This window comes from Bactrocera oleae, chromosome 5, assembly GCF_042242935.1.
Source record: "Bactrocera oleae isolate idBacOlea1 chromosome 5, idBacOlea1, whole genome shotgun sequence".
Lineage (NCBI taxonomy): Eukaryota > Metazoa > Arthropoda > Insecta > Diptera > Tephritidae > Bactrocera > Bactrocera oleae.
The window spans coordinates 40,984,428-41,106,032 of record NC_091539.1 but is presented as its reverse complement, the minus strand read 5'-3'; the positions used below and the strand labels follow the sequence as shown (position 1 = coordinate 41,106,032).

The 121,605-nt window shown below is 34.6% G+C and overlaps 11 protein-coding genes and 1 long non-coding RNA gene across 21 annotated transcripts; 6 read left to right on the top strand and 6 right to left on the bottom strand.

The window, feature by feature from the left end:
* Positions 1–3,539: 3,539 nt before the first annotated feature.
* On the bottom strand, positions 3,540–4,433 carry LOC106618870 (uncharacterized). The gene has a single exon (XM_070110212.1). The coding sequence runs from the start codon at positions 4,284–4,286 to the stop codon at positions 3,723–3,725; it is 564 nt and encodes a 187-aa protein (XP_069966313.1). The 5' UTR covers positions 4,287–4,433; the 3' UTR covers positions 3,540–3,722.
* Positions 4,434–4,612: 179 nt separating this feature from the next.
* sloth1 (sloth 1) lies at positions 4,613–5,214 on the top strand. The gene is made up of 3 exons (XM_014236774.3): positions 4,613–4,774; positions 4,884–5,039; positions 5,095–5,214. The coding sequence occupies exons 2-3, from the start codon at positions 4,886–4,888 to the stop codon at positions 5,190–5,192; spliced, it is 252 nt and encodes an 83-aa protein (XP_014092249.1). The 5' UTR covers positions 4,613–4,774; positions 4,884–4,885; the 3' UTR covers positions 5,193–5,214.
* Positions 5,095–9,935, bottom strand: LOC106618857 (zinc finger protein 493). Its single transcript, XM_070110291.1, has 4 exons — positions 9,390–9,935; positions 8,500–9,333; positions 7,264–7,743; positions 5,095–7,201 (listed from the first exon to the last, which is right to left on the bottom strand). Exons 1-4 carry the CDS (start codon positions 9,825–9,827, stop codon positions 5,819–5,821), a joined length of 3,135 nt encoding a protein of 1,044 aa, XP_069966392.1. The 5' UTR covers positions 9,828–9,935; the 3' UTR covers positions 5,095–5,818.
* sloth2 (sloth 2) lies at positions 5,225–5,504 on the top strand. Its single transcript, XM_070110213.1, has one exon. The coding sequence runs from the start codon at positions 5,225–5,227 to the stop codon at positions 5,444–5,446; it is 222 nt and encodes a 73-aa protein (XP_069966314.1). The 3' UTR covers positions 5,447–5,504.
* An 858-nt stretch (positions 9,936–10,793) lies between the features above and the next one.
* LOC106618858 (uncharacterized) lies at positions 10,794–13,429 on the bottom strand. The gene is made up of 3 exons (XM_014236752.3): positions 12,535–13,429; positions 11,997–12,456; positions 10,794–11,927 (listed from the first exon to the last, which is right to left on the bottom strand). The coding sequence occupies exons 1-3, from the start codon at positions 13,228–13,230 to the stop codon at positions 11,836–11,838; spliced, it is 1,248 nt and encodes a 415-aa protein (XP_014092227.1). The 5' UTR covers positions 13,231–13,429; the 3' UTR covers positions 10,794–11,835.
* A 383-nt stretch (positions 13,430–13,812) lies between these two features.
* rictor (rapamycin-insensitive companion of Tor) lies at positions 13,813–53,341 on the top strand. Of its 4 annotated transcripts, none has more exons than XM_070110211.1 (21): positions 13,813–14,024; positions 16,408–16,677; positions 37,056–37,272; positions 39,178–39,364; positions 39,428–39,786; positions 39,858–40,011; positions 40,382–40,486; positions 40,554–40,758; positions 40,826–41,029; positions 41,102–41,463; positions 41,530–41,709; positions 42,934–43,142; positions 43,222–43,516; positions 43,589–43,752; positions 43,824–44,156; positions 45,453–45,577; positions 45,645–46,218; positions 46,302–46,652; positions 46,723–46,820; positions 48,605–50,435; positions 50,507–50,630. In XM_070110211.1, exons 2-21 carry the CDS (start codon positions 16,629–16,631, stop codon positions 50,511–50,513), a joined length of 6,009 nt encoding a protein of 2,002 aa, XP_069966312.1. In that variant the 5' UTR covers positions 13,813–14,024; positions 16,408–16,628; the 3' UTR covers positions 50,514–50,630. The 4 variants fall into 4 exon arrangements, with proteins under 4 accessions (XP_069966312.1, XP_069966311.1, XP_014092246.3 ...); XM_070110210.1 differs by adding an exon at positions 16,051–16,240 and having other exon boundaries at positions 13,823–14,024; positions 48,605–53,341; XM_014236771.3 differs by having other exon boundaries at positions 13,823–14,024; positions 48,605–53,341.
* On the bottom strand, positions 16,698–17,472 carry LOC118681470 (uncharacterized). Of its 2 annotated transcripts, none has more exons than XR_004977218.2 (3): positions 17,263–17,472; positions 17,140–17,210; positions 16,698–17,049 (listed from the first exon to the last, which is right to left on the bottom strand). It is a non-coding gene; the product is annotated as an uncharacterized lncRNA (long non-coding RNA). The 2 variants fall into 2 exon arrangements; XR_004977217.2 differs by having other exon boundaries at positions 17,278–17,463.
* Positions 53,342–65,105: 11,764 nt separating the features above from the next.
* Hs3st-B (Heparan sulfate 3-O sulfotransferase-B) lies at positions 65,106–68,972 on the bottom strand. Of its 2 annotated transcripts, none has more exons than XM_014236762.3 (3): positions 68,625–68,972; positions 66,871–67,421; positions 65,106–65,658 (listed from the first exon to the last, which is right to left on the bottom strand). In XM_014236762.3, exons 1-3 carry the CDS (start codon positions 68,760–68,762, stop codon positions 65,151–65,153), a joined length of 1,197 nt encoding a protein of 398 aa, XP_014092237.3. In that variant the 5' UTR covers positions 68,763–68,972; the 3' UTR covers positions 65,106–65,150. The 2 variants fall into 2 exon arrangements, with proteins under 2 accessions (XP_014092237.3, XP_036222095.2); XM_036366202.2 differs by lacking the exon at positions 68,625–68,972 and adding an exon at positions 67,482–67,631.
* A 2,280-nt stretch (positions 68,973–71,252) lies between these two features.
* Positions 71,253–73,092, top strand: LOC106618865 (uncharacterized). The gene is made up of 3 exons (XM_014236760.3): positions 71,253–71,408; positions 71,471–71,716; positions 71,791–73,092. The coding sequence occupies exons 1-3, from the start codon at positions 71,384–71,386 to the stop codon at positions 72,975–72,977; spliced, it is 1,458 nt and encodes a 485-aa protein (XP_014092235.3). The 5' UTR covers positions 71,253–71,383; the 3' UTR covers positions 72,978–73,092.
* A 3,876-nt stretch (positions 73,093–76,968) lies between these two features.
* On the top strand, positions 76,969–83,222 carry LOC106625470 (uncharacterized). Of its 2 annotated transcripts, none has more exons than XM_014245292.3 (3): positions 76,969–77,304; positions 77,411–77,668; positions 81,941–83,222. In XM_014245292.3, the coding sequence occupies exons 1-3, from the start codon at positions 77,232–77,234 to the stop codon at positions 83,065–83,067; spliced, it is 1,458 nt and encodes a 485-aa protein (XP_014100767.2). In that variant the 5' UTR covers positions 76,969–77,231; the 3' UTR covers positions 83,068–83,222. The 2 variants fall into 2 exon arrangements, with proteins under 2 accessions (XP_014100767.2, XP_069965763.1); XM_070109662.1 differs by having other exon boundaries at positions 77,392–77,668.
* Positions 80,248–84,487, bottom strand: LOC106625471 (protein-lysine N-methyltransferase EEF2KMT). The gene is made up of 3 exons (XM_014245294.3): positions 84,312–84,487; positions 83,450–84,251; positions 80,248–83,371 (listed from the first exon to the last, which is right to left on the bottom strand). Exons 1-3 carry the CDS (start codon positions 84,393–84,395, stop codon positions 83,259–83,261), a joined length of 999 nt encoding a protein of 332 aa, XP_014100769.3. The 5' UTR covers positions 84,396–84,487; the 3' UTR covers positions 80,248–83,258.
* A 22,771-nt stretch (positions 84,488–107,258) lies between these two features.
* On the top strand, positions 107,259–112,566 carry LOC106622444 (arabinose-proton symporter). 4 transcript variants are annotated; one of them, XM_014241621.3, is made up of 3 exons: positions 107,259–107,482; positions 110,245–110,417; positions 110,493–112,566. In XM_014241621.3, exons 1-3 carry the CDS (start codon positions 107,344–107,346, stop codon positions 111,618–111,620), a joined length of 1,440 nt encoding a protein of 479 aa, XP_014097096.3. In that variant the 5' UTR covers positions 107,259–107,343; the 3' UTR covers positions 111,621–112,566. The 4 variants fall into 4 exon arrangements, with proteins under 4 accessions (XP_014097096.3, XP_036222097.1, XP_069965988.1 ...); XM_036366204.2 differs by lacking the exon at positions 107,259–107,482 and adding an exon at positions 109,343–109,513; XM_070109887.1 differs by lacking the exon at positions 107,259–107,482 and adding an exon at positions 109,564–110,094 and having other exon boundaries at positions 110,479–112,566.
* The last annotated feature ends 9,039 nt before the right edge of the window (positions 112,567–121,605 follow it).

Genomic DNA, 121,605 nt, shown 5'->3' with positions numbered 1-121,605 from the left:
GATTTTTAAGAATTCAAACAACAACAAGTAAGGAAGAGAAAAAATCGGGTGTAACCGAACATTTCATACTCTAGCAAGTTGAAAGGGTCAAAGCCGGCCAAATAACTTCAGCCATTGGTAATATTAAAAAATGTAGCGAAAGGGCTCAACTTCATTGTTCGACGAAATCGTGAATTGATTACAATAGCCTTCCATAGTTTTATTATACCCGTCAGCTAAAATTATACTAAAATCGTGGGTGGCATAGAAATGGAAGGGCTGATTGCATTATTTTTTGACATTGCTCAGGTATACTTGAGAACTTATTTTCAAGCAATTTTACAAAAAGTCAGCCATACGCACTGGGGTCCACATATTTGGCGTCTGAGTTCCTCAAAAGTTATGGTCCGATTTTGAAAATTTTTAGGCGTAATTTGAAATATACATTCTTTGGTTATTTATTTTTATACTGGAAGAATCAGATGGACTTAAAATTGTGTTATATGGGAAGTAGGCATGGTTTTTATTTAATTTCGCCTATTTGTATATACATCTATCACATTGTAATGTAGGAGTATCAGAGTTTTATTACATACCAAATATGTTTGAAATCGGTTGAGTATAGCCCGAGATATGGATTTTCACTTAAGTGTAGACGGGCTCATAATAAACCCTCTCCTACCAGCTCGGGTGTAAAATTTACTGTCTCTAAAGCATTTCCTTAGTGAATTGGCTGAAATAGCTTGAATTGTTTGGGAAATATGTACAATACATTAAACTTATTAGAGAGCGGGTCCACGCCCAATTTTAAAGGTTTTTAACCCTTAGGTTCACCTTGTTACTGCAATCCCCTGTATTAAATCACACTTTTATTTCTTAATTAAGTGATAGTATTTTATATGCTTTCGAGCGATGGCGCCCACAAAGGGCTTGGCGAGGGTCCGATTACGGCCATCTAGAAACTCGAGCATAATTTTTTGCTAAGGAGCACGTGCACAAAGTTTCATTATGATATCAGAATTTTTACTCAAGTTACAGCTTCGAATTGTCTTGTTATCCTGATCATTTGTATACGGTGATACAAACAACCGTTAGGTTAGGTGAACAAAACTATAATACTCTGTAGCAACATGTTTCAAGATATACAAGATGCGTTCCAAAGTAAACAGGACTTTCATCGGCAAATGCATTTTTCCGAAAAGATAGAAGTCGCACGGTGCCATATCAGGTGAATACGGGGAGTGGTTGATTGTTAAAATGTGATTTTTGGTCAAATAATCGGCCACAAGCGTCGATCGATGAGACGGCGCATTATCGTGCAACAAACGCCAACTTCCATCTTCGCGATATTCGGGCCGAACACGTCGAATACGGCGCACCAAACGCTTCAAAACTCCAAGGTAGAATACCGCATTAACGTATTGGCTGGGTAGAACAACTTCTTTGTGGGCAATACCATTGGAATCATAAAAACAAATCAGCATTGTCTTCACTTTTGACTTCTCCAGGCGCGATTTTTTGGGTTTCGGCTCATTTCTGATTTATGTCCTCACGACCACTTTGAAAACGTTGAAACCACTCGTGCACTCTGCTACGGGATAGGCAATCATCGCCATAAACTTGTTTCATCAATTGAAACGTTTCGGTAAAAGTTTTACCAATTTTTAAACAAAATTTAATGTTGGCTCTTTGTTCGAAGCTCATTTTCGCACCGATGACAAAAACATACTGACACTTAAAACGCAATAACTTCACTTCCAATAGATGAAATGTCATGAAATTTTTACTGGAAATCGATAAAGGATAGCAGATTCTAACGCACTAGTCGACATATAGATGGCGCCACAAGAGTTTACTTTGTTACTTTTGTACTGTTTACTTTGGAACGCACCTTGTATTTTATAGACTAGTGCAGATGCTTTTGAATGGTTGTTTAATTCTTTCACCTTGGCACTCACCACTTACCGCGCACTGAACCTTTGTAACGCAAAAAGGATACTTAAAATATTGTATTCAGACTTTATTTTGTTGTATGGTAATTATACAATATTTGAATGTTTAAACTTTAATAAGTATCCGGATGATAACGAAAGACGAGATGATACTGCGACGGATGCGTTGTTGCTGGTTTTGGTTGTGTGGTGTAGAGTTGCGGTGCGTAGCATCCTAAGTGTAAAGTTGTGTGGTGTCTGCGCGGGTGGTGTATGTTTGTGTGTATTAGTATGTGGTCTTCGTGAGTGGATTGCGTTCGTGTAGTGTACTGGCGTTCATTGTTGGCAGGACTAAGTGCATATAACATATTTATATACTTATATAATATATTGTATACTTATATCATTTGAGTTGAAAAGCTTGATTTAAATATAAATATCTCGGACACGAAAAAAATGTAGTAATGAAACTTAGTGAGTCTCTGACCTATAATATAAGTCAGTAGGATACCAAATATTAACAATAAATATTGAATTTTTATTCAACATTTTTATATCCAGAACAGAATATATTAAGTTTGCCAGAAAGTTTTTTCCCAGAAGGAAACGTCGGAGACCTTATAAAATGTACATACTTATAAATTATCATCATAACAAGTTGAACCTATTTATCCGTGTCCGTCTGTTTGTATATACGCAAACTAATCTCTCAGTTTTTGAGATATCGATATGTACTCGTCCTTTTCTCCTCAAGAAGCAGCTCCTTTGTTGGAACCGCCGATATCGAACCACTATAGCATGTAGCAGCCATACAAGCTGCCCGATCAAGTTCTTGTATGGAATGTGAAGGGAATTAAAGCTTCGGTCCAACCAAAGTTAACGTTTTTTCTTGTTTTATATACATTTTTACCAACACCTGAAAGTATTTCTCTGGCTTTGATCCCTGCGAGAGTATAAAACTATTGGTTATACCCGAACTTAGCCATTCCTCACTGCCGTCCCTAAATAAAAGCGGCAGCGTTAAATTACCGTCAAAAATTCCTCATGCCCATAGATTTTGTATGACGTATGCCTAAATAAATTCGTTTTTGACAGCGTGTTAAGAAGTAAAGTCGGCTGCAAAAAACCAAGAAATTGTAATGTTTCTGAAAAATTCCTTGACGCTTAACGCTTAATGCTTTTAAAAATGGATGTAAGTATTATTATTAAATTAACTCGTTTTACTTTTTATTTATTTTGTAATAATTTTAGAATTTAAATAAGAACTTGACGTAAAGTTGTTGCTTTATATAAGGATGCCGCGTCGGCGTTAACGCCGAGCGGTAAAAAACGCGCCGCACAACGCTTTTATTTAGGTACGCCAGTTACTAGTATTTAAAACGATTTTGTAGCAGACAAATTTAGACCCTTCAATAAAGAAAATATCACTTCAATTTCATTCCGGTGAACTGTAAACAAGTCTTCAATTTGATGGTGCTCTCATTAATACTATCCGATGTGGAGGATGTTGTGCTTGCGTAAATATTTTTGCCAAACTTTTCAAGATCGGTCAGGGATCGACCTTAACAGTAATCACACCTCATTAAAATAATTGTTAGGAATAATCAAACAGGAATAATACAAAGCATCTCAGTTATACATTTATATGCCATATTTATTAATTCAAATTAAACAAAATGAATAATATAAAGTGTCTGTAAAGTATTATAAGTATTTATGAGTATATTGTTACAAAAATATAGTATAACCAATAACATAAAACAAATAAATGACAAGTATATTTCAAATACATGCTATATTTTATATTTCCATCTAATTAAGTTCATCAAAGTATGCACCAGTCATCAAATCTTCATCGCGAATATTAAACACCGTCATCAATTCATCAGCTATTTGTTGTCCCTCTTCGACTGTCTGATCCGGTCGAAGGCATACTTCAAATTCCATGAAATTTCCCAAATGCTTCACTTTATCCATATGTATACGAGTTTGGTCATGTAGAAATAAGTATCTCTCTTTTTCCAAAGTTCCTTTCACTCCATTACTTTGGGCCAAAATCTTTTCCAGCAATGCGGGATCATCTACATCTAATCTGTTAAATGTTGAAAGTTTTGGGCCGGTCTTGTTGGGTCGTACATAATATATAAGTTGTGAAGGCGTAGGTGGCTGTAGGTAGCGTAGTTTAAATCTACCACCTTTACTATCATCCAAAATATTGAAGAACACATCCTTCTGCACCAGCAATTCGCCGGTTGATTTCGTCAGTTCGCGCGCTACTTGAACTCGACGTTCAAATTCTTCATCACTGCCAACTCTAGCCTTAATCTCAACATTCCTTTCATCGCAAGGAATAAACGTTTCATCTTTTATAGACATTTTTGCTAATCAGTTAAATACACACGATTTACCTACTGTAGAGGAATTTTGCAATAACAATAATTGCGCTTGTTTGTTTTAAAGTAATATACATAAGTACAACAAGGTTAGGCATTACGAGTGTTAACATATGCAAAGAATTCTAAACATTTTTATTAAAATTTCTATAACTAATATTAAAAACAAAGGTAGCGAGCTAAATTAATTTTTACAAGTTAAGAACAATTACGTTTTATTAATTTTTATTTTATATTAAAAAATACCCAAGCTTTAGTAACTTTGTCAGACCGAAATATATATCATTCGTTCGCACAACGGCATCATTAGTAATTTTCGTTCGTTCGCACCAATTGGAACATGCGAGCATACTGTCAAATGTAATAACAACAATCAGCTGTTTGTACTTGGTCGTGAGAATTGGTATATTCCATCTAAATTTTTCAGCTCCAACTAACAGATATATATATATTGATAACATGTTGAATTAAGTAAGTAGATTTTAAATAAATTTGGATACGATAAATCGGACAAAAATATCCAATTGTATTTTTATATATAAATAAAGCATTACATAATTGCATCAATCATGTTTTTCAGACATGCCTTTTTACAGCAACAGCTTTAGACGTATTTTGGACAAGTGGCCTGGCAAGCAGCGATTTGGCGTCTATAGATTTTTGCCATTGTTTTTTGTTCTCGGTGCTACTTTAGAATTTTCGATGATCAACTGGACAGTTGGAGAAACTAACTTTTGTAAGCTAACTAGAGCGATAAACTGAAAATAATTTACGGTTTTTAATATTTGCAGATCATACATTTAAAAAACGTCAAGCCAAAAATTTTGTTGAAGAAAAATTGCAAATAACGCAAGGACAAGTTCAAACACCAACTAAAGAAGTTGCGTAATTGTACACGTTCGTAATTAAAATATTGGAAAAATGCCTGCTGGGGTTTCTTGGGGACAATATATCAAATTTCTCTCAGCGTCGATGTTGTCCATGATGGCTGGCTCGCAATTAGTACATATGTACTACAAACCATTAGATGATTTAAATACATACATAGAACGCGAAGTTGGAGCTACAAACACACAAAAGTTAGAAGTTAAATTATCTCCCTCAGAAAAATCAAACCAAACAGCAGATGGAAAAATCGCTTAGTGAATGTTATAGTTAAGAAATGACAATAAAGCAAATATTGAGCATTTCTTTTACAAAACTGATCTTATTTAAAAATAATGCTAAGCAATTTTTAAGATAGTATGAATTTCCTCATACAAATACGGAAAGCAAATGAGAATATTGCATATATACATAACAAAACGTGGCCTGCATTTACAGAAGCTATTTGATCAGTATTGCACATGTATAACTATAAAAAATACACTTCCAACTGTAACATAATTAGATTATTAGTTTGCACATTAATTACTCTTCCCCACCTCAATTCACAACACTGGTCATATTTAAACTTGTTATATTCGTATTCACCTCAGAGCTGTGTGCAGTTGCAAGAGCCTTTGGTACCAGAAATTAATTCAGTAATTCCTGATTAGCATTAATTGTTTTTATTTCCGCAACCAATTTTTCGTGTGATTTTCGATGGTTTTTTAAACATGTCTGTTGTCGATATGCTTGCCCACAGACATCACAAACATAAGGTTTCTCTCCTGTATGTATATATTCATGATGGCGTAGCGTTTTCCTCGAAGCAAAACATTCTGAACAATACTGACATTCGAAAGGCTTCAATTTCATATGCACTGCTTTAACATGGGCCTCCAGTTCAAATTTACGTATAAATTGCCTGCCACAGTGTTCGCAAGGCATTTTGTCATTAGAATGAACTAGCATATGTTGGACAAGCATAAATTTCTTAGCCATTCGTCGACCGCAAATTTTACATTCATATTTTGTTTCGTTTGTGTGCAGTTGCAGGGTATGATATTTCAGTGTGTAACGTGAATAAAACAGCTTGTTGCAAACATTACATTCAAAACGCTCTTTCAGCTGCTCCTTTTCAGCTTTTTCTGCTTCCGTAGGATGTTTTGCACGCCGATGATATTTAAGATTACCCGATTGGTTAAAGGTCGCACCACATTGTTCACACACGTACTTGGTTATACACGACGTATCGGAGTGTTTTAAACGTTTATGCTTTTGCATTGCAATGAAACTGGTATACATACGCTCACATCCGGAAATGTCACAAGCATACGATCTAACTTCAGCATCATGTATTTCCTTGATATGAGTATAAAGACCTCCAATAAAAGTATACGATTTTTCGCAACGATCGCATTGAAATGGACGCTTGCTTCCTTCGTGTACTTTGCGTATATGAGCATCCAGTGTTATTTTGTGTGCAAAGCTGTGACTGCATTGCTCGCATTTGAAACTGTTTTTAGTGCCTTTGTTACGACGCTTCGTCGTTCTATCCAATTTGCTTAGACCCAATTGAATGCGCCCATCAACATTTCCCACTTTTGTACTCTTTATTTTATTGTCAGTTGTATTAGCAGTATTGATATTTTCAATGGGTAGAGAACGTTTTCTACGAGAACGGGTAGGATACTTTTTTATTTCATAATTACAATCCCGGTGTTTCTTGTACTGAGCCTTATCTTCCACTGCAGTCGATGATTTGAAATTATTTTTAAAAATATTTTTTAAGTTTCCTTTGTCTTGATCTAAATTTCGTTTATATTCTCCTTCGTTGGAATTTTCCTCGTTAAAACCATGCCATTCTTCATTATTGCTTTCGTAATTATCATCGCTCAAATTTTCCTTTTTTGCAATATCTATCGCAGTACCATTACCGAATGGATCTGGGTCAGGTAATGCTTTGCTAATTGTTGCTACATCACTCATTGTATTAATCATAACAGATTCGGTTTCCATAAGAGTATCTTTAAGCTACAAAGTTATTTCATTAAAAAATAAATATATATATAAGTTAAAACTACTACTTTCCTTACCAACAAATTGAAGATATCTGTTGTGGTTTGTTGTACACCGGAATTATCCTCAAATTCGTGGTGTTTTTCATCTTCAACAATTTCAACTTTAGCTGCACCTAAGCAAATTAACTCTTGCAATCTCTGCGTACTATTTCTCACTTGTTTTTTGAATGACCAAACGCCTTGTAATTTCTTATAGCAACACATACACATATATTGAGGATATTTTTGAGACATCGGTTTCGCTTCTTCATTAATCCACTGTCCTTCCATACATGAAGTTATAAATTGTTGTATTAATTCAATGCCTACAATGCTAATACAAAAATCTTTGTACTCGGAAAGTTCTTCTTCCTCCTCTAAATTTATTAAACAACTAATATTCTCTCTTTTTAATTTTTTCAAGCAAGTTCGACAATGCTCTTTTACATTTTCTATTGATAGTACCGACATTTTAAATTTATTAACATTTGAATCCATAATAAACGAAATATTTTTGTTTGTTTACTAGAGGAGCACAAATTCGTAATAGTGCTGTAAAAGTTCTGATGGATCAGCAGTGCAACAAAAAGTAACCATGCCTAAATTGTCGTATTTACCGCAAAACTTCTTCACAAGCATTAATATTTATATAATACTAAAGATAATAGAAAAACATATTGCGAATACCTTGCATATTGAATTATTTATCTGATATATAATATATCATATTTTCTGAACCGATTTCTTGCTAAGTTCTTGTAAGTTTGGAGGAATTAAAATTATCTGGCATCCTTTTAAAATTGAACTAATTAAGGTGACCATAAAAAATAATATCTAATTTATTATATTATTTCAAATCCATATCAGAGCAACTTGAGCCTTTGGAACGTCACAAACCCTATAAAATATAAATATAAATGATCAGCGTGGTCACCGATAATCCTCGAACTTCCATTCTGTTAGTGACATTAATCACTTGTAACACAAATGATATGGAAGCTGTGCCAACGGTTGTTTTGTTATCACTATTACCAGGCACTCTTACCGTCGAACGCTTATAGAAAATTAAACACACAATAATAACATAATTTTAGCAAGGAAATATTTATTAAATCCAACGCATAATAATATAGCTAAGAATTATAAAAACTTAAAATTCCCTATATATACTTACTATATACCATAATTATTAAAATATTGATGTGCGTCATTACATCATTTTCTAGGATTAAAATACTTTTAGAGATTACAAGAAATGCACTTACAAAATCAAGCATCTAGCTTTTTTTCAATCGTATCGTCTTTAAAATGTTTCAACCGGTGCTGTTTCATAGCTGTTGGTTGGCGGAAGTCCTTTCCACAAACGTCACAAAGATATGGTTTTTCCCCAGAATGTCGGTAACTGTGGAAGCGTAGAGACTTTTGTGTTTGAAATGATTTATCGCAAAGTTTACAGGGAAACGGTTTCTCTTTTAGATGGGCTGAACGTTCATGATTCAATAGATCTTGATACCACATAAAACTTTTATCACACTGACCACATGGTATTCTGCCATCTGTAGAATGTGTGCGTAAATGATCCACAAGCAAATTTTTTACAGGAAATCGTTTACCACAAATTCCACAAACACGAGACATATCTTCTTTAATATGAAAACACATATGCTTTTTTAGTGATAAATCTGTTGTAAATGCCTTAGGACACACACTGCACTTAAACTGGGCGTCTGCGTTTAGTACTGTTTGATGTTTTTGTTTCATATGTTCTTGTAGACTGCGAATATATCTGTAGGCTTTGTCGCAATGACCACACGAAAACGGCAACTTATTATCATGCACCTCCCGCATATGTGCTTGTAATTCTGAATTGAAAGCATACGTTTGTGTGCACTGTGAACATTTATATTTTTCGCTGTTATCTAATGCAGGCTCTTCTTTCTTGATGTCGTCCTCCTTTCCAGCAATTGTTTTACTGCGACATTCGGCTGCAGTTTGTAAAACAGGTGCAAAAGGATCTGCCATCTCATCATTTAGTTCTGTATCTGCTAGGTTTGCTACTGATGTATCGAAAAAAACTTGCTCGTCTTCCATAAGCGCATCCCTAAACTATATATAATTGGTGAAGTTATCGGTTAATTAAATATCTATATTCACAATCTTACTTGCAATTTGCAATCCTGAAGCAAGTTTTCCACACGTTCTTTCTTTCCCATAAATTGGTTATCATCTTCGTCATAATTGATTTCAACTTTTATCATTCCACTACTACAATTAAGTACAGTGCGTAACTTTTCAGCGCTCTGTTGAGCCCTTTTACGGAATAAGGCAAAGTTGTTGAGCATACTATAGCAAGCGAGGCATATGTGTGCTGGCAATTCATTATCAACAACATTTACCGTGTTACTTCTGGTAGGACCATCTATATAAATATAGATTAGTTGTTGCAGCTCAGGATCGCTGTAAATGTTAAATTGCAGGTCCTTGCTATCAGGTATATCGTCTTGATCAACATTGTCAGAAAAACCGTCCGCATTAGCACCAAGCCTTTTCAAACAAGTACGGCAGTGCTGACTTGCATTATTCTTTGTTAATAACGACATAACTTTTTAATTTGGATTTATTAAAACCTTAAAAATGGCTTACTATTTGTAATAAAACAACTGACAGCACGAAAAACAATACAAACTTGTCGCTGCTAAAACCTTGCCATATGGAGGAAAACATTTATCACAGTGTCAGTAGTGTTGAGTGTTAATTTTAACCCATAAAATAATAAACGAGTGTTAAATGATCGATAGTTGAACTTCTATATTTTCAATAGTATTTAAATATTTTTACAGAGAAAGAACTTCTCAACCATAGTAGTTTCAACTGTCTTTTGTAGGAAAATATAGCGGGTGTTGAATAAAATAACGTTCAGCACGTTTTTAATTATTTTTTGTTTCTATTCGTATATACATTTATAATTTATTTGCATACGTGCTTCTAGTATAAATGTGAATGCCAAAGTAATATTGTTAGAAAGTTTAACTTACATTATACTTCTCTATCTCTTATGGAAATATTCTTCAAATTCAGTAACGTGATGGGTAAAAGCAAATAAAACATTTTATTCCCTGAACATGGTATATTAAGTATTCCAAGAGGTTTCTAACATACGCGAACACCCTATAAAATATATTTATACTATATTTATATATATATTTATACTTTTATATATATATATATATATTATATTTATATATATATATATAATGGTCAGCATGATGAGCTGAGTCTGTCATTCCGTCAGTATATACGCAAACTAATCCCTTAGTCATACAAACTGATCGATCAAAAGCCAGTGCTTGTATGGAAACTTTTATTTAACGAGATATCTTCATGATATTTAGCATTTTGGATTATTGTCCGAAGCAACGGTACGTTCTCCAAAGAAATTGTTCACATTGGACTACTATAGCATATAGCTGCCATACAAACTGACTGATCAAAATCCAGTTCTTGTAGTATTTGTGATGGGTAGAGAAGTATCTTTTTGTTTCAATTATTACTGAAAATCAAAGAAATGTTTCAAAAGCAATTTTGTTGAAGTTTATTCTAGCTTCTTTTGATTATTGTACTTATGTATGTATGTCTAACTGTTACTAAAAGCATATACATTATATTTTAACTCCATTATATGGAAACCTTTAATTATGAAGTAATAATATATTTTTTCAAACACAGTAGTTAATTATTGTTTAATAGAAGATTTCATTATAAAACAAAACTTATTTTTTATTACAAATTAAATCTAAAAATTAATACAAGATTTTGTAAAAAGAAACTTATCAGGTATAAATGCAATATAAAGTTAACATCAACTGAAAGTAAGATGAACCTAAACGTTAAAACCAGTAAAATAAATTTCGTCCAATTAAATGCAAGTAGAGTATTGACTAGCATTCCTTTTTGTTTTTGTTTTAATTTCACATATTCTCGGTACAAAGGCAAACTTTTATACATATGTTTACTTTAATATATAATTAAGTGATGGTACACATAGCAATATTTGACGAGACGTCAGAGAAATTTTTGGCACACAATTCTTTAAAGATTAATTGAGCATACTTTTTAAATCTTATTGAACACATTCATGCGACCAAAGAAATACGAACTTTTATTGAAAGAGTATCAAAGGAAATATGAAAACATTTACACACATTTTAATTTACAAAAGTAGTATATCGCCTTTTGTGTGGTTGTATGAAAGAGTACACTAATATATTTTAAATATTTCAAAAGAAATATTTGGTTAATTGCTAGATTGCAAATGATGTTTTGATATTCTTCTTTTCGGTTATACACCAAATACGCCGTAATTATTAAATAATACAGTAGAAAGTGAAATGTATCGTAAGTAATCGGTTGTTCACAATTACTATGCAATGAATATAGTTGGCGAGAAATGCAATGGTCGGCTGTAAACGTCGTAAACGACGTTACGATATGCGTACGTTTATACATATATGTATATATGTTTGTGTGTATATAAAGAACTTATGATGATTTTGTCCTGCGATATTTAGTCGCTAACAAAATATGAATAATAAAATATATTGTCAGACCTTAACAATAAGACCCAATTAATGTAATTGAAAATGAATCGGCGACAGGATCGGGCGCAGAAATTGGTTTCCAATAAAGCCAATTGTAGCTGACTAAAAATTAAGTAAATATCAGATAAACATTGAAGTTGGGCAGTAGTTTCTTTGTTTACGCATACTTACGTACGAAAGATTGCGGTAAGCGTATTGATAATGTGCGGCAACGATGTCGACATTCACTTGTTGGGCGCAGGAAGATGTATCTAGTGCCGAGCGCTTGTTGTACAAACACATTTGCACATTGCGTATCAGGCAAAGTATAGGTCGGCGCTTGTGTTGTGTCGATTGTGATGTATCGCTCTAGCGCGATACCGTTACGAGGCAGATGTATTGTTGGACTGGCGAAAAGTTTGCGCAGCAGACGTGCGGGTAGCATTCGGTTACAACGCCACAAATTATGCGCCTCAATTATTTGCGTAGACTTTTCTTTACTTTGCGTATGATTGTATTTATTAAAAAGCTCTTCTAGATTTGTAACTTCACGATTTGTCGATTGCACGCGGTACGCATCGCGGCGAAATGTTGCATGATTGCTTAAGTAGAGATCGTAGAAATCCTGCAGTTGAATGGGATTTTGATTTATCTATAGAGAAGAAATCGACGTATAATTTATTGAATATAGAACGGCATCATATTACATCTGCTTAGCATTTAGACTTACCTTAAATACAAAAGGCACAAATTCATTTGGCATTTCTTGATTTGAATTATCACGACTACTGTTTTCTTCATTATCGTTGTAAACATCAACACTTCGCTCCGTTACCGAAGTTAAATCAAGTACACTCTGTACTGTTGAACAAGGATCGCAGCTAAGTGCATCGACACCTTGGAAGAATGGATTCTGCATTAGACACGCCTCATCATACAGTTCTGTGAGTCGTGGAAAACGTTGAATTAATGGCAGTGTTATGCGACGCCACATGCGCATACTGGGATAGATAAAAGAATGCACATTATGTCCTGCAGACGTTAAACCATCCGACGATGTGTCATTGCGATGTCGATAAGCAAAAACGCACAGCGAAACAAGCATAAGATAAAAAATCCAATATAATATTTGGCGCCGCCGATCCAAGACTTGGCTGAGCACTTCCAATTTGAGAAATGCTAGAGAAGATAGGTTCGAGTAGTTTCGTATATTCAAATCATCATCAACTTCCATTGTGCTGCGTTGTTGAAAGTACTGCCATAGCAGATAGTTATCAAAATATAGCGGGCGTACACGAAATGACTTTTCAGCTATATTACGAAAATGGCGTAATGCAATCACATATTTTTGTAGGACTATATTACGTGTTAATATAGCAGGCTCCGCAACTGCAGGAGCAGGCTGTGCAAAATTGAACTCATCCATATCTCAACAACTTATTAATTCGACACCATCGTTTTTACTTTTTATGCACTCTCCGACGCTACACCAATTTCCAAAAATTTACTTGGCATAAAATAAATTACGAATAGACCTCGCCTTGAAATCGTTCGATTTTATTTTTTCAATTTTGTTTTGACATCCGAAAACGTAACTTTTATATTCATTTGCTTTCTATTGTATTACAATAAGTATGCTATTCACAATGAATTCTGATTGACTGAATAAGTTTTGAACTAAAGTGTTAAAACCGTGCATATCAGTAAAAGCCATCATCTGATGAAATAATTAGCTTTAACTTTATCTATCAGTTATGTTAATTTCTAGAGTCAAGTGTATTGCATAAATTATTTGAACATTGAGGACTGGATTAGCAGAATTCAGAAGTTGTGGTTAAAGAATTGAGTTAGAGGTATTATGCTATGTAAATAATGATTTTTATATTCCATACCATTGTATCAAGAAATGTTATTAAAACAAGTTATTTATAACGAATTAAATTTAAGCTATTTTGTAATTTTATAAAAATTTAATTTATCGATAAGTCTAACACTACTAAAATGAGGTACTTTTTCATATTATTAGTCTGGCTATATTGGCGTTAGAAACGTCAGGCAATGACCAATAAATGTCAAAAGGAACACTATTAGCAAAGACCTTCTGAGCGTACCGAGAAAAAGAAAACGTTGTGTATTATTTTACTTTTGTTTCTAATTAAATTAATGCGAAATAAGAATTTGCTGTATTTTTTTGTTAAAGTGGTGAGCAAAAGTTTATCGGTGAGTTCGGTAAATATAAGGAATATATAAAGTTCATGTTGAAACATGAAAAAGCGTATGGAAACTAGCGAGTGAGTGGAACGAGTGTGTCTGTCGATCTATACCGAGGGATTTCGTGAGGCTTTAAAAAATTACACTATATTCCGAAAAAAGTAGAATGAAATTGTGTAAAAAATAATTGATGCGCAAAACTATTGCGTTTAGAAAGCGCGAGTAGTGTAATATAAGAATGGCAACATGTTAAATCAATGTGATGTATTAAAATTTGATAGTTAAAAGTGGTGGCCATGAGTATTTCAATATTTTAATAGTATTTTGAATGATATACTGCAATATGAGTAAAGAAGGAAGAGAGGTAATAAATATGATGATTGAAGCGTATAAAACAGTGAAAATTGAAGCGCACCAAAGAAGACGATATAGTGTAGAAATGTTATCGAAAAAGTTAATGTGGATGGCGTTAGGTATTGTAGCGCCCGCGCCGTCGCAGACGTCGTCTATGCTGCCTCATGTCATCATAAAGAGTAGTGAATTGCTACGACACGGACACGGAGTTTATTGTTCTTAACGACGAATAAGAGGAAATAACAGAAGTGAAACAACTAATTGGAGATATTCTGCAACAGGCAATAAAAAATGAAAACTGTTAATTTGATTATTAAGAAAATAACAAATTCAAGTGTGTTGTTTAGTAGTGAAAATATAGTGAATATTGTAGCGTGGAATATGCTGGTACTGCCGGTGTAGTGTTAAAGTGTATATAGTAAATGCGGTCGGCGTCGCGCCATACACAACGTTTACGTCGGCGTTGTCATGCGAATAGAAACAAAAGAAATCAGTGGCTAAAGTTTACTCGCAGTGTGAGTAAGCGAGTGCGCTCTATTTTATTCCTTGCCGGACACCGTGTGAGAGTTTGGCTATAAAAATACTGATGTTGCCATCTTTTCTATTTTTATATAAATATTTTCAGTGATGGATAAGTTGAATAGAAATTGTGAAAAAAATACACCAATATGTACATGAGCTTGTTTTCATTCAGAAAAATAATACTTCGTCGTTAAAACTGCAAAAATACTATTTCAATTATATTAATGTTAAACTGATATGCCTACGACACATGTGTTCCGTTTATAAATAAGTGGTAAATGACCTCGCAACTCGAGTAGTTGTCAAGGTTCAACCAACCATCCAAGTATTCATAATATGTACATACATTTAGATTTAATAGTATTTTATACTTTCTACATATCCTTGCCAAGTTCTTCAGGGAGTATTCCTTATTAATGTTAAATTAATTATAAACAATTTATAAAAACTCGCTATGTCCTAGAAATTTAACCATTTGTAGTTATTTAGATATTGAAAAGTATTAACTTTTGGCAAGCATACTTTATTATTGTACGAATATATACAAGTATATTTATGTATGTATAGGACATTTCCGTTTCCGAACCTATATAGGTTTATATTCATTATACTTCCTCTTTTCCAAAATTGTGCATATAATATTTCTATACGTACATATGTCCATACTACATAAGTATATGTTCATTGGTTTGTACATTGTTTCCTCACTTTACTATTTGCCATCTTTTATGCTCTAAACCAAGTTCCAATACTATCACTGCTGCCGCCTTTGAAGATAGCGAGCTGCAAAAAGAATTGCATATGCAGGCATCTGGGCGGCATGTTGCAAGTGAAACGGTGCATTAGGTGCTTGCTATGTTACCACACGACTTTCTTTCGGTTCCTTCATAGTTGCGCTCTCGTTTTTGTAGTACTATATAGTTTTCACATTACTGAATGAATATAGAAGTGTAGTGGATGCTACAGTAAATTGTTCATTGTGGACTCTTCTAGTACATCACCAGACATTGTTGCATTGTAGAAATGTGTAGATACTAGGCGATGGGAAATATGCAAGCAATACGCAAAATGAGCATGAGAATGTGCAAGTGAAAATACCAGATATGGTTAAATTGCACTACATTTGTATTTTTCCAATGTTGAATTTTTTTCTCTGTAGTTGCTACACTATCAGTATATTACACTGCATCCGGAAGTTTTCTACGCTGCTAATAATAACAGTGAATTGGTAAAAATCGAAATGTCATAAGACAGTTTTAATAAGTGAAGTTTTTGTGGATAAGTAGCCTCAAATACACCATAGAACTACCTTGAAAGGATAAAAAAAAATATGTGATAGAAAAGTGAAAGTACGTAAATGTATAAAAGAAAATATTTGACTTAAATGTAACAGGCATATATATATTATGGTCTGCTTCGAATACTGCACAATTGACACGCCTCGATTGGCTATGCAGTTTTCGGCTCTGTTTTTTTTTTTTTTGAGTATATTGGTTAAAGTGAATGTTTATTACAGTGAAATATGGAAATTCACCGTTGAATCAAAGCAAATTTATAATTAAGTTAAAGAGTGTAAAATAAAAATCAACAATTACAAATTAGATGATTTTAAATCGAATGTTTTTGCATACATATTTCACACTGGCAAAGCATATGTAGTGATATAGCAACAATAACAACTTAAAATTAAACTTCCTTAACATTTGCGGACACTGAGCTAAAGTAGTAGATGCAGTTATGGCCTCGATTTGGCGGTATCCGAATAGAACGAAGTACCGTGCTAAAGGTAGGTTCAAATAGATTAAATAAAGATAAAAAGTAGTCCAATTGGATTTATTTTTTAGCTGTTTATAGGTCATACTGATATTTCTAAACGTACATATGGTAGATATATACATATTAATTATTAACTGTTGAATTACAAAGTTTGTATGGTTCAAAGCACTTTCAATAGGCCAATACGTGCCAGCTGTTGTATATTTCTTTTTTCTGTATCGCCTTACACCATACTTCCCAAAACCTTTGTTTCACTGTAGATAATTTTCCGGTCGAATATAAAGTCGATATCTTTCCTCGATATCTTTCCTCCTGCTTATGGTATGTGTCTTGATGTTATTCATACTATGAGATTATATGCTTTATGTGAGGTACTGCCACTCTATAATTGTTTTTTATGAGAAGTATTTTTTTCAGACATAAACTAGACTAGTATATAATTGGACAAACAGTTTGTATTTTTTTATTTTACCAAGAACTTTTATTACGAACCACCTTGCCGATCCAAAAAAGTAAATTTGCCAAAATAACTAATTGTAGAGCCTAAAAAGCTTAATTATAGCATGAATTGTTGTTAATTGTAAATAAGAGCTACCTTAACAAAACATACCTCCACACCCATACATATGTTATCACATGAGTATATTACGGATCTCGATATTGTTTTGTTGGTGAATCGGTACTACATTGCAGTGATGCACATTCACGTGCTCCATATGTAGTACCACCGACTAGTCAGTCTGCTAACAAATAATTGACTGCGCAATTGATGCGAATTTCTAAAACGCAAAAGAGAGCAAAGATATGAAGTCACTAACAATACTGTGTAATGTAGATAATATCGTTAGACAGGTGGAAAATATGTATCACAAATGTACATACATGTATATATATGCACGTCAAAAATGACGTTGTACATTCGCATTAATATTGCAACAAATATTTTGAATGAAAACGGAAATTCCTATCGTAATGGAAAAATTGCCAACAGTGTTGTTTTTAAGTAGTTTCAACGTGTGATCTCTCAGAAATGTGCGACAATATTTGAAACTACAGTCATTTATAGGAATTTTGTCTCTATACTTACCGTCGGTACTTGTCTCCTGGAAATATTTTTAAAATTTTCAATCCCATAATTTTAACTGGAATTTAATTTGTATGTAAAAATTAATTTCTAAAAAGTGTTCTAAAATCGAAGATGCCTCATAATGGAAAGAATTTTCAGCTTTTATAAAGATGCGTTAGGGATATATTATTTTTATACCCTGAAATCTGCTGCTTATTTGTCTGAAACGCCGTTATCGGTCCACTATAGCATATAGCTGCCAATAAAATGAACGATCAAAATCAAGCTTTGTATGGAAACCTTTTTTTTTGACAAAATATCTTCTTAAAATTTGACATAAATATATTATTATTCACGACAACACTACAATTTCCGAAAAAAATACCACGATATCATATACATACATTTAATTTTTCAGTTTCGCATCACCTACTATGCTCAATTTCGTTTTTCTTTGGGAAAACGTTCAGAAAGTTCGTGCGGGAACGATTGTTATTCAGTTCTTTTCCTACAACAAAAAGTTACTTATTTCAAAGAAAGAGACTTTATAGAAATTTACATATATTAGTAAATCACAGTTACCCAGTCTTAGTTAAATCTGAAATCGAATATTCAGCCAATTTTTATATTTAAACTGAAAAGGGTAGAGCTCTCGTGAGGATCTCTGTTGAGGAACACTAAAATGTTGAAAATTCTTACAATAATTTACTTTAAAAAATGCAGATTTCATGTCGAACAATTTTCTGTCGTCCTCACGAGCAGATCCGGAATTCCCTATATAATTTGGAAAAAGAATTTCATATTCGGTTAAAATTAGAAAAAATATCTGAAAAGTAAATTTTGCTATTGTTTTGCTTATTTTAGGAAGAGAATTACTTCAGAATCTAAAAATCTTTGCGGACTGTTGAGCAGCCGATTCTCAACTAAGATTATTTCCACTAATATCTCAACAGGCTTTGCAGAAGTGAAATGAAAAAGTGGCAAAATCGATTTGAGCAAATGTTGCCCAAGCTAGCTTACATCGGTACATTGAAAACTCATTATTCTAAAAATAAATAATGTGGCGAGTGTTTCTACCATGAAAAACTAAACAAAAATGGTTTTGGTCTTTTCGCAAATAGTATAACCTAATTATGCAGATAATTATGATCATCGTCTACAATTGACCTTAGCTGGTAAGGTAAACAACGTGCGAATTCTGTGTTTCATACTCATTTTGTTAGATTTCATTAGAATATTATGCGATTCATTCTATATAATGAGCTATAAAGACTTAGCGGTCAATATTTATGTTGCGATAATTTGTATGTTATGGGCTGAATGTACATATGTATTCTTTATATGTAATGCTTTTAGCGATTTTTGTACATCCTTAACTATATTTTTTGTGCTGTGTCAAGTTTAGTGAAGTTATTGTTTTATAGAAAAAAATTATTGCCAAATAAATGATCGTCGTGTTTATGATCGGAAAAAAATATAAAAAAAGTACGCAATATCGCCTGTGAAGGTTTTCCAATAATCCGCCACTTGTATGCCAGAGAATGCAGGTGGAATCTATTAGTTATAATATAACATACATTAATTTTTTAAATAAGACATTTGTAGTTTTGTCATCGTTTTAAGTAGGCCGTTATGTGACCGATTATGTTGAGTGAAATTGTTGTACAGTTACTAGAAATCTAGGTTTTTCCATGAAGATTTTATATCAGCGAACGCTGTTGAAGAAGGAAACATTTTGAATAATTAATAGCCACTGGCATCCCACTATTGAAGCTAGACATTATACTTTATTGACATTGGTTTTGGTGTCTACGCTGGTTGCTAGACAAATTGTGGCTCTTATAAGTTTTTACAAAACAATTGATCTGATTTTACAATGCCCGGAATATTACTTAATATTTTGTTTATTGAAGTCTACAATTACAATAACCTTTACAAACCTTAATCAGTTTTTATACTCTTTTATACTATAAGAAATACACTTGTGAAGCTTATTCTAGCTTCGGTGCAGCCGAAGTTAAAGTTTTTTTGTTAAAACATCACATTAATTTTTAAAAACACACAAGGAATGTTTTTTTTAGACGTGTGGTTTTTAATAGGGTAATACTTTTTTTAGAGTTGGTCCTTTAGACAGTTGCTACTTGATTTATACTCATTTTGGTTTGCCATAATGACTAGACTTACCCCGAAACAACGTTTGCAAGTCGTGTTAATTTATTACCAACATAAAAGTTCGGTTCGCGCAACGCATCGTGCGCCAATATTCGGTCGACATAATCGCCCAACAGAGTCGATAATTCGAGCAACCATAGATCGGTTTCGCACCACGTTACTCTAGTAGAGTCCATCCGCCATCGCACGCAACAATTCAGACTCTCTCACATCCTCACAAAGTCACTGTTTAATGCTCTCTATAGGCACAGGGAATCATTGGTCCATATTTCTTTAAAAATGAAGCCTGTAATAATTTTGCAGTCAATGGGAAACGCTACAGAGCCATGATTTATGACTATTTCATGTCTGAATTGGTTGATATGGACGATATTTGGTTCCAACAAGACGGCGCTACATGCCATACAGCCAACGAAACAATCAGTTGCATTATCTTGCATGTGGCTTGTGCGTGGCCTCCAAGATCGTGCGATTTTACACCGCTGGACTGTTGTTTGTGGGGTTATGTGAAGTCGGTTGTCTATGCAGATAAGCCCGAGATGATTGACGCCTTCGAAGAGAATATTCTGCGTCCCATTACTGCAAAAAGTTGTCGAAAATTGGGTCTCTCGGCTGGATTTTTTCCGAGCCAGCCGCGGCCGTCACTTGCCCGAAATTACATTTTAAAACATCATGCTAAACCCTTATCTTTATAAAAAAGCTTAGTTCTTGGCCATAACATTAAATTATATGCATTTTTGTTCTTCTTCAAAACCACATGTCTAAAATATATTTTGATTGTTTATTTTGGCTTGAGGGTTTTTAATGTTCTTATTTTAGGACCAAAACCAATAGTACAAATAGCATCTCGACACCAAAGTATTCACATTTATGTTATGGGAAAGTTCTTATTCGATTATTATCGATAAAAAATAATGTCGACAGTGATTGCTGTGATTATTTTTTATAAACTGAACAATACTTTGTGATTCGTGTTAATATTAAGAATAAATTAAGTCTACGTGGAAATAGATAAGCTGATCCAAAGTCCATTGTCGTTTTCCAGCGCAGGTATTAGAAGCGTACCTAGTACATAAGTACTTGTTTTGATATCAAATAATCAGAGTCTAAATACTCCGTCTCAATAAAAAGTTGGATACTATAAAATTTCAATAAGAAATTAGTTTTTTCTTCACTAACATTTGTTTATAAACTGTGCAACGCTGCGTCGTCATCGCTGTCATCATCTGCTGCTTTTGGTTTTTGGAATTCCCATGACAGCACCAGCGCTAGCGCCAGCGCCAGCGGACCTCACGCACGCACTTGACTGCGCTGTCGACGAATAATATGACTTAACTGACCAGCTGTTTGTGCTGGCTGCTCTCATTGTGGACACAGTTTTTGATGGTTTCGTTTGGCATGGAAATTTCATAAATTCGCCAAGCCGCATAAAATGCGTGTACTCGTACAAATGAAATAGCGAATGGAACGCAAAACGAGTGAATATAAAAATCATCAGGCAAAGCGAGAAATATTATTAAACGTAGATAGGAAGGCATAAATAGGCAAGGTGGACTAAAAACTAAATATGTAAATAATATATTTCTAAATATTAGACAGATACATGCAAATGTACTACACAATTGTTGTTGTATGTATGCATGTACATATGTATGTACTTGTGCGTAACGCCATTTTTTCTCGATATAAACATACTTGCGCGAAAACTCATAATCGTATGTATGTACATACATACAATATGTATGTAGTACTTATATAACAACAAGAAATCCATTTTTTTTCCAATAGATGTCATTATTAATCTATATATTACGTTGTATAAGCGCGTTAGTTTCAATTTCGTACTAAAATAACCACTAAAGACCGTTTTATGATTGCCTGACTCAGTATTGTTGGAAAACACGACAAAGATGAACAACAGCAAAGACTTTAGTGTGGCCGTTTAAATTGATGTTAAAAGAATGCCACTGTTTGCGAATTTTTATCCCAATATAACTGAAACAGAAACAGTTGTGGAATAAGTGTAATATTAATCTGATCCCCACATCTTCAGTGAAGTTTCGCTTTCGTCACCTCGGTAGGTGATTTTAGTAATTACATTGTCAAATTATACAATTAAGTCTTTTATCCTTGTGAACGAATTTATTCATATTGAGCTATGTTATTTAAGGCAGAGAAACTCTTCGCTAAAAAAACTGAAGCCTACGTATTAGCCATGACTCCGACTAACATCTGACCATGTTCTCATTTTAGTAGAATGAAAGAACTTTGGGCCTTCAAAAGATCAATGCCACCATGAACGTTGGAGTTAAAAATATAGAAAAATATAGCCTTCTTGCAAAAGCAGGTTTGGTAACAACCGTATATATTATAGGTTGCTTCAGCCAAAAGTTAAAATTATTTAAAATGCAATCTTTATAACTACTGGCAGCAGAGAAATGGTGTTTGTGGTGGAGTTTGTGGTAACATTCCTTTATATCATTTAGTAAAAAACATATTGATTCCTCATTTAAACGAAAATAAAGCATGAATCTGCATTAAACATTGTTTAAAAGCCAGTTAAACGTCAATAAAACTTTGGGTTACTTGGTGTTAGAAAGTTCGAATGGATTGTGAGTGTTCACGAAGGCTTTTTCTTATAAATTTACAGCTGTTTATTTATATGTCAAATCTTTCTTTTTTAGGTTAGCGACACCAACCAAACTTCGATTGAAAATAGTTGCAAATCGTAATACCAGAAAAGAGTTGGGTTGATCTGAAGTTGGAGCAATTCAATTAAACCCAGTGAAGTTGAAAATCGTAATTGGGTTATAAGTTCCAAATAATTGAAGATTGGAGGATTTTAAACCGCATGCTCAAAAGCTTAATTATGATAGTCAACGGATTTTAAAAGAAGCGTTTTTTCATTATTTATATCGATAAGTAAATGTTTGAAGGAGAAGTTTCTGACTTCCTATTAACGGTCAAGTCTTGCTATCCCTATATTCATACATATATTGGAGGTATAATCTGAAAAAATATTTTTGACTGAAAGTGTATTGCAAAGCTGATTTAGCTGATTAGCATTAACAAAAAAGCAAATTTAATACAAACATGATGAGCATAAAATAGTACGGCGTATTTGACTTATTTTTCAAAAACGTTGAAGAAATAAGTAGGCAGATAGTTAATAACATTTATAAAGTACAATACTAGAAACATTCCCTCACATTTAATCCTGGGCCTGGGCTTAATCCAACTAGTAGTCCTAAGCAAGGTCCGTGCCAAGCAATGGGTATCTGTATCGGTTGAATAACTATCGATAACTGCTCAACTCGTTCGTATACATTATTTAAGATTTTGTTCAACTGAAAAGCTGATTAATCTTGTGTGTTGGCATTAAATATTTTATATGATTTTAAACCACATTATATTTTGCTGATCAATCTGTAAGTGGAAGCTTACTAACTTTTCGTCTTAAAAATCTTCAGTCTTCACTGCGAATATTTATGTATGTATCACATGTACAAAATACACTTATCACTATCACCTATTCTCTTAATATAATTGATATTTTTTAAAAAATTTTCCCCAACTTTGCGTGAACGCTCAATTTAAATACAATAAATTATAAAAATAGGCGCGTTCATAAACATGTAAAAATGTATTTTTAAGACGTTTGTCATTGCGACTAAATTTAAATGATGGCACTTATCCGCCCCCATCGGCAATATCAACAAAAATCACCAACACTACACTATACAAAATAAACAAATAACATCTTCACATATTTGTCGCTAAACCCACTAAATGTAACAACAAATATGCGTATTTCTACATTCGCATGTACCTATGTATGTGCGTATGTGCACACGCGTATACTTGCAGGCCAAAAATAAATTGACATCGCATGCTATTTTGACGCACCGTTTAGTTCTGTTTTAGGCCCCCTTTGTTTTTGTTATTCACACATTCTTAAGAGTATGTTAATTTATGCCAACACTTTTGGATTTATAACGTCATCATTTTGATAACCGTACCATAATTTAATATCGCACACACAAATAAATATTATATTTTCATTCGTACATCGCAAGTTTATGTTTTATGAATTTATTTTTAATTCATATGAATATATGAGTATGTTAATAGTTATTAATATCACATCTTTGTTGATGAATAGGGGAAAGCTAATGAAATTCGAATAACAATATTACAAACAGTTGTGGCCAAAATAATAGACACGGTGCCACTGTTAGATTCGATTTGAAAACAGTTATCATTATGGCTCTGTGGAAATGTATGAAAGTGATAAATAATATTAAATTCTAATAAATAGTTAGATTCATTTGACATCACCTGCTTATTAAGTTAGGTTAGGTTACTCGGGTAGGCTAATGAGCCACGCATAGACCAGTTGCGTCCTTTGCGATACCAGATGGAGTTCCGTTACGAAGTCCATGAGGAGTAGTCATCCTTTAAGATGCCTGCGCTTGACGCGGATTACAACAGAATACAACAGTCTCTTCTATCGAGTGCCAGTAGGAACTTTGTATATTTCGGATCTACAGTTTTGCACCCAGGTAGATCGTTTCATTGCGTTTTATTTTAAATTTTCCAATGTTGATCACGTTTCCGGTTGACAGCCATATACCACTTTTGACAATCTCGTTCACTATTTTATGGCCCTCGGTGGTTTTGTGACCTGGCACCCAGTTGAGGTGAAGTCGCTTGGTTCTGGCGCCCCTCTCCACTGCTGCCCTGCTTTCCAAGACACTTCTGGCCGATATACGAAACGAGGTTAAAGCCTTCATTGCTGCTTGTCTGTCCACATAGATATTGACTCTAATGTTGTATGCTGAAGCATTAAAGGCTAGCACCGCGGCTATCCCAATAGCAATGGCCTCTGCTTTGCTGATCAAAGACGCCTGCTGTTAATATGGATTAGATTTTGCTTATATAGACACACGGAATCTGTTTATACAGTAATTCGTTCCGTATTATGAAATATTAGCTTCGTAAATCTAACGAAGAAGAAACTTAAGTGTTTTTAATGTAAGTGTTTACATGATTCTGTCATTGCAATCGATAAGTTTCTCGTGTTTTCGTTCATCACCAGTCCTAATCGTCTTGCTGCTCCAATTTCGAGCAAGTGAAGTAAGTACACCAGCATTTTTAGGCCTTTAAAAAGCAATGGAAACACATATTTCATGTGTCACAACGTGATCTGTTTGATTTTCGGTTCGGTGCAGTTTTCGATCACGCAGTCATTTATTTCCTTGCGCTGTAGAGAAAACTTTTTGAGCTCTTCAAAATCAATCAATCACAGTCTAGTCTAATTAAACTAAAGATGTGTCTATCATGAAGGTGGTAGCGCTCGTAGATGTGTTCCAAGCAATAATATATTTATTCATCATTGTCGACTATGGATTCTCTCTTCCACCAGAAGCTTTTCTTAGCTTCAGCATCTTTAAATCGTAGTATATTATAACAAAGTACAATAATCTACTTGTAGCTCTCTACGACAAACCCAAAAATAATAATCTTAGGTCGTTTTCAGTCGTTGTGACTTGTTGATGTGGTTTTATTCTAGGCATGATGCAATCCTGAGAAATCTTTTTTAATAATAAAAGTTTCTGTTAAATTTGGCTCAACTTGGATTACGAAAGTAGATAATTGTTGCTTAGGTTTGACTTGACTCTATTAGTCAAACGATTTGAAACATATTCCAGAAGTTGATTTCTCCACTAGAGACGACTATATATATATTTATAGAAATTATGTTGGACTGATATTACATAAGTAATTCCAAGGCATAATACTTATAATGTAGAATGAGACGTTATATTCTAGGTCTTCCAATAAAACTTCCAAACTTATTGAGACATTGATTTTTCAAATAATTGGAGTCTATACAGTTATAAGAAGAATCTTCGTCCATAACATAAAATACCAACAAAATAAATGAGTGGAAAAATACCTTATAAAAATATTTTACCATGTCAAAGTATACCAGGCATTCCTACGGGAACATGAGATGGCGCCTAAGACCACTAGAACTGACCAAGGCTAGAAATATAAATATGTAAATGGAAACCTACAAACTATATATATATATACTTAGTACTCGCATTACCATACGTACGTATGTCTGTCCTATTGAAGTTGGCAGCAGAGCACTTGCTTTCATTCGACGGTGCTGCTTTTTATGCATTTTCTTTCCATTGTTTTATTCATTACTCCGTATAAACAAAAGTTCATGTTTATTTGGTTTACTTACTTGTAATTGTCAGATGCTACCAGTTTTTACTAGAAAGCGTTCCAGAACTATTCGGTCTTTATTTTTTATGTTCGAATATTTAGTTTTTTTTTATACGGTTGTATGTAAGCTTCACTATGTAAGTGAAAACATTTTGGTAATGAAAGCTATGGTAAAATTTCGCATGGTCATGTATGTATGTTTGTGTATATAAGTTTGTTTTTAATATTTTAAGTTTTTACTACCAACATTTTCTCGGTAAATTTGCAAAAGAATAGTTATTTATTACAATAGCTGACAATTGATATTTTTAAGGAAACTTGTACAATTGAAATATACAGGTTGGTTGAAAAGTTTCTGCGCTCGAAATGAAAAAACACCGTTTTTGATACGAAATATAGTTTTTATTCGATATTTTTTTGGAAATATGAACCAATGATTTCCTATATAATATAAAAATTTAATTTGCACGATTTAAAAACGTGGTTCCGTAGTAACCACCTCTGAAAAAAGTATTGCCTCATTGAAAATTCAATAATTGATGCATTATGGCGAATGATAGAGAATGAAAACTTGCAGTTTGGGAACTTTGGAACGTCATATACCATGCAAATTTAGAGATTTTCTTTTCCAAATTTGGTTTATCTTTTTGCGGTATTTCAAGCCCGTTTTGTTTGTAGTTCGTTATTTAGTCTTTTTAATGCAAAAGACAAATTTAATTCAAAATTAGCCTCATTGTCGGCGATTATCTCTTCATTCTCGCAGAATTTCTCTCTAGCGAGTATTCCCTGGAAGTCTGAGACCAGGAAATAGTCACTAGAGGCCAGAGAGCAATTTGAAGTTGAAGATTGTTATCGACACTGATTGTACTTGGTTTGGTTTCTGATTCATTATAATTTGGGCGTCTCATTATTAACAGTAACAAATATTTAAATTAATTACTCAGTCTGTTTTTAACTTATGCATAAACTATAAAACAGTACAAAAGTATCTTAATTTATATTTATTCCTTTTAAAAACTTTGCCACACATCATTCAAATTTGACTTATTTTTAAGCAATTATATCCACTTGCAAGGGAGAAAAAACGCATGTTATATTTTTTAAGAGCTATTTTGTTTAATAAATAAGTAAAAAATAGTGTACCTTACAGAATTTAATGTACTTTAATAATCAGCGATTTGTTTTGAAAAATTTCCTTTGATCCCGTAGCTGATCTCCAGGAGGATCTCTGAAAAAAGTATCTGGCGATGTGGAAAGTTTTTCCGCTAAAAATTATCTCAAATCCAAAAACAAACAAAAACAAAAAATGACAAAAAAAGTTGTTTATGTGAAAAAATGTACACTTAAGATTGGCTTAAAAAATTATATCTTAGAAATTATTATTAAACATTTTATGCCTTCGATCATTACTTGTGAAATATATCTAAGAATATCGTGTGATAGTTTCCATGTCGATAGGTACAGTATTCTGAAATACCATATACGTACATTCTATATATTATATGCAAAACATCGATTTTTTAAATTCACAAGGGGATATAACACCTTAAACCGTGCTTTTATTAGTACTCGGTAGAATCATATAGGCGAATGACCGAAAGGTTTTTTCTACTGGTGTAGTGATGCTATCTTTTTGTTTCCAAATAAACAAATATTTCACAGGAAATGACACTTAGACTTATATAATATATACTAAATATATATGTAGAATAAAAACATATACATATAATAAAAAAGCAATTAAAATTAAATTCATGATAATGCATAAATATTTGCTATACATACATAAGTATGCATGTATATACATACATATATGTACATAAAAAAAATTAAAACATTACAGATTTCTATGTTTTGTAGCTGCATAAATCAGAGGAAGTTAATAAATATTTAATTACATTTTTTTGCAAAATCATTTATTGTTAAATCCGCCTTCGTCTGCTTTCTTAAAATGTATTGCTATAAGTTTTATTGTTGTTATTGTCAAAGCTGATCTTTTATGCGATTTAATGACGCTCGCGCACGTTTTTTGTCGCATGAGTATTCATACTAGCATACAGTTGGGTGTGAGTGTACAATGTACATGAATGCAGTAGTTCCAACAGCAACTAGTGTAATTTCACCGATATAGAAAATACTTTAATGTTAGCATCATAAATCAATCAAACCGATTTTATACGTACATAAATTTATATGCTAATATATGTGCATACAAACATACATTTCTCTATACATACTTATTTATGTATGTATGAGCATTTAACATTACGACTTAAGCTCATCAATATTTGTTTGTGTTAAAAATTATTATCAGCAATCGCAGACTTTATATTGACTTAATTTTTCATTCATTCATATATTTGTTCCGTTGGACATGAATGAATATAAATGGATTTTATTATCGGAGTAACGAAGAATTACGGTAGCGTGATATTTCACATATACATTTGCATACAACTTGTATATATTGCCATCTACCGATCATATATACGCATATGGTAATTAATTTAAGGTTTGACGTCAAATTTGCTGTTTGCAGTTTGACGCTGAGTTAGCCCGTTTTGAAACAGTAACAGCCCTGGTTTTAGTCTTATGCCAAAAAAATATCATACGGAAAACACAAAAAAAGTTTATATTTGAGCTTAAATAAGCGAGAATGTTGATACTTCATTCAAGCAGTATAATCTCCTTTTATTCTATTTTTACTTGCTTATGCCAGTTTATTTGATTTGTGCTAGTTGCTTATTCGATTCAACACTATTTAAATATTAGTGAATCGGAGGCAGTTATTGTTGTGTACTGCTGCTTTCCTTTCTAGAACTATTTATGTATGTATATACATAAAATAGGGTGTTTCCGGGGTCAATACTGGCACAAAAATAAATCGCAGAAAATCGATTAACCATTTGGAGACAATATAACAAAAGGAAAATCAAATTTTTTAACCGCAATTGAGAGTGTCAAGGGCGGGCGAAACATCTAAATTCAATTTTTTTTTAAACTTTTTTTTTAACATAGTGGCAGCTCTGTTGAATTGTTAATCAATTCTTTTACGCATTCGCTGATTTCTTTTCTGTCTCTTATTTTCTTATTATTTCTGACGCAGAAGCAATAAATTTTACTATTTGTATTGCATTGTTAAATTTAATAAAACAATTCACACGTTCGAATGGTGAACATTTTAACGAAAAATCACCAGTCGAATTAAAGGGGTTATGAAGCTTTCGAATTGCCAATGAATTAGCAATGTTTACGTCGGGCTTGTTGGTTTGGTTGTCCATCACTGGGTATTTCTTTCAAAGATGTCAGCCATTCAAAAGGTGTTTTTTGAGTGATAACTAAATACGAATTGATTTTAAAATTCCTAAAATCAACTAAATATAAACAGGAAAGGCTTGAGAAAAACATATAGATAAATTGAAAGTAACCAATTGTACAAATATTTAAGAAAATAAGTAGTTTCGGCGATATGAGCTTGTATGATTTTTGTTTTTTTAATTTTAAGTGTAATCGACTTGAAATTCTCACACGACCTTTTTAGATATATTTGTCAGATAATGATCTAGGGAACAGGTTATTTTGAATAATAATTTAAATGTTTTCGGCTACTCTGAAGTTTAAATTTTTTTCACAGAAAAAGATTTTTTTTTAAGCCAAAAAGCGCGTATTTTTTGACTTGCAAGTAGATATAACGCCTTAAGAGGTTACATGGGTTTACCGGCTTAAACAAAAACAATTTTTCTTGTCTTTATTAATTCTATAACATCTCTAGAATATTGTCCGAAATTCTCAAGTTGATACCAGTAATAGTTATGGAGATACAGCTTTGAAAAGTTGGGCGCTCGAGGTCAGCTACATATATAGTCACTTAAAACTTTAAACGTGTTTTTCTCGAAACTGTATTTTCAAAGTCGGTTGTCAAAATTTCTCACGAATAACTCAATCGATCGTAATGATATTTTACACAGGTCTTTGAGATATAATTTACAAGGTCTTGCCGCGGAGGACTTTTTTGTTCAATTACAACTATTTAAAAAACCAAAAAACGGCGAGTAATTTTCACTAAAATATGCATGTTGTTGTAAAAACGTCTGCAAAATTACAATTTTCACTTTATTTGTTTTTTCTCATTCCAATACCTAGTTAATGGTTTTAGTTCAAACACGTATTTTTTCATTTTACTTTTGATGATCCTGTCAGAAATTCTGCTGTCAACGCAGAAGCACCTTTTTTCCGAGGGACTGATGATCGAGTTTTGAATATTTTCCTTTGAAAATTTCACAAAATCTTTATCAAAAATGTATCTTCTTTATAATATATATATTAAAAAAGTTTGAATAAAATATTTAATTTTTTATATGAAAAAAAAAACACTTATTGAAAATAGAGCGTTTTTTGCTCGACGAAACCCATGTAACCTCTTAATATGGCAGTTAGGTATTTTTATAAGTATATAAATAAACAGAAAAACAACCGAGTAACGAATTAAGGGGTTAGCCAGTCTAGAGCCCTAAGAAAATAGTGCTTAATACCTGCTAGTAAAGTAAGTTTGATTTTAGATTTACATCCATTTTTCACAAGGGGACTTGAAAAAGAGGTTCAATTGTTGTCCGGAAAATATAGGCAATAAGTATTTATAAAGAAAATTTGCTATAATAAAACATAGAAAGCTTACTAGATAATGTTACTGTGAAGCTATAGCTAAAATTTCAAATGGAAACGTGTATAAGCTCCGAGTTCCATCGTCGCCCATTTGTGAAAAGTTTCGAGACAAACGCGTTTAATGTTTTACAATCTACCAATTGAATAACGTTTTTAGAATCTAAAGTGAAAATGTATATCAGTCACACTATGGAAGTCGAGTCTCATAACTAGAAAGGACTCCAGTTAATACTCAGCTCAGGGGTTTTTACCATAACAGTATTTCCCGAAACTATTTAGGCAATGTCTTATATTGTACTTTTACAATAAAAACAATAGCAAATAGAGATCGTCGGGCATCTAATCTACAGGAAGCTAACTTTGGTGAACATAACCTCACTTTCATAATCCTTATTTTCTGGGAACTAGTTACATTGATTTATTCTGTATAATCATGTTTGCTATCTAAACCATCACAACCTTATCATAATTATAATCTATCCGTACTGGTCAAAATCGCAGATAAAAACCTCTCCTCATCGGGGTTCTTTGTAACTATGGTACATATATTTTATATTTTTCTAACAATGTTCAAAAATATTTGAAATATGTACATTGATCTGTCCAATAAATCATTTATTAGGTCGCAAAGTACTGTTCGCTTATTTGCACGTAAAGCTCGTTCTTGCGGTTCTCAGTTTCGTATGATGCAATATTGTGCGCAAATGTCTGCATCGATTGGTGGTCCTACCTCAATGGCTCTTATCTTGCGCACACGCCTTTCTGTGTACGTCGCGTTGCTCGTTGTTGTGATGAATGCAAAAACATAAATAAAAGTCGAACGCTTCTGTTTTGGTTACTTGTCCTCTGTACATTTTAGCGCTTTATAAACACTCGTTTACCGTTGTTGTTGTTGCAGTGGTTTTGGATGCTTGCACTTTTGGGTTGCATTTCTTCTTGCATATTCATACTTGCATTTGTGTGTATGTGTGCGTGTTGTCGTAGGCATGCGCGTATTTGTAGAACTCGTCGCAACGAAGCCCTTACACACACACATACATGTGGTAGACCCTTCGGTGTTTTGCCACTGAATGTGTTTATCCTTTCATCCTTTTTATGCTTTTCATGCGGTAATGTGATGCTTGATTGGTGCCGTTTCAGACAGGGACGCAAAAGAGTCTGACGTTTTTCAAATTTTCTTTTGGTGTCGCTCTGGGCATTCACACGGTCAAAAAGAGTCCAGCAACTCGAGTCTAGTTTTTCTGCATTCCTTTTCACAAAATGTTCGTAAATATTTGTGCGGTTCGACTGCGCAACACCGCGCAACACTGCATGCTGCGTATTTCATTTGTATGTTGAGATGATGGTCACACATTTTGCTTGCAATGAATTACCATGAATATGGTAGAACAATATGCATAATACAAGTACCTACCCGCTAAATAGTTTCAAAAAAATACTAAAAACGGGAATTCCCTAATCCACAAGAATGTATTGAATATCCGCTACTAATATTTTCAAGGCCAAATTTATAATAGGAATTTCCTAATCTTTAAGTATTAAAAACTCATAATCTCTTTACTCCGTATTAAAAATTCATAATTTCTTTACTCCATAATCTATATCTTAATTTTCTCCTTATTTACAATTTGTCATAATATTTCTATTATTCTATGCATACGTATTTGCATATTACATACAAAAATAGATAACAGAACTCAAATTTGCGATCGAATTCATTTGAAACCGAGCGCTCTTGCAACCATTCAAAGGATTTGAAAGTGAAAAGGAATGCTGAAAAGGGTAGCAGCGAGCTGTTACGAACAAGAACACAAAGCGTGCCACCCGAACACGAGTGGCACGGTCCCTTCGTCTTTCCTCGTCATCCCCTCACCCACAATAAACTGGTTTGAGACTCTTTTGCGTCCCTGTCTGAAACGGCACTTGGTACTCCAGTTTCGACACTTCGTTTGCTTGTTAATTTTGCATTAGGTCAGTTTCTTTGCTTTCCGGTCTAAAACTTGTGGAACGCGAGTAGGCAAGGGTAAATTGTGTATCGGTCACATCATATTGTTTTGCTAGGGTTTCCATTAAGTTTGCCACGAAGTTTGTAACACCCAAAAGGAAAGGTCGGACACCCTATAAAATATATCTTGTATATAAACGATCAGCCTACATATATGTGAACTAGTCCCTCAGCTTTTGCGATATCGATCTAAAATTTTGCACACTTTCTTTGCTCTCTTTAAAAAGCTGCTCATTTGTCGGAACCGCCGATATCGGCCCACTATGGCATATAGCTGTCATACAAACTGAACAATTAAAATCAAGCCGTTGTATGGAAATTTTTTAATGACGAGATATCGTCACGAAATTTTACATGGACTAGGCTGTCTTAGGCAACGGTACAGTCTTCGAAAAAATTGTTCATATAGGACCACTATAGCTCACATACATTCTGACCGACCAAAATCAAAATCAAGTTCTTATTTTTATGTGTGATGGGTATTATATCTTCGGTGCAACCGCATTTAACGTTTTTTCTTGTTTACAATTAATCTCCGTCGAGAATTGCTTAGGGTTTGGTTTTCCAAAATGACACAGATCTGTTTGAGTATAAAGTTATCCTGCTGCTTAGATCCGTCTAAATCCGGCGGAGGGTACTTAGTGACTTATTGCTGCAGTTTATTAACTTTGGAAAATTTCACCGAATTAAAATTACGCGATCTTGTTATTCAGTCCACGATTTTTCTTGCAAAATTTAAATTTACCTTTACCAGGTTTCATTCTACGCGTTTGTTATGAGGCATGTTCAGCTGGTCTACTAATACCACATATATTCTACGTAATTATATAAACTAACCACTCAACAGTAACTCTTTTTGGATGCATAGCCCTAGTTTAATAACAGTTAAATTGTCCCTTAGGCCTTGGAACGTTTGCGTATTGTATTGAATTTCCCTTTGCTATACTCTAGAAGCCGTCTTTATTTAACTTGGTGACACTAGATTTATTTTATTGATTTTATCATATTTTCCTTCGTCCGAAATTGCGGATAGTTTGTAAATTTTTGAACAACGCGCCGTTATTCAAAAACCTTATCATGGTGTTCTCAACACTGAACAAATATGGAAATGTTTAGTCTCTAGCTATCTCTAATTCAAACACATGCGATAATAAGCAAAATTAAAAGATAATATTGATACAAATAGTTCAAGTCTACCCTGTCTTCGTCTTCAAAACGGCAGCATTGAGAATTATATGTGATTATAAATTTTATCGAAAATTCGTAGAGCTTCGTCAACAGTGAAGTTGAATATATAAATTTTTTCCCGCATTTCTTTGATGCGAAGCATGATGCATTGTCCCGATTGTAAGGTCACGTAACACCTTTATTTCTTTCTCATGCCCAAAAATTCAGGAATAATATCTTTAAATTCTTTAGAATCTCTCTAAACTTAATTTTAAGGCTATCCAGCAGTGTTTTGTGAATTGTTAAGGGGGTTTCGTGCGTAACAGCCTTTTTTGAAGTCTACTGCGTACTACTAGTTGAAATCTCATACCTCGATAAAACTCTCGACTAATCTGAACCAAATTAGGCGCAACATCATCTTGGTATTCTCTTGTAGTTTAAGAATGGTCGAAATTGGACTATAACTACGTCCAATATAAATAATATAAATTTCCATCAGATCATTTCATTTTACAATATATAAATCAAGCTCCAATAAAAATAACGGAAAAAAAAACTTTGTAGAAATAGGGTTTGAAAATGTATCGGTCAATATGTGTGACCACTTTAAGAAATCGTCTTATATCGAGTATTTAATTCATATGCAACATTTTTTAATATAACAGGTGTTTTTAGACGTGTTGTTTTCAATGAGGCAATGCTTTTTTCGGAGTTGGTCTTTTTGACAGCTGTTACTTGATTTATACTCAGTTTACGCCATCCATTCATCAAACGGGCCCTAAACGTGATGGCCACTGATACCGATTTCCACAAGAAAATTTTATTCAGCAATGAAGTTCACTTTCGGTTGTTGAGACGCTGTTACATCCTCAAAAAGTCACTATTTGGCCTGCTCAATGCAGAGGGAATCATTGGTCTATATTTCTTCAAAAATTAACCAAGGCCATAATGTTACAGTCAATGGCGAATGCTATAGGGTCATGATTTATGACTTTTTCATGACTGAATTGGTGGATGTTGATGTGGACGATATTTCTGGCCTCTAGCATGGCTTCCAAAATCGTGCGGCCGCTTGTCTAAACGGCCCCAATTGCTGCAAAAAATGGTCGATATTTTTCGTTTTATTTCTTCATGAAAACTAAATGTCTAAAAAACAACTCTTTACCTAAATATTTGCCAACACCTAAAATATTTCTCCGCCATTGATCCTTGCAAATTTCAAGAGCTTTAAGTGTTTTTATGGAAATTGTGTATTAAAATTTTCATCATAAAATATAGCTCCTTTTATTTTGCTTATACTTAGCTGTACATACATATGTATGTGTTCTTGCATTTCACTAGCGTCTCGATATCTATTCAGAAAATGAAATATTATCCTCAGCCGCTGCGGCAGACATGTGCACTTTCAGCTCCAGCTGTCCTCAATGTGTACTCGCACTTCCTTTTTTCTGAACATGCGAAACCTACTCTCATTTTGTTGTAGTGGTTTTTTTTTGTTTAATGCAGCTTACAAGTGCGTAGACAAAGCTGATTGCAGTGCGTGGTGAATTTATTGTTGTCTCGTCATAAACGCTTAACCCAGATATGCACAAGTGTATGAATGCATTTCGCACACACATTCGCACGAAACTACACACATGCATACAAACGAACGTCGATGGAGGTGTTTGTCGGCAATTGCGTAAACAGCGAAGGGACGTTCTATCTTTCAACCCTTTTCTTGATTATTTTTTTTCGATAATCATAGCTTGTAAATACTTAAATATAATGCGGTGCAGAAAGAGTGTCATGCGTGTCGTAGGTTAGTGCCGTATTAAATTTCCTTTCACGTTCAACGCCACGAAGAAATTCAAGTTAAGTTGTTCATTGGTGTTTATTAACTTTCACACCTCCGAGTCCTTTTGTATTTCAACTTGTTTCTGGTAATTTGATAGTTTAATGACATTTCAATCGCTTTCGGTTGTCTTACTCGCACATTAGGGTGAGTCCAAATAATGAAGTATTATTCAACTTGCGTTAGGGTGGCATGTTTAGTTATAGATCCACTTAAAAGACATCCTCATTCAATATGTAGTTTTGAATTTTTCGGCGACAGGAATGAATTATTAAGATGTTGGTTCCGGCTTAATGTAATTTGCTAAAGTCAATTGCTATGCCAAAAATCCGTTTTTGTTTCCATTTTGAGGTTACATTTATCTCTTTCATTTGTGAGCTGAATGAACCAATAAAGACTAAGGTAGACATGGTTATATTGAGTGGCTACTAATTCTAGGTCGAAGCTGCCCAGCGTTGAAAATTATTGTACCAGTTTCGATCCATGTCATATTGAGGTCGCTTTAATACTTTCTATCGGCTTGTTTTAAGTATTTCGAATTCAATAAACGGATTTTTTATCGATAAATATAAATCGATATGAAATAAGTCGCATAAAGTCGGGGTGGATTAGTTTGAATTACAATTTTAAATTCAAAATAACTGTAATTGCCTTGCCAGACTACCCCAATATAATAAATTACACGGATGTTAAATTAATTGCTATCATACAGTGAATAATTTTTGCGAATAACCAATTCTAAACTTATATAAAACTCTTAATTTTTACTCGTTGTCATTTTCATGCATGTGGCAATGCTATACTGCAATACCGAAAAATGTATCAGTACACGTTTTGATTGCCTTTTCTATCTTAGCTATAATCAATCTGAAGCTGTACTTATTTCATTTTTCCCCTTCAATGTCCAGTCTTGGCAACAAAAAAAAATTGCGGTCACGTTTGTGGTATTAATGGTTTGGAACAGAATCGTAAGGAAAGATGAATAATAAACAAAATTGAAATAACAAAAAACTAAAGTAATAAAACATAAAAACTTAAAACATAAAAAATTATAAATTAAAAAAGAAAAAATTAAAAAAAAACAGAAGAGTAAATAAATGTAAATGTACATATGTATGTAAGAAATCAAAATCTACTATAGCATTTATTGCCTAAACTTAGCGCTTTCTTATTATTATTAAATATTTGTAGAAAAAAACATACCAAAATTTAATTTTTTAATCGTTTTTGTTTTTTTTCCAGTTCCACAAGATCACGAAGACTACTATCGACTGGATCCCAGCAAATATAACATAGAAAATGCCTATGATATCTATAGAGCGCTGTGTTGCCGCAACACAAGCGATACAAAACTTCTATTTTTGCTTAATGGTCTGGCAACACTTTGCAAACAGCAACAGACGGAGGCACATAATCCAAAAAATTATTTAGGCTTTAACACAGAAGAGTTGCTCTATTGGTAAGTAAATTCCTATTATTTAGTTTTATTCTAAAAATCTGCGGCCTTCACCTAGCTCCTAACTAGTTAATTTCGCACATATTAGAACATTTGTAATATCAGGGTTGCTTTATTATATTTCTGTCTTCAGGTACTCCAAGAAAAAATTAAAGTAATTCACAAGGTTAATCATCATTATTATTCGGTTATCACACACAATTTGCAAAATGACTTAGGAGAACCTCGCGTCGCTCGCTCTTAAAATGCTGATAAAAAAGAACAATGAATCGATGGTTATGGTTTTCTAAGATTTAAGGTGTTTGCGCGCAAAGCACAGTTTTCTAAAAAAGTATGGAAAGTTGTTTGGTTTGGAAAAATTATAACCAACCGCCTTTAACATATCCTATAAATTGTAAACTAAAGAGATTAATTGCAACCCTTGACTGCGACATTTTTCTTTCCAGTCCTTATTGAATTATATTCTGAATTCAAAAATATAATATTAATCGATTAGAAACGACTATTTAAATTTTATCCTTTCCACATGATATCCAAGAGATCATGATCAGTTGAGATTCACACGTATAATATTAGATATATGATCTATACTATGGGAACTATCAGCAGAAGCTTTTATCATAATAACAATAGATAAAACCAAATAAGGATATAGGAGATATTCCTGCCATTCTTTTGTCCTGTCTTCTTTGATTCTTTGCTTTTTCTTATACATCGGATCTCTTCAGTATGGTTAACAATTTGACGGTTTTAAAATAATATAGAGCCGTCAAGATTTGGACAATAGTCATCTAAATGTTACACTAACTCATTATTCGAAGTAGATTTTACTTGGAGAATCTGAAGTCATAGACTAAGGCATGATAAACCAATATTTATAAAAGAAGTTCGATTGATCCGAGACTTTGTTTAAAGTCGCTTGTGGCTAGGATGACTCAGAACTGCATACAAAGCAAAAACTAAGCATTTATAACACTAATGTCATAAGAGGACACAGGTAGAAGTATATTTTAGAATCATCAACTATTTAACCAACTTGCCAAAAAAAAACTTTCTATTGTAAATTATTTTTTCATGTTTATAAAAAAAGCTGTACAAATTTCATTGAAATCTATTGAGTAGTTCGAGCTACAGTGTTTTGAGAAAAACGCATTTAATTATTAAATACTCAAAATTTATCTGTAGGATTTTCTTCAAATTTTATATTATACTATATATCCCCTTAATCCTTTAAATTGGTATTATTTCAATCCGTTCTTAACTTAGAATGTTATTGATGAATAATTTATATAAGAATGTCTTGCTCAAAAGCTGTATGAGTGTACGTACCATAAAATTGCTTTGTCGTAGGGTGTATGGTGAACGACTTTTAGGGGAAAGGGCATCTAAGCGCACTTATCCCTTACATTCAGGATCTTGGTAAAACGGCATCGATAGAATGTCACACGGAAGATGATCAAGTAGTATAACATTACCTTTACGAATGAGTGATATTCAGCCGATTAAGCCGACATATAGCTGGTTGTTGAAAGGTGCTTAGTTGGGTTTCACTTCAGAACGCAATCAGTCTAATGATGTTGCGGCCTCTTGCGGTAAGGTGCTTTTGGAACTTTCTTTCAAAACACCAACCAACCAATCGAGGTAGAAAAATTAATATTCTCCATAAATATATGTTCGAATATTTCGCGCGTTATAGTTGTATTGGGATTTCTTTAAGCTCAGTAAGGTCACATATCTCAAGACTGAATTCTTTATATGTATAAAAAGAAATATAATTTGGAGTGTCCTAGTGTGACCTCTTTTTTTCACGTGTACGATTTTGTCGCATTTTTTTATCTTACTAATTATTGCTAATTTTTATCCATGGTCAATATGGTAATAAATTTATATGCACTTTTATTTTTCTAGTTTGAGCGTCTCGCTAATCCACACATTTACGCAAGTGCGTGCTGCCGCTTTGCGCACCATTCGTTATGTGCTGGCGACACCACGTGACGTTAAAATATTCAACTCAATGCAGCTGCAACATTTAGTATGCCGCTCCATCGATGTGCTGCTGAAGAATGATGACGAACGCGTGCAAGCGCTGAAATTGGTGAGTATATAAAAAAATTAATTGTACCAAATTATATTAAACCTCGCAAACTTTCATTTACAGATTCGCAAGATGCTGGCTATTTCACCGGTCGACATCAATCCCGTGCTCGTGCGTTGTTTGGTGTCACTCGCCGACAGCGGCATTGAAGATGGTGATAATATGTTGCGCGCCTGCCTGGCCACACTATGTGAGTTCGCGGTGATGAATCCTGTGCTGTTGATCGTCTGCGGCGGCGTCACAGCAATCACACGCAACGTCCTGGAGTGTCACAATCCACGTATCGCTGAGAGCCTGTGCGGCGTGCTGCTGTATTTGTTGGAGTGGCCGCAGACGCGCAATATATCGGGCGTGCGGCTGGATTGCCTTGCGGCCCCATATTGCGATTTCACATACCGTTTGGGCATCATGAACAAAAATAAGTATGCGTAGACTTGTCTAGGAAAGTTTCTTCTTTTGCTAATTATTTGTGCTGTGTCTATTGTTATTCTAGGGATGCTCGTGAATTGCGCTATACTAGTTGCCGCTTGGCATTGCTGTCGGTTTTGCGCAGTTGGACCGGTACAATTGAGTTCTGTAATCCGAGCAAACCGTCGGGGTTAAAAGCAATAGTGGATACGCTGTATCTGAATCAAATGGAAGTGAGAGTAAGTAATTGGATTCAGTTAGGGGATATTTTATTACACTCTGAACTGGTTATATGAGTTTGCCACGAAGTTTGTAACACTAAAAAAAAAAACGTCGGAGGTCTCAGATAATATCTGCATATACTCGTATAAATGATCAGCGTGAGGGACTGATCGATTTAGCCATGTCCGTCTGTATATACGTGAAATAGTTCCTCAGTTTTTGAGATATCGATCTGAAATCTTGCACTTGTCCTTTTCTTTCTACGAAGCTGCTCATTTGTTCGGGCCAATATAGCATATAGCTGCCACACAAACTGATCGATCAACAAAAGTCGAAGTTCACGTTTTTTCTTGTTTTTATTTACAAAATTGAATTTTTTGCTTTCAGAAAGCAATATTGGATTTGCTTTACGAACTTTTGAATGTACCGCAACCGCCCTGGACGGATGATTACACGATAGCCTTGCAGACTGTCGATCCTTCAGACTTTCAGGTACTAAAACAATCAAAAGAATTCCATAAAATGTTAGAAATTTGCACCACAATTTATTTCATTACAGGATGCTTGGTTGCTCAGCAATGGCTTTGTAGCAATGGAAGGCCGCTTTATCTTGCCGAGTTTGGCTGCACGTGCGCCAAATGTTTGCGAGCAACATTTGTCATTACTGCTGTACTGTTTTCTAGAGACTGGACTCTTAAATGCACTCGTCGAGGTGATCAGATCGAGCGATACGCATCTGTCTGTGCGTGCCACTGTGCTAGTTGGTATGTGTGTAATGTTCTGAAATTACCTTCCCTTAAATTTTTAATTCTACTCTTGCTGTTTTTATAGGTAAAATTTTGCATTTAATGCATACTCATTTACCGGCGGATATCTGCAGCACCAGCCCGGCACTGCCGACACTAATTTCGCACGCTACTCAGGGTAATCAAAACGCCACCGCCGCAATATCAGCTTTACAAAATTACCAAAAAATGCTACGCAATCGTCCTGCATCATGTAGTTTATTTTTGGATAGTATTATACAAGGGGGATGTAAGTAACTGCATATTACTTATGTAATTTACAAATTTTCCTCATCACAACTTATTATTTCCACTATTTCAGCCTTAATACAAACACGTCTGTTTCGTCGTGAAATCAACGCTCAGGATCATGCGCGGTCGTTTAGTGGCAATGCATTGCAATCGCCTCCAGTCGGCGGCCATTTGACCAGTGGCGGTATACTGGGTATTGCCGCCGGTGGTGGTCTTCTCATTAGTGATCGACAGCGTCTTGACTCAGTCTCATCCAGTGACGAGTCGAATGTGCAACCATCCTCATCTCGTCGTGCGAGCTTCCGTTTCAAGCGAAAACTATTGCCGTTCTTTGAAAATCAACGTGTGGCTAAATTAATACGTGATTCGAATGTTTTGTCATCGCCGGACGATAGTGGTTGGGACTGGGATATTATTATCACTATATTGCGCGTAAGTTGCACTTAAAATTTTTGTATTATAACGCATAATTTAATAATGTGTTCTTATTTTTTGCAGTCGAACATAATGCGTAGGGTAGACGATACGGTCAACAATTTCCTCAAATCGCTCTTGGACTATTACAAACCGAGCAAAAATCGCTTTTCTCATCAAGACTTGGGCAGACCTGGAAGAACTATGCCAGCGTTCGTTATTGCAGGCTTAGATTTCATTGACTGGCTGCTGGCTAATCCGATGGTATAAGAAAGAATTTTGTATATTGATGTTTTTTTTATAAGTATAAATACGGTATACTATGCTTAGCGTGAGTAGTAGAGTCGATTTAGTCATGTTCATTTATCCGTCTGTCTGCTTGCCAGGCTTTGAGATACTGCACTGAAATTTTGTATAGGTCCCTTTCTACCCAAGAAGCTGCTCATTGGTTGAAACCGTTGGTATCGGACCATTATTGGCTATAGCTGTCATACAAACTGATCGTTAGAAATCAAGTCCATGTATGGAACTTTTTTATTTAACAATATATCTTTACGTAATATATAATGGTTTATTGTCCAAGATAATGCTACAATCTACGACTATATTGATGAGTTCGGACCACTATAGCTGTCATATAACGTTTTCCCTTGCATGCGAACCGTTAGCCGTTTACGTTTTCAAATTTAGATATAAATATAGTTGCCATAAGAGATACACCTGTGGAAGTATTATAGCTTCGAGGTCGATGCCGCCGAAGTTAACATTTTTTTTTTTGTTTTATTTATATATAATTTTTTGTTTTATTTATTAATTTTTATTTTATTTCTTTAATTTTATTTTATTTATTTGTTTTTATTTTATTTTTTAGTTTTTCTTTTGCGTTTTTTGTGTTTTAATTTTTTTTTTTTGTTGGTGGTAATAACAGAAATGTAAAGTGGAACCCAAACTCAAAGTTGATAAAAATCAGAATTTATTCCGGTTATGTATACTTGACTGTCGTGAGAACGGTCTATTTAGTGCTATTTGAGAGTACTTTGTGTGTTAGAAAACCATTAGCTACTTGCAATTAGTTGCTGTTATAGCAGCAAACCCGTTCTCAACACAATTAGCAGATACCCGAGCTAAACCGCGCCTAAAAAACAGTGATAGGCTGCTTAAAACCAGGGTTAACTCCGGTAACATCGTAGTCGTTGGAATTTCCATAGGTCTTTAGACAAAAAACTGTGTTGCAGGGTCTTTACTTACTATTAACTACTATAAGATATCACTGATAACGGACAGTAAGTACTTTTGAAAAAATTACTATAAAATAAATCCTAATATAATTTAAATTTTGTCCCGTATTGTTATTTTATCATCATATTTGTATGTTACATACAAACGTACGTAGATTTAGGTGTTTCTTATCACAATACATGTAGTATTATTTATTTATTCATGCATTAAATGGAGCCGTTTTAACGTATTCACCTTTTTCCACCACAGATGGAGAGCATACGCATACTCACCGATTACTTTTCGGACATCAGCAAACAATTGCTGGCCGTGAGCACATCAAATCGTGCACACGACTGCCTCTTTAGTCCACAACACATGAGTAGTACAATGTGTCAGCAGTATTTTTTATACATTGGCCGCATGTGTCGCGCACAAAATGGTATTCGTATACTAACCGACACGGCTGTATTTGAGCAGTAAGTAGCACTACACGCTCGCAATACTGATTTTACGTGTAGGAAATTATATAATTAATTTCTTATCTTCTCATTGCAGCTTGATAAATTTAGTGCGCAATACTGACCATGTCTGCTATGTGAAGTTAACTGTCTCCGCTCTAGATTACTCGTTAGAATCGGTGACACGTAAGGTGTTGGAGAGAGCTTTAACTGCGGCAAAAGTGCGTAGTGGCCGCTTGTATGCCACACAATTTTTGACCGTTCTACTGCGTGCGCGTCTGCACAACTTCGAGGTCTGGGGTATACCACTGATAATACAGCAGACGAAAGATCCCGACCGTAGTGTCGTTTTGGCGGCGTTAGATGTGCTTGAAGAGGCTTGTCACGAAAAGGTGCTTAAAATCGTCTGTTCATATTGCTAAAAGTTCTAAAAGTCTATTAATTGCATTCTTCAATATTTTTAGTATTATCTCGAAGAGATTGTTAGCTTGTGGCCGAACCTAAAGTCACTTGGTGATGGTGGACGCTTAATAATGGCGCGTTACTATTCACTGCCGCGTGGCTTGAATCGTTCGCAGGCGCGCATACAAGAAGAGATTGAGTACTGGAAGAGCGGCTATAATAAGCGGTGAGCAAGCGTCAAATGCGCACTCTGAAAACTAATGTTATACAATAATATCTGTGTTTTTATTTGTACAGCTATGTCCTGCTTGTCGAGGCTAATACACATTCCAGTTTAACATTGCACATACGCAATGAAGATGGGCACTATAGTCGCCGCAATTGCAATACCCGACCGATTATAATTCCTCCAAATATTTCACCTCATCTCTATGGTCAAATGGTTCAAACAGCTCAAGGTACAACGGCATTGCGAAAATATGGCGATTTACCGCATTTGATTGACGTGATTAGTCGTGGAAAATGCTCGGATGATGCCGAATGTCTGGAATTGAAGTCGGCCATTTGGGCCGTTGGACACGCATCGACGCACTCGAATGGAATTGAATATTTCTTAGAATCGGGTTCGAGGTAAGTGAAAAATTGAGAAAATAATAGTTATAGAAATATAATATTTTGGCGAAAGAATTAAGTAACTGAAATTAGCTATTAACAATTATCTCTTTAGTTTTTCATCAATATGTTACAGTTATTTCCCAATATAGGGAGCTTGTTTTACTTCTTAAATATAGTCTAGTGTTTGTTTTTGTTGTAAGAAATAGTTTTAATGAACACTGCTGAAGTGACAGTCCGTGGTCGGATATAAATTCATGTTTGTTTCGATTATATTATACTATTGTTTGCTTGTTGCAGGTACGCAAAACTCTATTTTTATACTCTGAACATGGTATATTAAGTTTCCCACGACGTTTGTAAAATCTTGAAAGAAGTGTCGGAGACTATAAAAAAAAGTAAATAAGTTCTAAGTTCGGGTGTAACCGAACATTTTATACTCTCGCCACTTGCAAGGATCAAAGCCCGGGATATTACTTTAGGTGTTCGCAAAATTTTATATTAAAATAAGTATTGATCCGATTCAGCAAATTTTTGACTTTAAATCATGAAAAGAATGTCTTGTACCGAATTTTCTTGAAATCGGTTAAGCAGATCCCAAGATACGGGTTTTCACCTGTTGTTGTTGTAGCGGCAGAGTTCTGCCGAGTTGACAGTCCTTGGCCGGAACAAATCCGGGTCCGTTCCGGTTACGTAGACCCGACTGTCGTGGGAACGGGGGTTTTCACCTAAAAGTGGGCGGTGCCACGTCCACTGTCTGATTTTGAACGCGGTTCCTATAAAGTCATCTCATACCATACCAGAGATAAAATTTAATGTCTCTGACGTGTTAAGTGCTTGATTTATCCCGCTTTTAGAAGTTTTTAACATTACCGTTATGTGGGGAGAGGGCGGGGTTGTCACCTGGTTTTACTCATTTTCACACCTGACGTATATATGTAACTTAGAACTTCCTACTTGTTAATATTGGTTTAGTTCGCCAATGGTCTAATTTCTAGATTTAGGTAGTCGTTCAATATCATCATTAATTCCCAAAGAACTTTTATTCTCTTTTTGTTTGGAATCGATAAACAGTACAGTAACTCCTATATATGTATGTATGATCAATTTGCGAGAATTACTATCGATTTATTTTATAAAGCCAGAAAAATTTAATCTTTATATTCATAAAATGTGTTATATAAATAATATTGGCAGATATATATATGGTACTTTAGTTTCGGTGCCGCCGTGGTGGGTAATTTTTAACGGTTGTTTTACTACGCTTTAAGAAATAATTCCTCTCTTATATACTTTTTGCTTGTTATATTACAGAATCTACGAGAAATTGGTTATACTGGCAACAAAATGTGTTGTATACTCAATACGAGCCACTTGCTTCAATGTGTTGGGCTTGATCGGCGGTACAAACGATGGTGCTAATATACTCTACAAGCTAAGTATGTGTTTTGACGTTTTGGTACTAAATATTTGAATTTACTAACTGTTGCACAAACTCTTTTACAGATTGGTTGAGTGTACGGCACGATCGCAACACTGTTTGGCCAGTGCATCAACCAGAAGATTGGATGTCGAACAACTACACGCCGGTGCGACATCATTACGAGGATATGCCACCTTACAATTACACCGGTATTGATGATCAAATCGATGGCTCATATACGGGTAGCTACTGGAATTTGCTCTTGAGCAGCAGCAGTACGACGGGTCATGATGGTGGCGCGGCCAGCGCCAGCTCTGAACCGCCAGATGCGAATACCACGGCCGATAGTAGTAAAACGTGCGATGATATTGCCACAACAAAACCACCGCAACCACAACACCAACAGACGCTGCAGCAAACCGTTAGCACAAAATCAAAAACCCTACCGGAGAATACATATGTGCGTCATAGCAAACATCAGCGTTCTTTGTCGGAGTCAAAAACTACGGATGTGATTAGCCTAATAAGTGGCACTGCCATTGGCGCTATGGGGGTGCAACATCCGGCGCATCGCATACGCTATAACTCCTGCACCGATTCGAATACATCGGGTGTGAGCAGTTGTGAGTCGGTGACCATGCGGATACAGACCGTGGGGTGAGCGCTTGTTTGCATAGTTTTGGTTTTCAATAAATTTGACGAAGTCAACACTACAATAATGTAATGTACTACTTTTCCAGCGATTTTCAGCAATTTCCGTTGAGTCCTATACCGAGCATGTCGAATCTGATTGTTGATGTGCAACCGCAAAGAAGTCTCCTACTGCGTGGCACCTCTTTAGTTGGTGCTTCATATCTGAATACCTCACTAAGTCCGGCGGATATAAAAGGTTATGCGCAGTTACGTTCATTGCGAAAATACTGTCGACCGATAGTCTCTGAGTCGGCGACAGACGTTTACGATATTATCGATCGCATTGAGTCTCTCCCCCTCGGTTCCTCCGTGATGCGTCCACGCAAAACTTCCTTTGGTGAATCGCAGCGTCGCATGAAAGTGCGTAGCTTGGATCGGCAATATTCGCTGCGCATACCGTAAGTTATACATATTTGCCATCAAAGATATGTATTTGTACTTACAAAGCTTGAACGTATACACTTTCAGGCGCTTAGACTTTGAAGAATTGCAGCAAGTACCATTGCCAACACTGGCAGCACCAAAGTTTCTAGCACAAAACGATTTGAAAGGTCCTTGCTATGCAGGTAAATGAAATATTAGCGATTTTTGAATACTGTGAATATTTATTGTAAATACTTTTACTTTACTTTAGAAACGAGACGATTTAGTAGCAAAAAAATTTTCGCTTTATTAAAAAAATGTATATATTATTGGGTGTATGCATTAATTCGTGCGGTTTTCTAAGAGAGGGCTCTACTAGTATTATTGCGCGTCGTGTTCATCTGTGGCTATATTCATTTCAAAGGTACTGTCATTTCGCGTCGTTTTCAGTAGATGTCATTTTGAGCGTGAACAACAATTTGTTTCATTCATTTGAAAATTTCGAAATTTGTACCAGATAAAGTGTTTTTGCGGGGAGTTCTTCTTCATTATTTTAACATGAAGAAAAGTGCTGCCGAAAGCCATCGTATTTTACTGGACGTTTATGGTGACCATGCTTTAGCCGAACGAACGTGCCAAAAGTGGTTTGCACGGTTTAAAAGTGGCAATTTCGACTTAGACGACGGAGAACGACCCGGACAGCCAAACAAACTTCAAGACGAAGTATCGAAGACATTGCTCGACGCAGATGCATGCCAGAGGCAAGAAGTACTTGCAAAAGTATTAGGAGTTGATCAAGCAACCGTTTCCAGACGATTAAAATCATTAGGATTCATCCAGAAGCTTGGAAATTGGGTGCCTTATGAATTAAAGCCAAGAGACGTCGAACGTCGATTCTGCATGTCGGAAATGTTGCTTCAACGCCACCAAAAGAAGTCGTTTTTGCATCGGATTGTCACTGGCGATGAAAAATGGATTCATTATGATAACCCAAAGCGCAAGAAATCGTATGTGAAGCCCGGCCAACCATCAACATCCACGGCAAAGCCGAATATCCATGCTGCTAAGGTTATGCTATGTATTTGGTGGGACCACAAGGGTGTGCTCTATTATGAGCTATTGAAATCGGGGACCTCTACCGAAAACAATTGATTCGTTTGAAAAAGGCCATCGCGGAAAAACGACCAGAATATGCGACCAGACACGAATCAATAATTTTTCATCATGACAACGCTCGGCCACATGTTGCAAGGCCAGTTAAAAACTATTTGGAAAACTGTGGGTGGGAAGTTCTACCTCACCCGCTTTATAGCCCAGACATAGCACCTTCCGATTACCACTTGTTCAGATCAATGCAGAATGCCCTCACCGGAGTACGCTTCTCTTCAGAACAGGGTATCAGAAATTGGATTGATTCTTTCTTGACCTCCAAGCCGGAGAAGTTCTTTTGGGATGGGATCTACAAACTGCCAAAAAGATGGGCAAACATCATAGCTTCCGATGGGCGATACTTTGAACATTAAATGTATTAATAAAGTCTTAATTTTCGTAAAAAAACCGCACGAATTAATGCATAATGAAAGGAGTCAGTTTTGGACATTCATCTGAATCAAATTCGTCTAACCTTTTTATTGTTGTAATTTCATAAAACAAATTCCAATAATTGAGAGTAATTACCACTACAATACGATTACTAAAATTTGATCCTAATAGAAACGGATCTCTCTAATCTTAAATACCGAACTAGGTGTGCATGTCGCTCTTAAAACAAAGATCAGTTTAACTGAGAATCTGGTTGTTTTAAAATCTATTAGGTTGATTACTAATTTTCTTCAGTTCGGCTATCTTTTATCCTCTAAGACTTTATATAAATTTTTCGATTTTGGTCGCACTTTACTTTTCCTTACTTTCTTTTCTTATTATATTTAGTAATTTTCCAATTTATTTAACTATACTATAGCTAATTTCCTCTGATCCTTACTTACAGGTATTTGTCTTCCAAAAAATCTGCTTGATCTCTTTCCTACCCGCAATGTGGGACGCACGTACGTCTCACGCGACATACAAGATCAGGACTTGATGGATATAAATTTGCTTACTGCAAATCAACAGTTCCTCAACGATTCTCTCAACAATGAATGTGGCGATGAATCTTCGGTCATATCGTCACTTTCCGACGTGTCGTCGGTGAGTAAGCGTTCGAAGTGGCTCGGCGCTAAACATGGACGTAACAATTGCCTCCATTGTTCACGTGCGCGACGTAATCGCACACATACGCAACGCCTGGATAGTGATGCAGCCACCGCGGGTGCCGCACTTACCACAGGTGGTGAACTTTACACCAGCAGTGGTACATTAGTTGGTGCCACAACAACTACACACGTCACGCGTAAGACCAACAAACAGCCACCAGCCGCACAACAACTGCCAAGCATTCAACAGTCGACGAAGTCACAACCGCCGCAGCAAAACGCGCAAAGCTCCTCCACTATACAGCTATCGGACATCTCATTCAACTCGCCGGAAAGTATACTGAGTGAGGAGAGCATGCCCGATCGCCTGACCGCCAACATATTGTTCAACGTGCAACGTTTGGCCAACCCGGTCAGTGCGAGGCTGACGAAGAAGGCATTGTTGGAGCTGAAGCAGAAGCATCCAGCGGCCTTTCAAGATATATGCCTCTATTCCGAGGTGTGCAAAACATTGGGGCGCAGCAGTTATCGCATGAACGCCCGTCGATTTTTACAGGAATTATTTCTTGACTTGAATTTCGACTCGTTCTATGCTGAGCCCTCAGATATATTACTGAAGAAGGAGAAGTATATGGATTTCGAGCGTGACCGTAATGAAGTGGAGCGCTTGCATGAGCTGAGCGGTAACTCACGGGCAACCAAAGGTAAGAGTGGTGCGTCCGCTGCATTAGGCGCTATTGCTAGTGGACACGGTGGGGAGTTGAGCGGTGGCACTACGAAGGTATTAACAACACAAACAATAGCTGGCTTGGGCTATATGCCAACGCACAAGGCGGTAGCGCATCTCAGCGGCAAATCACAACCACTGGCTAGTGTTTACGAAACCAGCTGTGAAAACCTACTGCAGGATGGTACAACAAAGGCTGAACTTAATGTGAAAACGAAATTCAAAGGTGATAACAATCGTGAGGATAAAACGGATGCGCGTACAAAAGCTAAAACGCACGTCAACACATCCGCCTCGGTGAGCGTCACTTCGTCGTTGGGTCGTGAAATGCGCAATGAATTGCGTATAACCTCCGATAGCGATGAAAGCGATTATGAAGATAGCAATCGTTCGACGCAGTGGATTGCGGCACCATCGGTGCTGACCAACGATGATGTGGACGAAGTGGATGGCATTGCGATACAACGGTGTTCCATTACGCCTGCCTCGTCGACGACGGTGGCATTTTCATGCAATACAACTGGCACAAACACCGCCTCCAGCCAACCGACGATAAGCAGCAGTAATTGCAGCAGCGAACAAACGACGAATAGCAGCAATCGAAGCAGTATTTGTACGATATCGCGACAACCGACGATGGCCAGCGGATTTTCGGACAACAATATGGAACACATTAGTGTTAGCAGCAATAGCAACATCAACAACAATAACAACAATGCGAATGCTAATGTGAACACCAGCTGTAGCAGCACGAATTTGAATGCGAATATAAGTACGAGTGTGAGCAGCGGTAGCGTCGGCACGAGCACGAGCACGGGCATCAGCAGTTGTGGCGTCGGCGTCGTCGGTGGCGCCAACAACACAGGTGGAGCGAGCATATTAGAAAACCAAAATAAAAAGTATACACGCGGACGTTTTTATACGCTTGAATTGGACTTGAGTTGTACGAAAAATAAATTTCCCATTACAGATCGTAGCCGCAATAGTGCAAATTGGAAAACGGAAAGTGCTGTCGCTGTCGCTGCCGCTGCTACAACGTCTACTGCTACCAACATTGATGGCGCAATTCTGCGGCGTAGCAGCTGTACGCAAGGCAATGGTGGACTGCCCACGTTAGGCGCAACAAGGCAAACACCAAATTCACTTACAACAACAAACACAGAAGCCACGTCGGCGTCAACTAGCACCAGCAATAGCAATTTCCACTATCGTTTGCCCATCATGCGGCAATCATACACAGCAGGCATTATGCCACAAATGCAATACTTCCATGTAGATGACGGCAGCAGAGATTCGATTCGCGACACTACTACTACCACCACAAATAGCAGTAACAGCAATGCTACCGATGGCGTCGTTGCGATTGAACCATTGACTACTAAGCATAATGTTGCTGCGTGTAATCAGCCAACGACGATCACGACGAGCAGCGTTAAGACACTAACAATAACTAAGAGCTTGGCGGCGTCACTGGCGAAGCCTATCGGCAGTTTGTACTGTGAGAAACGCTTGCAGGCGCTAAAAATGGACACAAAAGCCACTGACACTTAAATTCACGCGACTTTCATGTAAAGTGGACCCAAAACAAATACCAACGGACACTTCAGTTCATTATTATTTTTCGCTTACCCACCAACCCCCTATTTTATTTGTCTCCTGCCTTTCAGCAGCTGATTGATACCGTATTTATTTTTAAGTTTACGCTTTTAACAATAGGAATTGAATTATGCAAAGTATGCATGGGAGTAGACTATATTCTAAAAAGTGATTTTCTCTATCAAGGCAAGTCGTGGGTAGTTTTATAATGTTTGCTTAGGACAATTCGCTTATTGAAGTTATGAAATAACGTACATTTACTACACGATTTTTGAAAAGACTCTGAAATTGTTAACACTATACATGTGTATATATCTGTAAGCGACTTTATTTTGTTTGGATTTGGTATCACTGTATTTGTAGCAAGAAATATGTTTTCAAAAAAAAATTACGAAGTACTAAACAAAAGTTTATTATTAAAAAAAGGCTTTACAGCCAGTACTTTGTACCACAAAATGAAAAAAGAAAATTGCTTGCTTTCTATTTGAAAAACAAATTGCTAATACTTGTGTTGCAAACGAAAATTCTAAAGGCTAGTATATGTATATACATATATACAAAATGTATCCGAAGCAATGAATGAAAAAATTTAAAAAAAATTATAAATGCATTGTACAGTTAAAATTTCATAACAATTAAGATACGTTTGGTTTATAGGAATTCTTTGATTATACTCCATAAACTGCATTATTATGCTAGTACTTGCCGCTAACATGTGCTAAACCAAAAATTAATCGGATCTGTTAATAAGTGGTAGCCGTGAGTGCTGTAGTTACAATTAGGAAAAATCGTTGGAACAAATATGTAGATTTTCAAATTAAATAGCCAAACTGCAGAAAAAGCGTGGGAGAGTACGTATGCAATTATAGGTTATATTTGCTCCAATTATGGTTAGAAGCTGTTAGGATTACATGCAAGAGTAAGGAAGAACGTTCCACTAGCATTTTATGGCCGATTCACAGACAACTTTTGCTTAGCTTTGTGTCAGACATTTTCTTTAACAGATAATTTCCATGTATGCTTTTGTATGATTGTATGAGTTCGTTCAAAACCGGGGCGAAGCAAAATGTTTCACTTTTTTACGCTTTGCCAAGCAACAGTCGCCATTTATAGAGAGAGTAGAGAGAAGCGCGGAAAGCAAAGTGTTCATTCTGACATACTCTGCGTTTTTCGCTTTATTGTCACTGTGTGAATTGTAAAGCAAAGCAAACAGGGTTATATGTGAATCGGCTATTATTCCTGATATGACCGTTATATTATATTATTGTTATTTTTGTATGTTTGTATGCTTTTTATAAAGTACGAAAATCGACTATCTGTTTTCAGGATATATAAACATTCAGCAACAGTTAATAGCCTAAATTGGTGTGCGCTTTATTTTTTGGCAAATTTTCTATTATACATATAATTTGCATAAAAAGGGTATTAATATTATTTTTTACTTATCGAACTTTGTACTTGTAGCATGAAAATTCCAATTTAAATTTGTTTTTCAATGTCCTGCACTCTTCTAATTTTTCCTGTACAACAGTTGTTCATCGGTAATATTTTCTAAAGCAATACAACTACTGTACATGCATATTTGTGTACTTTGACAGTGGCGATTATCTATTTTCGAACTTATTTTGTTAAAAACAAAGTTTTTCTTAACATATGATTTCGATTAATGGTTGGTGAAGAGCATTATAAGAATTTCGTCGCGAATCGAACACTCAAGTGACATAAATCTAGTAGAGAAATTCAGAAAGAGACAGATTTTATACCGCATATGTACAAAGAGTATAACAAATAACTTTTTAAAGTGGTGTAATCGTTTGTTAGCTTATCTATTTGATTTTGCCAGTCTCTGTGATTTAGACTAGTCATAACAGAAGGAAACCTCTTAAACCTTATGAAATGTATATAGAAATGATCAGCCTGACCAGCTGAGTCGATTTAGTCATGTTCGTCAGTCCGTCAGTCTGTATATACGCGAACTAGACTCTCAGTTTTTGAAGCTGCTCATTTCTCGGAATCGGAAATCGGAACCACTATAGCATATAGCTTCCATACAAACTGAACCATCAAAATCAAGTTGTTTTATGGAAAACTTTTTTATTTGAAGATATATCTTCACGAAATTTGACTTATATTATTGTCGGACGACTGTAGCATACCTCTAACCGATGAAAACCAAGTTCTTGCATGGAAACTTTGTTTTATTTGTGAAGGTTATTGTAGCTGCAACCAAAGTTAACGTTTTATTTTTTGGTTGATTTTTTGTCACTACAAGTTCTAGAGTATCAAAGACAGGCTGTACTCTATTGTATTGAATTCTACTTGATAACTGCACTGTGATTCTTACTTTTGACAAGCGAGTAGAGAAATGGCGAATAGAAGACGATGTTTTTACATTATTTCAATTTTGAAGCGATTTGGTTGAATTTATTTACATACTTAAATTACCCATGCGTGAAAAATTTTACAAGTTTTTTTTTTGTTGAACAATAGTATCAGTCAACATTATAGTTTCTAATAACAAAATAAATATTTGTTGGTAATAAAATAATCTTATTTTATTTTTCTAAAACATCTTTGCTTAAGCTCAGCCCTACAAAAAGTACACAAATATGTATGTACAAACATAAACTTGAATATTAAGACTTTATCCTAACGATTTACGAACAAACATACATACATGCCTACATATATTAGCTCACACATTATAGTTCAATTCTAATGCATTTCTACAATAGTTAGTTACGATTTTATTACAACAATATGCCGACAAACGAATTTCCTATATTTAGCATATAAACAGAAAACAACACAAAAGACAACTAAAAAAACAAATTAATAATGAAATAACATAAAATGAACTACAGCTGGTGGCATTTTCCGCAACATTACAGAAAATATACATACACACGAGTATATTGTACAAAGGCAAATAAATTGTAAAGAAATGTGAAAACTCATGTAACACACTTACATATGTATATAAAAGTGATAGAGGCAAAGAAATTAACAGTTCATAAGTATTAAAAAATGTTTTTTGTTTTGAACACATTTGCAATAACTTACCACAAATATAGCGAAATATAAATAATACGAATTAATACATAACAACAAAACTCTCAACTGCCACTAAGAAAATAATGATTTCAACAAAATAAAACAAAAAATGAAAAATGAACGAAGTTATTTGCTTTAAGTAACGAATATTTTTTAATTCCTTCAATGCTATAGCTCTAATGGTTTAAGAGTTGTAGTTTTAGTTTTATTTTTTTATATATATTTAAACTCGTACGTAATTTCTTTTTGTTTTTATTGCAAACCTTCACTTAAGTTTCAGTTTTCGCCTTAAAAAATGATCCAACGTAAACAAGCCTTTTTATTAGCAATTTAAATATTTTTCCATACATTTTACATGTTTTTTTTTAATCTTTGCAATAAATTTTTATCAACACAGCAAATAAACCTATAACTGTAAAATAATGATTTCAAAATTTTCCGCTCTACAAAAAAGTTTTTTTTTTCATAAAAAGATTCCTTTAATAGTTATAAGCAGTTAAAGTTATGCATCAAATGAACTGTACAAACAGTACACCATGTCGTATGAGTAACACAAATAATTTAGGCGCGGTTCAAGTTGAAAATAGTTTGTTTACGTTGGATCCTTTATTTTAGAGCAAGAACTGAAACTTCGTGGGCGTTTGTAAAAAACATTATTTGAGAAATAACGGACACCCTGATATATACGTATACATATATATATACGCTGTGTATATGCGCGTGCAACTCTTAAACTACTACTTTTAAACAATTTTATTGTCCTCGACTCTCCGCAATTATGTACAAATGTTTATTCTGATTTGCTTTTTCGTCTTCGAGTTATATGTATGTATATAACTATTTTTTATATACTATATATTTTCAATTTATTTTGCTTTTTACATATGAGTTCCTTTAAGCAACACGAACTAGTACCATAAAACATACATACATACATACACATGAACACTGAAGTGAAGCTAGCTTAGTTTTAAAGTAATTGCAAATAATAAGAAAGATAAACAACAACAAATACAAAATAAATAAACAATGTAACTGCATTTTTGTTTCCTATTACAACTACATAAACACATACTATAAATACAACAAAAACAAATAGTTAATTTACATATTAGTACGAGTAGCTAAATGAATTTAATTATTTATACGATTTTTTTTATTTATTTTTGTTTTTGTGTATTTACTGGTTTAATAAGTTAGTATGCACGCACGTTTCCTACGAAGACGTAAAATTTTTCGTAAACATAATATAAGTTGAAACGACAAAATGGTAAAATTATAAATTGTTTGTGTTATTATTTGGCTTACCGTTAACAAAATACGATTTCCTACGAGCGGCTTATACGATGAAGTAAGGCACGCGAATTTGTATGCGGTTAAGGACTGTCGCTTCGACAGCATGCCTTAAAAATTTCTTTAAGCCCCTATCACAACAACAAAAACGTGCTTATAACCGTCAAAAGAAATTGCGATTTAATAAACGCGCGTTATTATAGCCGAAGAATATGCATTTCTGCAATTGTAAGCAATTTTTTTTGCATTGAAATTTGCATACAAAAAAAACAAAATATGAAATCTACACACACATACATTTTCACTTAATGCATACACTCGTTAGTGTTTACGTTCAACTGATTATGAAGTTAGTATTAAGTTTTTTGCGTAAATTAAGTCTTAGCATAAGCAAAACAGAATAAATGCAACTATTATTAATTAATTATTGATCTTGGCGTGAAGTGAGGTTAGTTTCTAGTTTGTTAGATGCATACATACATACCTAGTATATTTATGCAAATATGTAACAACAATATACCAACTGACAACAAATATTGTATATTAAAGTAAGCAAACCAAATTACAACAAAAATAAAAACAATCGTTTTAGCGGTAAGCGTAGTTCGAACACAAATATGCAAGAAGAAGAGAAAAATTTCAAAAAAAAAAAACAAAAAACGATTGATCGAATCTTAAACTTGAATAATGAAAAATCTAATATAAATATGTATTAATATGTACTCTAATACATACATATATAATTTATAGCCTCCTATGAACGCCAGCGTAGGCCGAATGTAACAATAGTTTAAAGAGCTATCCTAATAGTTGATTAAAACGTCAAGCTGTATTTGTAGCAAAGCAAAGGCCTACAGAAATAAGTATATATATATACATATATATAAAGTATATACAAATATACATAAATAACTACCTAGTAATATGCTAAAAATCAATTCATATTTATTATTTCACAACTAAACTAACTGTACAATATTTAGGTGATCTATGAACTAAAGAAAAAAGTAATAAATACATACACATATATAAATAAGTTATAAGTGAAATACATTGCGTTATCGCAAGCAGAAAATTACAGAAACTTTGTGTTTTTTTAAACCGCTTGCAATATTCAGAGAAATACAAATGTATAATTATTACACAAATGAATATGTGTAGTTTTATACAGTACCGTTATCGAAAGTGTTGAAATCATGAAAGGCGAGTTAGCTCTGTGGCTCCGTTAGGTCTGACGACGCAGCTAGAATGCCCATTGTGATACCAACGTTCCATCACTCTATTGTCTCCTCTTTGAACCAACCCGTGCTTCTGCTGCAGTTCATCAGTACAAATGGTTTTATTTGTGCAAACTCTGAAACGTCGACCGATAGTTGCGTATATAGAGCCTGCATTCGCATAGAAGATGTTTTACAGTCTCCTCTCCTCCTCCAGCTTCTACAATAGTCATTGTATGCTGCACCTAGTCTGCTGGCTTGTCTGCCAATTAGACATTGACCTGTTAGCATTTCTACTAGAGTTTTTATGTCATTCCTTTAAAATTTTAATAGTCGGCATGTGCGGCCAATGTTCCATTCATGCTACGTTAGCCTGCTTGTTGGGCAAGTCACGGATTGACTCCACCGAGACTCAATTTAAATTTATAACATGTTCGTTGATTAAATATTCCGGCGGCTATGCTAGCAATAAAAACTGAGTTAGAGACTTTTAAGGGTCGTTTGGAAGACAATGAATTCTCAGAAAGTGAAAGTGGTGTGAATTCTGAGAAAGGCCTTTACATAAAATTTGCGTGCTATAAAGGCAAAAGGAAATATTTGTTAGAACGGAAATTTTGAGACATTGAACTAAGGCTTTATCAAGCATAGCACTAAATTACCTTGGAACTGTAACTTGACGTACATGAAGGACTAATGTCTAAACAATTATTGGTTAAGCACAAATATCGAGCAAACTATTTGTCCTGATGTTCCGTTAGAGCTTGAAATAGTCTACAAGGTTACTCGAATAAGTCCGTTGGTGCCAGCTTGGCATGAACGAGGATGTTGAGGGCTAAACTGGAGTGTTTATCGTATCGAAGATATAGAGAGGTAATGCAGTATTACTTGTATGTATCTTACGGTTGTTGTGAGGCGTGGCATAGGTTGGGTTAGAAACGGCGAAGTAAAGTCTAAACTAGCTTAGCTACTTGTGAAAGAATGCTGATCGGGTAATAGAACTGCCATGAATTCCAGGTTTCCAAAGGCCGCATTGTACTGTTCATTTTGGATTTGATCTGAACTCAAAATGTTTCAGCTCTTGCTATTGTTATTATAGTGGATTCTTCCATATAGTTGACAGTCATTGGCTAGCAAACGTTGCTGTTACATAAACTGTACCATTCTGGGAACGGTTCCTATGTTTCAATCGTTTGGTCTGCTTATGGATGTCCACGATGCGCATAACTTCAAAAGTAAGGTTTTACAGTCCGAATCATAATAACTGCGTCATCGGTTGGATTAAATTGGTCGATCGCTACTTTTCTGATCTTGCAGAAAGTTAGCTCTGCTGCATCAGCGCTAGTGGTGAAAGTATTATACTATTATATGCTCTAAACCTAACCCAGTTTACCTTCTTTTCTAATAAGCAAGAAGTTGATCGGCTGGAATCACACCTGGCAGGTCATTATCTAGACTGGAGTGCAAGAAGATTAAGCTCGGTAATGATAATGAAGAGGCTACTAGGTTACTGGTACATTGTTGCTATTTATATCTATTAGCAATTGGCTGATGTCTTATAATATGAACATTACGGCCTACATAATTAATGTAAAGATCGTTGACTGCTACTAAAATTAACCAAATGTTGAATTATTGCTGTGGTGTTTCATATCGGTCGCACAGCCAGTTGGTAATGGTGGTTATGAAATTGGGACGCTGGTCACATGACCTGAAAAGGTGCAATGGTAGTTGGTTCTGCAAGCTGCTGTGACCTTAACAACTGTCTGTTCGCTGAATAGAAGGCAGAAGGCATTGCTCCAGCATTCAAATAGCGATTTAAGGTCATCCTATGACTTGATGGTTTTTGTCTTTTGTTAAGAGCGGAACTGAACATGGACTTTAAGATCGTCTAAGTATAACCTTTGTGTAGTAAACTCAGAGACATCATACTTCGCTGACGTGAAATAATTATTATTTTATGTCAGCTTTGTTCTAATCTGGAAAGTATTTTCGGTTAAAAAAATTTAGTTTAGACCAATAGTATATGTACATTAGGGTGTCCATTATTTACCAACTTGATTGTTTTTTATTAAATGCCTCCAGTATTTTTAGTTTCTGCCTTAAAAACAAGTTATTCTATATAAGCAAGCTTTTAATTTTGAATTTAAACCGTGCTTAAATAATTTTACTTTTCCCAATATAGTTTATATGGAATTTTTTGATCTTTTACCATCTTTTTTTTGTCTCTAAAGCAAATAAATCTAAAACTTTGGAAAAAACATTAAATATTTTAATACAAATTATATTATTAAATATTTATTTTGTTCATAAAAACACTCCATTCAAAGTTATACGCAGTATTCAAATGGTACACCATGTCGTATGAGCAACACAGAATGTATAACTCACTAAATGAATGCTGAAAATAAAAAGCTTGTTTACGTTGGATTCTTGTTTTGGAGCAAAAACTAAAACTTCAGGGGCGTTGCAAAAAAAAAAACAACAATCAATTCGGGAGATAACGGACACCCTAAAATACATATAGGCCATAGATGCTAAGAACATCAAAGGTTTATAATTTCTAATTGGTAAAATACTACTAATTTAACCATTTGGAAATTAATTTTTGATTTTTCTTAGATATGAACTCATCTACTGTTTAAATCAACTATATCGAGTTCGCAACTCACCCCATGTCATAATCAAAATACAATTTTTTATTTATGCTCGGCAAAAATAGCCGAGTTTAATGTCAGTAATAATTTTATTTTCCGTACAATTTTCGAAACAATTTATGTTTTTCTTTACACTAATTTTATGTGTAAGCGATTATCATCTTTTATGTCAGTAGTTTAGTAATATGTACTTCATTGTATGTACGCTCTTATTTGAGCATCTTTTGAATACCAAATACAATTTCATTGATTCAATTAATCAACAGAATCTACAGTTACACATTTGTCATAGCATTTGCAATATGCAAAATAATTGATGCAATAATGCAACTTTTTGTTTTATCCTTTCAAATCTTAACACTTTTCTAAGATAATACAAAATTTCACTACGATAACTCTACACAACTTGTATATTAGAAAATCGTATTCTTCATTGAAAAGGGCTTATACATATACATACATATGTATGATTATTGAATTGTATTTATCATACTTTTCTTTACATACATAACATTATTTAGTTACATATATGTATATTTATTTGAATAATACTACAATATTATAAATACTATTAGTACAATGTAAAAAAAGAGATATTTTCGCTTATTAAGTCTTTGTGATTGTATTGTGCCATGGCAAAACTTTATGATTAAGCTCGTACAAAAACGTCGGTTTTCTTATAAATTTTTGATAGTTAAGTGCAATACATATTTTTGGGGGCGCTAACTTACACTTTCTAACGGTAGTATACGGTAACAACAACAACAACCTGAAATACTCTTTTCGCCATGTCACTACTTTTCTTTTTATAGAAATCATTATTAAATCTGAAGAAGAATCATATATGTATAAAACTGAAATAAGAACAAGCATTGCGTCATTGATATTTGTGCGTCTCCATTCTCCAAATAATCAACTTTACTTATCCTTTTGACCCCCTTCAAAGTGATTTTGGAGCCTAAAAATGTAAGATAATTAAAGTGGTAAGGTAAGGTTTACACGATTCATTAAAATATTTATAACAGTTTTCTAGCAGTCATTACATTCTCCTAAGGAGTTATTTTGATCGTCTTAAAAAATATTTTGGGAGAAAAGTCAATAGGCAAGTCAAGAGTTAAGATGATAAATGCCTTAAGAAGTATCCAAAGATTTTTCTTGCGGTTATTGTAGCATTCTATGAGATTTTATTCTGCTCTCACTAAAAATTATTTTGCGAGGTAAGTCAAGGATTAAAATTCGCTATTAAAATTATTATATCGAAAAATTTCCACAAATTGTCTTTGTAGCATCTACATACATATGTACATAGGTATATAAAAGTTTCAAACGCTATTAATCGGTCCGTTGTTCTTAACACCAAACGGAGAAAAGTTTCAAAAGTCGAAGGGCAAAAGGTTTCAAAAATATCTCTGTTGTGTGTGTGTTGTAATTCTTTTTCAATACAATACTTGTTCTTACAATTTAGCTCGTATTTTGTCCGATTATGTCAAACTTCGAACTATTTGAAACGAAAACTGTGACTTGACGAGTAGTTTCGGTTTATGTTATTGATAAAAATATTCGAGATACTAGGTGGATACACCTCCATGAAAATTATCTTACTTTATAGTACATTGAAATAATATTGAGAAATTTTTCGTTTACTGTTATATTTCTTTTATATGTAGGTAGGTAGCTTAAAACGAAACTTAATTTGAATAAAACTATATATAAAATGTCTGTATTAAAAATTGGTTTAAAACTAACTTATCTCAATAATATATAATATGGAATATAGATATGTTTAATAAGAACACATTATTTGCGTACAATTCATAACTTTTGCAAAAGCACATGCCACATTGAAAGGTGGTAAAAAGAAGATTATATTGAAGTTCCAAACGAATTTTCCTTCTACTATATACTAAATGTGGAGTGAGGTGAGGCTCTAAGCTCCAGTGGGAGATGACTTCATCAGCATGGAAGTTTAATCGTCGAAGATTTAAAATTATTAATGAATGAAATTTGTGTCGACAAAGAAGTGTGTATTAGAAATATCATTTCGTACTATTGACCCACATTGATCAACAGCTGAAAAGTCAAAAAATTAATTTTGATTTGACGGTGATGGGCGTTATCTTACTAGTAACATACATCGAGGAAAATATACTTTGTTTGCCAGTATGACTTCATTTAGCACGTTACAAAATTTACGGATGGTTTTGAAGAGGATGTAGACCATATCTGAAGAACTTGTAGGATTTAATTTTGATGTGTATGAAAAAATGCATAAGTAGCCTTTGGCTGTTTTGAGTGGAGTTTCTTCAGCTTCAGTAGCCAAATTTGATAACATAATTTTTGCTAATTTTATTAATGAAATTCATTTTGTATCAAGTTCGAAATCCAAATTAGTTACTTTATATACCATTTGTTGATTAATATAAATGTAATAAACAATAATGTACTAAAAACTTGCTTAATAATTAAGACTTTTCTATCATTAAGATGTTTCAGATCAGCTTCTTTTCTATAAATATTTGTAAATGCAATTTTAATATATGTTCGTTTCTTTCAGCATTTTGTAATTATTATAAATATTATTGTTTATGAAAATATGTTAAAATGACTGAAGTCGACCTAAGTTAGTGCAAGTGATTTTGACAGCGTAGGCAAAAACAAATTTCAGGGGGGTTTTCTTGTTAAATTTAGCACCAAAAAGTGCTTATATGTATATCAAGCTCAATGCGGCGTATACACGATCTCTTATCGGGCTGTCGGTAGCTGCTTTGTAATCGACGAAGAGATAAAATGGGTCCATTTCATATTTTCGGCTCTTTTCCAGGATTTAGCGTAGCGTGAATATTTGGTCAATGATGGAACAAACAGGTCTAACTCCGCACTGATAAGATCCAATCAGTTTGTTGGCAAGTGGTTTCAGTTATTCACACAATATGCTTGAAAGGGTATTCGCCTTACCCTAAGACAATATTCAATGTTTACATACCGACACTAAATATGGCGAACCCTGTAGTTTCAAACAATGTTTTAGAATTGAGAACCTCACCTCAATTAAGTTTAGAATTTGAGGTTATGAAAAGAACCACACTTTGGCTTAAGTCGACTTAGGCTGTTTTAACATATGTCCGCATATCATGTTCGAAGGGCGTCTTTCAAAAATCTGCAGCATATTATTTGTTCTCAAGGTGTGTAATCAATAAAAATGTATTTAATATATTTTGATATACTTGTAATATATATGCGACGAATCTACTATACTTAATTAGCATTACAACATTTCTGATGTGCTTTTGTTATCAAATTGGAAAAAAAGCCGAGCTTACAAAAAATATTCTGTACATAAATACTAAATATACTTTGGCTACAGTCTCTTTAAGTATTTGTATATACTATTTTATACATATGTATGTATATTTTAAATGTATGTATTTATTAGTAATTTAATATTTTTGAGCCTAAAGGCTTTGGCGCCCTTTATCTTAGTGTGTGTGTAAATGTGCAAGTAAAATTAATGGAAGATCGCTTAGTCATTTGATTTATCTACCCCTTTATATATATATTTAGATATAGCTTATACTAATATTTGTTTTTGTTGTTTGTAAGTATTTTGAGTAGCGAAATTAAGTAACTTGTAAGTAATACTATATTGCGTGTTTAGGTTATATCTATATGTATGTAAGTATGAAAAAGCTCCGTTTTGATTGGCATGCATGTAAACTAATATGTTTATGTATATACGTACATATGTACTATATGTGTGCGTGTGTTTGTATTTCGCTTTAAAATTGTTGCTTTATTTATTTGTATATAATTTTTTATTGTTTTTGCTTTTGTTGTATATACTCAGTGTTATTATTGTTGCTATTGTGTTGGTTGCGTTGGCTTCGTATTGGCTTTTGTATTCGTACTTTTTAGGCAATTGATATCGGCAGTACATATTTTTAAAATGCAGAGAGCAAAAAGGAACTATGATGCTTGATAAATAGTGTGCGAGAATAAAGCTACAATGGTTTTAATTTTCGATTTTATGTTCCTTTCTTCTTTATAATGATTTGCAAGTGAATTATTTATGTGTTTCAGGAAAAGGTTGTGCTTTAAGAAATGTAATAATATGTATATACCGTTTACCGTTATAATTACTACGAGAGAAAGATCGTGGGAAAGCTTCATAAAATAAGAATTTTTGGAAAATTAGATTTTTTATTGGACATAGTTGCCATTGAGCGCATTACACCGATTATAGCGAATCTTCCGAATTTTGTAATATAATTTTTATAGAAAGACTTGACTTTTGCTTCTAAGAGGCGTCAGACTCGCCGATTTTCTCTTCGTTGTCACTAAATTTGTTTCCACCGAGAATTATTTTGGTTTACGAGAACAGGAAAATGCTGTTGGCGGCTAGATCCGGAAAATACGCTCAATACGGAGGGAATTAGAAGCTCAGTTTATACAATTTTGCTATCGTTCTCATTGGTTTGTGAGACGGTGCCCATTTTTTACGATCTCGTTCTTTAAACGTTTCAAATACGTTAAAATTTCAATAACGAACCAGTTTTTCGCCTTTAGTAGAATTATATATACATTATGCATATCTTTTTTGAAGGTTCGTTCTAACTACATATAACTTAGTGAAATAGAACTATAAGTTCAATATATGACGATTATAATAACCTGCGACCAATCCGTTTCCACGCCACTCCGGTTTGTACAACCAGAACGGACCCGGGTTTTCATCGGGCTGAAGATTGTCAGTTCGGCAACTCGGAAGTAGGACTGTATGTTTACCTAGAAAACATATGACGAATATAACCAAAATGAACAAATGGACTCGGATTTTTATCCGGCCAAAGATGATCAGTTCGACGGCACTCATCGAAATTATTCGGGAAGTTTTTTTTTTTTTATAACTATAACAAAAACAGCAAGGTAGAGCAAATGGCATTCCATAATTTCGCCTACCATCAAAGTTACTTACCTCGCATATCCAATAGTCTTCATTCAATTTGTGAAATTGTCTAATATCCGCCTTCAACCGAATTGTTTCAATTTTCTATCTTGTTTAATTTTAACAATGATTTTTCGGATACATCGGATTGATTTCTTAGAGCACAGCCTTTCACCGATCATACCTACACAACTTTAGATCGATTTGCAGACAAATTTTGTAGAATTTCGTCCTAAAAAAGTTTTGAAATTTCAAAATCCTAATTTTGAAAAAATTTTTTGGAACCAACACCAAAAAATGTATATAGGTTCATTATAGATCTTGGATCTACAGATTTTGTAAAAACTTTCCATACCAAATCGATCTACACAGTTGCATATCTTGCTCAGAGACATATCACATAAGTTTTATATCTTTTCACATGCCAAGATATCGATTTTATTTTTCATTTGGTGCGTGAAGTAATGATTTTTCGCGCTAGCAAGTAAATGTATATTTTTATGCTAGTATTAATAATATTTCAGTATGTATGAAACGTTTACGCTAATGATCTACGATTTGTATGTATGTAATTTGTATATGTAAACTAGAAGATTGCAAAGTTCGTTTATAAAGTCTTGAAGCAAAAATTGTGCGTTTCCGACGATCATTATGCAAACGAGTACCTAACTACTCGCTCGACATTACTAGCGAGTACTATCGTAATATCGTAAGTATTGCGACGAATATCGTAAAATTTCTGATTAATATCGTAAATTATAATTTCGTTGAACGCTTTTAAAGTGCTCGTAATACTCCACCTCCTCCCCCATATATATACATCAACTTGCTGTCATAATAAGCTTGCGTAAATCCGATTTAGGGCCAAGCGAAATTGATGCCGGTCATTTGGTAAAATTTGTTGTTGAATGGTCGATAGAATTCGCGCAAACGTTCGATGGCAGCTTCCTCTATGTGCGGATGATTGCGTCCTTTCGTCTTTCCCAAACAATGTGGCGTGGACCGCGCTTCCGACTTGAATAGGCAGGGGAAACCTTTGGTAGCGTTAAAGTAAAAATGTTTCTCAGTCACGACACGTTTAAGACCTAAAAAGTCTTGTACACGTCCAATCTCGTAGGCAGGATCCATAATAAGTCGTTCGCCGCTTATGAAGAGCAATTGTGAGAGCGGAAAGTATTTCAACCACTTCTCGAGATAACGCGAGTAGACACCTATTTTGACTGGTCCCCAAGCGGTGTCCACGACAGCGAACGAGCCATTGACGAAGGCTAAATCTTCGAAACGTTTCATATCCGATTTCTTGCTGGCCGCTTGCGTGTAGTCGGATATGGCTCGTGTCACAGGATCGCGCACGACAATTAGCAGCCTGTATGTAAAGTGTAGAATGTAAAGAATTTAGATAATGTAATAAAAAGCGAAACAAAACCTCAAATGCTTCGGTGTATTGAATACTTTTAAAGTAATGACTCTTAGTTACTGAAATAATTGCGATTGACATTAAATTACCCTGGGATGCGCTTCATAGCTTAAATGAATGGAATGAGAATCTCAAAAGAGTTGGAGATGGATCCTCCATTCCATATAAGAGAGCATTAAAATTATGATTTCTATAAAGGATTTTTCAACGTCTAAAGATATTTTGAATAACATCGAAAGAGCTATTACACCAAAGATTTGGCCGAGACTACCAAAAGTTTGGAATAATACAAGTAATATTGTAAAAGTAGTAGTCTGGTATGATAAGACGCCTGTGTTTTAAGATCATGGTTTCCAGAATCGCACACATCACTATGATGTTTGTAAAGTGTACCTGTATTTTCAGGTTTTTAATCAAACTACTTATAAGAAGTTTGATTAGATTAAAAACCTGAAAATACACCGACGAATACTATGATGTGTGCGATTCTGGAAACCGACTCTATCCTTTGACAAAAGGCCAATGTCTTCGAAGGTTTTCCGGTTGGGACATCCACAACGGGTAATCCGTTTCTCATGTATCAAAACAAATATTACTAGCGGTCCTGTCGTTTTCTGTCTTCAAAATTATAGTTTTTAGCATAAACTTTAACGGCAGACATTTTGGCTCTCATTCTGTAGGCGGCAGGTTCTTTTGCAAAAACTATTTGAGACTGTGCTCGTTATCGGGCGAAATGGCGAGAATCGGGTTACAAAATTGTGTGATTTAGGAGCTCTCGTCTTTCTCCTTATGGATTTTTTAAAGCCGCAAGACTTTATCAGAAAGTTGCTGAGCATAATAAGCCTTGACTTAGCTGTGGTCAATTATGATCCTCATTAATCCTAGATATTAGCATACGCAACTCAAGTTGTCACTGGACGGAGGTATGTTAATGGCGGGTATTTTCAAAGAGATATGGAGAAATCGAGGTGAATATAGTACTTGAGGTTATATCAGGAATTAGTCACTCAAACAAGTTGATTATTCTATTTTAAAAACTTTCCGCCCCTCATTAATACTAATTCCACTAGTACTATGACTTATGGTGTGGTTTAACGGCTTTGCACTAAAGCTAAGAAAAGCTAACCCGGAAATTTTCCATCGCTGTGCCCTTTAACTTACTTTGTCGCCGCATTCATTTGGTGCACCCGCTGCGGCACCTCTTTTGTTACAAAATAGCTTGGCGTCTTCTCCATTGTTATTTGACCCTCAATGGTGTAGGGCATGTGGTGGCGATACCAGTGCAAACCGCGCTGATAGTGACGATCAAAAAAGTGCACCTCACAGCCAGCGGCGCGTACATCCGGATGAAGACGTATGAATTCAAGTAGCGCGCGTGTGCCACTCTTCTTCACGCCTATGATGAGCGTGTCGGGCAGATGACGCGACGGATGCAAACCTTGTTGACGTAAGAAACGATATTTCGGTGAACCGTCGGCAGCTTCCTGTAGCGGATTGCTCGCATTATTGTTGGTGTTGTTATTTGAGCCACTTAACGGCACAATATGTACAACGGATGAACCGTGATTTCTTAAACTTAAAGCTTCCGGTGTGTATTTCGATGCCACTCCGACATTAGCGCTGCCATTTGCAGTGTCTAGTTTCGTAGGTGGCTGCGTTGCAGATGTAACGGTGAGTTCGTCATCGGAGAAGAGTAGGCCGCGCAATGGATTCTGTTAGGGAGATGTAAATTTTTTTGGTTATTAGTCAATATAAGATGATTTGAAGCTGACTTCTAACTGGTGTACAACAAGATACATTTTTATTTGTATAGGGTGGCCCATAAGCTGTTTTTTATCTAATATTATTTCTACAAAATTAAAATTTTTCTCGCTGAAATTTCTTACAAGCACACAGTATGATATATTCGTGGTAGGAGTTAATTTACAGTTACATTTGTTAAAAAACGAAAAGCATAGTTTCCATCAAAAATTAGTGCAAGTTGGTATTCGAAAACCCGCCTGCAATCGTGAAGAAGCCAGAAAGAGTGACAGCTTAATACGGTTGTGGAAGCTGAAACTTTATTGGTATATTTTTCTGTGAAAATGCTACCGGGAATGATCATTTCGACTATGGTTCAGCTTTATAAAAGCAAGATAATCGAATTTTTGAGGTCAAAAATTATCTGAAGGACCGCTATACAATACGAATTCCGTGAAACTCGATTTTGGTAATTATGTTTTCGCCCTTCCGACAATGTTTTGGCCAAATAGGAGCTGTGACTTGACATTGTTGGATTATTTTTTTATTTTAAGACCAATTTGGGAGGCAGAATACTAAATCGTTAAAGGCTTCGTTATAAGGTTGGTCTTCAAAAGAGCATGTTCTTCAATTGAGACACCCAGAAGAATGAAAGTGTGTTGCATTACTAATTGGAATGTTTAATCTTTGGATTATTTGCAAAGAAAAACAACAGGCAGAAGGAAGCGTGGTGACCCTATAATATATATATATATATATATATATACTAGTTCGTGTACATACGATAAAACTTTCGGAGAAATTGTTCAGTCCGGACCACTATATTATATAGCTGGCATACAGACTCAACGATTGAAATCAAGCTCTTGTATGGTAAACTTTTTATTTGACAGCGTAACTTCACGAAATTTGGCACAGATTATTGTCCAAAGCAACGGTACAATCTTCAAAGAAATTGTTCAGATCGGACCACTATAGCGTATAGCTGTCATACAAACTGACCGATCAAAATTATGTTCTTGTTTTTACTTGCATCACTTTCAAAAGCCGGTCACTATATGAACCACCCTTATGTGTGTGAAGCATCTGCAGCTTAGTTGGCTTACAGTCAATTAAATGTAAGAAATCTCCTAAGTATGCAAGATATTTACAATTATATATCGCTAACCACACACCTTTTGGAATGTTCGACTAATGCTTGTTAATAGGCACGAATTAAATGTATATGATACATATATTAGGGATATGCAAATTAGCAGTGTTATCGCCAAACTGCGATTACTGAGATTGTTGAACCAGTTCATGACAAACATACTGCTGCGGCGCTGCCCTCGTTGCTTGTTTTCTCCATCCAAATCACACAAAATGCACAAATTCGGTCGATTTGACGATATTAAATGCGCTCCGAACAACTACCGTTATAGTACACGCATCACAACTTATTCAATTTAACTATTGCCACTACATTTTGTTAAAAATCGCTGATTTTCGACAGTCACTACATCGCTGTGTTGCTAGAATAATTGCACAATTGCACTAATTTGACGAAGAGGAAAATTTCCAAAATTTCCTGCAACGATTTCCCATCGAAAAGGGTTGATTTCGCACAGCTCGGCTTAATGGTGTGTATGGTGTGTGTGTGAGTGATTGAGTGTTAAGGCGAATGAGGGCAATTTACAAATATATCCACATATAGTATATATACATACATATGTATATATCGATAAAGAAATCAAGTCAAACATTTCTATAATGTGTGTATGTGTGTGTGTTGATGTGGGCGCAATAAATGTCAAATATCCGCCATGAAAGCGGCAAGGCATGTTTGCTTGCCTTCCAAACTTCACGTAATTTGCCAAATGATAAAGACGAATGAAGCGCAAAAACATAGCATGAAGAGAAGAGCGGCAGCATACATGAACAGAAGCCGCTACAAAAGCGCTCCAAAAGTAAATGTCAAAAAGCACAACTGACAGCTTGCTGCTGCGGCTGGCGGTTGGATATTGACAGCGAAAAAGAGTGGTAGCTGAAATCTAACAAAACAGCAAGTATTTTCCAGTAACCACATACACATTCACAGACCATTCAAATCCTACATTGCGCTCTGTACGCCTGCCGATTATGTCAAAGTTCGACAAAAATGCGCTCTCGCAGTGTCGAAGTTCGCTTCTGCCGCCCGAAGTTGTCGGTTTGTTACCGTAAATATTGGTAGCGGAAGTTGAAGGGTGAAATGCTGTTATCAACCCTAAGAGCGTTTGAACCGGCAGTTTCATTCATGAAATTCGGCGTCTTCTTTGCCGAATTATTTGTACTTGCGCAGTTCGTATTCCGCTCGGCGCAAATCGCTGTTGGTTCGTGATTATACGGAGCGCATGAGTTGCTTTGGCTAACTGCAATTTGTTTTCACAGTGTGTTTATAACATAAGAAACTCGGTATAATTGGAAAATATTTGCGAGCCGCTTAATCCAACAAGATGTCTGTTAAACGGCGCAGCTATATCAGATTTCTAATTTAGCGTACTCTTAATTTTAATTTTTTTGTACTGGTAGCGAAAAGTACTAAGTACCTACATTAAACTAATGTGAACAGAACTTTTTTCAATTTTTGTAAAGCGACGATCACTGTTTTACTCTGTTTGCTCCAGATTTCAACCCCGGTAGAGGCAGGATTTCGTCGCTTTGTGTTGGAATTGAGTATATATATGGTATTTGAAGTCCTTCACTGAGGGAAATTTTTCTTTCTTAATTATGTAGTTCGATTCAATTCTTACTTAACTTATTGAAATTTATTTTTTTCTTATCAATGACCGCTTTTCTGCGCGTATACTTCGAATTCCCGCCTCCTTGAGTTGGATTGTCTCTCACGTCTTCTACTTCCTTGATTATTCAAGTCTAATGCTGTTTTGGTAATGTCGTCCTGGGATTTTCGCAAAGTATTACCGATTCCTTTCCTTTAACGGCGTCGAGTTTCTATATCGACAGGTAGTTCTTTGGTTGTGGTGCAGGGATTAGCTTGCTATAAACACTTGGCCAGCATAATCTTTCGAAGATATCGGTTGAAAAAAGATTGCAGGCAACGGACTTTACACTTGAATTGAATATTTTTATCTTCGTACGTCTGATTAGTTCATAGTTTGCTTACGATTTAAGTTACAAAGCACTACCATCTGGCAAGGCACACTTGAGTTGTGTTTCAATTTGGATTCAATTTTTGTACAGTTTGGTTCGACTGGGCGAATTCAAAATAGTCGGCGCCAGCGCAAATCAATGCAAGCTGGGTAGTTTTCTTTATTGATCTTCTAAAGGTGTAGTGCTTGTTTTAATGGAGCCAAATTGAAATGCTGTAATGCGAGCCAAATAGTATTCTGTCTTAATGCTTCTGAAAAGACATCTTGTGGCTAAAATTATCAGCTCTACCTCTGCCAAAAGCTTCTAACTCCAATTATAGAATGCATGTCGCTGGTTCTTACCATTGAAACTTAGCAGAGCATATGGTTTACGGTATACCTTGGTCTACAACGTATAGAATGGTGACAAGAATATTCCGTGATTCGGCAAACTGTGTAGATTTTTTTCGATATCCATCGCCTGGAATTTGGGTTAGAAATTTGTAAGGTTTATTGTCTCAAAGCTGCCAGCAACTTCCATCCAGATCAGTTTGAATAACCTTATTCTTCTATAAAGTAACTATTTTGCGTGAAGTGAAACTCTCACATAACTCTCCAATCACATTATTGTCTCTAATCAAAGATAACTTCTGTAGCACAACACTTTTTATCTCAACGTGTAAGATACCTAGCAATTTAAAGAATGTGTCATCGATGCAAGAATTCGGAGATAGCGTAGTACTTAAATCAATCGTTTCGAAAGCTTACAAGCGCGCAGATGTAGAAAAAAACAAAGTGATCAGTGACTGTAGTATTCTCACACCGAAATGTACCATTTTCCAGATATTTTGGGTAAACTAAAACAGAAAATTTGTGAACATATTTTCTTCATTCAGTACAATTATTTTCTACAGTTTTCCTGTGTTTATTCGCGAGTGGTTGCTTCTTCGGCTATTACTGCAAACATGTTTACGTCTACGACAACCTGTGGGTGCATTGGCACGCCTTGCTTGGGGGCGTTGTAGCTGTGGCCTTGGCGGGCGGCTTAACATTGCGCAAATATTTAAAACGCCAGCACAGTTATGATCACTTCTATGTGATTTTCTACGGCCTGATATGCTACCTTATCAGTTGTTGCTTCATGCTGACGGGCAACTTAAGTACGTACAAGTAATTAACATAAAAGCAAAAACAACGCGACGCTACTATATGTTCAAAACTGTTTTGTTTCCAGATATTTGCTTTTACTTCGGCTTCATCGGCATTGGCACTACGCTCATTCCCTGCTATAGCTATATTAGTTTGCGTAGCTCGTCGCGTGGCCTGCGTCCGGCGCGCATAGCTTTTGGGAACGCACTGTATTTCGCCGGCTTTACGGTGGGCTTTAGCGTATTCAACGAGTTCGAACCGATCTATTGCGGTTGGATCTATTTGGGTATTTCGCTCTTTATGCTCGCCGGTGTTGTGATGAATGAGGTCCTACAACATATGGGTGTACATAATTATAAGGTTTCTTTCGATTTGGCATTCAATTTACTGAATGAGGAGAAACTTGTGTTCCTGCCGAATAAATCGATATATGCGCTTTTTGTGGGTCGTGATGACTACTACGTGAAGCGCAATCGCCAATGGTTGGTTGTGGGCGTCGCCGCGGTCTTGGTGTTGGAGCGCGCGCTGCTATACTCTTCATCGTATCTGCAGTTGGCTTGGAGCTCTACTTTTGCGTATATGGCAACGCAGCATTTGTATGGATCATATCTGCTCTACACGCTCGGTTGTACGTTGGGTTGCGCTTTAATGGCGCGTTACAAGTCAAAATTGTTGTACCTAATGTTTGGCGTCATCAAAATTACGGCGCTCTCCGCGTTAATGGGTGTTTACGTCGAAAATTCCACAGAGCAATGCTTCTATTTTCTGTGCTTCTACTATACCTGCATCGGCGTGTATTCTAGTGTTGCTTTTCAGCTTGTGCTCGAATGTACGCCCTTGCTTTATACAGAGTTAGCTCTCGCTGTCGCCTATGCTATAGAACTGCTGGTTTTGGAAGTCTTAAAGTACGAAACGTTGGCAGATGACAATTGGCAAGAGTTGCTAAGGATCGGCATATTCAATATACTATTGACTGCTGTCTGTATTGCTCTTGTGTGTATTTTTGTACCTCGCTCACGTGGTCTCATTGAGATGCGCAATAAACTAATGGGTGTGAGAAAGCGGCAACCATCGACGCCAGCACAAACTAAGCTATGGAATACTAATTATTTTATATACCACAATCTACAACCGGACGATGTGCGTTGTGTGAAGTTGGACGGCAACCGTGTGTTTCAGCAGTACCCGAAAGAATCAGAGGCGAGCGAGGAGCTGCCTAAGATAGGTGAGCGCCTTGCGAGTATTTGTTCAGGAAAGGGAAGTTTCTACTGAGGAAAATCTGTTGTTATTAAACGCTCCCAGAAAATTTCAAAATTATCATATTTTTACGATTATTACCAAAATCTAAGCTATAATAAAAAGTAATAAAAATTGGCTAATAAAAAGATGTATGTATTGGTTTTTTCGAGTTTTCTCAAGCAGTTTGATTTCGATTGGCTCAACCGACCCATGAGCATCGCTCAGAAACTGTAGTACGATCGGGCTGAAAACAAAGGGTGTGGTGTAGAAACTCCAGCCTATTTGTTTCAAAGGAATAGCGCAGAAGGACTGAAGCTGAAAATTAGCTCGCGTGGTGTGATCCACAGCCGCTGCCATTAGATTCATTGGGCTTAGTTTTATGTGATTTTTTTTCTTTCTAAAACTGATGACAAAAAACTCACTATACAAACTACCTACTTTAGTTCAAAAATCATTTTGTGTAAGTAGCTTTGACGAGTCAAGTATTTCTCTCAGATATCGAGTATTCATCTTCGATGCCAGACTTTTCTTCCGTCTACAAAGGTTAATTATATGTCGCTTGTACTATAGACATTACTCATAAATAATTGAGAATGTGTGAGTTTCGTGAATAGCTACCAAATGTGGACCAAATAAATAACTCATTCTTCTGCCTTATAAATATTCCATCTCCCAATTTTTACATCTGAGTACCTTACAAAATAAAAGATTTATGAAAATGCAGGCATTTTGGAAGATCTGTTATAGAACTATCAAGTTCTTAGATTTGATGGAATAGTTCAATGACCTAAGGATAAAATATAATATATTAAAATTATGAAAATTAGACTTTGCACATACCTACTTACTCTTTATAACAAAGTAAACGACATAATTATAGTTTTGGAATTTCCTTTCGAACAAGTATTCCCATACGAAAATGGTTCATGGACTTTTAAAGCTTTCACAGCTATAGAAAGATTTCAGATAAGACAAAATTTATATGACAAATATCATTTTTGTTTTTGGTGTCATTTGCATAAAGTAAATTCTTTCTACAAGTATTAGGGTGTGATTCCCGAGCAACATCACTGCTACCTACACTGATATATAGAAGAGATTATAGCGAATAAACATAGGTCTTTCGGTAATTATTGATGAACGTACAGCCCCGTGCAACTAATTATTACTTCAATAAAGCAAAACGGAAATACGGAATAAAATGGAACTGGTAAAATCCACCTTACAATTGGTAATGCAGATAAAGTTGTATTTCAATATATGGATATCCGAAATATATTAGTAGGAGTACGAAAGACACTAAATAATTTGCCTCGCTATTGCAATTATTATAAAATTGTAGGACAGCTGTGCGAGAGATACTAGTATACCTGTCCTAAAAGTTACTAATCTTGAGGGTCCCAATTGTTCTCTAAACGTATGAGGTGATTTTGACAGCTCGTGGCGGCCATGTTTATTTACGGATTTGTGTCAGTTTGTTCAGTAAGGTTTGCCATTTCAACGCTTGGAAATTGTCCAAGATTATTACGCAAATTAACGTTCTCCGGTGGCTGCGGTGAGAGCTCTTCGCGCAAAACACGAAGAAGAGTTCCATTTCTGGCTTAATGGCTTTATCAACAAACAAAATTATCGCCATCGGGGTGAGTCAAATCCTCGTGTGGTTCAAGAAACGCAATTGCATTGTGATAATGCCTTTTTATTGCCGGAATTTGATGAAATCGGCGCTGACGATCTCTATCTTTAACAAAACGTGTGTGTTGCTTCTTGTTTCACGTCTAAACATGGACATACCTATTGCGTGCTAAGTTTGGCGACTCGCTAATTTCGAGAAATGGCCCAGTCATGCGATTTAACGCCTTTAGATTATTTTCTCTGGGGGTATGTTAAGTCAAAAGTTTTCATGAATCAACCAGTAACGCTCGAGGAGCTCGAAGACAACTGTCAGCGCACTATAGCCGAAATCATCGAAAATTGGCGTAGATATGCAAACGGAGCCGTGATTTTTTTCATAGCAAAATAAAAGAATGCATTCGGGCTAAACGTTTGTGCTTTATTTTTTTTTAACATTACGTCGTTCTTGTTGGCAGACCTTTTACCAAGGATGACATGATACGAGATTCTCTCATTTTCCCTTATTTTTTTTCTCATTCTCTTTCCGTGATTATGAAGATTAGGCAATTGTTTACAGCTGAATTCAAAAAAGGCGGGATGCCAGAAATAAACCCGATAAAAGTATTTGACAAAAGCAGTGCGCAACGAAATTTCAAGGAATGACACAAATACTTTTAAATAACGTGCAACTAAAGTGTGTTTGCTACATTTGTTATAAAGTCGAAATATTTGCATTTAAAACGTTAATCATAAAATCATGATATTTTATTATGATTTGTATTTTTTATTTGATATAGTTTATTTTATTATTTTATAGGATTTTTAAAAATTTTATAATATGAATACACGGTCTACTCGGGAACCGAGGACCTTAAAGTAATATCGAAATGCAAAATGTCCAAAAGTTATTTTTAAAATACCCTATCCATTTTCTCTCGACAGTGGCATGATTGACAAATGTTATAAAAATGTGGGTTTTGACAGCTCTCTCTCTCTCGCGAATCAAAGAGTTTTGCATCATGTCATCTATGTTTTTACAAGTGATCTCAGCCGCGACACAACGAACACAGACCAACTCGAAGCGTATGAGATCGTAGAAGATAATTGTAAGTCAGATATCGCGTTCGAAAAATTTGTAAGCATTAGACCTTTGCTTTTTGAAACCCTCTAATTTTCGAAAGTATCTACTTTACTTCTCAATATAGACCTTATGCTTTTAGAAATAAATTCTAAAGTGTAACCGCTCAGTTTAATCAGCTCAATCAGTTTATCTTTAAACGCGTTTTTCTCGAATCTTCGTTTTTCTAATTGGCTGCAGTTATAACTCGAAACCAAAACATATGTTCGCTTCGATTTTTATCTGCTTCTTTTGTATATATTTCTCTGCAGAATGACCCTCCCTTTTTGAAAAAATTTTAGATATTTTTCGTATTAATTTTCAAATCGTGGGTCAATGTATAGGCAATACCTTACAGATGATTAATCTTTTTTATGTTTTGTCTTGAGCGCCGTAAAGACCTCTGTCACTGTAGCAGAATAACACGCTAAATAAAATTGTTATACCCTGAACACCTAAAAGCAAACGTAGGAGACCCTATAAAATGTATATATAAATGAACAGCATGACGAGCTGAGTCGATTTAGTCATGTCCGCCTGTCTGTATATACGCGAACTAGTCGCTCAATTTTTAAAAAATCGATCTGAAATTCTTTGTGCTTCCTTTCCCTCCAAAATGCCGCTCATTTGTCGGAACTGCCGATATCGGACCGCTATGGCATATAGCTGCCATACAAATCGAACGATCAAAATCAAGTTCTTGTATAGAAGACTTTTTGTTTAATTGTATAGGGTATTCTAACTTCGATGCAGCCGAAGTTAAAGATTTTCTTGTTTTTTTAATTTTGTTGTGTGTTGCAAACAACTCTATACAATATTCGTGGCTCCTAATTAGCTGCACGTTGCTGTATATATGAACTGTTTGATTTATGGTTTTATTATTTATGTTAACTACCTGCCCGATTACTTGTTGATGGCACTGTATTTCCTATCCATATGATTAATAAGTAGTTGAACTTATTTGTTTGTATTGACAGTGATATTTATTCTTACAGCCTGGAAATAAGAAGTAATTAATTAGATTTTTGAGTAATCAAAATGATAAAGAAGCACCAAATAAATAACTGAGAAAAACATGAAAAATGTGAGGCATATCAACAAAAACTTTGTTTTTTAAGTTGGCTATGCTCAGCTGGATGCTCGACGCCCAAGCGAGTATGCCAAATTCCGCTGCTTTATGCGGGCCCACATGCTCACTAAGAAATCTTATCTTATCGCGATTGGTAACGGACTTTATCAAAATTTTTCAAGGCAAAAACAAAAGGTTAGACGCAAAAATGAGTTAGCACGAACCGGGCCCATACTGAGCATGTTGCAACTCAGTGCGGGTCGTCACATTGCGAGAGACAATTCATTGTAACGGCACTTGTGTAACGTGGTCATTGTACCGAGGCGTGCGAATTTGTACGGGTTCGGCGGGAAGTTTTTAGATAGATATTCTAACTGTAATTTAGTGCTGCTATACGTTGAACTTACGCTGCATTTTATTTAAGTTTTATTTTGTGTTTCGTGCTACTGAGACCCCGTATCTGAACTTGTTGAGAACTGAGCGGTGTGGAATGGCGAATAAAATTTCAAATTTGTGGGAGAATTTCGTCAACAAATTCTTCCTCTTCGCACCGACCTTTGTGGGTACGTTGCAATGTAGAAACAAAGTGAAAAATTTTATGGAATTACAACAAAAAAAAAGAAAACGAAAATAAAATAACTAAATAAAAGTTCGAATTTAATTTTTTAGTGTGTTTAACCTTCCTGCCATGCGGCCTCATATTCGGCTATACGATATGCTCGCTAATCGCAGAACGGAATGTCAATGCCGGACTCATCGAGTATGGTCCAATGATATTTGGCGGTTGCACTGGCTTCGTCATTGCGCTTATCATGTTTTTGGTTAAATTCTTCAAGGGGCGCATCATATTTTGGCATATCCCGATTCTGTTGTGCGCGGGCGTTAGTAATTTGCTGGCAAGCTGTTTCTACTTTGCTAATGACATGGGTAAGTGTTTTGAGGCAAGCGCTGACTCATATGAAAATTATATAAGTATGTACATATGTATCTGTGTGTGTGGGGTCAATATGGCGGTAAAGCTATGATTTATGTTTTGAGGTCTAACAATGTGGAATTTGCAAATATTTTCACTACCGTACTGAGCACATATATGTATATGTCGTTATTAAACTACTCGCATTTAGCAGTTAATTTTTCGTTATCGGCGCAGTTGGCTTTACTAGATTTGGACAAATTGTTCTGCTATTTCTATAATAAGGTACATTCCGAACATTGTACTTACTGTAAGACTATAAATACTACATTTAATCCATGAATGAGAGAGCACAGCTGTGCGGTTTGTCGTATCACAGTCAAAAAACGTGATAATAAATAGAGTAAAAATACAAGACACAACTGCTTATCTTCAAGGAGAGATATATCATACAAATTTTCTACCGATTGTTTTAGTTATAAACAGAAATAATAATTATTTTATTCGTTAAAACAAATATAAAAATAATTAAAGAAAATTTGGAAAACTATATTTTTAGTAGCTGATAGTTTCTTCGGAAAAAAATTCCCAATTTTGAGATAGTTAACTGAAGACTTGGTACATAGATAGCATATTGTCTTCTCTTTTACTGAGTTTGTAGCTGTGTTCCGTATATTTTAAGGGGGAAATAAGCTTAGTCATAAGCATTTAGTAAACTATTCTATATATGCATATGTTCTCAAAATTTTAAATGAAAATACCGACTCCTTCTATTCTTATAATCCATTAAAGTGGGTTACTCAACTTGAGGAACTTCAGGTCCTATTTTTATAGCCTGAAAATAGTATATTCCGTTTGACACGAAGTTTGTAAAGTCGATTTGGCCATGTCCGTCTGTCTGTCTGTCCATCTGTATAGACGCAAACTAGTCCCTCAGTTTTTGAGATCCCGTATTGATATGAAATTTTGCACATATCCTTTTCTCACCAAGAAGCTGTCGAAATCGCCGATATCGGACCACAATAGGATATAGCTGCCTTATAAACTGATCGATTAATTAATTTAATGTCAAAATCAAAATAAGGATATAAAAATGAACCTGCGAAGGGTATTATAGCTTAGGTACAGATGAAGTTAACGGTTTGTCTTGTTTCAAAATTTTTCTAAAAATTAATGTTTTAGAGTATTAAATATTAGATTATTGATTTAAGTTAACAGAGAAAGAAGTTTTGAGCGGCTTAATTATTTGAGAGTGAATCAGTTCTAACATAAATGAAATAAATATGTAAATCGACCTGCTGCTATACCTAACTAATCGGTCTACACAAATTATTTCACACGTCTATTTATCGGTTTTGTAATGGAAGTGAAATTTAACCTGCTGTTCAAAGTAGAAATAATGGCAAATTGCCCAACTATATTTATTATTTTAATAATTTGTTCATAAGTAAAAGCAAAACTGTATTTATGCAGCTTTTTATTTCCATAAAAATTTGTTCCAGGTGTTCGAGAAAAAAATTTTAGAAATAGTAAAATCAATTTTCCCACGACTTTACTGATTTTAAGCATGATTTCTTCAATTTAATTTTTATTAAAAATTGTAAGTTTATATGAATTACCGTTATTTTGAGGAAACTTCATGTTTAGTCCAACATATACAACAGTTATGGATCACCCTGTATGCTCAGTGAAGGTGTCTAGTTGCACCAATTTGGGGATTTTTCTTATCACTGAACCGATTGTTTGTAACCAATAGACATATAAAGACATAAATGGTAATTCAGAAGACAGTGGTGGCCAAACTATTTATTAATTAATAACAAATGTATTAGAATAATATCAAAATAGCTTAAGATTATTATTTGACTGGAGCGGTTAAGCAAATAATAAATGAAACAGCTTGATTCAATGACTTTGCATCGAAAGTTATTATAGGCTAAGCAAAATTGAAGAAACAATAAATTTAAAACTTCTATGTCAGAAAGGTACTAAGTAGCGAATATTACCTTTTTTAAAATTCTAGCCAAAAAATTTCCCAGGAACTTTTAAGAATTTCATTCATCGGAAACTTAGTGTTTCAAACTAAATAAAAGGTAACACATTTCTCAGGAACTTTAAAGAATTTCATTCATCGGAAACTTAGTGTTTCAAACTAAATAAAAGGTAACACAAAATACTTTGAAGATTTAAAATGTATAATGATATATCTTATTTATCTAAGATTTAAAAACAAAAAACAATTTCTTGGTAATTTGTTTGTCACATGGGCAAGCGTTCAAGTCTGTTCATCACATACAAGTACGATCGCCGCTATTCTTATAAAATATATTGTCAAAGTCAATGCGGATCCCTAAAGGCCCATTCACAAAATACTTTCCTCGCTTTCAGTGTTTCTCTCTTATAATTGTTGCTGGGCAAAGCGTAAAAAGATGAGAGTTGCGCAACATTTTGCTTGGCTTCGCGTCGAAAACTTTTTATGCGAACGTACTCATACAAAAGCGTGCATCGAACTTTTCTGTCAAAACAAATGTCTGGCGCAAAGCGAAGCAAAAGTTCGATGGGAATTGCCCATAATAGACATTATTCCTCATAATAAAATAGAACGCCTTTTATTGCCGATATTAACATTTATAGATTTTACAGGTAGTAGGTATTACCGATCTAAGGTACAGTATTGTAAATAATTTATGATTAGGATAATGAATTATCTATTGTTTATAGTATATGTCAATGCAAATGTTATGTTTTAAGTATCGAATTTATAACTGACATCACGTAGTTACATATTTGTGTGTAATTTGATACATTTTCAATATAATTTTAATTGTTCCAAAGTCTTTCATCATATGGCACAATGGTAATCAAATCGATTACTTAAATAAATTCTTCATTGATTTTAGATGACTGACTTGTTAGTCTATAAACTTAAGTTTTTTTACATATGTATATATTTTAGCAAAGTATTAAATTTTTTTATACATACACATACATACATAGATAACAGTAAATTTATATTGCTTATTATGACCAAAACAATGGGTATGGGCAAAATTAAGTCATAGCCAATACAATATAACTGAACAAAAACTTTAGACTGATATCAGCTGAATGATAAGATAGTTCTTAATATTGACAACGTTCAGATGTTTTAAAAAGTTAAAATAGTTATTTACAATACATACTAATGTACGTATATGAAAATGGCAAAATTTCGCGAATAAAGTTGATATTTCGTTATAAAAATTATATGCTGTTCATGAGTGTATATATACATATGTATGTAGTTGTGTATTTGCTTGTATATATGTATGTATGCACGCACATGCATGAATAATCGGCGATAATACAGAAGAGCTTTTTAAGAGCCTGTATCAAAATTGAACAATGGGTGTGGCACCGCACACCCTTAGGTGAAATTCTCGAAGGAAGTAATCAACTAACTTCTTAATTTTCTTACCAAATTTGGAATTATGGAAGTAAATTCTTGAGCAAATATTGTATTAATATATGATTATATATTTTATGAAAAAAGCGCTATGATTGAGGTATATTATTGAAATTCAGAGAGAATCTTTTTTTGATAATACTGTGTCCTTGAATCAAAAGTGCTTAAAATCGGGTCAATTCTTACATTAGCCCCATATACCCAATATAAAGAATTTCGAACTTCCGGTTGACTTTATACTGTAATTACAACATGTGAGATATCTCAAGGAAATTCAAAGAGCGTCTTTTTCTAATACACTTTGTGTCCTTGTGCCTAAAATTTATAAAATCTGGTCATAGGCCCAATATACCTTATATAAGCATTTTAAACATCCGATTGAAGTGAACGAATATCAGATAAACTATATATATAATATTAGATATACTATATATAGTTTAATGCAGGAAATGTGCGATATCGATTTATAAATTATTGCATTGTTTTTGTTATATTTGATAGGATAGGTTCTAAACTTGTCCATTTCTGCAGACCAAACTAGTGACGGATCAGATTTCTTAGTACAGTGCACAACTATAATAATTATTGTTGTTGTTGTAGTGGTAAAAAATATTACATAAGCAATTTTAGGAAATACTGGCGAATTGATAGCCTTTGGCCAGAAGACAGAGCTTTGGCCGCATAAAAATTCGGATCCGTAGACGCGACTGTCATGGTAACGGAATGAACTGCTCTTTCTTAGCTACTACTATCCAGACTTTTAATTAATTCTATTTAACTGTGTTTTTCTATATTTTATCAATACAATTTCTCAAACTTTTATTTTTGCGTCTCCTTTTAGACATTGCTGGCGCCTTCATCTCCTACTTCGCGTATAGCTTGAACTACATAGCTGGCTTGAGCTTCCTGCACACAACACTACATAAACGCAGTCGTTCCATAATGCTCGCGTTGGCATTTTGCATCTTTCTACTTGGCACAGCCGCGGCGATAAGCCTTATTGGTACTAGCTACACGAAGCCGGACGACACAGTCAATACAACCGTTAATGAAGTACCGGATGGACTCTATGTGGGTTTTGCTGGTCTCTACTTAACTATTTCGGTTGTGATTTTAAGCGTACTCATCGGTTTGAAAGTGATGGATTTTTATGGCATTGTCGATTGTCAGAATATTTTGGATAATGAATTTCGCATTGCCAACTCGAATGGCAGCATATTTGATAAGCGTAAGGATATCATTAAGCGTGTCAAGTTTCTTTATGTCACTAAAAATCAACAATGGAACGTCACCCTGGTGGTGCTCTTCACCGAGGCGATACAGTATGCGCTTTTTGTATACTATATTTTCTGGTTTGTTATGAATCAGGGCATACGCCTAACGCCGGTGGACAATGTGGACGCAATGTTGTGGGTGGTGTTCGCCGGTTCGGCTGTATGTGTGTTGGCCATGGTTTTCTTTAGTGTAAAAGTAACGTTTGTAGTAAATGAGATTTGTCTTATAATTTTAACAATCCTGAGCATGATCATATGTTCATCGGTGGATACGAAAATACCGCTTTGGTTCATACTATTTTTCTTTGGTATATCATTTTGTAATTTGCAAATTTCCATTGTGGAAGTTTCACATTTTCGCTATACGGAGTTGCTTTTCTTCGTGTCGTATTTGGCGAAGTTAGTTAGTACCAGCATGGTGTATTATTATTTCGTGTCGAATTCGAAAAATTCATTTTTCTACTCAGCCGAACCGAGTACGATTATGGCACAGGGTTTTGTGTACCTCATAATCACAGCACTAGTTGCCCTCGTGGTGGGCGTTAAGGTGCCGCGTACATATTGCATGACACTGTTCGAAATACAATACGATTTGCTGGGCGTAATATTCAAACAGCACGAGATTGAGCAGCTGGATGTGACGTGTCTGCAGGATGGCTCTATCCCGACGATTAGTGCACATGCACATTATTGAGCTGTGACATACATATACATATATGTACTCGTATGTAAATATGTATAAATTAAAAATATTATATATACAATTATTTTAAAAAGTGATTTTATGTATTTATACTTAATTATTGTGTTAGACTAAGGGTACCATTTAAATAAATGTTATTTTTTTAATTAATGCTTTTACTTTTTTAAACTATTACTTAATAATTAGCTTTTACGTGTGATTTGAAAAATTTTTACAGGTGTTGTGCGATCCCAATAGAAGTTGCACTTGTCTAACGGCATCACATCCTTCTCAATATACTGGAAATCTAATGTAGCTGTAATTAATATGCATTTGGTTAAAAACTTGTTTATAACAACCGTAGAAACTACAGTATTTAAAAGTTTATACTCACAAAGCAAATTTAGAAATTTGTTTAGCGTGTGCTCGTTTCGTACTGTGGCAGCAAGCAACATTTCACATTTGTCATCTCTTATTTTGAAAACATAATTAATAGCGTTTGTAAGAGAATCGAATACAGTGTCGTCATACACTACGTCCGCAGCTAATATCACATCCGCGGAAAATCCATTTGGCCATTTCATATCGCTGACAGAACCCCATTCCAATTTACACAAATTCAATAACTTTCCTTTTATTTCATATTCACCATCATTAACTTCGCTGGCTTCTCTGAAATTTCGCAAAACATTCTCCTTCATAAGTTCTATGCATTCGTGACTACCATCAGTCAACAACATGTGCCGCACACCACAACATTGCAGCGCAATCGTGCCACACAGGCCAGTGCCAGCACCTAACTCTAACACACATTTTCCACGCAATAATTTAATATTTTGCACCAGATAGTCGGCTAATGCAATGGAAGCTTGCCAGCTGCACAAGCCAGTTGTGCCTTCTGCCACAAAGCTTTTGGATTCGCGAAGTGTTATGGAGACATCGAGAGACGGTTGCACATAGTGTTTGTAAGCATATTTTTCAGTTGTATCCTTAGCTACACGTTGTTGTACCGCACAGTAGCTCTCATACACAATATCATGCACTTCGTCACAATGTTTTTCCAGTTGTTGCAACAAGCGCTTGAGGAAATTTAGTTGATAACTAATTTTTATGGGATATTTCTTATTGAGTGGTTGTAGCGCCGTGTTTTCAATAAGCTGCTTGTGCTGTTCCCATGTAAGTCCTTTTGGTATAGCCTGGAGAATAAAATGTGATTTCAAGTGGAAATTGCATTGAGTTCATATTTAAATACCTACATCCCAGTCAATGCAGTGTAATGGATAGCAGCACAGAAATTGATACTTTAGTGTATCAATGAAACTTTCGCTCTCTTCTTTCATAATGAATTGATTACTAAATGCTTTATATTTACTAATTAGATTGGAATAATGGTGCAAAGATATAAACAATTTTTAAAATGACATGGTAAACAAAAAACAGCTGTTTCGCAGACGCCAGATATGTTATCAACACGTGTGAGCGAACAGTGTTGCATCTTTAGGAAAGGAAATATGAGAAGTTGCGTACTTTGACTGCATATTAAATATATTATACGAATATTTTAAAAATTTAGTCTTTTTACCGATTATTGTGTAAATATTATTGACAAATGTAGTACTTTAAGAAAATAAAATAAATAAATTTCAATACGATCATATTTAAATGATATCATTACCAACATTTTTTTTGCATGTCTGATTAAGCCTATTCATCGTACTAAACTATTCTAAATTATTCTGAAACTCTTTTTGATTTTATTGTATAAAAATTTGATTTACTCCAGGTAGGTACACATTTAAATGTAAGACGCAAGTTAACTATCATCAAAACCATCTAACGGGAGGTCCAGCATGCAATGAGGTGGTTACTATCATGCGGAGAAGTCTGTTTCTACAAAATAAATCTCGAAGAAAGAAAGATACTTGAAGGTACACTCAGGTTCAAACCGTTTCCTGAAAGCCTACCAGTTGTTGCTGGGCAGAAGATATTCCCTAAATAATTCGAATTGCTTAGTTCATAAAGTTTGATTATCATATCATCAATGGAAAGCTCTGAGTACGTGCGCAGAATTGAATCAGATCATAGTTATACAATCTCTTCTACACTGTATTATAGAAGATATAAATTAGATAACGATAAGAATCAGACGTTTCTACGCAGAACTGTGTGGTTTAGTATCAATTTCATATACCACACGATGTCCATTCCTCTCAAGATAATATTTGATTGAGTTACTTGTTGGATTTGGTGTGCCGTCGTTGTGAGCTCGAGTCTGAAAGTTTGATTCTATTTTTGAATAAGATTTGAACAAACAGTATTCCCAATGGTTTTATAATTTCGGCTATTGAATACCCAGTCAAGAAAGTTCAATATCCTTATCGTTTCATTTATAGCAATATATTTATCGAGCTTTCACCTTTCATTTAGAGTTTTCTTTAATATATAAGAAGGATGTCTAGACTTATTTAAGCAAGAAAATTTGTTATATCTTAACACTTTGATGCGAATCGCGGTCAAATCGAAGACCACATTTAGTGCATTTATTTGAAATCTATAAATTTGTTGTATAATAGTTTTGTTCACCTAACGGTTGTTTGTATCATCTAAAACTAATCGAGTGTCTGTCCGTCCGTCCATGCAAGCTGTAACTTGAGTAAAAATTGAGATATCTTCATGAAACTTGGTACACATGTTTCTTGGTACCGTAAGACGGTTGGTATTGCAGATGGGCGTAATGGGAATACTTCCACGCCCACAAAACGCCATTAATCTAAAACAAATAAATTGCCATAACTAAGCTCAGTAATAAGATACAAGCTGTTATTTGGTACAAAGGATCACATTAGGAAGGGGCATCTGCAGTTGAACTATTTTTTTAAAAGTGGGCGTGGTCCCGCCCCTAATAAGTTTAATGCGCATATCTCCCAAACCGCTAAAGCTACGATAACAAAATTCACTGGGAGCGAATGTTTTTAACACTTCTATTGACGGTGTGAAAATGGGTGAAATCGGGTGACAAGCCCGCCCACTCCCCATATAACGGTACTGTTAAAAAATACTAAAAGCGCGATAAACCAAGACTAAACACGCCAGAGACATTAAATTTTATTTCTGGGTTGGTATGAGATGAATTTATAGGAATCGCGTTCAAAATTAGTCAGTGGGCGTTGCACCGCCCACTTTTAGGTGAAAACCCATATCTTGGGATCTGCTTAACCGATTTCAACCAAATGGGCGAAATCGGACTACAACCACGCCTATTTCCCATATAACACCATTTTCAATTCCATCTGATTCTTTCACTTTCCACTATGCATATCAAGCAACAATAATTATATCGGAGTAAAACTTTGCGTGAATAATACGTTTAAAGTATGCCACCTTGTGACCAAAAATTGTCTAAATGGAACCAAAACTGTTCAAGCCCCTAAGTACTAAATATGTGGACCCCAGTGCCTATAGTTGACCTTCTACCGAAAATATCAGTCAATCCACAAAGAAATCTCAAACGAGTATAACATTAGACTTTGCGAGAGTATAAAATGTTCGGTTACATCCGAACTTAGCCCTTCCTTACTTGTTTTTTTTTTTGAAGTAGTCCATATCACCGCCTAAATGTGATAAAGAGTCAATATAGCTGTAAACTACAAAATTACCTTAATCTAAGACGCAGCATGACGTAAGTCGAAATAGAACTAGCATTAGCCAAAAGTATTAATTTTGATTAAACAAAGAATAAATTCTAAGCTTAGTTTCTAGAATCTTTATTTGCATCGCTTTAAATATAGATTTCTGTATTCAAAATTTTGCTTTGCCATTATTACTGGCCTGATTGTTTATATTAGGGATCAAGAAATCCCTTAGTATTAAGTTGGAGCAGCAAAATTTGCCAGTACCTTGTTTACGGACTAAGCAGTTAAGCCAAGTGAACATAGAAATATTCTGATAATGCGAAAAAAACTCAAATTGGAGGTACATATGAAAGAGCATAACTTCTGAGTATTCTTTTATCTCTATTATATCTCTCGTTAAACATACGCCACCAATATCACCATCAATCGAGTGTGTACTTAAGTAAATAGAATTGCCAAAAACGCCGTTAGCGTTGAGAAAAAAAAACAAAATTTAAAAATCCAAATGATGTTGATATTTATCAATATATACATACATATGTACATGCATACATTTGAAGTGATAGCCACACAAGCTTTCGTCATTTCCTACTTGTCCCCTAAAGAAATACGAATCGATTGAGTTTTGTTTTTAAGCAAGCATAGTTTTTTGGCTTGTAGCTTAAATGTTCCATGCAGAATTGGGTTTTTGGGTCATTCTTTAAACTCATACGTATATACAGGTTCGTCAATCTATATGTGCAAGCGTTTAATTGATTTTTATGGTCGCCTAATTGTTTACAGTTTAAATATTATATAATTGGAGTGGCTCTGTTAGAGATTATGGAATGGAGTTGTCAGTAAATTATTTGTATTCTTGTAAATATGTATGTAAATAAATATATATGTATGTAATACACATATGGCATCCGTCTTATTAACAGAACATATGTGGACGTGGATTAAGATGTCTAAATAAGGAATATTTGGAAGTTCTAGTGAGATGCCTTCCACTTTGGATAAAATCCTTCTTCACGAACCGACTGGGCCACATTATTGTAATAAAATGTCTATAAACTAGAAGTATTCCCAAAACTCCACTATTTATTCGAAGATTTTAAGCTCACTTCAAATTCACCTCAGGTAGGCACAATCCAGTCAACTGTTAAAGTAAATTGATTGGATAGATGATTAACTCTCTCAACTTCAGGTGATACTTGTACATTTATTTATTTCTGGTTAGAATGATGAGAGATTAGAATGAAAGAAAAAATTGCAAATTTATATAAATCAGACTTAAAAAGTCTTTCCGGGTCTGTATCGGAGGAAAAAACCATCAATGAATCCTACATGAAAGTTCAGAAAGCGCGATTTTACAAGAGCAAAAAAGATATAATATGCTGATAACATTCAATTACATATATTTTTTTAAAACTAAGTCGAATTATTCATAAAACCTTAGCTATTATCTTAGGGCTTGTTTGATATTTGGATTCAGAAAATCCGATATCAAATACTTTGTCCACAACCTCGCAAAATAGGCGGTGATAGCGATTATGTCTTCATTACGCTCAACTTGCTACGACAAAGTTGGTCCTGCGAATGCATACAGAGTTTTTATTTTGCTCTAATGTTAACTTTTGTTCAACAAATATTTAAGTTTAGAATTTGAGAAAATGTATATTTTCCCCTCATATGCGGTAATTATCATGTAGACAGTTTTACTAACATATTTAATATTTAGTGCTTGAATCAACGAAAAAGTATTCCAGGATGCGAAAAATACTTCCTTGAGGCAATAATGAATGAATGAAAATAAATGATATATCTCCTTTTAGAGACTTACACTATATTTTCCAATCGTTAAATATTACTTATTGATTGATTTGAGCTTTCGGTTCCTATAAAGATAAAATTATAAAAAAGTTTTTTCAATAGACTTCGCTCATATTCAAACAACATCTGGCTACTGAGATGACATAGGTCGTTGAATGCAATACGGCTTTGCATTACGGAGTTTAGACTTTGGAGTTATTACCAGACTGCCTAAGTTCTTCACTGAATCTGAATGATTTTGAGTTATGTACATAAGAGTTCCTTTGATACCAATATTATCGTATTGTGTGAACTTATTGCTATTATATCGCGAATTTTAGACTCATCTTCGAACTGGGTAAAAAAAAATCTAATAAAGATACTTCGCTCAAGCTGTAGGCAAGTCCGTTGGAGCTGTTTTGCCGTAATTTACGAGTAATGTCATTAGTTCCATTAAATATTCCACTGAATATTAATTCTTCACAAAATCGATATGTGAAAAGAAATATCCTCACAAAAAAGCTTTCTATTTCCGAGTACAGTTAGGTCAATAGGTAAACATCAAAGTGTAATAAACGTTGTGTGCGAAAGTTCAATACGCGTTCGTTGCCTTGAATAACTTCCTTCAACTTTCCATTGCTACTCGAGGCATCAGCTGCTCGTAGTAAACGAATTTCATTATGAATATTACAAGCACACCTGCGGCGCGTTAGAGACGTTGCATGGCACAAAATGTCTGCGAAAATGTTAAAAAATAAAAAAATAAATCAGCAAAATTAATAATAAAACCATAACTGCACTGGGGCAACAGGCTGTCTAGCGTCGTCGTTTTATGCCGATTCAACAAATTCAATTAAAATGGAAAGTGTGCAGCGCGCATGCGCATAGTTTCTGCGGGTTCTCTTATTTTTTCACTGGCTTGTAAACGATAAATCTAGGAAAATGTGTAAAAAATAATAAAATATGTAGTAAACTAGCACTCTGCATATGCCATAACCTCTTAAAAAGATGGTATAGGGTGGAACATAAGTTTGTTTATTTTTCAAAATTTCGAAACATTAGCGAATATCAATTCCGTTGAAGATATCTTTGGTTTATTCGAAAAAGCAAAAATAATCTTCATTTATTTACTCATATATGTCCATTTAATGAATGTGACCTCAATGCTCTCTGTGTTAATTTCCAATTAACCTTTGATTATGGTTTAAGGTTCACTTATTCTTCGCATAATTCAGTCCATCTCGGTAACCCATATATATTTAATATGTCCATTACATAACGAAGTGAGGGCAGATAGCACGGTTAAAAATTGTCCAGGTTTCTCTTTTCCATACAAGCATTAGTGATTCCGCGACACAGGGTCACAGTGTTTATCAATAATGTTCAAATTTTAACTGTTTTATTTAATTTCAGGGAAGGCTACTGATCTTTAGTTAAAATTTTTAGCGAAAAGGGCTGTCACATTCAAACTATTACCTGATTTCCTGACTCTATGCTCTCAGCTAAAATTAGCCTTATTTAACACGCTTTCAGGAGCGGATAGTTAAAAACTTTTACGTAAGTGTCAAAAAACTAAAACAAAGAAAAAACTTTAACCATCACAGGCGCATTTGTTTTTATAGAATGAAAGAGTGTTGATATTTGCTATAAGTGGTCCGATCTGAACAATTGAATTGTAGCGTTGCCGTGGATAATAATTTGTGCCAAATTTTTTGAAGACATCTCGTCAAATAAAAGAGTTTTTCATACCCGAACTTGATTTTATCGATCAATAATGTATGCCGAATGTCGTTAGGACATCTCGTTACATAAAAAAGTTTTCCATACTAGAACTTGAATCCGATTGTTCAGTTTGTATGGCAGCTATAGTTGTTCGATATCGGCGATTCTAACAAATGAGCAGCTTCTTGGTGAGAAATGAAAATTTACGGACGATATCTCAAAAATGAGGGACTAGTTTGCGCATATACAGACGGACATGGCTAAAGCGACTCAGCTTGTTATGCTGATCATTTATATATATTATAGAGTGTTACAAAAATCGTGGTAAACTCAATATACCCCGTTCAGAGTATAATGACCAATGTTTTCTGGTATATTTTAGTCTCCCGTAAGTTCATGTGTGTTTCAAATACCGTTCGAGGTAAAGTCTTATGCTAAAAAGAAACTTTTTACTAGCAACATCTAAAAATGTATCTGCCATTCCGAAGTAAATAAAACCACCTGTTTTCCGAAAGTAGAATTCGACGTCCTTACTTACAGTCGTCGCTGACACACTCACACAATTATATCTTAACATATTTTACATTACATTCATACATATTTGCTGGTCGAACACTTGAAAACCATTTGAGAAAATTGAGTAATTTTCCTGTGGCGAAATTCGGCTTGTACACCGCATTAAATGTCTGTCTGAAAATTTGTCGGTATCAAAACCTGGTTTCCAGTTGCGTGCGGCTCACTTTTTGTTTTAGCCACTTTTTGGTTGTCGGATAGACGCGCTTTAATTTCGCCTTTGCTTTCCTGATTTAAATTGACTTTGGATTTAATATTTGCGATTTGTTGACTGGTTTTTGGTGTTTGACAACGATGATTTTGATTTCCTCATCCTGTGGTTTGATAAATTGGAACTTTACCATTGGGATTATATACGAGTATTTGGTTTGTGTTGTAAATGCAAATCAAATATTTTAGTTCCATAAACTTTTCGAAAGAGAGTATTTTATTAATACTTACATAATTAAAGAAGCTATTAAGCGAAGTGGATGTTTGAAATTTCCAAGTCATCTTTGACCTTTTTGTAAATTGTAAGTGAGTTTACTGCTTCCCGCTTAATAAACAGTCACTCTTTCATTCCGTTTGTATCGCATTTTAAAACATATCTGCCCGACGAACTGGTCTATAGTGGTATTTCACACAATTTAAATACCGTTATCTAAGTAGTTATGCTCGAATCTTACAATCGTTAGGATATAAAATATTAAAGATCTGTTGCATTACTTTCACTTTTTCAAAGAAAGGGGTTTGTGGTATAAGGAAATTTTTGGTTCGAAACATTTTCTCATACCAGCGCATATATTTATAGCAAGTTCTTTGATTCAAATTGAACTTGTTTCGGGATTCTAAACCGTTGAGTCTAGTTTTTTGGTCTATCAGATTCCGAACAACCCTAAAGAACTATAAAGTACACCCTTAATTGAAGACGTTACAAAACCTGATATTTTCCACTATCATTCAGCTCAGTTGCAGGAGTTGAACGGCCTTGGGCAGTTTGGAACGATCATATCTCCAGCAGTGATCGTAACTTAATAATGATCCATGAATTCCTAATTAGAACTCTATGGAATGTTTCTTTGACATTCAAAGTAAGACGTAATTACTGCTTTTATGTAAGTTGAACTGAAAAGTTAAGAAACTTGACGTTTAAAACCGATTCTTACTTAGAATCGCCGGTTTGTTTCTGGATGTAAAACCTTACAGGTAAATTTTCGGTGATGTACCCGTATCATAATACAGACTTATTATTTTTTGGAAAATATTAGTTTTTTGGTTTATCCAATAGTCGGCCTTAAACAAGCACAAAGTACACCCTTAATTGAAGACGTTCCAAAACCTGAGGTTTCCCTCTATTATTCAGTTATTTTAGTAAAAGTACCAGTTATAACAGTTGAACGGCCTTGGGTAGTTTGGAGCGACCACAACTCCAGTAGAACTGAATTCCTAATTAGAACTCTATTGCTTATTTTTTTGTATACAGAACGAAGGACGTATTTACTGCTTTTAAGTTTTAGTGGAAAGCTAAGCAACCTGACAGTTAAAACCGACATTAACTTAGAATCGCCGGTTAGACCCACGATCATGGGAAATTTGTTCCTGCGTCTGCTTCAAAATTTACCTATTCTTCTCTGCTTGGTAACTAGTATTAAAATCTCAAAGTTCTAAGTGGTACTGAGCTTTGGACCAATCACCGAATACTTTACAGAATTATTACAAATCTTCTCAACTTTAACGGGACGTATTTCGTTTAAAAATAAGACGATGCATTTACTCAGGAAATGGAATAAAAAATTTTAATATAAATATATGCATATATTGCAAAGTAACAGAAATGAGGAACACCCAGAACCATGCACTGAAAATTTAGGAAACAATTTTGAATGCACACGTTTGGCGGTTTACTATTGTATGTCTCGAGGGCGTGAAAAAGTGAAAATTTATCCATTATTTCACATTCGTAATGCAGACACACAAATTTCATTTGGTGAAACGCCACTCACATATCTTCGCCATTTCCGTCAGCTAACCAAGGAGGCAATGGGACCGTGTGCTGTCTATAAAACCAAAAATATGGTTGAGCTTTATCGAGCGTGCAATAACCTCGACACCCAAACGGCATCGCATGCTCGTATACTCGCATTTATAACTTGAATGTTGCAATATTGCCAATGCGCTGACACTCGCCACAATAAAAATGTAAAGCAGGCCGAAAAGGCGTTTGGAAAACCCAAAAAGGAAAACGAAAGTGGAGTGCTGTGAGCATAACAGCTTACAAACATACACGCCATTTGGGTATGGGTTGTTTTGTATCGAAAGACAACATGAAATTGAATCCTGTCCTAGTTGTCTTACTTTGTGTGATGGTCCCACTTAAGGGGTGTTGCTGTCTGCATCACATTTTTGATTGCTCGAGATAGAGCATATAATTGATTTATGAAATAATTTCACATGACTCTAATTTGAATTATAAAAATTTGAGCCCTTTAGGTGGCGTTGTCGCCGATAAAATCTATATTTCTGGTACTTCGACTAAATTCTCTTTCTAATTTCTTTCAGTGCCATGCAAAGTAGAGTTATGAAGCCGATCAGAAGATGTAACAGATGAAACTCTAATACTTTATTTTCGTTTTTTTGACTTTCGAACTGAAGAGCTTAGCTCTGGTCGCTCAGCATGTCAACAAGTTGTGAAAACTTTAAGACTGTTAAGAAAATACCTGATGCACTATTACAGATTTTGCTATAATACAATTTGCCCCGACAATTTTAGTAGAAGACGTATTTCAGAGTAGTTTATTTACAAATCATATATCTTTAAGAGTTGGCCAGATGAAAATTGTAAGCATTTGAATCCAAACTTGAAACTACTTTCCATATGGTATCAGAAGAACTTGGACTAGATTGGATAGAAAGAAAGAAAGACATGCTTAAAGACCGATTATTTTCTCTAAATCAAATAGAAAATGTGGACATAAACTCGGTAAAATTCACCACCACACCGATGAGTCAAAGTAGAAACGAATTTCTAAAACTTGAACTAGACTCAATTCGAAAGTTCATGCAGTGTCTAGTAAATGATCAAGCATCGAAACTGGCGATTAGGGAATTGTTTTGAGAGAAGAAAATTCAAACATTTGGAAAGTAAATGGATTTTATAAGTATGGTTTCTTTCGGTCAAAGGCATTGTTACTATCTGACTTTCAATTTTAAGATGACCGCTTTTTCTGTATGAGATGCGGGTTATCTCTTCCTCTACGAGTTCAAAATGAGATTTGATGGATGATGCTTAATACCTAACCACACAAAATTCAATATTGCGTACTCAGTACTCAGTGTATTTTGTTATTTGTCTGGCTCTCTTAGCCTTCTGTTGATTTCGTTCACTGCTTCAATGTTTCTATTATTTAAAAATTACGAAATGTATTAAAAGATATACCCACTTATAAAAAAGAAACGCATGAATAACTGTTTATATTTACAGTGAGGTGCACAAAAAATGAGACTTGGGGCAGAAACTCGTCACAACTATGCTTGTGGCAATGCCATTTTCGGCATTTTAGACCAGTTTAAATTGCTCACGTTTTTGTCGCGGCATTTTTCAATTCCACAACACGCTTACAAACAAACTTATGACTTACAGAGATATGTATATATTAGGGTGGGTCAAAAAAAAATCGAATGTTTTCTTTAGCTTGGTACTCTGAATAATTGTAACGGGATGGTCCTTAAGAGTTTTCTATTTTTTTCTTATTATCAGATAGAAAAATTCATATCTCGCTTCTAACTACGAGAAGTAGTTGAAAAAATATGTCGACCATTTTTATAGAGCAGAATGTTTCGTACAAGACTATGCGCTTTGCAACTTAAATTTTTTACATTGAGTTATAAAATTTAAAAGAAAAAACGAATTTTCCTTAAAATAGTCAAACTTCAACCGTTAATATCTTGTAAATGGTTAGGTTCGCGACAAAATCGTAAAAGACCATTTTGTAGAACATTCAATTTCCTACAAAATCTATGAAACGAGATATTTTTTCTAGTTGTTGGAAGCGTCATATGAGTTTTTCTATCTGATATTGAGAAAAAGAGCTCTTACTTGGAGACATTTTCTTAGAGGTGTCTATCAACCAATTTTTCAGAGTAACAAGTAAAAAAAACATTCATTTTTTTTCCCCTCCCTAGTATATATGTATAATTGTAACACGCCTAGTTTTGTCTGCTGTTTATGAGTGGGCAACCGATGTCATTCAACTTGGACGTTAGCAGACGCGTACACATGTCTATATGATATTCCATATACATATAATTGTGTGTGCATATAAAATTTATAAGTAAACCTACTAATAAGGAAACAGTGCACGCTGAAAATGGCTAAAAGCAACTTGGGAAATAAATAATGTCACTAATAGTGAAAATTTATGAAAATGCTTTTAGTTTTTCCTTGAAATGAAAAGTGAAAGTGCTTGCCAGACACTACAAATAAAGTGAATATTCGGGGAAAAAATCAGTGACAAAAACTGGTAACAAACTGATAAGGGTCGACTGGCCATTTGGCAATCGATGTGGCTTGATTTGTGGCAGAGCAAGTGAGTTGGAGCTTATACAAATTTATACATAGGTATATAGAAGAGAAATTCGCTGAAAAAGTTTCAATTATTATTATCGATGTATTTTGTTGTTGTAGGTTGTTGTGTAGAGTTTGAACCATTTTGACTCAGCAGAGCAAGAGGGACTACCTCTCTAAACTTACTTATCTCAGTCATATTCAAGAATTAGTCTACTCTTTTTCTTTTATTACATATTTAATCGTAAAGAAAGTAAAAAATATTGAATGTATATATATTTAAAATATATATGAAAATTTGAAATTAGTCCGACAAATTGTTTCGGAGATATGGTCGTATTTATAAATAATTTTAACTTAGTGTAATTGGCTCCCAAAACTTTAAAGGCTTTTTTCTCGAAACGCTGCTTTATGAATTCGTGAGAAAAATATCTCTAAATGGCTGAACCGATCGGTTTAAAGCTTTCTCACAACCTTCTTAAATATATTTCTCAATAATTCCGATTTGTGAAAATTTTTTGAAAAGATACGACCTTTTTTCGGAAATCCGTCATTTTGTCAAAAATCTAAATTTTTACTAGTCTTGCGATCAATACCTGTATTAGTCTATAATAATAATAAGTTCTTAAGTCTTTGAATTTGAAATAATTTTAGGCAGATATCTTTTCACAAAAAATCGCATTCTTTTTGACTTGCAAGTGTCTGGGATGAATTTTAAGCATAACAAAGAATTATTTTAAGATTATTTACCTAAATAAATATTTAAATTCGGCTGATTTCTTGTAAGTGGTAAGCTGTAAGCTATTCTTAGATCTATGTGTTCTTTCAGACCTAAAAAATTACGTATAAATATCGTATCGTACGTTGTAGTTTACGTAATTATAGACTATATTAAGTTCCGTGGGAGGTATCTAAGAAAATGACTCTAGAGTGAACTAGACCAGACTTAGCGACTTGACACTTCAATCCCAGTTACTTACCAAAATCATGTTCCCATCAGTCAGCCGTTCAGAGGTATCAAAAAATTAGAACTTCTTTTGATTTCAATTGTCGAATTAATCAAAAAATATACCGCAAACATGTATATAAGCACGGTCAAACGTCTATCCAAGCTAACCCCAAGAACTTAAAAAAGAGCCCTTACATTAGACATATTTTAGAATGGAGTTGCTATCTACATAGGTATTTGAGTATTTTTTGTTACTAGCAAAAGAGCTGAGGCGTATTATCGATTACATAATGTATTTATTTTGAATTGTTTGAGCGTTGTTGCTCTAACAAGCGTTTCGAGCCAACCCTGGGAAAATGAAGCAATATATGTCACTTACCTCTGAGAAATGCCAAAGCAGTGCGGAATTTCACAAAGAGCAAAATTCATCACAGTTCTTGCCGTGCACACTGAAGCAGTAAATTGGTTAAGAGTGGTGTTTATATGACAAAGTATAGCTTATGCGCTAGAAGTGAAAGATACAACAAACATTGTACTTGTTGTTGGCAAACAAGTGTAGCAAATGCCGCATTTGCAATGGCCGAACAGCATAATTTGCAAAGACACTGAAGTGTGGCGGCAATGACGGGTAACGACAGTTGAAAGCTTTTGTGACCTGCGTCGGCTACAAATGTTACACAATTTAGAGAGGACCTTCATACCAAAAGTTCACTAACTTCGGCTAACTTAGCACATTTGTGAAAGTCATCAGTAGTGAGAATTCGTAAAGCATGACTTGAGGCAATATTTGCAACGAGTAATAGCCAACAACACGTTCGACCATATTAGTAACAGTTCTGCCGTGTAATTGATTAGTATTTAGGTTTTGTTAAGGTAGAATCCCTTTCATTTAAGTTAATTAACGAAACAGTTGTTAGATAATACAAGTTGTCGCAAATTTAGTCAGTAAGTTTAGTTAGTTGAGTTATAAAAGCGTCACAATAAATATTATGATTAGTTAGTCATCTAAAATATTTTCAACTGCGCAAGTTTTGTCTTAAGTCTTTTGTTTGGTCCTTTGATTATAAATATGTATGTATGTACGTTCCATACATCTTCCGTGATTTTGAAAAGAAAATATATTGAAATACTTGGAAGTATGAACTGTTGATATGATAATATGAATTATAAATTGCAAAGCTCGTAGTCTTGTAGGAAATTTACTGTTTTACAAAATTGGTTTGTATAATTTTTCGATGAAGTTACGCGCTTACGAGATATTCATCGTCAAACATCAATGCTTGTCAAAGGAACGGTTAGGTTAAAGAAAAAACCGTAAGAAAATATTTTCTAGAGCATATTATTTCCTATAAAATATATGAAACGAGATTTTTTAAAGTTGTTGGAAGCGAAATTTAAATTTTTCTATCTGATAATAAAATGATGAATGCTAAAATTGTAGAAAACCGTTAGGCGGAGGACCTTCCTTACTTGAGTAGCCTTTTAACCAATTTTTCAGGGTACGAAGTGAAAAAAGGATTCCTTTGTTTTCATTACACTAATAAATATATAAAATTGGTCTTGAAATTTTATTAGTTTCGTTGTGAAGTTCGAAAAACAAAATTAGCTAGATGTATACTACAATATATATATTTGAAGCACTATCAAGTACCTATATGAAACCACTTATATAGACACAATTAAATATTAAAAACAAGGCAATTTAAAGTAATTCTTCTTTTATCGATTCCACACATACTTAATATGAAGCAAATTTAAGTGCAAAAACTCAACGAGATTTCAAATACCTTTTATGAGTACATCCACTTTATAATTAGTAGTTTTAAATTATAAAAATTTTACACTCGTATTCGGGTCGCATGAAAAAGCTTTCTACAGACAAAGTACAACTACAATAACTTTATTTGCTTCTTCACTTTTGTCTGAAGATTATATTTGTGAGGTAATTTATATGCAGAGCTTCATTTCACTTGCTGAGTAATTCAGATTTTCTTACGCAGCTGATTTTAAGCGATTGTGCACGTATTTGCTGCTGGTACAGTGTTACCCGATTAGATGAACCCATCTCAATGCTTGTGTTGACTGCTTTTAGAAACTAAGAAATGTTCACATAATGTTTGAATATTTTGGAGAGAGTTGCCACCGATCGGAAAAACAAAACTTACTTTAATATGTGCGAGCAAGAAAAAACGTTAACGTCGGCTGCACCGCAGTTATCATACCCTTAACAGATGCATTTCTTATATCATAAAAGGGTATAGACAGATCTTTATTTTGATTTTGATCGAGCAGTTTGTATGGCAGTTATATGCTAGACTTGTCCGATCTGATCAATATGTACGGAGATTGTAGCGTTGCCTTGGACAATAAGGTATGCCAAATTTTGGAAAGATATTTTGTCAAATAAAAAAGGATGGAAAACAAAAAACAAGGTCAGTTTGTTTGGCCGCTATATGCTATAGTGATATGGCTAAATAGACCCAACTCATCACGTTGATCATTTATATATCTATATTTTTTATATGGCCTGCAATATTTCCTTTGGGGTCTTACAAACTTCATGGCAAACTTAATATACTCTGTTCAGTGTATGTGTATAAAAAATCTCTATAAAGAAAAATATTTTAAGTCCATTTAGACTAAAAATAGTTCTGATATAGTTGTCACCTTATTTAAAGGAAAATTTCTCAAAACAAATAAGGAAGGGCTAAGTTCGGGTGTAACCGAACATTTTATACTCTTGCAACTTGCAGAGCTCAAAACCGGTGTTGGTAAAACTTTATTTTAAAAAATGTTGTGAAAGAATTAGACATTCATGTTTATCATGTGAATGGATTACAATCAAATTTGTTATTTTACTAAGTTATATTATGGATCACAGACTCACTTAGTTTTATTGCTACAAGTGTATATTACTTCGTGTCAGCTAAAGTTATATAAAATTCATATACAAATGAGATATACGAATGCAATATAAACATCACCAATATATAAGGAGTAGGGGGCAAGGGCAAATTTTCATCCAATTTTAACTATTTTAGGCACAGAGATGCACCGTTATTAGAAAAACACGCCTGCTCTATTTGATTAAGATAACTCACATGTTGGGCGATATATGCGGTATAAAGTTAGCCGAAAGTTCGAAAATATTTCTGTTATGTATATGGACCGATTATGACAATTTTATGCATATAGATGAAATACCTTTAAGGAATTATTTGTACAAAGTGTTATCGCGATATATTCATTGGTTTTTAATTTTTATACTGTAGAGTGATAGAATCAGATGTAATATAAAATTGTGTTACAGGGGAAGTAGGCGTAGTTGCTGTCCAATTTCGCCCATTTTCGTACTGTCACATAGGAATGTAAGGATAGTCACACCTACCGAAATTCCGCGCATCCGAAATACGAACTTGGGTGCCCATTTTTTCAAAATTTTTAGTCCACTTTTACTTTTAGCATCTGCAGTCCTCTCTACCAACTTAAGCTTGTATGGTTTTGTAAAAGTTGCCACATTGGTAAAAGTAAAATCTATATGTAATTAGATAATGTAATAAATATTTTGTGGAAAATATATTTTAAGGAGCATTTAAAAACCTCATTTTCACTGGAGTTGCCACCTGATTTAAAAAAAAAAATATGCAGAAAGATAGTTATTTCACTATTGCTGAATACAGAGCTGCCATCTACCCAAGTATGTCAATCTTAAAGTTAACCAAATTTAATAATGCAAAAATGTGACTTACATCTTAATAAATTTTAAATCAAACTAAGTGTTGCTGAAATTTCCGAAACTCTTTATTAAAGCCCGCACACTGTCTCTGTCAAGATTAAGCTAATAATGTCTATTTGCAGTTTAAGATTGGGTCGATGGTAGTAATGCTTATGCAAAACAAAATATCACAAAGGCGAGGTGGTACTAATTGCAAATATTTTAAGAATATCGTAAGTAACATTTTTTGTTGGTTCGTGGAATCATATGGTTGGTAATTTTTTTATATTAATTTCTAAGAGTTTATATAATACCGTAGCTGTACCCAGCGTGCCCTGCTACGCACCTTTTTGTACTCTCAAAAGTTGTTGCATGGTATAATATATTTTTTCACCTAACGGCTGTTTTTACCACCTAAAACTAATCGACATAGATATGTAGTTATATATGTATATAAACGATCAGGATAACGGGGCGAGTTCGGTTGTAATGTGATATGAGAGGTGTCATGTAAATCAACACCCTGTCGAACCTATAACTTATCGACTGTACATAGTAGTTATAGTGTATAACGGTGCAGGAAATGAGCATGCCCTATGTCGGATCATATGGCAATGTTTTGTTCAACATTTATCAAATGTAATTGCTAAATCGACGCTGATTTTGCAAAAAAGTCCTCCGTTAGAACCTTCTGCAGAAATAAACGAATAACTGTGCAAAATTTCACGTATTTCCGTGCTGTGGTTCGAACGTTCTGCGGATACATAACGAAATAATTTTAATATATAAGATAAGTGTTTTTGTAGTCTTGTGCAACACTGAATAGCCCAAACTTCCATCTCCTGTGCTGACGAAATCTGTCTTAAGAACACATACATCATAAATGCGTTTATATTATATATCAGTAAACCTATTAAGGATCCGCGAAAAGTATATTTAACTCATAATATTTTAACCAAAAATTAAAATTTTTTTTTATCAATTTGTAGGAGACTACTGTACTTTATACTGTAGATAAATTAAAGGGAATATGTATATGACTGCCGCAAGATGAATAATGCCTCGTTCCGATTATGGCAAAATATTTGATGCAATATGCATACAAAGTAAAAACTGACACAAAGTACAAATATGTATATAAATATATGTAGGCTGTTGTTGTAAAAACTTTCATGAATTAGCACACGTCGAGAATACACCTACAACTTCAGTTTTTGTAATTCTGTCAAATGACGTCAGCGCAATAAAGTTTTCTTCAAATGAATGATCACAAAGAATCGAAGGAAGTGTGCCGACGCAGTCATTAATGAATTTGTACATATTTATATACATATATTATATTATATATACAAACGTATATATCTTCAATTACTTTTATTTTATTGTCGTAACATTCGCCCATAAAGCTATTTAAAAACTTGATAAGCGACTATCGATTTGTCGAGCTCTTTTTATTAGAAATAATTGAGTGTAAAAAGGTGAAACCGTTACTTCTCTTAATTTAAATAATCAAAATAGCGCCCACACACGTAAAAATCAAAAATACTTAAGTATCAAGCAACAATTGGGTGTAAGAATGCCAAATTTTTGACAGAAGTAATAATAAGGCATGATCAAGCATTTCTAAATAAGGTGCTAACGGTAAATGCAATATTATTACGTTGAATGTGGGCAATGCTTTGTGCTTTCATTGGCTTGGGGGCTGTCAATTTCTGCCTTCTCTTTGTTCAAGCGGAGTTATTAATAAAAAAATATAATTTAAATGATAAATGAATGAATGCTTGCGGAAATACTTTTAATTACTTTAAGTTAAATATTTATGCCATTGGATCTGGTCTCATCAAAGGCAAGCAGAGAGATGAACATGACTAAGTCGAATCAATTTATTCTCTGAACTATTTCTGTCATACTTTAGGAAGTTCCAATATTATATTATTATTAATTAAATTATTTTCGAGGTCAAAAAAAGCAAAAAATGAACTATTCCTTAAAAATTTAAATATTATCGAAGTTGCTGCCTCGACGTGCAGGAAGAGACTATTTTGGAGAGAAGCCTATACAAACTATTATGTTCGTGTCAATAATTCTTTTATTATTTTTTATAGGCATGTTCAGAGCTGTGATCTTTTAAAATTGAGATACCGCTTGCAATATAAAATTATTTAATTTGTGATTTTTGACTTTTCTGTAAAAAAGGTTGTTAAAATATAAATTTTTTTTTATGCTTTTCACCATAAACTCTCGATCCAAACATCTCGGCAGTCATACCATCAGGGAAACAAGAGCTATAGACTCAAAACGCTTTGTCGAATTATAAGGGTCTTTATGATCATCATATGGGTGTTTTAGGTACCATAATGGGCCAGCGTTCAACGTTGTCGAAGTGATATCCCTGTTGGCAATTCCTATAGAATCGGCCTTTTAACCTAACCTAATCTACACCACAAACAGAGATTTCTCACCTTCGAAAACCTAGAAATAGATATTTAGTCAGAAACGCTGAATTGAACTGGGTGGTCGTGACTACAATATTACAAATAAAGTTGAGCGTGGTACAGTATTCCTTAACTATTATAAAATATTTTTTGAAAGTCACTTAATTTAGTCATATAATATATAAATATTTAATAAGAAAGTGTTTGATTATATTCAAACTTAAGAATTTCCGAAATACAGATTCTTATGACAGTTTCGCTCTGTTAGTTTTCTTCGAGTGCGCTTGACGGGTAAGTGGTTGGTACGTGACGTAATGAAAGAAGTCTTTAGTATAAAGTTTAGGCTCACGATTGCTATGAAGCATTTACATTTTTTAACGCTGGTTATTTTCATTCTCTTGATCTAGACCTACCCTGAAAATGATAAGTCAGGCAGCGCCTTTTAGCTCTATTTTTTCAGCATAAGACCTTGAGGTATCCGCATATGTATATGTACAATTTAACTTAAGGAGTTATATCCACATGCAAGTTAGAAAAAACCCGTTTTTGTGATTTTCTGTGAAGAGACAATTTATTTAATAAATAGATTGGTCCAGCTCTTTCGGAGAAATTGTAATACTCCTCAGATTTTTCAAAAAATATAAAAATATGTCACTATTACTCACTGTAACTAATTTAAATTTAGAAACCATAAAAAATATTACTAGTTTGAGCATTTTAATATGTCGGTGGCGTTAGTTTAAAGTAGCTTAAGTTTAATTAGTTTCGATGAGTATTTTGGTTTCCATCAAAAAAAATTTTCGCATACTTTTTGGCTCTATTCCTAGTAATTTAAAAAGTTCGATTTTAAGACAGCTTATGAGATGAAATTCTGAGTTTGGTATAAACTGAATATAATAACCTAAATTATACAAATCTACTTAAGCTTACTTAAGTCATTCTAAAAAAATGGCGTAGATTAAATCGTGCTGCTTCTGGCTGCACAAATTGAACATTTGCTAATGATTATTAGCGTGTATTAAACACATAACATCAATTATCGTCACTAACTAGCGCACCAAATTATTTTGACTCAAATGTCATAAGCTGAAAAGTGTTGCAATTCGTGGAAAATATATTTTTAGAATTTCTGATTTTATTTTTATTTCACTCATTCAAAAGCTTAAGCAAACAGTGATTATGCAGTTTGTGTTGGAGAAAGGTCGACTTACGACTTCATCAAATAAAAAGTAATTCATTAGTCTAAAAATGAAAGAGCGTGCCAAAAAGAGCACACCATTTGCACCCAGGAAAAAAAACTAAAAATTTATAAATTTTACTATTTTCTACACTAATTTAACGGCCAACTCATTAATCATTTTTTGCATGCAATTAGGAGTCAGAACAATTAAGTTTTACATTTGACAAGCAAATCTAAATAAATTGAGTGCAAATGCGCCAGCTTGCTGCCAACCCGTTTTGCCGGCCACCTAAATTAGCGAGTGAATGTTGGTTTGAATGTGCGCTCTAAGCCGCATTTTACGGCCATCAAGCCAAGTGAACGCCATTTACATACCTCCATTTATAATTTAGAATGCTTTCTCAAACTCATCTACTTGACTACTACTCTGATTAATCACACTACGATGTTCAATACCTAGAGTTGCAGGCGCAATTCGCCGGTAAAATTTTGAAGCTTTTTTCAAACACACAGCATGAGTGATTACAAAAGTTTTGACGCTTATGATTTTATGTATTAAAAATTTTCAAATTACCTTAATAATGTTGAATTACACGTACAACCACACGAAGTGTTGCGGTGAAAGGTTGCCAATTAAGTTTGCTGCTTAATTGTTGTAGTTCGTTATGAGATTCATGAGATTTGCCACAGTTGATTAACGTTTTTTCTGTGAATTTAAACATAACAAAGAGTTGGTAGTATGCGTTGACTTACACATCACGTTTCTTCAAAATCTTCTCATCTTCTTTTCAATTGAGATTACGTTTGGTTTAGCTGTTTCTGTACCGTCGTAATTTCGAAAGCATTCCTCTTTTTTGGGTGATTTCGTTAAATATGACATCAAATTTCTTCAGATCCTACTGGACTATATGACTACCCCTGCGGGCAGGGGATAGAATATGCCCGCGGTAAGGCATGCCTGTCGTAAGAGGCGACTAAAAGCCAATATGCACTATGACTGTTATTATATACCTTGCTCAGTAATATCAGCATAGTATGTTTAGGAATAGTGCTATAATACTCAGCTTGAACTGATATTATAAACACTTTAAATGAAAAAGCGAATAAAAAGGAATTTGAAGTTCAAGCGACAAATGTCACCAGTCATTTGAGTAATGGGTTGCTCAACTGGCAGTAGTTTAGGCTACGCAGTCTGACCGGAGACTTTCCGGTACCACGGGGAGCAGAAAGCCCTTGGACTTCGGTTCAATCTGCTCATTGGGTTCGGCCCTTTGGGGAGTATCGTGGTGACTGTGGTTTAAACCTAAATGCTGGAAGAACTGAATTTTCAGTTCGAAAAAAGAAGTTGCACAAGCAACTGGGTTCCGTACCCGAAAACGGAAGAGGTTTTAGGTCGGCCTCGAATCGTACCAAGATGGTAGTGTGGACCCAGACACACTGCCACTGGTATCCAAATAAATACTTGCAAATAGCTCGTATTGTTTGGGGCGCTTATCAACGCATTGTATTGATACGTTGTGTTTTGGAACACCGTGAGGTAAGGCCGTCGCCGGTAGGTACTCACGTAAATCTACAACGAAAGTTGGACTATATGACGTAACTAGCATATTCACTCTATCTTCAACGCCTAATGCTGATCTGTTAGACTAGTCAATTATTGCTTGCACGTGCATTGTTTGTTTGGCAAATAGTAGCCAATTCCTCCACTTTGCAATTCTGGTATTGAAAGGTCTAGTCATTCGTTTCGTATACAGTAATTTGAGGACTTTATTCTCTCTTCTTGAGATTGCATTGCACTCGAACATTTTAATATAGTTTTTAGATCAATAGAGGAGAGATGTTTTTTATAATTAAATAAAAAAACGTTATAGAGGGTATAAACACAGTGGTCAATAAAATTTGAATTTTCTATTATAATCATATTCAAATCAACTTAATTCAGCAATCCGTCTCTAGCTACCTTCTAATAGAAGAATAATAGGTAGTACAAATTTTTAACCGAAGGTTATTAGGGGGCATTACAGATACGAGTACATATGTCTAGAAATTTTAAAAACTTACATTGAAAATTTATGCTTTTATTTTTATCAAACATTCATTTATATAATCGGAAAATGTAGAGCGAGGAAAGACCGACATGGTCTGTCGGAAATCATCAAATGTAGTAAAACAAAAAAGTTTATCGTTGCCGCTTCAATCTTATATTGTTTTATACAATGCTTTGAGTGTTTGTTAAGGTTTGATTTTTTCTCATCAGTTTACTGAAAACTTAATAATAATTATAATATTTTTTTTTTAATTTTGAACCCATGCTTATATTTAGAGATACATTTTTTTATTTATGAATTGTTTTGACTTTTGACAATATTGAGATATAAACTATGCTATATTTTAAGTTGGATCAAACTGGACACAATGTGCTAAATTTTACAAAAACCTGTTCAGTAGTTTAGAAGTTTATATCGGACAAACAACGTGAAATGTAAATTTTTATATATAGTATATAAGTATATGTAGGTATATTCTCATAAAACAGCTGGTGAGGGAAAAGTATATGTAGACTTACAAGCATTATCACAGACCTTGGGAAGTGTGCGCCAAAATGGGTCTCCTCTCTAATTAACATAAATAAGTCACATATTCGTGCTTATTCTCTGTAAAAGCCTGCTTATTTTCCATATCAAATAAGATACTTTGATATCAGTAGGTAATAGAGGTTGATTATACGATATCGATTTTAAAACTGATTCCACGTTCGTCAAGGGATCTTTCCAAACATTTTCTACCATATAGGTTTATAACTCATACTAATCATATTTCATTCTTTGTGTTGTTTACTCTCAATGGAAATTTAGTGGCGAACTTAGTCAAATCTCTCTGCATTTGGTCTGTGGGTTGAGTATATGGTTGCAAATGATCTAACCACAGTAGCCAAAGCTTTTGTGTATGTGTTAAGTTCTCGACAAGTACTGGTTTTATTTTGGCGTCTGGGACAATCTAAAATTATATAAAGTTTTTTAAAATAGAGATTATTCATAAGAGAAATGCTCTGGTGTAAAGTGATATTTTAATATATTGCCTGTATAGCTGCAAGATCTATCTAAAAATAGTTCTCCCGAAACGTGTTAATAATTCCTCATCTTACTTTAAGAAAATTTAATTTTATCTAATAGAGAATATATTCCATACAAAGTACGCACAACACGGGTCGCATTACGATTGGCGGGAGAGCGGTTTGTTTACCAATTGGTTACCTAGAATATACACATATACATATATATATATATACTTGTACATATATATGGTAAATCGAATGGTTTTGTTTTTACAAAATTTCTGTGGTTGTTTGTTTTGATAACTGTTTACTTTATCTAACTCCTAACTATTTCGCTTTTATGTTCACGCAATGCTTGCGAGCATTGCTTTTGATTGTTTACCTTTCGAAAATCGATAAGACAATAGTTCTACTTGACTTCGTCACCGTTATTTGTCATTTCGACTTAATGCTACATTTATTCCACTTTATCGACCGCTTTGATAACACCTAATGCCCTTTGTGTTATGCTTAGTCTGTATATCTGTATGTTTGTATGAGTGTGTAAATGTTGGCAGTAATGGAAATCGAATGCACAGTTAGTGACTTTAGTACATTTAGAACATTTGAAGCTTGTGGAGCCAGCGTTAAAAAAGCCGGCAGTTTTGGAATATTTAGTCGGTTTAGAAAAAAGTCACCACTTTTAAATTGATGGCCAAGGATACGGAGCTTGAAATGATTTGCCGAAATAGTTCACCTATTACACAGGCCCATGAAGATCCTTTTCCGCAAAGGAAAAATAAAATTGTATACCATCCAACAGTGAAACAGTGGATGTCTTTACTGTCAGGTAATGCACAATGAGACACGCGCTTTATTACGTGTATATACTTGTATTGTAATAACGGATGTATGTGAAATTGTGACCGTGCAATGTACTTTAATTTTGATTGCATACGTGTGTACATATGTGCGTGTAATGAAAATGGTGTGGAAACTCATGAGTGTAAAGAAAACGATTGCAATAAGTGTATATTGAAACAAAAAATGTGTAAAGATTTGCAATATTACTCAATAAATCTGTGTACAAATATTATCAATCAATTTTCGTTGATAACAAAAGCCAGTGATTCGATGTTGTGGTGATATATCATGGAGAATTAAATACAATATGTATAAAATGATGTTAATATTGAATTTATTTTACTGCAGCGTTTTGATAGTGTAACAATGGAGTTGATATATACAACACAAATTTTTTATAAAATAAAAATTATATACTATATAAAAAAAAATAAGAAAAACGTTAACGGGTTCATGAAGATATCTTGTCACATAAAAAATTTTTCCATACAGCGATTTGAGTTTGTTCGGTTAGTTAATACGACAGCTATATGCAGCCATAGTTGTCAAATCTGAAAAATTTCTTCGAAGATGGTGGCGATGCCTTCGATTATAATCTTTGCCAAATTTTGTAAAGATATCAAATAAAAAAGTTTTCTATACAAGGACTTGAGTTTAATCGTACAGTTGGTTTAGCAGCTATATGCTATAGTCAACCGATATCGGCGGTACCGACAAATGCAGCAGTTTCTGGTAGAGAAAAGGACGTGTGCAAAATTTCTACTGATCATTATACTAACTTATTTTCTTAAGGTTAACAAGCCTATCGCAATTACATGTAGTATTACCCTCATAATAAGAAAGTTTATTTTCACGCGAATTTATTTATTTTGTACGCGAATTTAAGCCTAAACTTAGACATCACACTAAGGAAAACATTATTAAATTACTGAAAGCAGTCACGGATATAAAAAAAACTGATTGCAACCGCAATCTAACGTGGAACTTCTTCTGATCAACCAATTCATATATTTTAAATTCAGATTCATACATAGAGTATGCTATCTTTATCCCATTTATGTAGAGAGCCAAATAATGTAGTGTCTTATTAGTGAAACCAATGTGGACAGATTTCGTATTGTTTACTTTAATATGCCACTTTTTGCGCCACAATACAAGTATCTAAACTCGCTGCAGAGGAAGGCTGTTGGCAAAATATGGCTATGAGCTGAGATAAGATGTAAGCTGTCAACATTTGCAATGTTCAACATTTTTTAAAATGAAATTTGTCGTGCAATAAAGAAGTCTATGAGGTCGGGAGTTTTCGCTGGGTCAAAAGAAGGCCGGTAGGTTGGTTTGCCAGTGGAAACTTGATTACAGCCAATTTGTTGAATAGCTTTTAATAATTCTCTGCCTTTAGTGGTTGTCCAGCGTGAACCCTAGAATGTATGTTTTATGTTATAATCGTCATTCATAATAAATCAATATTTACGTAAGTTTATAATCTATTTATATTAATCGTATTTTCTATTGTGCTTTGGGGTGCTGTAAGCGGTACAATAATAAAGGTTTTGTTTTGTTTGCCATTGTTATTGAAGTGGTTTGGAGGTGTTCTGTACTTTATTTAAGCTCCTCGCTATAAGTAATTGATTTTTTAATTATCACAGTCGATAACCCACCCCCCCATATTTTAAGTACGACAGCCCAATCATACTTAAAATACGATAAATTCAATATCATACAATCTACCCGCATAATTTTGTTCGTGGTGGATCGGCTGTAATAATTAAAAAATTAATTACTTATGCATACTTGTATATGTTAATAGTATAATAATAAATGCATCAATCTCGCCCGACCAGCACGCGGATCGCATAAAGCGCAAAATTTGTTGTGTCATGAGAAACATAAGTGTGTGAAGCGTCAAGATCTAAACGTGTTCAGCGGCAAAAAATTTCAGTAGTTTTATATTTATAAGCCAGGTTCTTTTGAATGTTAAGCATTACTAGAAGCTGGCATAGTTTTTCCAAGCTAAAAAGTGCGTCTGATAAATAAAATGTACTTGAATAAGAATTAGTATCATGACATATGTAGCAGAAGGGTTCGATTAGTTCAAAACGGGTTATACATGAGTGGTAAACGGTTTAAATGAACGCGTTGGGGAATAGAATAAAAACTGATTGATATTTAGAAGTGACCATTGGTCGATTTTTAAGTCTTTACGGGCTAGTATACGGAGAAACAATTAACACAGATTTTCAGCGGAAAGGTTTTGGAAAAATTAAAAGTGTCTCTTGAGCAGGCTCTAACTTCTCGAATGGATTTGGTTCTATAGCACTGACAGGTATTCCAGTTCATCTGAGTCTGCCCAAAAGTGATCTCTAAAAATATCTAGAAGCTCCGCCAATGTCATGTATAGGTTATACTGACTGGCTGTCACGACATACATAGACCTACTGGTTCTTTGTAATGACAGATGGAGTTTCAGTTCAATACGAATTTACGTCATAAAGGACGTCAACGCTTTTTGCAAAGTTGAATAGAAACTTGATATCTAATTCTGATACTTCATTTAGTCCCTTGAACTGCGAAACCCCTAGATATCAAATCCGAGACTGTGTGAGTAAAAAGCATGTGTGTTTTCCTTCCGTACCCTTGCATATGGTCTTGGCGATCCGGCATGTCATTAAAGCATTCCATCTCACCCAGATCTGGCTGTCAGCCTTTTTGGAAAATTATTTAAATATTTTATTTCATGTCATATTCCAGGCGCATTAATTTTCATTCCCGGTGGCATGAGTATGGCCTTTGGACTCGGTTGGAATCTGCACACCCACATACACACCACCATGCAGTTGCGTTACTCCTGGTTCGTGGGCTTCATAATTGGTGCCCTGCTGGCAGCGCCGCTTATAAAATGTGTGCCGAAGCGCCTCTTTGTGGTAAGTTTAGCATGAAATAGTCATCTGCAACGATTTGTTGCTGTTGCTCATCTGCGATCAGTTGGCATTTTGCAGTTGCTTGGCGCCTTTCTGGTCATCATTGGCGGCATCATCTTCACCAGCGTGCCGTACAACTATAGCGCCATACTGGCAGCACGCTACATCAACGGCATCGCGATCGGCAGCACGACGTTGACATTTCTGGTGCACGCCAGCGAAATAGCGGCCACGGAGAATCGCGGCTTCTGCTTGTGGCTGGAGCAGAACAGCATGACGATCGGCGTTGTCATACAAGTCGTCTACACATCACAATGGACGTCGCAGGTGTATTTCGCCGCCGATCGCTTGCACGGCATATTTGCCATCATTTTCGGCGTGCTCGCTATTTGCTTAGCGCACTTCATTGTGGAGTCGCCGATCTTATTTATACGACAATGTGATGATGCGCGCGCGCTTAATTGCTTGCGACAGCTACAGCGGCCCGAGTATGCAGCACCGCAGACGCTGCAAGTGCTGCTGCATCAGCTGAAGACCTATGTGGTGGAGACGGAGACGGTGGAATGGCACGATACGCTGGTGCAGAGTCCATTGCTGCGTTTAATGCTCTATCGCAGCATGGTCGCGTTCGGCTTCTCGCTGCCCATGAACGAGGCGATGAAGGTGGCCAATTTAGTGGTGTTGCGCGATTATGAATGGCAGCCTATAGTGTTTGTCATACTACGCGTTGGCGGTACCTTCTCATCGCTTTATATGTTCGATGTGACCGGCAGAAAGTTGGTGTCGTTGGTGGCACTGCTGATCACCGCGGTGCTATCGATCGCCATTGGTGGCGAGTATGTGGATGAGTTGAGCGTAGTGAGCGAGTACCACATGTCGGTAATCTGTGTGCTTTCGCAACTCTTTCAATTCTTTGCTGGTCTGTATGCGCCCAGTTCCTCGGTGTATTTGAGCGAAGCGTTTCCGATGTCACTTAAGCCGTACTTCATAGCTGCCTGTCTGACGTTGCAGCAAGTGATACATATTATTGTCATTTGCACCTTCCACTTCAATACCTTCTCGATGTATGTGTATACGCTGTTTGTGGGCATATTGATGTTGGCCTTGTTTGTGGTCTTCGCCGTGACCATGCCTGAGACGCGTAAGACGACGTTGGGTGAGGCGCAGATGCGCTTTAGAAAACTCTTACATTTGAAGTGCTGTTAAATACGAAGAATTGTACCATATACAGCAAAAAAACGACTATTGGACGAACAAAGAAACACGTGCAAATGTATTTGAGGGCACCTCCATAAGTTCGCAGACTGTGGAACTATATATAATATTCACATTTTAAAAACTTTTTATTTTCTTGAATCAAACAACTTCCAATACATTTTTTAATGACAAATTCCTCTTTTATGATACGGGTTTGATCGTTTGATCGATCAGACTGCGGCTCGTCTTCGCATAACTCCCTTGCTCTGTATTAAAAGACTCTGATAATCATAAACCATGGCTTTACGTAGCAAGAGTCAGAAAGATGAGTACGAGCACATCTGTACTAGTAAATTTTTAACATATAATACTTCAGACGCTTGAAGAGATTCTTTATACAAGTATGCAGTAAACTTTGCCCTCTTTTTATATACTACTACTACTACACTATAATATCCATAAATGTTGATTTTAATACTAATTATGCATTAATATAATTCAATTAGCTAATATTTACTCTTATTAATAAATCAAATATATTATTTTGCGAACTTCAAGGCGTACCCTAGTGATGAAAAAAATTTCTATAACATTTCAGTTCTGTAAGTAATCAGTAATGTTATTTTGAATTACTGTTAACTGCTTATTTAACGAAAATTTAAGAGAACAGTGCAATTTAACGGCTACCAGACCTTTTTCTGTGTTATAACTTAAGAGTGAAACTCGATCAGATAACGACCGCCCACAGTGTGGAACTACTTTAGTTTTGAGAATTTTTTTGGAATATTGTATGACCACTCGCCAAACTTACAGTACAGTTTCATTACTTTATATACTTTTTTTCTGTTCTTATATTAAGTAAGATATTTTTTACTGATAAGTTATTGTTATGGCAAAAAAAAAAAATAAATAAAATGACAGTATTATGAATTATTTATCCATAATAAGATACAAATCATCGACTATTTGGTATTTACAATACTATTTATTTAAGTGAAAACTATGTTGAAGAAATTTTTATGAATACCAAAAACTCCTCAAATAATATCCCTTTTGTTTGATAATAGTTAATGTATTTAAATAGTTGGCAACTCTTCTAAAAACAGCTTCAACAGAAAACTTTTTTAAACCAATTCGTTTGGCAAACAGGTGTTAAATACAAATTTTGAATGGGAAGGTAAAAAAAAAAATTTGACCACCTTGATAGCAATTTGTGGATACCATGCCAATAGAAATGTTCGTCTTTTGAAGCAAACCAATCAGACACCCAATTTTCGACTTCTGCTTAGGAATCGAAGTGCTGCTCAGCCAATGTGTGTGTCATCGATGAAAGCAAATAGTAATCTGAAGGGGCCAAGTTTGGTGAATACGGCGGGTGGGGTAGCAGCTCCCAGCCAAGTACTTTGATTGTATCCTGAACCAATTTTGCTTTGTGTGCAGATGCATTGTCGTGTAGTAAAATTACTTTGCCTTGTCTTCTGGCCCAATCTGGTGGTTTTTCGATCAATGCAGTTCAAATTAGTCATTTGTTATCTGTAGCGATTAGTATTAACAGTTTCACCAGGTTTTAGATACTCATGCTATACCTTACGGTTCTGATCTCACCAAATACAGAGCATTGTCTTCTTACCGAATCGATCTGTTTTTGCAGTCGATGTTGGTGGTTGTTGCGGCTTAACCCATGATTTTCTCCGTTTAGGATTCTTAAAATAAATCCATTTTTCATCGCCAGTGACAATTTGATGCAAAACTGATTTTCTTTCGTGTCTATGAAGCAAAATTTCAATCGTGTTTTTTAGGTTTTCCATTTGTCTTTCATTCAATTTATGTGGCCCCATTTTCCACACTTTTGGATCTTTCCCATGTGCAACATTTAACATGACTGCCTCCTTCCTTCTTTCTTCATTTCTCACTTCAAAATGTCTCTATATTACATCTATATTATCTCTGCACCGTTGAAACCATCTTTTGCATGTTGCTTCTGATAGAGCATGATCACCATATGCCTCGATAATCATTGACACTCTGCAGCACTTTTCTTCAAATACAAATAAAAAATTAAGCTTTCCGCAAATCATCCCTTTCCGGTAGAAAATTTTCAACACAATGAAAAAATATGATGTTGTTTGTTTGAATATATTTGACAGATGTCATTAAGAGTCTTTAAATCGCACCCTGTTCAATCATACGTTCAACTCAAAGCTTTCTTAGAGCTGTATGGTTTCATGTATCAAATTAATGGCATAGAATTTACACAGGTGGTAACCCTTCTCAAAAATATATTCAATTGCAAACTTTTTTAAAGGGGTCGTCTGAGGGACTTTACGAATGCCTAGTAACTTACGTTGCCCGGTTAGGACAAAAAATAACCTACCGCTCACAATCTGGTAAAAGTAAGTCGAAGGTGCCCTTTCTAGAGAATTGATCAGTTTTACGGTTTTGCGGCACTTTTAGAGAACCTTCATCTATACATAATTTAGAGCTGACGTCCCCACATGGTATCTTAGTTCTGCCCCTCGGTTATTTCGTGTAACAGTCAGAAGGGAACTTCGGAATCCCTATATATAATATATATTATATATATCTATGGTATATAAATGATCAGCATGACGAGCTGAGTCGATGTAGCCATGTACGTCTGCCTATACGTACGTCTATATATGCACGAACAAATCTCTCAGTTTCCAAGATATCGATCTGCAATTTTGCATACGTCCGAGAAGATGCTGATTTGTGGGAACCGCCGATATCAGGCTACTATACTGTCATACAAACTGAACGATCAAAATCAAGTTTTTGTATGGAAAATTTTTTTATTTGTGAAGGCAACCGAAGTTCACGTTTTCTCCACTTTTTTTAAATTGAGCATTTAATGTGAGTCAGTAAAAATCAGCGCCTGCTACAAAGCTACGCCACGCTAGATTTATCCCCATTTCCAGTACAGTTATGGTAATTACAGTTATACATTAAATGGCTTTAACCTCAATCTATTATTACAATTAATATTTACATGCTAATGCTCGAGAAACGATGCTGCCTAGCATTATGTGCCACCAATTTCAACATATTAATGTATGCAACACTAACTCTAAAGTGTTAAGTGCCACAATTCGTTGCAGCATCTTTATTTGTATGGGTATACACACAAGTGCCGCCACTGAATTACTTTAACTTGGTTGGCACCTCTGAATAGCCGCGGCAAAAAGCTGAAAATATTACAGCACCGTCATAATTATGGCACCTTAAATAAACAAAAACACGCAACAAAAACACATGTATTTGTTGTAAGTACAAAGTGCTGTCAAGTTATGCATATGAGGAAGTCGCGACGGCGGCATTTATGAAAAGCGCAGTCTCAAACTAATAACTCCAAAGTTACATGTGTGCAAATAGAAACCAAAAAATAGTTCACACCTGAATGCGGTATCTAGGCGGTCGTTGAACTACATACATCATCGCAAAGCCAGGCCAGTGGTTGCATAAGGAAGTTGTAATGAGCGCGTTAGGGATTTCCTTAAAATCGTCGTGTTAAGAGCGAAAAAGGTAGGTATTCAGACTTAGCAGAGTTTCGCACCAATATTAGCGATGTATCATGAAGTTTTCAGAAGGAATTTGAATATCCTTATTAGAATATGAATTGTGTTGGTGATTTACTTCTGGGCGATCATCGGAGGAAATTAATACCAGCAATCAAGAGGCGAGTTGTAAATGTATTAAGCAATCGAACTAGATACGATTTTCATTTGCCTAAGAGCGTTCGAAAAATAGTTGGATGTAATTAAACAATGCTATTGTACTTCAGTTACTCCCCCAACTTTGATCTAACAAGGTACAGAGCTAATTGACAACACAGACAAATCTTAAAATGTTCCATTTTTTACAATTTTCAAATTCCTAGAATAGAAAAGTAAATGACTGCAAAACTTAGAACACTAGTTCAAAGTAAATATTATGATCGGAACAGCAATCGGTATCCTTTGACAATGTAGAACTGCGGAATGCCTCCTATCTTTTCCAGATTTGCCGCAAACTTGATTTAACATTTAAAATTTAGCAAAGGCAACTTTTTTAGGGCTATTTTACGATCAAAAAGCTTAGGCAATTAGAATTAGTTTATTTTTTCAACCTTTTTGAGAATATTTCCATATGCATTGTATCAAATACTTTCAAGTACTAATCAAATGTTTCGAGCGGGTGGCAACCCTCATAAAAACATTCTTTATCTGTAATTCTTCTTAAACCTGTTTACTTTGGCCCCGTATTGCAATATTTTACCAACTTTATCAATTTAATTTTGTTTTTAATAATAATTTTTAACTACTAGCAACCTTTATAAACATTAGCTAAACATTTTATTAAACCTTTTGAATTTGATACTCATATTCTATTAATTCGTTTCTCCCAACGATTTGTAGAACTAAATTTAATAAACATGTGGGAACTCTATTCTAAAAATTTTACAACTGAAAGCCCTATTAACTTCTTCCGCTAGAATGGTTTTCTTATAATTTTTACCTACTATTTTATTACCATATTTTATGTTTTGCATATAATCATAATCACGGTTGCGAATTTTTTTTCAAAAAATTTGGGTTAAATATTAGATTTGTTAACTTCATCTGTTTGCATGGTTTTTTTATATCTTTTACTAATTTTAATATAAAACAGGCGGCAACATTTAAATTGTATTGCTTATTTTGTAAATAGCATTAACCTATAATACACCAGCTCCCCTAAAAATACTTTCATCATAAGTTTGTTTAAGCTTCATCTATTTTTATGGTTTGTGTATAATTTTTAATTATTTTGAAACAGGTGGCAACCTTTAAATTATATTTTTTTGTAAATATAGTTAATCCGTCACATTTTTTTGTCTCAGCAAAATATAAATTATCCAACTTTCTTATACCCTGAACAGGGTATATTAAGTTTGCCACGTAGTTTGTAACACCCAGAAAGAAAATTTGGAGACATCATAAAGTAATTAAATTTATTTAAGTATTAAATTCTATTAAAGTGTTTTTTTTTATCAAATAAATACAATATATGTTATATGTAAGTATATATTATATATTACAAAGAGTAATTATAATTTATTTATTTTTTCGTCCTGTAATGTGCGGACAACCTTTATGTTAAAATTTGCATTGTTGTAAGCAAATGCGCATGCATTTATTTATGCTAAAAATTATTGGATGTAGCTGTGGGTCTCCATAATTACTAGCGCCTGTTTGCTGAGGTGGTTTCACATGCGAAATAAATTTGAAATTTCTGCAACAGTTTTATATAATTTACCATGCAATTGTTGACAGTTCCAGAAATTATTTGCGGAAGACTTGTCTACCCTAAGAGCTGCCAAGCGTGCCTATAGGCTTTGCAACACTGTGTGACAGCAATTAGCGATTATTATTAAAAATGCAATTGGCCAAAGAAATTAAGTTGTTCGCTTAATTTTATAAATTATTTTAAGCGCGAATTTCCGCATGCGGTAAATTGCAGGAATAAGCGTTGGCTTCCTCGCATTATTATTATTATCAGCTTGCATACAAGCGATATTGCTAATGAACTGCTCAAGTTTTCAAGAAAAGAGTAAATTGAAACAAAAGACTTAAGCAACGAACTCGCTACAAGTCAATCAACCCGCTAGAGTGCTTATAATCAGCACACACATACAAACACATACATACTCTGCGCTTCTCACACAGTCACTTGAATGCCCAAGTGCGCCACTTGAATTTCACTCAAACCATTCAAAAATCCAACAGCAGAGTCATCTTTTGGCATCCCAATACTACAAAGGCAAGCAGAGCTCACAGCGCTGAAGCACCTACCTGAATTTACATATGAGCACAGCAGCAAACACCGTTAAAGTTGTCGCCCTGCGGTAGTGTGACACATAAAAATATGATACACACGCACACACTTATGCACGCGCTTGTATGTTTATGTGTTTCTTTATAGTCGCCTGAACGCCCGCTTGCTCTCGTGTGAGTTTGCGCCGTCATGTCATCAACAGTGGCGTGATAAATAAATACTTTTTTTGCATCAAATTTTTGCTTTCGAATTTGTCTTTGCACACTTCCGTCATATTGGGCGGCACGTTCACTGTCTGCCGTGTCCACTAATCATTTAAATATAGGTGGGCACATATTTACATGCCAGCAAAGATAAATATAATATAATTGTATTCAGGCATGTATGCAAATACTTGTATGTATGTGTGTATGTAAATATGTAAGCACACACATTAGTGCGCCTAGAGTTTCTTGCACTCGTCACAGACTCAATAAAAAAACAAAAAGGACAAAGTAAAGTGTCAACAAAAGGCGGCTCATTGAACATTAAGGTGTTATTCATGCAGGCCACTTACTTAAAAATACTTAAAAGTAGGAACTGTCTGGGTTGACTGTACCATAAGTGATAAGGGAATGCCCTGAGGAGAGGAGAAAACACATTCGATTCTGTATGTTATGTTAGTATCTTTTTATTAAACAGCATGTCTACTAAGAGTATATTTTTTTATAATTATTAATAATTATTATTGAGGATTCATAATTTGGTCTTTCATAAAGAAAGAAAGTATTTTATATAATTTTTAAGAAAAGTATTCCTTAAATAACAAATTTGGGTAGTTAACTGGTTAACTGGTGAAAATTATAAAGAATATTTTTTTTTATAGCTTCAGATAGGAGGAAATAATAAATTCAGTCGTTATAAGTTGTTTTCTCAATTTTTCACTAATGTTTTTTCTGACCGCTCAAAAAGGGTTTTTAAACCCAACTGTGTTGATATCGTGGCTTCAAAAATCTAAACCTGAGATAATGACTGAAACCAAATCGAAAATAATGGTTTTATACGTTAAATTATCATAACAAGAAATTTGTTCTATATTAAACAAAACTAGTTTCTGTCTATAGTAAGCGAGTACGAAAAGCACACAGGCTAATATCACGTGATAACAAGCAACAATTTAGACTTCAGCAGTGTGATTTGAGTTAATTGTTTAAAAAATCAGCAGCTAGAAATTAAGTATCGTAAATTAACCAAAAAAGAGCTAGAAAAAATAAGGTGAATTTCCATTTTTCTGAAAAATTATTTATTTCTTCATCAATTTCTAACTTGTCTGCTTCAAAGTAGTCACCCTTAGATATCATACACTTGCATCAGCGTTTTTTCCAATCCTCGAAGCAGTTCTGATATGTAATTTTTGGTGCGCCCTCTCTCTCGATGTCATAACCATATATCCATGATTCATCAGCAGTTATGACACTTTTAAGCAAATCTGGATCGCCGTTGACGTCGTTCAACAATTCATGAGCGATGCTCATGCGACGGTTTTTTGGGTAAAAATTCAGTAATTCAGCAAAACAATTGCATGGCATGAGCCAAACGATATGCTGACATTTTCAGTCATTTTCATTTTCACTTTCTCAACATTTTTATCGACTGTTGATGTGCTGGGGCGTCCAGGGTGAGCGTCCTCATTCACATCTTCTCGACCTTTGTTGAAAAGCTTGTACCACTTGTAAACATTTATTTGACTCACTAGTACACTAACCGTATACCACTTTCAACATTTCAAGTGTTTTTGATCACTTAATTCCCCTTTTCACCCAAAGTTTAATGCAAATTATTTTATCAGTTAAATAGTTGTAACCACAACCAAGTTCTCAAAACACAAACAAAACCAATGATCTCGAGCAATCCCAGAAGATAACCAACACCTAACAAATGTATTGTAGGAGCATCATCAGTTTTTAGAGTATGTTGCACAATTCGTATCACAAAACAGAGTAGGTTGAATTCACATAAATACCATAGGATTCTGGTACCATTGGATTTATTTACAGATGTTATTGTAAGGATTTGCGAAATAATTGGTTTAAGGATGTTCCCGGATCTTCACAAATAGACGTTCTCCTGACTTTTCTGAAGACCCTGGAGGTTCTATTGTATTGTACCTTGACTCTAGTTATTTGTAATTGTAATTGTGCTCATGCTTGCCTACTCTTATTTTCATTATTTTATTATCAAGAGTATCAATGCAGCTTAATTTAATGTTTGACATGTGCACAAGAAAAATTTATTGAGGCTCTCTTTACAAAGAAATATATAAAACCTCTAATGCATGATAAACAGCTAATTAAAAACAGATCAAAGTTTGTAAACAATTGAAGGTTATAATAATTGACAGTTGTATTTAAACTACGCGTCGTAGTAGACATTAAGCTCAATCCGAAAACGATTATCGAAAAACGAATGGAGTAGTTATATATGTACAGTAGTCACTATCTCAGCAAAGAGGCTTAAATAATTGTGGAATGGAATAGACTTGTTGGGTATGTATACAAATTCGAACTTTATGAATGCCTGCCTAAACTTCCACAGGAATAACAAGCAGAGACTGGAAAAGAGCATGGGTGACATATATTGAATGCATAATTTTCTACACAATTGGGTTCGGGGTGTACTCCAAACGTTTAGTGTCCTTGAATAGGGTACGAAAAGAATATCTGTTAGTCCAAGGCACTAGGAATAAGGGTTGCTTGCAAGGTAATTTGTCAAAAAATCATTAATATTCCAAGAGACAATATCATTATTTGAATCACAACCAATTATCACTATCAGGAGAATCGCCAAAGAGATTATCCATAATCGTAAAATAGCTTATGATGGAGCAAAATACTCATATAGAGTTAATGACTATCGCAGCCATTTGGGTTTCCATATGCAGCAGCATAGGAGGTAATGAGAGAACAAACGATGAATTGGTTGGGAAGGGGGTAACTCGCGACAAAACCTCAGAGGTACTCAGTTATCCATTAGTAGAAATCTGGAGAGGAATTCAACAGCAATCCCTCGAGTTAGTAAAAATTAAATGGGTATATACGGAAGGGCGGTTAAACAACTTAGGTATAGCTTATCATGAAAGGAAGATCTATTCCAAGCAGGATGGGCTTCGCATACAGCAGATAGTATCGTAGCTGTTTGGAAAATGACAGTAAGGAAGCTGTGAAGCACTTTCTTTGTGAGAGCTTTTCGAGTAGGAGAAAATTAGTATAAATCCTCTGAGCAAATTTATGAGCTTATGATATTAGTTTCTTTATTAGACGGGGACTATCATGGAAAGAATGGCATACAAAAAAATATATGGATTGCCAATTTTTATTTTTGTTTTTTATTATTGTTATTTCTATTTATTTCTTTATCTTATTTTATCTCCTGGTTTCATATTAACTTATTTATATTAAAAGTCGTAGACTCGATTTCATCACAACATGTTGCATGTCTGAAATATTATAATTAAGATCAACCTAATTAATACAAATAATATATATGTGATATAAGCTTAATCAAAGCTAAATTTAGTGTATAGGTCATATGAGGAAAACAAAAAAATATATCAGGGTAGATAGTTTTTGAAAACAAAAAAACAATCATAAATATTTTAAATTTAAAAAATACAGGTTCTTGTTACTTAAAAAAGTAAATTTTGAGGTTATGTGAAAAAAGTCAATTTAGGAAAGTTATAGATCTTTTTATTACCTATAACATTGCCATATAACATTTTTGACTCTTAAAATTCAACCATGCTCCTCCAATTCCTTTATTAAATTATTTTTCTCTTAATGTTTGTTATTTTATCTTTCGTTTCCGATAGGTTTTATCCAACTATGAATTTCTTAAATTTTTTATCATTTTCAAAGGCTACTGTACTAGACTATAATAAAAATTATTATATGTATGTAGTATATGAAAGTTAGGGTGATTCGGGGACTAATATCGCAGAAATAAATGTTCTCTGAATTTCATTAAGAAACCTCACTATAATTGTGATTGACCAATATGTAATATGTAAAGTCAACCGGATGTTTGAATATCTTTAATATGGGACTAGGGGAAGTATTGTTCTGATTTCATACATTTTAGGCAAGCGAATACACCGTTATTAAAAATATGTTATTTCTGTATTTCATAAAGATTTTTTACATAT

Coding starts and splice junctions, on each gene's coding strand:
- LOC106618870 (XM_070110212.1), bottom strand. CDS start 4,286: ATGTCTATAAAAGATGAAACGTTTATTCCTTGCGATGAAAGGAATGTT.
- sloth1 (XM_014236774.3), top strand. CDS start 4,886: ATGCCTTTTTACAGCAACAGCTTTAGACGTATTTTGGACAAGTGGCCT. Junction 5,040..5,094: donor AGTTGGAGAAACTAACTTTT/GTAAGCTAACTA, acceptor TAATATTTGCAG/ATCATACATTTAAAAAACGT.
- sloth2 (XM_070110213.1), top strand. CDS start 5,225: ATGCCTGCTGGGGTTTCTTGGGGACAATATATCAAATTTCTCTCAGCG.
- LOC106618857 (XM_070110291.1), bottom strand. CDS start 9,827: ATGTCGTTATTAACAAAGAATAATGCAAGTCAGCACTGCCGTACTTGT. Junction 7,744..8,499: donor TTGAAAAAAAGCTAGATGCT/TGATTTTGTAAG, acceptor TAGTAAACAAAC/AAAAATATTTCGTTTATTAT. Junction 7,202..7,263: donor CAGATATCTTCAATTTGTTG/GTAAGGAAAGTA, acceptor ATAACTTTGTAG/CTTAAAGATACTCTTATGGA.
- LOC106618858 (XM_014236752.3), bottom strand. CDS start 13,230: ATGGATGAGTTCAATTTTGCACAGCCTGCTCCTGCAGTTGCGGAGCCT. Junction 12,457..12,534: donor TTGTGCCTTTTGTATTTAAG/GTAAGTCTAAAT, acceptor TCTTCTCTATAG/ATAAATCAAAATCCCATTCA. Junction 11,928..11,996: donor CTTACCGCAATCTTTCGTAC/GTAAGTATGCGT, acceptor CTTAATTTTTAG/TCAGCTACAATTGGCTTTAT.
- rictor (XM_014236771.3), top strand. CDS start 16,629: ATGGCCTCGATTTGGCGGTATCCGAATAGAACGAAGTACCGTGCTAAA. Junction 41,030..41,101: donor TAGTATTATACAAGGGGGAT/GTAAGTAACTGC, acceptor CCACTATTTCAG/CCTTAATACAAACACGTCTG. Junction 41,464..41,529: donor TTATTATCACTATATTGCGC/GTAAGTTGCACT, acceptor TATTTTTTGCAG/TCGAACATAATGCGTAGGGT.
- Hs3st-B (XM_014236762.3), bottom strand. CDS start 68,762: ATGTTTGTCATGAACTGGTTCAACAATCTCAGTAATCGCAGTTTGGCG. Junction 67,422..68,624: donor TTAGTCGAACATTCCAAAAG/GTGTGTGGTTAG, acceptor TCTCCCTAACAG/AATCCATTGCGCGGCCTACT. Junction 65,659..66,870: donor CAAATGAATGCGGCGACAAA/GTAAGTTAAAGG, acceptor CTTTACATACAG/GCTGCTAATTGTCGTGCGCG.
- LOC106618865 (XM_014236760.3), top strand. CDS start 71,384: ATGTACCATTTTCCAGATATTTTGG. Junction 71,409..71,470: donor CCATTTTCCAGATATTTTGG/GTAAACTAAAAC, acceptor TATTTTCTACAG/TTTTCCTGTGTTTATTCGCG. Junction 71,717..71,790: donor CATGCTGACGGGCAACTTAA/GTACGTACAAGT, acceptor TTTTGTTTCCAG/ATATTTGCTTTTACTTCGGC.
- LOC106625470 (XM_014245292.3), top strand. CDS start 77,232: ATGGCGAATAAAATTTCAAATTTGTGGGAGAATTTCGTCAACAAATTC. Junction 77,305..77,410: donor CTTCGCACCGACCTTTGTGG/GTACGTTGCAAT, acceptor TTAATTTTTTAG/TGTGTTTAACCTTCCTGCCA. Junction 77,669..81,940: donor CTACTTTGCTAATGACATGG/GTAAGTGTTTTG, acceptor GTCTCCTTTTAG/ACATTGCTGGCGCCTTCATC.
- LOC106625471 (XM_014245294.3), bottom strand. CDS start 84,395: ATGAAAGAAGAGAGCGAAAGTTTCATTGATACACTAAAGTATCAATTT. Junction 84,252..84,311: donor TACACTGCATTGACTGGGAT/GTAGGTATTTAA, acceptor TTTATTCTCCAG/GCTATACCAAAAGGACTTAC. Junction 83,372..83,449: donor CAAATTTCTAAATTTGCTTT/GTGAGTATAAAC, acceptor TATTAATTACAG/CTACATTAGATTTCCAGTAT.
- LOC106622444 (XM_014241621.3), top strand. CDS start 107,344: ATGGCCAAGGATACGGAGCTTGAAATGATTTGCCGAAATAGTTCACCT. Junction 107,483..110,244: donor GTGGATGTCTTTACTGTCAG/GTAATGCACAAT, acceptor GTCATATTCCAG/GCGCATTAATTTTCATTCCC. Junction 110,418..110,492: donor TGCCGAAGCGCCTCTTTGTG/GTAAGTTTAGCA, acceptor GGCATTTTGCAG/TTGCTTGGCGCCTTTCTGGT.